At 43.7% G+C, this 140,301-nt stretch overlaps 1 protein-coding gene and 1 long non-coding RNA gene across 2 annotated transcripts; both read right to left on the bottom strand.

The window, feature by feature from the left end:
• Positions 1-33,798: 33,798 nt before the first annotated feature.
• LOC146185607 (uncharacterized) lies at positions 33,799-42,115 on the bottom strand. Its single transcript, XR_014707805.1, has 3 exons — positions 41,997-42,115; positions 40,433-40,612; positions 33,799-34,716 (listed from the first exon to the last, which is right to left on the bottom strand). It is a non-coding gene; the product is annotated as an uncharacterized LOC146185607 (long non-coding RNA).
• Positions 42,116-42,709: 594 nt separating this feature from the next.
• LOC146185606 (neural cell adhesion molecule 2-like) lies at positions 42,710-120,605 on the bottom strand. The gene is made up of 13 exons (XM_084607878.1): positions 120,483-120,605; positions 119,220-119,562; positions 77,173-77,532; positions 74,747-74,857; positions 72,952-73,158; positions 68,753-69,070; positions 58,969-59,223; positions 57,635-57,919; positions 54,713-55,045; positions 47,257-47,382; positions 46,580-46,607; positions 44,377-44,468; positions 42,710-42,735 (listed from the first exon to the last, which is right to left on the bottom strand). The coding sequence occupies exons 1-13, from the start codon at positions 120,603-120,605 to the stop codon at positions 42,710-42,712; spliced, it is 2,607 nt and encodes an 868-aa protein (XP_084464004.1).
• Positions 120,606-140,301: the final 19,696 nt, after the last annotated feature.

The raw sequence follows: 140,301 nt of genomic DNA, 5'->3' as shown, positions 1-140,301 counted from the left end.
GATATGTGGCATATTCATGTCGAGATATCTAAGCTTTAGGTACGAAAATTATTCAAACCTCCAGCAGAACGAAGCATTACTCTACAGGATTATATCTGTTGGACGAAAGTCCCATTTCATTATTGCATCAGTTCAGTAAAGTTTCTAACAACGCGCCTGCGGCTTATTTGAGAAAAATGAGTGCCGAAAAGGGACATATGTTTCTAACCTTTGCAACATTCATGCACGAACCACGAAGCGACTCGTGGCGCCCGTTATTATCGACCCAAACAGGGAATGCGCCCCTTCGAAGTCAGCAGAGGCATTCAAGTAATCATGGATGCTGGGAGCAAGAGTGCCAGGGGCACCCGATCCACGCACTATCACCGAGATGCTTTCAGCTGCATGCCTTCGAGTCTCACCTGAAAAAAATGTGATTGCATCCACTCCATCGCAACTCCCTCTCCCTTTCGCCCACATACGCTCTACCGAGTGGGACAGCAAACAGGACGGGATGACAAAATTAAACATTACGTGCAGGTTTTTACTGGAGATAGAAACCCCGCCATATCGTCAAGGTAGGTAAATGATTAAAGGGAAAAGCAGCGGATTCCTTCCCTTCTCTTTCGGCCAATCTGTCAATTGTAAGAAAGGGAGGCTTTCACCCTCGCTAGTTTGTTCAGGTACAAAAATATGCTATTGGTGACTGAAAATTTGAGTTAAAAAATGTAACGCGCAAAAAACTGCACATAGAAATGATCATTGCGCATACTAGTCATTTTATTGCGTCTATGCCCTTGATATGAAAAGAGTACGAAATGTTCAACTTTTGATACAAAGGGACCGTCCTTTAAGTATTTCTCACCTAGTCGCTCTGCTCTTCTGGCCGTTATTGATTGAATTAGCCTACTATTCCTATTACTATTCTCCGAAAAAGATCCCAGCCGACCATCGGCGGTCATGTTGGCTGCATCTGCCGTTGTTTCGTTTTTTTTTTTTTTTTTTTTTTTTAATTCACGGCAGTCCAAATGAACGATGTGCTCTCAATTTATTTGTATGCGCGAGACTTTTTGTCTGCCTTTTGCTAACACCTAAATTGGGTCTATGGACCCTCTATGTGCATACAGTGGTCCTGAAAGCCAATCCGGTAGTGCGACTCCACATGCATGCTTATGTAGGTGCTCACCTTTGAGATAAGAACGCGTGAGGTCGATTTCTATGCCGGTAGACGGGCAAACGATTGGCTCCGCCATGACTGCGTCTAATATTATAAAGAGTGCGATCGAACCTCGGTCGACAGCCTTTCTATGACCGTTGGTCTCTTAGGCGGCCCTGATGCTTACACCGGCTCCCGTTTGGGCTGTTTCACTAAGGGACTGAACCGATTCCTCAGAGAGGAGTACGGCGTCATGGATTGCTACGACAATGCAAGACATTCACACATCGACATCAACTCCCTTTTCATTCGCAACGGTTCTTCTTCCTTTGGCGTCCATTGTTCGGCCGCTTGTAACCAAGGCCACATATTGGCTTCTGCCGCACGAAGCGGACTTATGGTGGTCCATAACTTATGGTGGACCTATGGTTGCTATGGCCTTAGTTGACGAGAACGCCTTTCTTCACTATCGAACTCTTTACCTGTACCTCATACTTGACCATTTTAGGCTAAGACGCCGAGTTTAAAGGCTGCAGTAGATAAAAAAAAAACTGGTATCGCCGTTACTTTCCATCCCTTTGACAGCCGAAGTACCCTTCAAAACAGTCGGGGAACTTATTAATCGGGCGAGTAGCAGTATTGTATATGTTACAGAAAATAAGTAATCGATTACAATTGCAATTACTTCATATGAAATGTGATCGACAGTTGGGCGAGTTGGTACAATTGCATAGTGGGTGGAACAGCGCGAAAATACGAAACACAAGAAGAGACGCACAACGGAACAGCGCTCGTCTGTTGTGCGTCTCTTCTTGTGTTTCGTATTTTCGCGCTGTTCCACCCACTATGCATATGAAATGTAACTGATTGCCGTGGTCTGGTACAGCCCCACGGAAATAATTGAAGATTAGTAAACAGTAATCAGTTACTATTGCTTTACTTTTGTCCATAAAGCTACCTTGCTCTAACTGCAATCAGGTAGTGCGGCTTGATAAAATTTTTAAAATGAGTTGGTTTCCAGAGTTGTTGCTGGTTTGACAACGTTTCCTAGTGAAAACTCATCCACTACACTGAAAATTTCCAGCGTGAGTGCTATGGTGGTATTATACCGCACGAACATATTGCAGCACCCGCTATTAGTGCCACAATCCTTCGATGTCCTCTATGACGCGCCGCGCTCCTTTTTTGGCGCTGTCAAAATGGGCTACATGTAAGTTCGGTGAAACGCTAAAAACATCTTGCGTATGTATTTCCTTGAGAACATCATATCCGTATTCTGGTGTGGAACCATATCAGGCCTGATTCAGTTCTTGGGCAAAAAGCTGGTGGAGATTTTCACGTCGTCCCTCTGCGGTGGCGCCCCTGATGTCGTACGTCGTTGGTACGCATGGCCCGTTAACCATGCGTATCGTCTTGCGGCTGAACTATTTCACGCAATCACATCGTCACTGACGATGTGCCCCTGTAACCTCCTCTACAAAGAAGTAATTGATTACCGATAATTAATTACAGAAAAATATAATTGAATTGCCTAAAGCATTACTGTTTGCAAAACTAAACAGTTTTTCACAATAATGAAGAAAAATATAGTTAATTACAAGTAATCAGTTACGTGCAACTCTGGCTAGTCGCAACAGTCGTTACTTCGTCTCTCTGACAGTTGCAGCAGCATTTATTCGAATCTAAGCACACAGTTCTTTTTTTTTATTTTTTGAATATGAGACATTAAACCTCTAGGCCGGCTTAAATTCGAGAATTTCGGCGTCGTATCACAGAACACCACAGCTCATAAAAAGTAAAGAATAGCACGCATGTGGCACAACTTGGCCGATGGAGTAAAAGCTGCGCTCTACAAAGCCGGCACCGACATTTCCGTAACACCTGATGACACGACGGGCCGGCTGCAACCGCTTCACGTTTGCTTTAACTATCCTTTTAAGGATCGACTGCGCAAGTTGGCCAGACTGGCTCAGTGAAACGGGTTAGCTAAGTTGCATCAAACGCTTGTCGCCAGGAGGTGGAGCAAGCTGGATCGCTGCAGCCCGTGAGGGCATCCACGAAGTCTTGTATTCGCGGTTGTTCCGAAAGTGCAGCGTCTCCAATGAACTTGATGTCACAGAAGATTATGCTTGTGACAGATAAGCGGCAGAGGGTTCGTGCAAATAAATGCCGTTTGCGTGCTGTCCCTGCTGTCTTCACAATTGTTCTTTTGGCCGGTTGCGATTCGAGGAAAGTTTCTTTTTTTTTTTTTTGAGGGAGCCTTTATTATACGGGTGTGGGCTTAGAATAGAGATGAGCCCAAAGTCGAGTAAGTATCGTTCTTCCTCACTACTGATTATTTACGACCAACAATGCAGTGCAGGTCAAAGTAAAAAACGGGGTCATTACGAAAACACTTAATCAGCATAGTAACGAACAAAATTTTCACTAGAAGATACCCAGTAGCTGTATGAACAGCACCATCGTTTGAAATATTCAGAGCAGGAAATAATCACAATCTGATTTGCAGCGTCGCTGCGGGATGTCAAATATTTTGTATGTTCGGCCTAAGAGCTTAACAAAAATACCACAGGCACCAACTACATGATTTGAACTTGTCAGCTACCATTGCTATCTATTCCCAGTGGGGCAACAAAGATTGCAAAATATCAGAAGTGCGGTACCTTTTTTTTATGCCCTCTGAATACTGTACGTTAAAATCGGCGTTTTCTAAAGCTTTGCTGCATCTGTATGAAAGAGTATGGAACAAAGGTTGAGAGGGAGCCTTATCTCGCAAGTTGAGCCACAATTTAGACAAGGGGACGTGTCTGCTCTAGGCAGCACGATCATCACTAGTAGGGAGGGGGGGGGGGGGCAGATTTGTTTTTGTTTTCGAATAGAAAACAGGGACAGGGAGGAAGGTGAAGGAGGAAGAGGGAGGGCAATGAGTGCCAGAATATTTTCTTCGGTATGAATTTCTGAGCGTGCAACTGGTGATACCGTGGCAAGGGGAGAACGTATTGCTCGTGACTCATAGCCAGCTCATTAGCTTATAAAGAATCACATAACTATGCTGTTGATGACAACTGACTCACAAAGCATTGTGAAAAACCTTGCTTTTCTTTTCATTTTATTTGTCCATGCTTGCGGTTGGTCGATTCATTGCTTGTGCAGTTCTACGTTAAATATTAAAGAGGCTATTGTTAGCTTCAGCGTAGCTGGTCTTGAACGGGGTGCTACGTTTAAAAGGCAAACGGCATAAGCGACGTAACAGGATGCGTTTTTTACTGAGTAAACCTTACAGGACGGAAAAGGTTATTCGTGCGCGCAGTCAGGGTGCCGAGTTGTTGTGGCTTATCCTTATTTATAGTTTCTTCTTTCTTGCAGTTTCGTTTCTGAAACTTGGTGATGATGGTGATGGTGATGGTGATGATGATGATGATACGTGGTTTTTATTCCTAACATGAATACTGTGACGTCAACCGCATGGTTAAGCAAGCTCACTTGAGGTTCGACGGGACGAAATGTCCTCAATATAAAGTATCACGCCACCAACGTTCAATACGGCGCTTCGACACTTCGAGCAGGGCATTGCGCTTCCATCTCGAGTCTCTCAATAAGGTGCATGCTTCGAGCACTTCGCTGTCAATATACATTCTCATACAAAAACTATGTAAATATGCGATTCGGCTTCCACACTGCTGGCGCATGTCGCTCGTGTCAGGCATACCTCATTATGCTCAATGTATAGCCATTTATTTTTGAAACGTATCAAAATACACTAGCTATGTAAGTTAAGCATCTTGAAACGTGCGCACATGTCCAATCGTTTTCTCATCATTATCAGCAAATACCTCGATGTTTTGAAAAGAGAAGAGGGAGCAGTTCTGGCAACTACGCTTGACAGAAGTTATGGTCGGTTCATAACCATCAGATGCCGCTTTGACTTTGGTAATATGATTTGTTGGAGCTGCTAGATTTTGACTTAGTAGCCGTTCTTACGAAACTGTTTACTACCTACAGTTACTAAGAACCTGGTAAAACGTGTGACAAGCTATTGCTAGGTTTTTCTTAATGACTACTATAACATTTCTTCTTTTTTTTTTTTAAGTGTTGTGCGGAGCAAAAAAGCACAGTTTTTATTCATACTTTATCCTTTCCAACCAAACACTGCCTCTGTTAACTTATAAAAAATAGCGACATGTACCAGCGTATGGCCTTAATGCGATGTATTTCTTTCTCGACGGCACGTCTTTCAAATCCCCTGGCGCAGGAAAACAGTTCTGTCGCACCGTGCCTTGGGACCGCAGCAGATAAGAAGCAGCAGCAGCTTGCATAGGGCGCTTCCACTTTTCGCAGCTTGAACTTGAGCTGCTTGAAAAAACTGGAACAGGCGCAGACGCTATAAGGTAATGAATGTCAGGTAAACAAATCCGCCTCCCCCCTCCCTCCTAGATATTAGGGAAAAATAATAAGCACTCTTTCAGGAGATATGCGTGCCTTTTAGTAAAAGAAAAAGAACGCCAAACATTTCTCAAAACAAACGAGGACATAACTTCCCTCGCTCGCTGTGCCAATACTTACTGCCGAAAATTTTTGTTACAGCATAAGTGGCAGTGCTGCAGTCTGGCACCAAATCTGATTTGAAAGAGGCATAGTACGCTTGCCACCCACATGTTTGCACAAATAGTTATGTGCTCTAATTATAATTAAGACAATGTTTTCAGTATGTTATTCGGTTCCACAAGACACAGTACAATGCCACAATAGCCGGAGCACTGAGAGCTTGAGGGTATGCAAAAAAACTTCATATTTGTATTGCTACATGGAAAATAAACTTTCATTTGACTTGATTTGATTCTTGCCCCAAAGCGACATGACGTCCAAGCCAGCAAGCGTTTTTGTACAAAATCAGGCAACACAGTTGCAAAAAAGAAGCGGTCAATAAAAATAAGCATAAAGTTCTACACAAAGTTTCTGATAAGCATTTCATAAGTAGATTTAAATGCGCTGAGATCATGTTCAGAGTGAGCGCTGCATTTATTCGAGACGACTTTTATATCCCACTTCGATTCAGACTAGGTTCGCAGTAGCGAAAATGTACAAGGCACTTAACTCCTGACTGTGCGGGCGAGGCTTCAGATAGAAGAAACTCAATTTTCTATTGCAAATATATCGAGGCGCAAGCTTAATGCTGTAGCTCCTGCGCGAAACTAAAGAAAACCATTGGCGCGAGAGACGTCGTAGACGAAGCCTTCTGTGAATTTCGACCACATGGCGTTCCATCGTGCGCTGGCATCAGACTAAGCACAGACGTTTTTGTCTTATGAGATAAACCTGTGGTCGCTATCATTGTACCTTTTAGCCTTCATTACTTATTGACATTTTGCCACTGCATTTCTTAGTATGAAAGTTAGTATGAGCGCAACTGTCTTAGTAGACAGTTGCGCTCGTCTGAACGTTCCACAAGATAGTTCACACCTGGCATCAAGTAACCCTAAAATTTGTGGCTTTAGTGTGCGTACAGCTTGGTGGAACCTCGCATTAAGCATTGTTCCTTCCAGGACGACACGTAGATTATTCTAGTTTATATTTGCACCAACATTTGAAAATTTGAATAATGCGGATGATTAGCTTTGTTATTTGCCTACTGAAAACATTTTTTTGCTTGTGCGGTTTCCAAACCAGATTACTTGTTTTGAATATATTATCATTATGTTATTACACTGTACTCCAAACTGCATCCATTGCTGCCATGTCTGGCATATGAGACTTCGGTACTTACAAATAATAGCAACATGATGCGCGCTACTGTGATCTCAGATGAAGAGCAACACGAAGCATTCCGTCAATTAGAGAGTGAAAGCTAGGTGCTAACGAAATCCCGTAAGCTGTTGCTCAACAGCCAGATCTATAAATTACTTATAAACACTGCCATGCTCTTGTAATATTTCTGCCTCTGTGTGCGGCTTAATCACAAAGCTGGCTCTGCTCTGGTTAAAGAAAATGATATCAAGCTACCTGACGGAAATCTCACCCACAGTGCTGTATTCTATAGTGATGGCCTCGGTTTGCCCCTAATACGTGGTAATGGTCTTGTCCACCCCAACAAGCATAATGTGCCGTGGATTTTCACAATGGCAGTACTTTGCATCTCTGACTCCAACCTTGTGGTTTTCCACTGTGAAAAAACAATACATCGCTTGCTCAACTCGACACTTTTCAGTTGTTCGGTCCAACCTATTTGTTTCCGTACATGCGTTAGAGGCAGTTGGAGAGAATGAATGGTGACAGTACAAAAATGACATGAGCAATGAATGCGCTAATTTGAACTTTTAAAAAGGCTTAAACATGCGACTAAAAAGCTAATATAATGTAGGAAATACATTAAAATGAAAACAAATTTTTTGCAATCTCTCAAAACATTTATGATGAACATGTGAAGTTAAGGTGCGAATTTCTTGCGAATATTAGTGTTTCGTGTGCGTTTTCCTTTTTGTCCTTTTAAAGTGTTGTGAATTTCTGAATATTTCATGAACGGAATGTGTTCGTCCTCGCGTGCTGTAGTTATGTTGTATTGTATTGCATAGTATAGTCCATTGCATAGTGTTTTCCATTGTGTATGGACCTGAGACTAACCCTTGACAATTGGTCCGATAGCCTAGTGCATATTATGTTGTAGTACAATCGTTTTTTGTGAAAAAAGCACTTTACAAAACAATTCCGAACGTATGAATTGCGCAATGAAAACAAGCACAATATGAAAAAGAAACACTTCTACAGATCAATGCCTAGTTTATGAAGGGCGCAATAAAAGCAAGCAAAATATTAAGATAGAAAATCAAACAGCTATAACAAAAACGTGCGAAAAACGGCCTGTTACAACTGGGGGATCACTTTACAAAATAAGACGCTTTTAATTACACACAATGAGAGTAATTATCGAGAGGAAAGCGAGAATACACAACTGAGCATGCATTTGAAGAAATTTGAGGGAAACAGGTAGTTCTGGTCGCTGTACCCAGCGCACAAGGTTTTTTTTTTTTTTTTCAGCTATTCACGAGACATGGTAGCAAAGATAGGTCTTACGCAAATATTTTCATCTAGATATTTTACCACTAAATTGGAAGTGGAGGAAAAAACACTAATAGGGTTGCAAAACATTTATTTTGTAAGAAAATTCACAATGCAGATGATCCGTGCTGGGTCTACAGTGGTCCATGGTCCATGGTCTACAGTGTAGTCCATGGTCTACAGTGACTTGAGTAGCCCATTCAATGACCCTGGTTTGAACTCCCGTGTCTAATATGACCAACAAAGCTTCCCATTGCTCGAGAGTACAGACTTGTATTAGAAATTCTGGGAGCGGCTTCTCTTGAAAATTTCACAATATGTGATCATAAGTGGCTATTTCACCACATAGTGTATTTTTCGGTTCGTAATCACTGGAGTATAATTTTGACAACAGGCAAATACTCATAAAGGATCGCGTCTGGAATTGCCTCCAGGTGGTCTCCTGCTCCTTATATAACACTTTATCTGGACGGAGGAATGTCCACTATTCAAGTTTAAAATGATTACTAATGTGAAATGATGCTAGGCAGTCCTTCGAGAAACTCTTAGTAACTACCGTGCCTCTTGCTCGACTGACGAATCCTCGAGCTTTGATGTGTGCCGCTTCGTTACCAGGGTTCCCCGAGGGAGCCGGGACCCATATCTATTCAATAATTATGTATGCGTTTGGTTTGGCCCAATATGCTCATTGCTACCCGAGAAATTCTGCCTCTTGCATAATTGCGTATGACAGATTTAGAGCAGCTTCAGTTTTAATGATGGCGAGGGCAATTGTAGCCTCTTCTGCCGTTTCCGATGATCTCGTTTTGGTGGTGCCGGAGACTATCTGTCTGCTTGCATGTCCACCACCGCTAGTATGAACGCTTGTTTCTGTTCATATTCTGCGACATGTACGTATGCAGCATGTTAATATTGGCTATATATGCACTGTAGAGCTTTTGGACAAGCTCTCCTTCTCTCCTCGTGGAGAGCAGGATGCATATTCTTAGGCAGTGGATTGGCTCTTATTACCTTAGTGATTAACATTTAGGACGCGCCAATTACGCCGAGGACGCTCATAGTTTTATGAGCGCTAAATGTGCTACATATCTGCCCTGATCTGAGTATAGGGGGGACAGTGAAATATATCATGTCATTATAAGTATCACATCATCAATCGCTTTGAGAAGAGTGTTAGTTTGAACTTTCCGAAGGATATCTCCTCGTTCGATTTAGAAAGACGCGCGCGTAGTTAGGGCATGATTGTGTTGGTTTCTCTGATGCTCTGGTAGTGCTAAGCCGCTTGCTTTTTGCATGTTTCCACTTCCCCTGAAAACAAATTTGGCCACGAATTCTGGGGCGGCTGGGCGTATTTTTGCGGTCACACTGATTACCAACTTCGGATCACAATAGGGGATTCTCTTCGAATGACATGTAGGCTGAATTATAGTAGTCTGCATTGAACCTTGAGAACTGTGGCACTGGAGCGAGTAGGGTACTAATGACGAGGGTTTGCTGTTTAGTGAGTAGAGATATTCATGCAAGTTATATGTGTTGTAAGGGGGGAAATATTTTTTAAAGAAGGATGAAAGATATAATACTTACAAGGAGAGACAGCCAAGGAGCCAAACAATGAAGGCCCATCCTTAGAATCCACTTTGCCGTCCACGTCGACCACACGCCAGCACCACAATTCTTCCTCTTCTCTCTCCACGCTTCAGGCCGTAACATAAACCCACCGGTAAAGGCACTATCTCGGCACCAAGTTGAAGGCTTATCATGGGCATGGTACAGTTTAAACTGAACAGCATGAACGATATCAGACGCAGGGCAAGTGGATGGCGTCGGATGCGTCAACAGTATACAGACGATCGACAATGAGGTCAGGGTGTTTCAGGAGAAGCGGTAGGTCTAGCCGGACAAGGTATGAGGGGGATGAATGATGACGGAATGTTGAGAAAGAATGCCTACCCCGTTCATTTGATCTTGATGTCAATTGGCAAGGAGGGTAAATAAAACGGAAGTGTATCGACTTGCTAAGCTGGAAGGAACCACCAGAGGGCTCCTGGACTAATAGGTCCTCCTGGGAGTGTTTACATTTTTTTTATTTAAATAAAGTTTTTTCCTCCTCCTCGACTTTCAACGGGCTCACTAACATTGCACCTTCCTACGATGACGGGGGATCCTCCACTGGCCGCAGAGAATACGGCTGACGGGAAAGCGAGAATACCTCAGCGCAACGGACACAAAATATGAAAGCCATCGCCGACACCTGTGGTCTGGCATCGATCAAGGCGGTGACAGGCACACCATCCTCGTACAAATAGACCATATTGCACCTGCTGTGGAGAGTTATAGGAGGATATTCGGACCGAATCTGAGCATAACCTTCAGGCGCTGCAGCCCTTATTTTTCCAGGCGGATGACGGGCGGTGAGGTTAGGGTGACGGATATCGGCAGCGTCGGGAAGGTGACGAACGCTGTCAGATGGGTTTGAGTGTTGGGGCAAGAAAAGTACGGTACAAAGGGCGACGAAGAGAGGCGGAAACAAACTGAATGCGGATAGCACTAGTCGATGACGAAGTGCTTTGGCACTGCCGAGGGTTGTGGTCATCTCGAGAGCAGTTAAAACAGATGGGCCTGTGGTAAGGTGTTCTTCATTCCGTTGGGTTCCAGTAGTAGCGAGGGTAGTATGGAGTGCGAGGGATGAAGATCGTGATAATGCGGCGGCCATCTTAAGAACTGATGGAGCGCAGTGTTTTCGTACCCAGGTCATTGTAGGATAACCGGCTGAATTAGGACGACTGAAGGAGTTTGGTAGGGCACCGGCGGTGAAAGAGTGCCAGAGAAGATTACCTCCAGTTCAAGACGTACAACTTGCTTCAGACTGTGAGATATCAACTCGGGGCACAATGGAATGGGGGGGGAGAGGCACGATGACGTCGCAGCGTGAACTGGTGGGCGAAGCTGCGGCTCTTTGTTTGCTCGAACCGGCAACATTTTTTATTGTTTCGTCAACCACCACACAGTTCTTGCAAACAATAAGGCTGAAGGCGTCACTCGGGATGGCTTTAAGTAAATGGTCCAACTCATCACTTTCGGACATCGAGCCGTCGACTTTCGGGCAAAGAGCTAGCACTTCCTAAATGCACGAAACATAGGACTACGTGCATGTCTGTGCGCAGCACGCGAGCTCCTTCTGGTAGCAAGCTCTCGACCAGACGGCCTACCAAATGGGTCCCGGAGCTTTTTGCAGGTTTCCCAACTGCTGAGCTTGTCCTCATGTGCCTCGAACCACAGCGATATTGTAACCTTCTTCTACAACCCCTTTGGCTTTTTTAAGGATAGGGTCTCATATGTTGTGTGTGCTCAATCTCTTGCTACTCAGTCATCTACGCCAACACCATCCGCTCCGAAGAAGGGGCCCTGGTGGCAGGTCGCGTGCGTGCACGTAGATGATTATGAGGGCGGCAGGGGCTGGTGCAGGATCCACTTCAGTTCGAAGAATATCTCCGCTGCTGAGTCGGTCTTGGTTGTTGACTACCTCCATCAATAGTGTAACGAGAAGATATATATTTACAAGCGAGAGGTCATCATGTAAGAGGTAAACCACACGCCAGCACCACAGTCAGTCCTCTTCTTTCTCCGCGCTTAAGACCGTGACAATATCTTCAATATACGTATTTATTCGAACCTAGGCCGATAGTTTTTTAAACATGAAATATGAAAATCTTAAGTAGTCTTAGATTCGAAGGCTTTGTCATTGTATGAGACAACACGACGACTACACAAAAACTAAAAAAAAAGTAGCAATCAGGTTAGGCACATACGAGATGGCGTTTGCCTAAACCAGCCTTTTAAGGATCGACTGCGCAAGTTTTACTTTGACCGGCTGCGTGAAACGCGTGAGCTAGTACCAACAGGCCGCATTAAGCGCGCGTCGGTAGAAATTGCAGCTGTAGTTAGACTACTGCAGCCTGAGATAACATCTGGGAAGGCTTGATTGCGGACACGTACTAAAAGCGCCGCATCTGCGATAGACTTGATTGAACAGATGATTGTACACTGCACTAGGAGAACACTGACAGCGATGTTCGCGATGACGACGAGCGGAAGCAGGTTCGTGAAAATAAATATCGTTTGCGTACAGTGTCTGCTGCTGTTCTAATAATATGTTCGCGTGTGCTTGTGTGCCCCAAAATACATGATGAAATAGTTTTCATGCCAGTTATAGATGTTAGTTCCACAGGCGCTTACAAAGCAACGTGGGAAATGTTAATTCCATGACTGGACGCTTCTAAAAAAGTAAGTGATTCTTTTGGTATTTCAATCCCCAATCCAAGCCACTAAGAGCCCGCTTCCAATTTAGGCACATACTCTTATCTTATATACGTCCAATTCAGCTCTTTAGTCTCTTTCATACAACGTTCTCTACAATAGACACTGCACTCTCCTGACAAAGTTGGCCGAATGAGATCCACAATCATACCATCATAACTAACGTTATAACGGCGAAAGCTACTGTGTGCTTTACCTCCGCCCTGTTCATCGCTATGCCGAATAAACGTGCCCAGTTGCAATGCTTTGCCGGTGCAAGCCGTGTTGTTCCACGGCCCTTCCTCTCTACCTCTGTAAACATTGCCTCTCACCGACCGCCCATCCCGATGAGTCTAGTGAAGGGGCAGGCCGCACGTGGACGACAAATGTTCTAAGTGTACGCCTCCGCAGAGAGAAATTTCGAGAGGCCAAAGACTAACACTGCGCAGAGGGCGGAAGTTCCAACTGTCACAACTTCTCGCAGCGATAAATTTTCACCGCTGGTTATCGCTGTAGAGGGAGCCCGCCTGCGCTTTGCGCAGCCAGTCATTAGGGGCACGCGGCAAGACCACTATACTCTGTCTCCCCGTATTGCCTCGAACTGAGCCGTTCCTCTTCTTAATGGGTCATTTAGGCACCAGGTGAATTTTCATTTTTTATTTTCTTGAGAGTTTGTCAGTGTTGTTTGTATTGGTGCAGGGAATCAAGAAAAGAGGCAAAAATATTTGTGGCTATTAATATAAACATGAGACACTGTAGCATCCCTAGAATGACACGCATTGGAGGGCGTTCAGCTCGGCGTTCGTTTCTTTCTGTTTGTATGCTTTCAATGCTTTTTTAATGCATTTTATTGAAACTATCATGCTACGTTTACATCATTCGCTTGTTCTTCCGAAACAAATTTCGAGACGATGTATTGTTTTGTTTCACCGCAAGTTAACTTTAAAAATTTCCGTTTCGCTACCTTATTCATTAGGATTTCTGTCAGTGGCAGCTTTGCGGGAGCTGATCGGCTTTAGCACGTAGACACAGTACTCATCTAATTTTTTTTTTCATGCCGCTTCCAATTAGCTCGCAGTGCAGGCTGAATTTCAACTCTCACATCGTTGATTATTCAAGAGGTGAACTGAAGAAGCATATGCTACATTTAAGAAACGTTATATACGGGCCCTCGACCGTCACTTTCCGCCTAGGTTTCTCCACCAGTACATTACTCTACTTCGGTTCTTTGAGTGGATCGTAACACTGAGTGTGGCTTTCCAAAAGGAATTCAAAGCCTTATATTTCAGAGCATTTTTACGCCATCAAAGCTCTTTTAGTCTTCTAGACGACGATGTTAATCGAGTGCAAAGACAAAATGGTTTATTTGGCCCACCATCTGGTACTCATTCGCCCATAAGTTATCAGCTGAATGGAGCCTGCCTTAGCGCTCGCATGTAAGGCAGAGCTATCTGCGGGTGATGCTCCTATACTGCCTATATACTGGGAATTTACACCCTCGGCACCATCACTTGTAGATATGGTGACAAGTTCTATATTTAGACTCACGTTTCGGTTCTCCACGCAGGGGCCTTTTTCCCGCACGCGACCCCCCACTTTAAATTTCTGATCCCTCCACAACTGCTCTGATGCTCTGTCACCAATGTGGCTTTCTTCTTTTTGTCTCTGGCTTTACTTCCGTGTTCTTGTAGCAGGTCTCAGCTATCTCTTCCTGCCAATTATTCCCGTCCGGTCGCCTAGCTCTCTTTGCTCTTTATTTTACAGTTGTCGGTATTCTAGGAACTTTGCTTGTCTTATTGATATTCGATTTTACTATTTCTAGCAGCGCTCAAAGTAAGAACTAACGGTATGGCAAACGAGCGCAGTGCTTCTTTTGTACACTTAACAGCTTCCGCGTAGTGCTGTCGCGCGTACCCCTTCTTCCGTCAGAGTTGTCCGGGTCCATTGTTCCTGGCTTCTCTATCGCTTGATCTCTATACGTTCCTCCTAGCTCTTGCGTATTCCGATACTTTTCGAAAATTCGTTCCTTTCAAAGCCGCGGTGTCTGCGTGGATATCAGCCTCTTTCGGGGCGGGACCATGGACGCGTATCGAATATCGCATTTTCCCGAGGGCTCCACGCATTTTCATGAGCCTCCAGACTCTGATCTAATTCAGCACAGTCTGCGACCCATTTGCGCATGCAGCTTTCAGCCCAGAGCGGCGTCAAGGTTGCACGTAACCGAACACTGGGGATAATCGAGAGCAGCGCTAAAGCAGAGAAGCGGCTGGGGTGCTTGATGGACAAGGATGGATTTGACTACCTGGGTCCCGTACTAGGGATATCACCCATGTAAAGGGCCCTTTGGTACCTGCAAACTCATCTTTAGTGAAAGCGGCCTGCTTCGCGTAGAGTGAGAGAGGTCGGATTACAGCGCGCAGATCGGAAGCACGGCAAGCAACGAGAAACCGCTTGAAGAACCGTGAAGAACCGTGAAGAACCGTGAAGAACCGTGAAGAAGCAAGAAGCTACACTCTTATCCCTCCTAGCTCCCTAATCACCCAAACGGCGGCCAAGAGTCATCTCTTAAATAAAATAAAGGCTTCATTCATTCATTCATTCATTCATTCATTCATTCATTCATTCATTCATTCATTCATTCATTCATTCATGCATGCATGCATGCATTTTCATTCAAAGTTTTCATCCCCATCACCTCCACACGGTGCTAGATAGTTTGGGCGTTGTAAGAAGATGCTGAACACGTGTTTGTTGTGCCACCCAGATGACAATACAAGGTAAAAAAAAAATCGATGATAGACGGCACTTTAAACACTGCTCTAGGCGCGCTGGAGGCAGGAACTCTAGATGTATGCTTTTTTTTTAAGTTATTATTATTATTGACTTCATAGGGTTGAAACCGGCTCCTCATTCCCTGCCAACCGGGCGCTGCCATGTCGGGCGTCGTCATTTAAATGGGAGGTGAGATCAGGATCCAGCCTCACTTAAGCTTTGGATCTCAGATCAGACACGTTTTCCATTAGCTACGCATCCACTCTCGTGCGTCGTGGTTAAGATAGTGCTTTATATGTGCGTCGTGCCTGGCAACATGCGTGACAGTTCTCTTGACGAGCATGCCTCTCGCCATTCAAGGCGAGAAGATATCGACATCGTCAACCAGATCTACACTCTAGCGAGACAAACTACGCTCAACTTGTGCTTTCGCATGTCATAGTATACGGTTAGCCACGTGAATCTACTTTCGTTTTTTTTTTAATTCATTTACCTCTCCCGCCTAACAACCTATAACGACACACTAACGCGTTTTTATCGCTGTAGCATCATGGCTCCTCAAGGCTCCTGTTCGCCAGAAAGCCAGACAGCGCTGTTGTTCGGGCGGGGAAAAATCCGGATATGTCGGAAGGGTTTGACGTCACACATAGAGCAGCAAAATGGAAGAGTATAATTACTGTGATAAGAAAATTAAGGACGAATGCGATTAGATTCCAACCCGAGGCTGTAGGATTCCGAGACACGCTGTGCTGGACGATGTCCTCCCGTTCGTCAGCTTGGTTAAGCCGCGGTCTATAGGTATATCTGCGTATTGGTGTCCGTCAGATAACGCAGTAGATTATCACTGTGGTGTGTGAGCAAGTAGAAGGGCGATGATTATATTAATATGCATCCTCTCACCTGCATGTAGTAAATAAAAAAATCGCGCGTTATTACAAACAACTTAAGGTTCCTTTTTTAATGTGATTGGAATCGGCATATTGCAAACTTGCAAAAGAAGGTGAAACCGTAGGCGATTTGAACCAACAGTTTGAATTGTCACTATGCTTCGAAGCTCAGCGCGAGCTCATGTCAGCGATTGTTGAATGTGCGTGAATGATCCGCAAGCACAGACCCGCGCGGTACCCACTAACGCTGCCCCGTCATTCCCTTAAAGGCAAAGCTTGTTTTGTTTGTATTTACTCACGCAGGAAACCATCTGTAGATCCTTTAGTGGAGCTTGGCGTTTGAGAGGCGACTTGTGCAGGATCGCAGATTAGTTTCCACCAGTTTGGGTTCTTTACATTACGTTTCTTGAAATGCGCATTTCCGAAAACAATCATAAACAGCAACTGCAAAGTAGGATACTTATTCGCATGCATGGTCAATAAAAAGCCACTTGTATCAAATTTCTAAACTGGTCAAGAAATTACTGACAGCAATGAATACTACTCTTTGCCATCTTTTTTTTTCTCCGCTTATGACTATTATAGCTCTAAGCAATTAGCCTTGGAGGTATACGCTCGACCAAACGTTGCGCAAGCTTGGCTTGTCAAAGGCGATAAGTCGTCAATGTGTCTTTCCTCTCGCTAAGGACTGCAATTTCAGTAAGAGCTTTCAAAGGCAAAAAAAAAAAATAATAAGTCAGCTCTGTTCTCAATTGGCGATGTTTTCTTGGGATGTGCTCAACGTTTCACCCGAATACTTCCTCCTTCGCTATAAGGAGCCGCTGCCACGGCCGCTCAATGGAGGCGCACTTGGTGCGGCCCGTCGCGTCGCGCCTCAATGGCTGGGGAAGCGCGTATTGGGAGAAGTTACAGTTTCCGCCGCGGGGGCGCCACCACTCCAGGACAAGGCGCCGCCGGCACGGGCGAGCAGACGACGCGGAAGGAGCGCGCTGGCTGGGTTGGCGCGTGTTATCGTTTTGACTACTCAGCATAACCGCGTGGTTCTGATAGTTCTGCATGCGTGTCATCGGTGCCTGTGTCAACAGCGTCCTAAGCGTATGCAGCACCATGCCAGGCAACTGCTGTGCGCCACTGTGCACCACGAAAGCAAGAAAAGATCGGTTACCATGGGTTCCCGTGCGATTCACAACGTCGAGCAGCATGGCTGAAAAACATATCTCGGGAAGGTTAGGACGGAAAAGGAAGCCGGTGGGAGCCGAGTGACAAGTCACTGGTATACTCACTGCACTTCACAGATGACGATTACAGGAAGAACATAAAACTGAAGATCCTGCTTCCTTCAGCTGTCCCCTCCGTGTCCCCGAACTGCCCACATTACAAGTTGAGTTACTAATGCGGGCTCATGTTGAGCCAAACAACCTTGAAAAAATTAATGTGCGCTAGTCAATAGCTTTATTTTCCCCACTTGTTATAGCTACACTTCATTTCCTCCTGGACAACCCCCCGTGTTATCCTGTGTGTTTCAAGATAGCTGCGCCACGATCACTTTTATGACGATGATATCAAAATGGTATGCCTTGCCCAACATCGCATAAGTGAAGCCATAGAGACACCGAGAGGAGCCACTCTATTTGTCAGATGACGAGTGACTCTCTTGGTTAGAGTTGGACTTTGCCAAATCAAAGACATTCAGGTCCTAGGAGGCACGTCGAAGCAAAGGCTAACCAAGCAAATTAACGTACGAAGCAACAATCATGACAACCAGATCCACAGTGGCGCAAATTAAGTACCTTCTTGATCACATCAAGTATCTTGCAACGTCTTCTGTGTGCCTTACAAGTGCATTGCGTTTAACCGAATCTTATTTTCAGCTTCCGATACGCCCTAAAGCAGGCCCTCAACAGCAGGCCTGTAGTATCGCTTTTTAGCAGCCTAAGGCAATTCAAAGGCAGGAACGACAGAGTTGACGCAAGGGCTGCAGTTTTCATCTCGGAGAAAATACTGAAGGTACAACTAGCGAAAAAAAAAAATATATCGACTGAGATACACATTTTGCCATGCTTTGTGCAGGTTGGTATCTTGCAAGCATCAGTCTGCAAATGCACCTATCAACAATAGACAGCTATAAAACTTGGCATTCGTGATTATGAAAGTCGTACCTTGTCAATTGCCATATCACGTCTGCTGCGAGAGAGTTTTCGAGTCAGCTTGGATTCATTCATGTGTGGTGTGAACCAGCAGCTGACATAGAGTTAGCACCGATTGAATTTTTGGCTGGTTACCTTGCACGTCCATTTGAAGAGAAAGTATGAATAGTTTAACAGAATCTCATGAAACATTTTTATTTATTCTGTTTTCAGTGCCTGCCCGTGTTCTCATTATTTATATGTTACCAAAGTTCAAATAACTTCTAGTGCTTACTTTAGAGTGTCAATAATTTTATTTTATTAGTCCCCATCCATTTATTAACTTTGTGCCTTGTGATTCCTGCAAAACCCTGGACTTATCAAAATTCTTGATGATGGACGCCTATGGTATCTGAAAATCACCATGCACTTTTGTTAGCAAGGTGATGAAGTTCCTGCAGGTCACAAGAAGCAGCAAGCTATGCAACATGTTAATTTCATCCATTCTTCCCTATTTTGTGCAATTTCCAGAGTTGATTTGCGAGAGAAAAGACCGCAGTCACACTAATGACCTAACTAAACTAATGCGACCACTGCTGACCAACTGGACAGGCAACATTAATCAGACAGTGGAAAAAATCACGCTTGCACATAAACCTTTTTCGAGAAAAGTTCTTCGCTTGTAAAATAAGCTTGCGTGTCTTCTGTGCATCACGCGGCTTCATAAACGAGAAAAAAATTGTCAGAGCCTGCGGGCGTGTCGTTGAACTGGCTGTCTTGTGTTGTTTCTCTTGCAACAGTTTGTGTATAGCTAGTATGTTTTGGTGGTGGTACCCACTTGAATATTATTTCCAGTGAAAACGGAGGAACAGGCTGAACAATAATGTTGAACGCTACGTCCAGAAAAGTGCACGCTGAATAAATGGCCCCAAACCATGTCCCGATTTCAAGATTGCAAATATCTAATACGCTATTACAGTGGTTGAAACGCAACTAAATGGGTGCGCACTCAGCGAAGCACACGACTGCCCCGTTCTCGTTGTAAACGGAAGACCACGAATGACTTGGAAAAGCCTAGTGATGATGACTTGCCGCTATCACCTTATCAATAGCAAACTTGCACATAGCATCACATACTGAGTGAAACGCCGCTAATAATCCTAAATTGAGCAAGCGCCGACCGCCGAAACGAAAGCACAGCCGCGGCCGCTGCGCGCAGCTCTCCGCCCGAACTCGTCCCGGAGCGGTGGCGCCGCTGCGGTGGCGATGAGAACTAGGCGCAATACGGCTCTTCTGGGCGACGCGACGGGCCGCACCCAAGTGCGCCTCCATTGAGCGGCCGTGCCGCTGCAATAAAGAATTCCCAGTGCACAGCCATAACGTTCGCTTTCCGCTTCGACGGAGCACTTCCTTTGCATTCAGTGAAGCTAGCTGCCTTAATGAAAGGAAAACGAAGCCACTTCTAACGTTCCGCATGGCTATTACCAGAAAGGCACCGCCGCATATCCGAGAACACCACATAACTTACTTGGTCGCTCAGAAATTCCATGCCCCTCGTACGCTTTATTGGACGGAGCCTTTTACGAGCGTCATAACCGTTTTCTCTCCGTCGTGCACAAATTTCTCATTCATATAGTTTGCAGGCTATTTGCAGGGCGATTGCTGCCTTTGTTCCCTCCTCTCTATCGTTTCCAACGCGCGCTGGTAATAGCAGTTTTGTAAAAGCGATCACAGCCGACGAGCTTTCGCATTAGCTTTTTTGTCCTTTTTTTCGTACCTGCTGGGGCGAAAATCGTGAGCGTTTCGATGAACATAGCTAGTATTGGTTACGCGTTTTGTGTGCGTAGCCACCTCCGTGAAACAGTGCGATTGGAAACTTCTTAGAGCGTAAATGGCCAATAGAAGAACGCCTGCCAGACGCAGTCGTCCAAAAAGGAAGCGTTTACACTGCATAGTTGTGTTCTTCGGTTGATTGTGTCCTGAATTTGCTAAGGAAGTTATAATAGGCTGAATGCTAATTACCATTTTTTGTTTTTTCGCACTCTTTGCATTCAAGCGAATAACGAAAATCTCCCGTGCGGTTACCCTTAAGAATTCATATGCCTCCAGTAGCCGAGAAAAAAATTATGGCCGATTTGAATAGTTAAATAAATACGAAGTTGGTGCGTAGCACCACATATCCCCGTTATACCTTTCATGTATTACCATACACATCTGCGATTTACACTCTCTCCAATATCACGCAAGAGGTGGCCAGCAGTCACAAAGACAAACAGCGTCGATGGCAGTGCTTCCAAAGCACACAACACACAAACCTAAGGCCCAAAAATTCCGATCGCTGCCCTTGGTCGGTTGCGCGCGGGCGGCGGTTTCAAAGGGATGTATGTCCAGGCGTCTTCCCGAGGAGATACCGACAACAGCTCCCTCTGCCGCGCATTCTCCCTAGCCCGAGTTTCGCCGCGATTTATGGCCTCCGCGCCTTTTCCCCTCAAATCGAGAGACAGAGCAGTTAGCGCCGAACCCACAACCACTGCGCTTAGGCTGTGCTTTTTTACTGCTCTGATTTGCCTCCTTCGCGGCACGGTCGAAGCGCGACTTTTCCGAGTATCGGAAAGGACCGAACCGACGACGTCGCCCGTTTCCATGTATTCCTATACCACTTCCGAAGAACGGCCGCCTGTGCGACCATCATAAACTCGCGTCAAGAAGCAACTTGACATTGGCCGCCCCTTCGTAATCTCCCCCGTGACAGCGCACCCGCGGTTAACGCTTCGTTTCTGGGAGAAGACCGCAAACTTAACTGTCGATTTATTGGCCTCCAGCTTTGCGGTTCTGCCTTCATAACCGTTGTACTTCAGCATGTCGAGCACGGCGAACCTGCGCCGCAGTGCCAGATGGCCCGGCTTCATCTATTGCGACGCGAAGCAAACGCACACACGCTTGTGCAACGCTGCCCAACGACGACCGCCACGTCCGCGACTAACACGCCTGACTCTCACTATCTTACTCCATGCGGTCGCTCCGCCCCATCAGTATTAAGTCGCGTGATGCGGGCATCGCCATTTTCCCTTCCTCCTGTTCAAGGTCACGGAGAGATGGATGGGCAGAGAGAGAGCGGCTTCTACTACAGCTCTGTGACCGCTTCACCTCCTCAATGCTGAGCCGCGAGACGCGCGCGTAGCCATCTTCTCTTTCTCCACTTCAAGTTCACGAAGAGAGAGAGTGAGCGGCTTCGGAAAGACATCGGCGAAATCCGTGATTGCGGCTAGTAGTGCTGCGCACTAAAATACAGCTGGTAGCTTTCCACATTTCGCATTCTCCTAGATATGAACCAGCTAGCCCGTCAACACGTTCCAGATAACTATATTTTTATCGACGCAGACTAGGTAGCTATCTTGCGCATTATTGCAGGACACAGTAGCTTCGGTGCTATTTAGAGCCTCAATATTCGTATTTGTTATGCGTGCCGGAAACTAAATTCCCAAATTAAATTTTTCTCATATTTCTTTGGATGTTTTATGGTTGTACCAGAAATAAAAACAGAGAAGACTTAAGCTCTGCCTTGAATGGTACGACGTGCTAGCATTAGCAGCTCCCATCTCCTACTGCGGATCCTTATTCGCCTATATTATCAATTTTCTACTAACATATTCCGCAATAACTTAATTCCGGCTCCTCGCCTATATATTAACGTACAGTTTTCAGCTACACAGTTATGTGAAAGAAGACCACCCGGCAAAGATATCTATAAAACTCCGCATTAACCAGGTCGTACGAACGTGTCTGCGTGGACTAAGGATAGCGTGTCTTATTCATCGCCGAGGGGTACCGAAAGGCTCGATTCTCACCACACCCATCCATCTGAGAATAGAAAATTAAGTTTGGGAGCTCCTTCCGTATCATATGGTCACGTAAAGTCGCGCAGGAGGAAGAGGATGAGGAAAGGCAGGGAGGTTAACCCATAAAAGAAACCGGTTTGCTACCCTGCACTGGAGGAAACAGGTGAGTGGATATAAAATTTGTGAGAGAGGGATGGGTGAAGTTAGTACAGTCACATCACAGACATGTCGCATCACATCACGTCACAGTCATATCACCTAACATAACAGCAAAATCAAAGCCTTTCGATTAAACCTGTGCTTTTCATAAAGCGGAACAGTACCTGGGAGGCCTTCATCGCAGACGATCGCCGTGGCCAGGAACCTAAAATATTAATTTCAGTGAATGGGCGTCCATCTAAAATCGCGCAATCCACCGATAAGAAAAACGAGAAGCCAGTCTAGCCCGTTATCGAGAAGCTTAACAAGCGCGGAAGCGAGCCAAGATCGAAGCGGCTGCAGCAACTGAGGCGGCGGCCGATGGCTAACACTCATGAAACTTGGTCTAAGAATAACTGAGCCTCTAGAATTTTTTTTTTTTTCTGCGAAAGGCAACAACCAACAGGAAAAAACACTGTGGACCAATTATCATGTCGTAATACATAGCACATATTACATATCACATGGAAGTGTAAGGCGTATTCAGTGACTTGGAAATTTCAAAGCCGCTTCCCGAATTAACAAGCCTACCGCGAAAATCAGCGTCAAGCTGGCTGCGAAGAATGGCTGCGCGGGCCCTTTGCACGGTCTACCTTTTGCCCTAGCAGCTCAGAAGAGTAGCGGTGCGGAGCCCTCACGTCTCGCTTGGGTCGACAGACGAGCCAGTGGCGAACGCTAATGACAGAAAAGCACCCGCATTGCGCACACAGTGCTGTAGAAGGCGCGGGGCGTGGTTATTGTCTGTGTGTTTGCTTTTCCTTTCGCCAACATGGCCCGGAGTAATTGTGCTGAATCGCCTGGAGTTAGGAGCATTCCTTTTCTTTTTTGTATCGTTTGGCGTAAATAGCTGGCGCGTTGCTGCGAACTCGTTTATCCTACGACTAACTTATCCCGGGAGGTTTGTTCGCGAGACACGTGACTATATGCTACGTAGCAGCTGGGAGACTGATCATCGGTGCCGGCTGGCGGCACTTTTTTCGCCGACGCATGCTCTCTTGCTTCCCCTGGCGGTCGTTTTTTCGGCGTGAGTGAACGTCGAACACGCAGAGTAAAAATGCGCTCGCGAATATGCATCGTCTTGTTTTCATTTCAATTATTTGCCTACCACGCCTGTTCAAATCGTCAAGTTTTGACAATGGCTCGAGATGCCCCTTTCGGAGCTATCCGAGCCGATTCTGGACAAGTAACTCTATTCAGTGTGTAGAAAAAGAACTGTACTGCAGATTCGGAATCAGTTCCGTTTTTTTATGAGCCATGTGAAGATGATATATTTAAACTTCGCATGAATCATACTAACCCGAAGCAATTGCAGTAAGTATATCGCGCATAAAGCGGCCTCCTCACTTTGCACTGATCCTTCTAACCGACGACGGTTTTCTCTATATCTTGCAGCATCGAAGCATCTTCGTAGGCTTGATAGACAGACCTGTGCAAAACGATGACGTTCACGTTACTAAGTTTAATCCAGATGGAGGTGATTTTTCAACCCAGCCCGAACTATCAGCAAGTGCTCGTCTGCAACTTTGGTTTCAGACACTGACATGGAGATTCACTGCTTTCAAATTGTATTTGAAGATATCGGACACGTCCTGAATGATTCCTTGCCAGCAGCATTGTAGCAAGTAAAGAGAGCCTGATGTCCACTTGGGCACTGCACTCCTGTGTGGAACAAAGAGAGCCGCGCGCCTGAGGAATTGATTCTCTTTTTCCTGAGTAGCAACTTTTGAATAAGGAATTCTGTAACAATGAAACTGGTTTGCTAGTAGCGAACATATGAAATGTAAAATCGTAATTTTCAAATTTTCTGACCGCATAAATTTAGCATTTTAGTGGATTTCTTTCCTGGAATTTCCAGCTTTGCTACGCAAAAATTTTAATTCCACGACAAAAATAAACATTCTCTGCGTTTCTTTACGCCATTTGGAGCATATTTGTGTTACATACGCTAAGTTGCGCTAAAGCAAAAAAATATTTAATTAAGGTGTGAAAACAATTTCCTGGGCACCTTAAAACCACCTATTTTCTCGCGGTAAAAAAAAAATAGTATCAACAGTAGGTTAGTTCATGCATGAAAAGCGTTTCAAAAGTACACGGCCACTTCATTTCTATAGATCGATAACCGCAGGCAACGAGGTGTTGTGAACGTAAGGTGCACAGCAGAGAGCTCCCGCATAGTACTGAGCTAGTCCCGCGCCTATCTGCTCCTGCGCGCCTCATCTGTACTGAGACATTTTAAAGAACATCTATTAGGCGAACGTTCCCCTGGGTTTCGCATCGTTATTGCAGCAAGGCATAAGCGGACGGTGTTTACCGGTGAAGTTGGTTAGAGCGATAGTAGGGTGCGTAACCAGAAAGTGTTTACTGACAAACTGACATTGTGAGCACCGCAAAGGGTAAATATGGCGAGAATAGAGCAATGTGTACATGGAGCGTCGCTGGAAAGGTAAGAACCTGGAGGGTAGTTACTAAATTGAGAGCAGGGCGAGAGCTAAATAGTGTTACTTCGTCGGCCGAGAAACGAATCACCGGAGATGGCCTAGTGCATCTGGAGAGCCAGACCGAACAGGACTACTGTAGAAAAAAATACGTGTGAAGAGCTAAAATTTTGTTCTATAGCTGTGAATACATATTAATATAATCGAATACAACTAAATAAAGAGCCTTAGATAATCCTCAAAGGAGACCATTCAGCTAATAACGTCAACCGCTTCTTGTAAACAGCAGTTAATCCGATAATTCCGTGGTGGAATCACCTTTCATCTGTCACGCCTTGCGTTGTAACTCTAGCAGTTCTAAGGCGATTATCTACGAAGTCATCAGAATCCGTCGACGCTATTGCCTAGAGGGTCTTCTCTGAGGATCATTTGCTCTTCTTATCTTGGTTGTATGCAGCTGCAGCCACTGTCAAGCTCGCCAACGTTATGTATCGCGAAAGAAAAACACCTCAGAACCTATTGCTTGCGTAAAAAAGGTAAACCCATCCTGTGAGTACTTCAATTAACAAATACTGAGATAATAAGCCAGTACACATTCTATAGATTTTAAGTAAACCTGCCTTCTGGGAAATATTCACGACTGGGGCGATATAACCACTCGCTGTCTAGATCTAACTATACATTTATCTCTTGTGATTATATACTCGCGAAAATCTGCGCAAGAAGATAACTTGGATTCACTTGAAACGGTGAGTAACGGTGAAAACCATGGAAACTATATTTGGATTGGAGTCAAATTCTTGTGCTTTCCAAGGTACGCACCGAATTAGCCGCACATTGTGACTGAGCTCGTCGATACTATGCGCAATCATCTTTGAATTTTAAGGATTTGACATAGGTGGGCCCTTCTGCAGAGGGCCATTTTCCAGCTTTTGAACAGTAAATAACATTAACAGCCGGGAACAGCACTCCGTCCTCAAAGGCAAACAGTGAGACGCTCGAACATGTAATATTTCTATAGCTGCACTCTTGGTTCTATTATGCAGCGTATTCAAGCCATTCTTTCTGCAAAGACTAAATTTGCAGTATTTTTTTCTTATCTGCCTAGGTGGAGCCAATTACAAGAGGCTTTTCTTCCTGGTAAAACAAAGGATGGCAAGTAATAGCTTCGGATTTACTTTGCTAGACCAAATACGATTTGGGTACGCTAGCACGCTTTCCTGTCGGTTACATTTGTTCTCCTTTGTTTTACTTTGTATTAACTAATCTTATCATCCCTGATTAGCTTTATTATTTAGCCTGTATTTCTTGTCCTTATTTCAGGTAGAACGAGAGGAAGAAGATGGTTTACAGTGTATGAAGACGCACCGAACAAGGGTAAATGAGGTACGCCTCAGTTCGCAGGTCGCGCCAACATTTCGACAAGTGGATTTGTCTTCGTGTGGGCAAAGCGATCATCACTGGCAGTGGTTTAAATACGCTTTTGCTTCCGTTATATTTCGTTATATTTTTTTGTGTGGCTTTCTTACCTTTGTTTGCTTCATTTTCGTACTACTCACCTGACTGAACTTCGCGCATGCTTTATTTTTTGTGATAAGGATTCCTATAGAAATTATAGCCCCGTAAGCTTCGATTGAGAAAAACGCAGAAAACTAGAAGGCCTTTCAGGTATAATCTGGATCAAGTTCCATTAGAATATGCTGTGGAAGTGAGGAATCGATTTCAAGAATTAGATCTACAAGACAAAGAGCCCGAAGAGATGCGGACTGATGTTCGTGATATAATACAAGAAGTTGCTACTAAGGTAGTTCCAAAGCAAACGAAATGCAAGAAAGCAAACTGGTTATCTGAAGAGGCTTTGCAAATAGCTGAGGAAAGGAGGATGGCAAAAGTTATGGGGGAAAAAGAAAGATACAAGGTTCTCAATGCGGATTTTCAGAAAATAGCAAGGAGAGATAAGAATGCCTTCCTGAACATACAGTGCCAAGCAGTTGAGGACAACAGCCTATTAAGGAACACAAGAGCTCTGTATAAGACAATCAAAGATATCAAAGGAAGCTTCTGTGCTAAGCTGAGCGTGATAAAGGACAAACGAGGCAAGGACCTCACTGAAGCCGCAGAGATAAAGAAGAGGTGGCAGGAATACACAGAAGAACTGTACAAGAAGGACCCGAATGTGCAAACCCAACATAAGACGGTTGTGATCACTGATCTCGAGCCGGGCATCCTGAAGAGTGAAGTTGAATGGGCCTTAGCCAGCCTTGCTAAGAACAAAGCTAGCGGAATTGATGGCATTCCAGCTGAGTTGCTTCAAAACCTCAACCATGACGCTGTTAACATTCTGCATACATTATGTCAGAAGATTTGGACAAACCTGCAGTGGCCACAGGATTGGAGGAGGTCAGTTTACATCCCCATTCCAAAGAAAGGCAGAGCCAAAGATTGTTCCAACTACCGCACGATAGCAAGGTGATGTTGAAAATCCTCCAAGGTAGGCTGCAGCAGTATGTGGATCGGGAGCTTCCGGACATGCAAGCTGGGTTTCGCAAGGGCAGAGGAACTAGAGACCAAATTGCCAACCTTCGCTGGATCATGGAAAAAGCAAGAGAGTTCCAGAAACCCATCTACTTCTGCTTTATTGATTATACGAAAGCGTTTGACTGCGTAGATCACAGCAGATTGTGGCAAGCTCTGCAAAAGATGGGAGTTCCAATTCACCTCATCTGTCTCCTCAGAAACCTGTATGAAGGGCAAGAGGCCACAGTCAGAACTGGGCATGGTCTTACTGATTGGTTTCCGATTGAGAAAGGAGTGAGGCAAGGCTGCATACTTTCGCCCTGCCTATTTAACCTATATGCAGAGTGCATCATGAGGAAGGCCGGTCTGGACGAGTCTTCAGCTGGAGTGAAGATTGCCGGAAAACGTATCAACAAATTAGATATGCGGATGATACCACTTTAATGGCAGAAAGTGAAGCGGAACTCAAGAGACTTCTGATGCGCGTACAAGAAGAGAGTGAGAAGTTTGGGCTTAAACTGAACATTAAAAAGACAAAGATCATGGCGTCTTGCCCTATCTAGTCCTGGAGCATCAAGGGACAAGAATTGGAAGCTGTGACAGATTTTCTCTTCTTGGGCTCCAAGATTACCTCGGAAGGAGACTGCAGCCATGAAATTAGGAGACGCCTGCTTCTGGGAAAGAGAGCAATGGTTAGCCTTGACCGCCTAGTAAAGAGCAGAGACATTAGTCTGCCAACCAAGATCCGTATAACTCGTATAACTCGATATATGGATGCGAGAGTTGGACTGTGAAGAAGGTTGACCGCCGAAAAATTGACGCGTTTGAATTGTGGTGCTGGCGAAGACTCTTGAAAGTTCCTTGGACTGCCAGAAGATCAAATCAGTCAATATTGTCGATCATAAACCCTGACTGCTCATTGGAGGGTCAAATTCTAAAGTTAAAGCTCAGCTACTTTGGTCATCTGATGAGAAGATAGGAGTCGCTGGAGAAAGATTTGATGTTGGGAAAGGTTGAGGGTCGCCGGAGAAGGGGTAGGCAGAGAACGCGATGGTTAGATGGCATCCTCGAGGCACTGCAGATGAAGTTATGTGATGTTAGGAAGATAGTGAGAGACCGGAAAGCGTGGCGTGACATGGTCAATAGGGTCACGAAGAGTCGGACACGACTGAACGACTGAACTGAACTGAACTGATATTGAGTACTGGTTAAACCAACGTTTATTATGCCACAGTCACAATCGTCTGGAATTGACTCACCACCGAGCTGTTGTCGTTCCCGATGTTGCAATAACTCTCGCAGATTGGAGCCCCATCCTGAATGAAAGTTGTCCTGATGCAGCGTTTGACAAGTTCATCAGTTTAATAACAGAATGCCTTAGCTCTTCTACAACGACTTTTAATCTGGAGAAGAAATTCTCCGTGCCTAGAAATCCATGGATTACGGGAGGGTTATTGCGTTCCATTCGCAAAAACGATAATCTTAGGAAAAAACTTAAAAAGCAGCCTTTTAACCTCGCACTTCGTAACCGCTTCAAAAAGTAATGTCACACTCTAACAGCTGTGCTTAAGACTGCCAAGCGTGCTTATTACCAAAACAAAATTAAAGCTAATGGAAACAACACGCGTAAAAACTGGGAACTAATTAAAGAGTGCTTAAATCTGGCGGCCCGTGAACCTACCATGACTAACCTTAGCGATGGAACCGACACTTTCTCAAATTCTATAGATATCGCCAATGCTTTTAATCGTATCTTCAGTTCTGACACAGCTGTCGTTAACTCAGTCACCAGTGTGTACTCGCACCCCCATTCTTTCTTTCTATACCCATCTTCTGCTAACGAGGTACTTTTAACCATTAGGCAATTAAAAAATACAGGCCCCGGGATAGATGGGATCGCCCCTGCTAAAATGAAGCTCATTGCAGAGGACATTTCACCTGTTTTGGCTCACTTAATTAACTCAATGTTTAAAACTGGTAGTTTTCCTAATCAGCTGAAACGAGGAAAAGTGGTACCAGTTTTCAAAAAAGGCGACCGCAGTATAATAACCAACTACCGTCAAATTACTATACTACCGTTTTTCAGTAAACTGATTGAAAAACTAATTGTCATTCGGCTAACAAATTATCTTCTTAAATTCGATCTCTTAACTCCATAGCAATTTGGATTTCGTCCGAACTACTCCACCGAACTTGCATTAATAGAATTCACTGACAAAATTAAACATTCCCTTGATCGTGGTTACTTTGTTGGCGCCCTTTTTATAGATTTCACAAAAGCATTCGACACAATTACCCATAACATTCTCTTTCAAAAATTAGAATGCCTTGGCATTTCTGGTCCTGCGCTTAAACTAATACGTAGCTATCTCACTGACAGACTTCATGTTGTTGAATTCAGGGGCACATTTTCTGACCCTAAGCTAATTAACCGCGGTGTTCCACAGGGATCCATTTTAGGCCCTCTTCTCTTCCCTATCTATATTAATGACTTGCCAAAATGCCTCAACTACTCTAGTTCAATTCTTTACGCTGATGATACCCCCATTTTTTCTCACGCTAGCGATGTTTCTGTACTAACCGCCAATTTGAACGCTGACCTTATGAGTATTCACCTTTGGTGCCAAAATAACCATCTTCTAATTAATCCGAAAAAGACCACTCACGCAATAATGAGGCAGTTCCTGCTCTTCAGGTACATTTAGGCACGGACACAATTTACCCGTCAGAATCTACTACATTTCTTGGTGTCATCCTAGATAATCAACTAAAGTTTCATTAGCATACCAAATTCATTAAATCTAAAGCAGCCTTCGGTATTCACGTAATAATCAAAGCCCGACATTACTTTGACCTACCTACACTTCGCATGTTGTATTTCTCCTTCATACATAGCCACCTTTCGTATTGCATATCATCATGGGGTAACACATGCAACACTCACCTTTCACGTGTTCGCCACCTTCAAAATCAAGCACTCCGCATGCTTACCTTCAGCCCTTACCGCGCATCCGTTTTCAATTATTATCGCACACTTAACATACTGCCATTGTCGCTACAGCTTAATTTTAGGTTGGCATCGATCATCTTTAAAACGCGTAATAAACATGTAGTCCTTAGTGGTTTTGAGTCATCCAAGCTTTTTAACAAAAATAACACCAGATTTGCTGAACATCATAATCTGCTACTACCGAAAATCAGGACCAATTATGGGAAACAAACTGCATACTTTTCAGGCATATCTGTTTGAAATTCACTGCCTCCTGAAATTAAAGCACAGCGTACTATTCATTCATTTCATCGTTCATTAAAGACCTATTTATTTTCTACCTTGTTTTGCTCCACCGACTAAAGATGTTTGTCTGGATCATAGTTTTCGTGTTTACAATTTATTTATTCTTGTACTAATAATGCGCTAATTTTTGCAATTGGTGCATTTTTTGATTGAAGTTCCTGTTTATTTAGAATTTTTTTGCACTGTTTCTTGTTAGTATTGTATTACAGTTTTTCTCTGCACGCCTGTATATTCTTTTCTTCACTGCCTAGTATGTTACCTGCTAATCTTATCCATTCTGTCATAGGAGGTTCCCCGGACAGTTTATACTTCGGGACCTCCTTCTGTAACACTGATAATCCATGCACATGTACCTCACAGTGAAAATAAAGATGAAAGATGATGATGATGCATGCCATACGGCGTTCTGCCTTTAAACATGATGAACATAGTCAAAGTGTAACGAATGCTGTTGCTCTAGCTGTTGTACACCGTGTACCTGGAAGTCTCACTGATTTAGGCTCTTCACATGACAGAGTGCCAGCAACGACCTTTTCATTTTTTTTTTTCATTTGAACCCGTTATGCCACTCGCTTGGCAGCACATTCTATCCCCAGATTTCATTCACACCAGCGACAGGGAAGCCTATACAGCCAGCCCACTATCCTGCAAGCAGCTGCTGGTGCGGTCTGTGTACCATTGTAAAAGTGTTAGTAGAAGAAAAGGCTTTTACTTGGACAGCGGAGGTCGCGACGCATCACGACTTTTATGACGAAATCATTTTAGGCTCATGGAACAAAATCTCAAGCACCAGAGTGCGCGCAAGATATGTGCGTCTGATCTGTCCACTTATAAGTAACTCGTCATTCATCCTGATGATGTCACCAGAAAAATAAAATCCTGCTTTCACCGGGATTCGAACCTCTATCCCTCGGATCCCCAGTCGAGAGCTTTAGCCAACTGCGTCAAGCCGGGGAGTTTTTTTTTTTTTTTAACATGATATTTATTACACTGAAAAAGTGTCCTATGTACCTACATGGACTATGTACAAATGATCGACACGATGCGCAATAAGATACACCATGACAACAAAACCGAAACGCACATCATAATTCTACTTGTCTGCCGTGAGATTGATAGTAGCGATAACAATGACGCTGCAGTTATTGATAACTATAATGATGACAGTAGCGAGGATAATGACGGTGCATTTACTAAAAAAATGACAAGAGAGCAAACGTAATGCACCGTGTGCAGCAGCAAGGCTCACGGTTTCGCATTTCTCGAGTGTAGATTTCACAGTTTTCTAGGAATTTTTCGCTACTACCGTGCCTAGAGCTAGCGCACTAAGAACATTCTACCTTGCCTCTGTTTACGATCTTCTACAAGAAATTATGACCATAATATTTCAAGTATTACATATACTAACGCAAATATTAGTAGCAATGTTTCAAATGGGGCTAGTTGGTGTAAAGGCATGTCAGAATGGCGTTTGTTGAACGGGACATGGCAACGTGAGATAAACCCCAACAAGCGAACTCTCAAGTGCAGCAGAGGGAAACAATTTCCTACTTCCCCTGTTCTTACGGGAGCATGTATGTAGGGCAAAGGCTTCGCGTTCATGTTTTGCTCTTTCTCCGTGTTTCTCCCCTTTTGTTTAATTTCCTTTTGCTTTTTATTTCTTTTATATTCACCACAGGTGTGAAGACCCGCAAGGCATATATTAAGCTTATGTTTCCAAGAGTGGCCTGAAATGATTTTATCGCGGCACATATAAGGCATGTTTTACAGAAAATTCGGCATCTGCATTGTCTGGGCCGACTATGGCATTGTGAGCGAAGGATCGCAACCGTGCCTATGGCAGGTGATGGTTTTGGCAGGTGGCATTCTTGGGCACTGATCGTCGGGTTGTGCGCCTTTATGAGACCATGCACCTAACATGGCCGAGTAAGCAGGAGCTCAAAACTCAGGTAGCGTCCCTGAAATGGGCGAGTGAGCTATAAATCGAACCCTTTCGAACCACTGGATCACGTGTAAGACAGTCTACCCCTAGGGCACGCAGCCGTATTTGTATGGTTTGGTTAATGCGAGGCATTGTACCTATGTCACGAGGTATCTCAGTGTGGTTACACACGACTGTATGCCCATGGGTATGCGCGAGATCCAGAAGGACATATTGAGGAATCAGTCATCATTCCAGTAGCAGAATACTTGAACGCGAACGAGGATATGCAACGGGAGTCAGCAAATGGGAACCGTTTACGCTGTCGCTTTACAGACTTAAGGGTGGAGCTTAAGTGACCATAAATAATTTTTTTTTCTTTCCTTTTTCACCATCTTCACTCACCCCCGTCTTCCACGACTAGGGTGGACAACTGCTCGAGATTCAACTCAAAATTCATGATTTTTATCACCTTATCTTGCGCATCATTGCGGACTTGTGTTACTCTTCCTTGTTGCTTTCTCCTGCAGCATATAGTTCTAGTGCCATAGAAAACGGGAGGCCAAGATCAAAATCGCAAGGCAGCGCTAAGTTGGTCTGCCTTACTTTTATCTCTGTGGCAGCGAGTTGTCAAAAATGTTTGTAAGTTATATATTACTGCTCTTTCTGTGGATCAGTGCGCTCCCGCCATTCTAAAGAAATGAATGTTCCACAGCGCTAAGGAAAAAGAAGCCCGTCATGTCCTCGTCTATGTGTGCGCTTGTCTTTCTTTTCTTATGATGTGGAACTTTTCTTTATTTACAATGCACCATTTAGCACACCAATAAGTTTTACTGCGCTGCCATCGTTTCAAGTGTCTTGCAGAGATGTAAATCTTAGACGAACTTTATAAGCCAACTCATCAGGACAAAAAAGAAAAAATAAGGCAGGCTTTCTTCAGCAGAAAGATTCACTCTCTCGCTGAAAGACTGCCAATTGCTGATTAACATGCATTCTAACGTTTGCTGACTGAGTACCCCATCGGTCCAGTAGGTACGTACACCGCCTTCTATATCGGCTGTGCCGGACAGTTCTATTACGTCACATTCATTGAGCGACTGTCACTTATCAGCATTCTTATCTAAAGTTTCGCGCAAGCATCGGCACAAGCAATATAAATTATAGAAACTGACAGATTTTTTATTCCTTTGCAGTCAATAGCACAGTACTGGAAGTGTTATCTCAACCTATTTGTCAAGATAGCGATCGTTGAGAACGTGATGTTTTACTATGCACGCCTAAACTTTAAAGAAATACAACCAGAACATAGTTCTTGAACGTGATATTTAATTACAAAGTGGAAGAAGTATACACCAGCTTAACGGAAACGGCTGAACGGGTTTGATTGGGAACAGGTGGTACAGGCTGTAAGAAGATAAATGAAGGGGAAATGAGGGTTCTCGTTATAATACATGAAGGAAAAAAGCTAACAATCGGCGAGGCCAAAAAAAAGCATTGATGATTGTACTTTGTCTTTTTTTTTTACTTAGGTAATCACATAAATTAGTAATGTAATATGTACACGTAGTTTGCCTCATTTGATTAACTGAAATCTCTTTCTACGTGTGAGAAAACCTGTTCATGAGCCCGAATTTATGCCTCATGGCAAATGTTTATATCGACAGGGATAATGCATTCGCATCCGTAGCAATAAAACGAATCTGTGATGTAGAATCTATGACTTAATCTGCCATACCAGCTTCGCAACACGCTAATGATTTCTACTGGAAAGAAAAAAATAAACAAAAATTCGCACATTTCTTTAAGCACGCCCTTTCAATATTTCAGTCTTTGATCCCTCAGTTCATAAATATTGTTCTATAGCGGCAAAAGCTAAGGCACTTGGTTAGAAACACACGGTAATGTTTATCTGAACACAATATTGGTATACTGTTCACCATCTGAAGGAAATAACATCTCAAAGTGTGAATGCATCAAGGTATGTTTCTGTTCTTTTTTGCCATGTTAACATTTCTGTATGTGCTCGAGGTCATAACTAAGTTCCTCCGAAACTGTCTGCTTGTACAGGGGAAAACAGCCCGATGTTCAACTAGCGAATGGATATTCCAGCCCTCAAGTAGTCATCCTTTCAGAAACAGCACCACGCCATTGAAGTCCCAGCACCAGTAGCGACTCGTTTGTTTACTTGTGGGGTAGGTATCCAGTCCACCGGCTAGAAAGCTGATTTGTTGACGTAGGACGCCTGCAAATAAGAAGAGTGCTCGTTAGTCGGTGCAAACAGAGTGCCAAACCTAAATGATCCAACCATGGTTATCTCTCGCGGCCTATGGCTATTCAGCATCCTTTGATTATTGGACAGAAATTATAATCCCTTTCATACTCTTTTTCTTTTCATAATTTTCTCACATGGCAGTTTGCTTCAATACAACCCTAGCTGACAAGCACCACCAGATGGCAGCCTGTTTAATCCAGCAGTTTCAAACTTCGAATATAAGCCCATTGAGCTCAGTGAATGGCGGATATGAGAAGGCCATCTATAATCTAAGGCTGCTAGCTGCGCAGCTATTCTTAATGAGCGAATTTAACAACATTGAAATCCACCAAGCCACGCAGAGGCGCAGGTGTTATCTGCTTCTTATTGCGGCAGGGATATTAGCCGAGCCGTTTTTTTAACCCTTTCGATATAAAAGATAAATTGTGTGCAGCTCAGAAACCATGCGGCAGTTAACTAATCTGCTAAGGAATGAAGTTAAAACTGTGTAGTAAACTCAGCTTTGTCATGATGTAATTCCTTAAGCCGGTGTTTGCATCATCACGTGGCAAGGGGAATCTATATCGACGGATTACACAGGTGCCGTTTCTTGCAAATAGGGCTTGGTCTTTTCGGTTTTAAACTTAAAATGCCGAAAAAAAAAAGTCCGAAAACTTTATTGTTTAAAATTCGGGTTTCAGGAAATGGCAGTATTGTAGCATGCAGCGCTCAGCTATGTGGCTGTTCAGTATAATTTACTATCAGTAAACATTGATAACGAAGGGATAAGGTCAGACATCGGTGTGACTGTCGCATAGTTTTGCCATTTTAGTTATGGCTCTGCTAGCTTGCGCATCCCTGGAGATTGGGGAGCACCAGCATTTCTCGGCCTGCTAGTTAATCGCTATCTGTTTACTGTCATCAGCGGCTCAATTGCGTTGATCCGTTATTAAGTATGCTCGCCAGCGGCATGTATGACAGTGTCATAAACGACATATCAAGCAAAGTCTTTACAAGTAAACGTGCACTGGCATTTTCGTCTGCCGGCCATCTCATTTCACTGGCGTTACTTGCGTTACTTTTTTTTATTACCAGTATACTAACTCTGTCCGCAAGCATATGCAGCTTCAACGACTACCACATTCACTCTTATTACGGGCAACAAGTAACACAGTCCATGCTGGTGAAAACGTCGCGATATACCATAAGCGTCTAATCAGCGTACCGGATCACACTAAAGAAGTGAGTAGTTTGTTCTTTAAAATTACATTTCCCATAAAAAAACTAAGCTAGCGTTTTGAAGCAAAAGCTATAAAAAGTCAGCCGGATTATAAACAAATGAAAACCGAAATAAGTCCAGCATTTTTTGCCATCTGTGCATTTTATTGGATTGATTGATTGATTGATTGATTGATTGATTGATTGATTGATTGATTGATTGATTGATTGATTGATTGATTGATTGATTGATTGATTGATTGATTGATTGATTGATTGATTGATTGATTGATTCATTCATTGATAAAAATTCCTACTTGTAACCGAACACCGAACCTAAAGATTTGTTTTAATCTTTCAATGTACATCCTTACCCAAAAGTGGAGAGACCACGCGTTTTAACAAAACTGCACACTAGCTTTTTCTAAGGATGCAGCGTTTATTTCTAAGGTATGCATAAGATAGCCTCGCTAATATGCTTGCCGTTTTGCTAAAGCAAATTTTTCAGGTACGTTTTCTTATAAAAAAAATAGTAATTGCAGCGGTTGAGGTGGTCTGTCTACTTTTACGCAGGGGTGTACATATTCTATCACAGTTCAGTGCATTTTTATCTGAAGTATTGGTGGAATACAAACCTACCGACCGGACACTGTGCGTATAAAGTACTCAACGTATGTTTAGGGATACGGCGAAAGGCGTCCAAAAGAGCGATGAAGATAAAGAGCGGTGGCAGCGTGCAGAGGCAGATATTCATGAAGAATCGTCACCGACAGTCTGGTTTTAAGCGACAGCTATAGCGATTGATGAATTATTCGTGAATGATAGGCGTGGACGAGTTAATAGAATCGTTGTAGTTATTTTATTAATTAATGAAATAAAAAAGCGTTCGGTCGGTGCTTGCGCAAAAAGTTAAATAACACACTAAGGTAGGTATTTAATTATAGTAAACACATTCTTGCTGCCTAACGCAGCAGCAACGTGGACCAAATCGCCCAGACACAATCGCATTGCCCGGCAGTTGTGCTAGGGTTTGAATCTGCTCGGCCGGTTACCACTCAAGCGCTCTAGATAAGTGTGATTGATTCTGCACGCAAGACAAATCTGGAAGGCCTTTGGTGAAGTGAGATCCCGTAAAAAAAATGCTTTACTCGCACCCACCGCTAGAAACTTAAACTTGATCAGAGCCTAACCAGCGAGACCACTCTTTTCAAAGCATCGGGCCCGCCAACGCTTAGCGAGATCGATTATCTCGCCAGACTTTATTATAGGTTACTCTATTTCTGGTGTAATCATATCCATATATTGCCACCACTATAAAAATCGGCAGCAATATTTACATCCTTGATCAACTATACGGCTCAAAGACTGTTCTAATTATGAAAGTCACATATGAAAGTTACATAGGTGAAGGATTAAACTTTAATCATAGATATATAGGATTTAACCGCTAGTACCCCAACGTTTTGGCAAAAATTGGTATTCCCTCAACTACTTCAACCTTTCCATGGTATCCAATTGTATGCTGGTGGTTGTCTGAATAATCAAACTATCGTGCGGTGCCTAACTAATACCACATACTGCTGTCTTTTATGAAACCTTGGAGAGTGGCGCACTTATTTCTAATCTCTACGTCAACAACAGAATGGGTCAGATGAATAATTCAAGTTACTGACATTCTAGTGGAATACAAGAAGAAGAAATGGGCATGGGCAGAACATGTAATGCGAAGAGAAGATAATCGATGGTCGCTTAAGGTAACAAACTGGATTCCAAGGGAAGGTAGCAGGGGGCGGCAGAAAGTTAGGTGGGCGGATGAGGTTAACAAGTTCGCAGGGCTCAAGTGGATGCAGCTAGCACAGAACCAGGCTAATTGGAGAAATATGGGAGAGGCCTTCACCCTGCAGTGGGTATAGTCCCGCTGCTGATGATGATGACTATGTCAACAACAAGCAGAAGCAAGCATACAAGCTGGCCTCTCCTGGTCCCACGATAGCGGAGTTACTTAGATTCTTAGATTAGATTACTTTCTTAGATTTTCTATCGTTCTAGACCATAATACGATGTACCTGGAAGGTGAACTTCTACCTTACAGTGTGCCGGCACGAACTCGCATACATAGCGAGCGACAAAAGAAAAAAGAACAGCACATTGTTACTGAGCTGTTTCACTAGATCTTCACTCTTGGCTGAACGAGCTGAAGCACAGGCCGCCAGCGGTGTACCACAAGAAGTTGCTCAAGCGGAGGGCATACACTATGGGTGCGCGCGAAACCGCAGTCAAAGTATGGGAAAGCATTTTCGTCGAAGACGCTGTTCTGGCCTTTTATTTCACGATCCAGTGAGCCCATTCCTAAGGCTGTTGTGTCGAAACACAAAGCGTGCTCATGGCACTCCTCCTGAGAGCTACGCGAACTGCGTTGGCGTGGAAGTAATCGAGAGTTATGGAGCATGCTCGAAAGAGCAACGTGATGCTTGGTGTCCTGTGTTTATAGTTTCCTGGAGCTTTCACTTCGGCGCGCTTACTTTGGAATAATTCTTTATTCAGTACTCGCTGTATTTACCTTTAAAAGTAAAGCCGCCAACTGTCGTCATTATTCTCTTCGCCCAGGAATTCTTCGTCAGTTTTTGGTGCTACTCTCGGCTGGGAGCTTTCGACATTTTTCTTTTTTGTGCTTTTAATGATGTGAATAATAAAGCGCTGACGACCTCTACTCTAACAAATAATTTTTGTCGCGCAAGTCTGAATGGATCAAATCTACCTGTCCCGAGATGTGGACATTTCTGGGTGCTCTTATTACCATTTTTTTCTCATTTCTCAAGCACGAACTGAAATACAAAATAAACCAAGGTTAGAAATGAGGTGAGGATTAGGTGTGGAACTTCGCAACACTTACTTCGACAACTTAATTTCGCATAAGCGGGCTCTGAGTGCTTAGTTCCTCCGGCCAACAGTTTCCCTGTTTGAGGCCTTTGCGTTATCCTGCCACTTTCAGCGTTGTGCTTTTATTTAAGCACAGGAAGACCAAATTATCTATTAGTTCTTCACATGAACATAACTGAGCCTGAACTATCTTAAATTCTGTCTTAAACTTAGGCTCAAACCGATCCAGTTATTGTAATCATCATAATTATTCGCGTGACGTTACTGCAGCGATGTACAATGATGTGAAGTTACTGCAAATACTGACCAAGTCTGGTACTATGCTTGGCGTTGGTAATCCGGAGTCATTCACTGCGGCTTCCCAGAATGTCTGAGTCGCGTTGGGGATGCGAAATCCGACAAATCATGAAGCATCTTTATAAAACTATAGACAGCGAAAAATTTGTGTTCACGGCTTCGCAACTTTTTTTCTTTCCAATACGGCACCACACGTCACCACTACATCGAGTGGTTTGCTAAGCGACTGAATCGAAACTTCGCCCATCACGTACAAAATGTTCGGAGGATGGAAGAAGAGAATGTGGATAAGGATGATGTGCAAACAAATGTAGGGCATAATTAGGCCTCGTAATGAGATATACACAAGGTAGCCCAGAGTCACTGTCAGCAAAAAAGAAAGAAAGCATAAGGAATATTTTCGGTGGACCAACGTGATGTAATGATGAAATAATGAAAACAATCGATTATTCACCCCATTTTGTGATATCATATTGCAGGGGTTCTTGTGCGACCAGTTCGTAGACCTTAAGCCAGCTCGCAGTCACATATGTGGTTGCAAATAACAAAATCCCGTGAAGAAGCCAGCGAGATACGCTCTTTATTGGGGGCCTCCTGAAACTGTTGGATTCCTATGTAGCACTGGCGGCGAGCAGGCAAACAACTAAAATAGTTTGGCACAACATTGACAGACGCAGATTCCTGCGTTGTTTGCCCCGCTTTCCTCGCTGTTGTTCCGTCGTCTTACTACAGAGTCTCGAGCCCGCGCGGGCTTAGCAGGAGAGACGAGGCGGGCATGGCCGCCTGCGAAGCGATTTCGATGCCCCTGCATTTTCTGCCACTTCGCACTAGAGGTTGCGTGAGTCCACAATTGATCGAGCAGGGATATTCCCCGCTTTGGATGGGAAAAAAATGAATTATAGAGAAAATGTAAACCGAAACGGTTAAAGGACTTGGGTATATCACATGCTATTTGCCCGAAAACTTAATACAACATAATGTTTCTAAATAAGTTTCAAACATAAAAAGTCTTACATATTAGAAACTGTACCCGGTGCAGATGGTTTGCAGAAATATCGGAGTGATGTCACCGGAACAGTCACGTGGTTGTGGGGAGCCTGTATATAATTGTTTAAGTATGTGCACGGCTTTACTACAAATCAATCTTGATCCACTCTTTCACTTACCTTATCCCGCCCCTGAAACCATCGTAACTCGCTTTTTAATTCACCTTAATTCATCTCCGGCTTCCGCATTCACAACACGCAAGCTGTCTTAAATGCCTTCCGTAATTTTACACAACATATATGTGCTTTATTTGGGGTAGGCTCACCTTTCCTTCTAGCTGCATCGTCTCTGAAGTGAATCGCGGGCCAGCGCTCCTGCAGTGCCGGTCATGTAGATGTGGCGAGAATCCGAATTAAAGCTTCCCTTCCCCCCGGAAGCCTCCTTGTGAACACATTGCTGGCACTGGCTTGCGACTCGCAGGAACTTCACTGCTCCCTAGGCACTACTGTTCATCGTGTGGGACACAAACAGAGAGAGAAAAAAAACAACAGCGCTGCAGGGTGGAGCCTTATTTTTAGGTTTGATATTTTAGTTTTCATGCAATAGCTTCATGGGCCCTGTTATTTACAAAATTTGTCATTGTCAGCTCTGGCAAGGGGTAGTTCCCAGGTAACACACCAAACGCAGATTCGTTGATGGGTAATGTGGCATAACGAGAACACACTACCTCAAAGTGCCGGAAGGAGCTGCCAATAGACCATTGCACCAAGCGATCTGCGCATACGCACGCTTTCCGGACGTCGAAGAAGGCGCTTTGTGTATCCATTAACGGGAGCCATTAACGCCATCACGTGATACCTTTAAAAGCGGAGCTTAAATGTTGCCCAGTCTCCTCTCCTCACATTTCTTGAACCTGAGAGATGTACAGTCATAGAAATCTATTTCTCCGTACACAGGTCAAGCAGCTCAATAGAAAGCTAAGAAACTAGAAGGCACATTTTTTGTTCGTATGCTTGTTTTTTAAGCGATAAGAATGCCTTCTGAGGCTGAAAACCATCTAGCCCGTCTACAAGTTATTTTAGACCGGAGCGGTATACTGTAAACGTACGGACAAGGACACGTCCGCATTATACAGCGTTTTGCAGTACTACCTAAACAAACTTTCTCCAATCACTGAACAGTGGATGCATAAAACAGTGCCAAGGCTCTTCACTAACCAGCTAGGATATCAAAAGCTTGCAAGGTTTAAAAAGTAATATATAATAGTGCGAGTTAAATCCTGGTCGATGCGATGACTGCACATAGTCATAAAAATATGGTGGCCTGTGCGGGTTTAATCAGTGAGATAGCACTAACGGCACTGTCTGCAGCTCACAATGTTGACAGTCATTCTCGTACAGGCACTTTGTTGCTTCGTTGACAGTTATACCTTAGGTTGTGGTCACAAATGACCACATTATTTAGATGGCAGTAACCGCTTTAATTAAGCCGATATAACTCTTCCTGTGCAATCTAGGTCCCTAGCGGCAACGTGTCTGACACGGGATCCGATTAACTCGGGTTCCATTCTTTTAGCGCAGAACCTACTAGAACTGGCAGTGTACAAACCTGTCGACCAAGCGATTTCCGGTCATGTGATCCCCCAACTACCACTTCCCAGAGGCACTTCTGTATCGCAATCGCGGTAAAGCTGTGATATATTTTGTGACTGCGCCTGCTTTATTGCAGATAAGTAGTGCTTAATTATGTCATTACACTCTGAACAGATATCAACAAATAAAAATGTATATTTAGGTAGGATGGCGCAATTCTCGCAATGGTAGAAATGTGCCTGTCATTCAAACCTTTATATGCACGCGCAATGGTAGAAATGTGCCTGTCATTCAAACCTTTATATGCACGGAGGGTGGCCCGGATTCCGCGACTATCTTGTCCTGGCAACATGGAACGAGGTCACTGCCACCAGCCACCTTCTCATGGAGGATTGGTGTCACCGAGATATTCTCGTTTCGTCCTGCATACATTGAACGATAAACAAGAATATAGAGGGAAGATGGGTAGCCAAATAGGCGTGTGTTAGGAAAAACCAACGTAAGCCTCAGCGGCAATAATCACTAGGTGATTTAATGATAGTATGGCTTGTTTATGGGGTTTAATAGGACCGTTCAATAATTTGACGATATCTCTTGGCGGGTGACTGTCCTGGTCTCTTTCTATTGTTTCTCTAGCAGCTTGAACATTCATGTGCAACTCAACCATAAAATGCTTGGGTAGAAGTAGAGAAAGAAGATGGCTACACAGTATGAAAGAGCATTGAACAAATGTAGAAGAGGAGCCTCAGTTCGCAAGCATCGTCATCGTTCCAACAAAGAGACGTGTTCGTCTGGTTTAAAAGATACTAGCACATATTCTCAAATTTCAACCCAATATTCCATTTACTGGGTGTTGCCCCTTCGGAGTAGCGTAGAGCCAAGCACCAAATTGGCGGAGGTATATAGAAAATCTAATACAATTTCATTTTTCGCAGTATGCCTGTCAGGCTAAGAATGTGAGAATGTATAACAAGTCAGCGGCGCTCTCTTTGAGGTACAAACATTAGCCCTCAAGGATTATCTCCTTTTAGCGAAGCTAGGCAGAAATGTGAAGGTTCAAGCATGGTAAAGATGTACGTACATTGACACTCATGGTCATCCGTAGCAAACGTCATTTACTCCTCCGTCGCATTCCCTTCTTTTTAAAATAATTCAGAGAATATTTAGTAACACATATTTTTCTACTATATTTTTCTACTAACACTCACAGCCTTTTCCCACACTCGCTGCAATTTTGGGCCTTTAACTTAATCATGTGACTGCTTCCTAACGCTGAACTAGTGAATGCATTCATATGACTTTTTAGGACGAAAGCGTTATTAGGCTCAGTAGTGTCCGTCCTCGAGAATCGTCATACTTATTCGCGATATTCTGCGGGATAGCGTGAGGTTGTGACATTATTAACTGATTATGTCATCGGTCAATACCGATGACATCACCAGGCGATTTGCGCATATAACACGAAGCTGACCCTACTGGCATTCCGATCAAGGCGCCCGTGCAGAGACCTTCATTTGGCACTTCCTCGAATGCCGCACCACAAATAAAGGCTTTCGCCTTATCGCACTCAAGTGGTCCAAATTGCCACATACACATTTTTTTTTTTCATTAACGAAGCAGCTAAGCGCGATATAAACATTGTACCAGCCATTGCGATGTCACCTTGGCGACAGCAGCTTGTTAGACGAATGCGCACAGTTGCACGATGCAGATAATATGAAAGAACCGTTTTTTTTTTTTTTCTATTCTAAGACGGAATGACTGCAAGACGGCATTTAGCTTGCTGCAAGTTGACAATTATTCACGAAGGTGTAGCGGTGCAGTTCTTGAAGGATACACGGTGCAAGCATGACAACTGGAATTTCACAGTGCTGCTTGGAGGGAAGGTTTTGTTACCACTTTTATAAGGAATAAATTTTGCCCCTAGATCAGCGCAAAAGGATGGATAGCTCGTATTAGCAAAAAGCAACTATATATCCAACTGGAAAAAGCTTCATTTTTTTTTTTAGCATAATGCCCAACCTTCATACTTGCCGAATGCCGAATGCCAGCCCCTAGTACCTCGTAAGCGTATGAAACGAAACGCGATGCAGCAACAAAGTCTATCCTAACGTAGCATCTCAATTATGACCAGAAGAAAAGCCAGTCAAAATGCGTAATTCTGACGGCACGTCAAGCTGGCGCGTGATTAGAAATTTCAACGAAAAAAAAAAGAAATAGTTTATTCATAAAAATATTTTCTAGGACATGCTGTGTTCACCAGATGCTGTAAAGGTCTCTTCTAACATTCTAACTGCACTAAATAACTGATCTCGAAGATATTGCTGGCAGACAGATCAGAAATGTTAATCACTTTGCAATGAGGGATCGAGCAGGAAGAGGTGATTTTGAAAGAGAAGCAAAATTGATGGGTATAATCAGTCCGTAAATAATATTTCGGTTAAAAACGCCCGGACAAATACAAGTCTTCTGACCCATGCGTTAGCTAGAGCATTGAGGTTCATCTTCAGTTTTTGTTCATTTTGTTTTACGACGTCTACAGAACGTTTCCGGTCTGAGAAAGTGGTCTCTGAACACAATGAAACACGAAGTCTCGAATGCAAAAGCAAGTTCTTTTAGATGAACCTTTAACGGGGCTCCCTTGAGAGCATGTGCCAGAAACTGCACAAACACTTGCCTGAAACGCCGCACTTGGTCGCGATAAGATCTGGGGACTGGTAGACCACGTCTGCTGAGGCGCATTCGCAGAAGGTTTTCTGCGGAGATGACCTGCAATGACAACGTAACGAGCGGGCTATTTTTGTTCCCATTGGCGAGACGTAGAAGGGCAAATGCATCTGGAAACTTAGCCGGATGGAGATTATGATATGGCTTTCATAAATTATGAAGCCTAACCAGCTATAACTCTTAACAGTGACAGATTTCATCACTTCGTTCTTTGCGCTCGACTGTAGTTGCCAGCTTTAACGATATGTTCTCGGTAGGATATAAAAGTGCACATATGTAAACACGGCTTCTGCTTGAATAGGAAAAAAATGAAAAGCTGTAAATTTCTTCATTTTCACCCAATGGGTGGGGAGTAAGCTCATTTCGGACCTTCTGATTTCCATTGACACTTCTAAGGTGTCAAGGTGAATTGCAGTTATCAAGTACTCGAAATAATTTCGAAAACCAGTACGAATCCTGCTTTCATTTTCAACCCTTTCGTAATCATCTTCATCGCTTTATCGGGCACGAAGCTATAATTGTATTCCTTTGGCACTGCCACTGCTGTTCGCCTAATAAGAACACGATATATACAGCTCTGTATTTTAAGGCCTCCTCCGGCGGTAGTCGCACGTTAGCTAATCATTAGCGTGACCTTTTTTCCAGAGTGAATGTTACACTAAATTACACTAAACGCGAGCCCTAAGCATACGAGCCATCCAAATAAATGTGAGAACATTTAAAACCTCATCACGAAAAAAACGCGACATAATTAGTCATAAAGTTAGCTAATTAGTTGGACAGTGATTACGTCACGCGTCGCCATACACGGCTGAGTTTGTAGGTGCACTGGTGACATGACATGGATGAGCGCAGTGGCCTGTTCTGCAGCTTGCGCACTTAGTTGGGTGCAGGCGCGTCTATACAGCTTCGCTTATCACCTTTGAATGAAGCCAGACCGAGCGCTGCAGTTTGTCTAACGCATTGAGAAATCCCCCTAAACAGGGAGTGAGTGACCACACAAGTATGTCGCTGATGGTAGAGTACCGGTGACCGCATACGCCTATCGTTAGGGGCCAGCAGGAATGACGAACGAGCAGAAGCAGGCCGAGCGCAAGCCAGACTTTAATGCTATCACGTTCTTAATAACTGAAATAACTGAATGTTATATAAATCACCAGCAATATTGCGAGAGCATTCGATGCGCAGCAATAATTGCTTGTTGATTGCTATTTTCGTGGAAAGAATAATTCCACTTCGAAGTCTTCAGTTCTAGATAAGGTGAATACGACAGTTATTAAAAAGTCGACCACCACCTTATTATTATTTTATGTTTCGTTTTTCGCCGCAGTGGGAGTCGCCTTAGCAAAAGCCTTAGAATTAGTATGGTCCCTTATTAGTTCGAGTTGCTTCGCATGACAAGCTCAAGCTCTTGTTTTTATATGTACACGATAGCCTGAAGCAAGATATCTCTCACTAGCAAACAACTTAAGTCTGCTCTATATGATAATCTTCCTTATACTGCATCATACATATGCATATTTTGTATGTTATATCCTACTCCTCTCTTTAACGCCAATCTGCCTTCAGAGCAAATAAATAAACCAAGATTCTACCGCTGTGGTTCTTTCAGAATCTGAAGACAGAAATTCAATTTTAAATTCAATGTCAGTTAAAAAAAAGTACTGTCCATCCTAATGTGTAGTACAAAAAGTGGCCCTTAAGTGGAAAACTATAGTCGGACGTACGTTAGCCTTCGAGATAAAGAACATTAAATGCAGCGAAAAAAAGAGTAAACAAACTGCAATGAGAATTACTAAAAAACATACATCAGCAAAAACATAAAAACACCAAGAACCCAACAGGCAAATTTACACATAATGTTAGTTTAAAAAAAAAAAGCGACCGGTAAGTTAGATAAGCGAACACATGAGAAAGCATACCGACTGCTTGAATGAATGAGAAATGGTGAGCATTTAATGCTAAACGGTAGCTTATTTGAACGATTGATTGTTGCCAATCCAACTGTCTGTTCACAGTGGCTATAGTGCAAAAGATCCCATACCGCTACAACTGAATAAAAATATGTAGCGTCAATTATAGTCTATATAAAAGGTGGAACCAATGAGGTGAATAAAGAAGCCTTTCGGTAATAAATGATGCATTTCACTTACTTTTGATGATGGATGGACTCCTTCAATCCTGCACGGAAAGAAAACTGCTAAGAACTTGAGACGCGAAATTTTATCAGACTGGAAACTTAAAAATGATTCCCGTTTGAGTATTACACATGCAGGCTTCTAACTCCACATACCAGTTGCCTGTAAATTAAACTAGAATTTAGCAGCACTCGCTTTTACAGCGCCTTTATCGCACACAGGTTTGTGATAATTACTGCAATTGACACTCTGTTCGTATTTCTGCCGGATTGCGTGTTATAATCAAGCAACAGAGCAGCCCAGCCGTACACTCTTCAAAATGGGTTCAATGCGTATACTGTACCGCAACATGCTTTTCTTTTTCTGCTTCATTTACAATAAAGAAAGTAGACTTTCAATTAAGATTTCCGGTCATTTAGTGGCCGCACGTCACTTTTTCAGACGAAGCCACAGCTTATGTCATCGAACTAAGCATTTAAAACAGAGCAGAAAAAAGCGGCCATTTTTTATAAACACGGTGCTTTATACAGTGACAACATTGATTCTTTTTGAAGTTCCGACTTCATTTTCTGCTTTCTTTTCACAACGTTTACGTTTGGTGAACCGCACACCCCGCAACAAGAATAAGCCTGTGGTGAAAGAAAAAGCTTCAAACCAGTTGTCCCTTTCAGGCGTGAGCCAAGGCCGTGTACCTTTCCGCTTGCTTCTGTGCTTTCGGTACTTGTTCGCGACGAGGTACAAAGTAGCAGAAACCAGAACAACCACAACAGTTGCAAGGAAGCCCAGGACATGGTTTGGAAGATTGGTTCCATTTGCGCCTGCGTGAAAAGTGGTTGTATGCTTAGTCTGCGGAACTCACTTTTATAGGTGGAACAGTTTTACTCTTTTTATGCATCTTCTGAAATATATACACTTGACGAGCCTCTAGAGTGGGAAAACCTTGAGAAGGCAACTGTATGCTTTGGAAAGCGAGAAAAAAGAAATAAATGACTAAGGTCAAAGTGAACATGAGCGGAGTTCTTTACTACTTGTCGTTGTTCCTGTGTCCTTGGCTAACAGCGTTTCATTGTTTTCATCGTGTTGGTGATTCTGGTGGTGTTGAGATGTAGGCAAGATTTACCTTACATTTATTCCCTAAGCAATTGTTGCTCCGTTTCCGCCTAAAGAAAATGCTCTTGTAGCAAGGTTCAGGTGCCGATGTCTAGAAATAATTTATAAAATATTTAGCTATCATGCGTTTATCGCCACATGGACCTTGGTGTCCCACAATGCGCGAATAACTGACCAATAGCACAAGCCATCTGCTTACGTTCTACACCAAACTCCCGTGCGCACTTGCGACTGTTCTGAAAAATAGTAGTTTTTTGGTATGGTACGCTTCTAGCAGGCATAAAAGGTGTCAGCCATACTAAAGTATTTAAATCGGTGTTCAGTTAGATGGTGGACAATGCTGTGTTCAAAAGTATGTGCAACCTCAGAAGAGAACTGTTTAATGCTCATTGCTACCAGTCGATCAGTCATCTTATCATGTTATTATGCAGTAAACCGTTTATTAATCTTTTAAGTTGCGCCGAATGTTTTCTGACTTCTACATGCTCTAATTCTGGCTTTCCGCTTCATGCCTATTTTGGAGCAATAGTCATGATAGATTCGAGTGGGCGCATATCTGCATGCACCCTACCATGCAGTCTACCGCACCACCACCAAAATCTTCACTAGTGAAAGAAACTGCATTACCTTATTTCATTTTATTGAATCAATTATCGTATATTGAGTAAAAATTATAATGAAAATAAAGGGTGTCACGTCGACAGCACCGCGGAGCCTTCGAGCTTATCGATAACAATGACGAAGCAGCAGTGAGCGCGTCAAGACCGCTCGGAATAGACTTGGCTATGTGATTAAAAAACCCTCATTATTTGATTACACTCTACATTTATCGGCATGTCTGCTTGTTTAGCGATACCGCAAGCCATTTTCCACCTGGCGCAGGTGGCAAAGTGGAGACACGAAATTTGGTTTTCAATTTAATGGGCATAGTCGGAAGGTGCCTACCACAGGGAGATCTCAGAGGGTGGCTATACCGTGCATGGAGGAGGCTACGACGAGGGCTAGGAAATGCGCAGCCTAAGGGTGGATTGTAAATTGTGAATGTAAATTGATTTAACGGAACGGAAAGGCACAGTATTTGTCCCACTTCTCCGTGGACACTTGAGCCGCGCCGTGAGGAAAGAGGAGAGAAACAGCTGCTGTATTTGGGGGCTACGAATAAGTTTGAACACCTGAGGATCTTTAACGGGTACTAACATCGCACAGCATACAAACGAACGGTTCAATACTGTGAAAGGTCACCACCTAAATTCTGCCGCCCGCCAGATGTTGATTCCGCGGCTAAGTTCAGGACTAAATGACCAAACCAAAACTACAACAGATTTCGCTGATTAATGGTGCAATTCGGCAAACAACATTGGCTCTACAATTCAAGACGAAAGCCTTTCTAGGCTCATAGTGAAAATCTCGCGTCTGCGAGATTTATCAGAGCTATTCCGCGAGACTGTGTGAGATATGTCCGCCAAACGTCGCTGTAGGTTCTGACGTCGACGAAATTTCCGTGCTCAGCTGGTTAGGCCTAGTTCCTATAAAAACAAACGTAGGGACACGCGTAAGTCAGTTTAGTTTCGCATGCCGAGTAGCGTAACGTCCATGGGTGCCGACGTCACCGACAACGAAACCAATGAAAAAATGCGAGGACACTTTGGCGACTTAAGTGATGAAAGGTGAAAACCTGAGTGCTGCATTCTGCTACGCGAATGTTGCACATGTAGCGATGAATGCTGCTACGATTAAAGCGAGCGACTACTCTCTCACATTCTGTGAGTGCATTTATTGAGTGAATTTTACTTGGCAGTGACGACGTCGCGCTCTTTGTATCTTCGCAGTTGTTCTACGTTTACTGTTGTGTGGTTGATTTTGCCGGGTGTGCGACATTAATTTGTAAATAAATAATTACGCTAACTACACTAACTGACACTAATTATTGTTTTATTCATTTGGTCATTCTTGGTGATTAGAACCTAATTAGTTATTAGTAATATTCAGCAGTTAATTTGTACTTGATCATTTATTTATTTATTTATTTATTTATTTATTCAGATACCCTAAAGGCCCGCTGGGGGCATTACATAGGGGGGGAACATAAGCCAGAATACAATTCATTGTTAAAGAAACAATCAATCAAGCAAACAAACAACAAAAAAAAGAACAAACAGAGCAATGGAGATGGTGAAGTAGCACTCATATAACAACACACCCAGAGATAACATAGCATTATATCATAGAAACTGAGTCTAGTGCAATCGCGGGGAAAATTCATGCAAAAAAAAAAAAAGACAGCGGTAGGAAAAGAGACGGCAGAGTGGTCCAAAACATTTACCGTGAGTGTAATGATTCAAGGTAGGTTTTCAATGCTGACTGAAATAAAGATGATTCTGTTATCGTGGCGATTCTGGGTGGCAGTTCATTCCATTCTTTTATTGATAAGATTAATGGTGAATGTTTGTACTTTTCCGTCCGGGCAAAAATGGGTTTAACTTTATGGGCATGATCAACGCGATGTGACGTATGAGGGGCTGGAGAAATATGAGACCGGGTGAACTGAGTGCTATTATGATAAAGTGTATGAAAATAAAATAAACGGGTGATTTTTCTGCGCACTGATAGGGATGGCATGTTGAGTGTTTCCTTCAGAGATGAAACGCTTTGATATCGTGAATAGGATGACAAGATGAATCGAGCAGCTTTATTTTGGACGGATTCAAGAATGTTAGTTAGGGTGATTTGATAAGGGTGCCAAATTATTGATGCATATTCCAGAGAAGGACGTACAAGGAAATTATAAGCTTCAAGTCTGGTGTCCCTGTCGGCGAGATATAAGCGACGCTTGAGATAGCCAAGTTTCTTTTGTGCTTTAGACGTAATTTGCTCTATGTGGTCAGTCCATGCTAATGTAGAATTTAGGTGGACGCCAAGGTATTTAATCGAGGAGACCGAGTCTATTAAACCATTATTTATAGTGTAGATATTGGGAGAAGACTTTGAACCTATGGAAAACTTTATATGTTTAGTCTTTTCTGCGTTAATTTGCATCTGCCAGTTGCAGCACCATGCCGTTAGCTTGTCTAAGTCAGATTGCAAAGTAGTTGTGTCGTTAGGGCTGCTTATATCTCTGTAGATTATACAATCATCGGCAAAAAGCCGAACTGTAGAAGTAATATTATCAGTTATATCATTAATGTATATTAAGAATAAAAGCGGGCCTATTACCGAACCTTGAGGGACACCAGACCTGACTGGTGCTGGACTGGAAATAGTACTGTTCAGTTTAACGGCCTGAAGACGATTGGTGAGGAATGCTTCAAGCCATCTTATTGTCTTATTATCTAACTCCAGATTGCGTATTTTCATTAGTAATCGTTTATGAGGTACACGGTCAAAAGCCTTTGAAAAATCGATAAAGATGCCATCCACATAATGAATCAGATGCAATGAAGTGTGAATGTCTGTTACTAGTTCGTAAAGTTGAGTCTGGCATGAAAGCTTCGGACGGAAACCGTGCTGATTGTTTATCAGCAAATTGTTTTGGTTCAGGTGGGCCATAATGTGGGAGTAAAGAATGTGTTCGAGCAGTTTACAACTGATTGAAGTTAGCGAAATAGGCCGGTAGTTGCTGAAAAGTGTATTATCGCCAGATTTAGGTATTGGTAGAACATAGGCTAATCTCCAGTCATCAGGTACACATCCAGAATCAATTGATTGTTGAAATATAAGGGAAAGTATAACAGCTGAAAACTCACTTGTTAGCCTTAAAAGTTTAGCACTCACGCCGTCGGGCCCTGGGCTAGTCTTGAACGGTAGACGGTCTATAGCGCACTTCACGCCATGGGCGGTGATGATAATGGACGGGTATGCGAACGGGATGCTTAGCCTGGGGAGCGTAAGGGAATCGGAGATTGGATGTTCTTGTGTGAATACGCTGGCAAAGTGCCTGTTAAAGTGTTCGGCGCACTCCTCTGGTGGTAGTATGTTGCCATCTGTCCCTGTCATGGCTGGAATGGACTGATTTTGCTTAGGATTTACCATATTCCAGAACTTCTTAGGATCTGTTTTTAAAAGATCTGGGAGAGTGCAATTAAAATATTTCTTTTTCGCATCAGCAACTGTTTTTTCGGCAAGCCTGGAAATTTCCTTGTATTTCTGCCAATCTTCATGGGCATTTGACCGACTAGCTTTTCTATACGCTCTCTTCTTCCTGTTTAGGTGTCTTCCAACATCCCGAGAGAACCATGGGTCGCTTTTACGAGATGTTATTGTACATTTGGGCACACATGAATTTTCTATATATTTTAGCTGATCTCGAAATAAGCACCAGTTTTCATTAGTTGAACGGCTCGCGAAGCTGGAGTGAAACTCGGTTAAAAAACTATCTAACATGATATTTATTCTTTCGGTATCTGCGCGCGCATAGTTTAGTATTTGTTTTTTTATTTTTGTTTTTTCAGTGCGAGGTAGAGACAATGAGCAATGAACGGCTCTGTGATCGCTGATGTTTTCCATGACTTGAGTACATGCAAGGTCAGGACTGTTTGTCAGGATGAGGTCTAATATGTGATTTCCGCGAGTTGGTTTATCGACTACCTGGGTGAGGTGATGGTAGTGAAGGCAGTGAAGAAACCGAAGATTTTCTGCGCGATCATGCTGTGTGTTAATAGATGAGGTGCTCCAATCTATGGCTGGATAGTTAAAATCACCGCATATGACTAGAAAACAGCGTGGAAATTTGATCGAGATTTGATCAATTGCGTCACTGAACAGTTCAGAGAAATTAGAGCGGCAGTCTGGCGGTCGGTAGCAAGCACCAAGGACACAATGAATATGCGAAAAGTGAACAGAGACCCAGATTATTTCTAGAGGCGATTCAATATCTATGAGCGATGGTTGGAACTGTTCCTTTACCGCAATAAGCACTCCTCCTCCTCTAGCCCCGATCCCATCTCGACGGAAAAGTACAAACGACGATGGGAACATTAGTTCGCTGCTGGCGATGTCATTAGAAAGCCAAGTTTCAGTTCCCACAAGGATGTCGGCAGAACAAGTGTGAATTATTGTTTTTAAAACATCAAGTTTACGAAATATGCTGCGGAAATTTGCCAAGAGCAGAGAAATCGGATTTGGTGTGGCCGTTTTCTTACGTGGTTTTACATACTGTCATTCAGTGGTTTCCTCTTGGTTTTGAGAGTCAGAAGTATCGATTACAGTAGCAGAGGCGCTTTGTTCTTGCACATGAGGGGCAGAGATACGAATAACACAGTCTGAGGCTGAATCATAGCGATAAATGCCGCCCCTCATGTGTAGTTTGTTGTAGCGCACACTGAAACGCTCGTTTGCACTGCGTTGATCCTTGGCGAAGGCGCGTAGCCTTTTTCTTTCGTAAAGAACTTTAGGAGAAAAATCCTCATCCAACCAGACTTTTGGTGTTTTGACATCCTTTAACTTGAATGCATTACTTAGAACTTCGGTTTTAGACTTAAAGTTAAGGAATTTAACAATGATTGGCCGATGACTATCAGCACGACGCTGTCCTAACCGGTGGGCTCTTTCGATGTCGCCGACTTGAATACCAAGATAGGTACCTATAAATTCTTTGACAATGCGCTCGGATTCAGCATATCCTTCTTGTTCGACTTCAGGAAGGCCTTTGATGATCAAATTATTTCTTCGCATGCGGTTGTTCATGTCCTCTACCACACCAATCAATTCACTGTTTGTTTTGTTAATGTTCACCTTGCATTCCTGCACAGAGTCGCTCATTGTGACAAGGCCGTTTTTGAGCCCCGATACACCAGTCAGACATTGTTCAATAGTGAACACTCGCGCATTTATCGAGTTGATCTGCTGATTGATTTCTCTTAACGACGTAGTGGTTTCAGCGTGGCACTCTTTTAGCAGCGTGAGTACATCGTCAATCTTAGGACCTGGGTTAGCCTCTACGTCGCCCGCACAAAGTAAGAGCATTGCAATACACATGGATAACATAAGCGAAGAAGTTTTAGGGCACAGCATACGTAGAAGGCCACATTCTGATGCTAAACGCTCACTACGGGAGCAGTGAATTGACCGACGAGCAAAAAATGAACCAATGCGAGCACGGTACGTACACACATCAATACCCATTTAAGCAAATATCAAGACACAGTAATAGGGATTGGCAGCCACTGAGGTCAGGAACTTTGAAAGAACAAAGAAACAAAATGCCTACCTATAACAGCAAAGGACACGAGTTACATATGTGCAGTTGTGGCTGCGAATCCCAGGGCGATGATGCCAGGCGGTGGTTTTTATAGGGTTTGATGGCGCGGCGACCTCTCGTGGTTGGCCGGCGTCCCTAGTCACGGTGCGGTGCAGGATGATCGCCGGTCCTCAGCTGGCACACCTGGGAGCCAGATAAGATGGCGAGCTGGTCCTCGGTAGATAGCAAAGATGAATCAATAGGGCTTGGCTGGCACTAGGCAAGGTACGCCGATCTATAACAGCAAAGGACACGAGTTACATATGTGCAGTTGTGGCTGCGAATCCCAGGGCGATGATGCCAGGCGGTGGTTTTTATAGGGTTTGATGGCGCGGCGACCTCTCGTGGTTGGCCGGCGTCCCTAGTCACGGTGCGGTGCAGGATGATCGCCGGTCCTCAGCTGGCACACCTGGGAGCCAGATAAGATGGCGAGCTGGTCCTCGGTAGATAGCAAAGATGAATCAATAGGGCTTGGCTGGCACGAGGCAAGGTACGCCGATCTATAACAGCAAAGGACACGAGTTACATATGTGCAGTTGTGGCTGCGAATCCATTGATTGGCATATGGTCATATAATGCAATATATTCACGCATACTGTGGTGGTGCTCTGTCATTGGTCGAGACCACCATGACGTGATCCCTTCTCGACCAATCAGAGCCGCCACAAAAGCGTGACACTTTTGCTGACAACGATGAGGCAATAAAGGCTTTCGCCTTAATAGAAAGGAGCGAAATTATAACTACAAACAAAGACACAATATAGAGATAGTAGAGAAAAGGTACTTTAACTACTGCGGCTTACCCAAAGTATCCGCCGGTTCAGCATTTGGAAGCAGCCGCAGTCCACCCACGAACCGAACCTGTGCGGCGCCGCTGACTCCGTGGGAATTGGCTGCGTACACGCGAACTACAACGGTGCCGCCCAGAGGAAGCCCAGCGAAGTCAAACTCGGGCCATCTGGAAGAGCTTGCGTTTTCCCGAGGCAGCAGCAGTGAAGGCAGCGAGGACTTAGCACAGAAAAGCTCGGCGAAGAAGGTCACCGGCAGTCCGCCCGTAGAACCAGGCAGACACCTGACAGTGACGCTGTCACGGCTCTTGCGGTTCACAGTGCAGTTGTGAGGCTTCGACGGGGCAGCTGAACGAAATATGGAAGGGATATAGTGCAGGTACAGTCTTACTCTAAAGTAAAAAGCCCAAAGATTTGCTCCTATGCCGCGTAGTGAGGCTCTTGTGGCACAAGTAGAAGCCCCGGCTGCCGGAGAGGGGAAAAAGAGAGCTCCCTTGAATATGAGAGAGAATTCACTCACATTCTGGGTGTTTCGAATGCCGGCTTATATAGTGAGCCACGCAACATGGCTGAGAAGCAACCCCTCTGTCCTCTAAACCGTCACAAAGGATGGATATGCCTGGTGTATCTTTTTTTTGTGAGGTTTAACATTTTTATTGAAACGTGACTGGTTTTAGATTTATTAGATCCTACAATGGGGCTATATCAGGCGCTACGGCGGACAGCAGATAAAAGGCTGGATTGTTCAGTTAGTTCGCTAATTAAATTAATGTGTTAACGTCCTAAATTTTATTTTAAGCGGTATGTTGTATATGCATAATTACAGCTTGCCCTCCAGAGAGTATAGACGTGAAAACACTAATGGCGACTAAACAAGCTTAAGCCTCGATATGCGTCGCGAAAGCTACTAAACAAATTTTTTCGAAAGTCTGACTCGAACGTTCTTGTCGCCGGTTCACTGGTTGCAAACAGTATGGCGTCATCGGCGATTTGGAACGTCTTAACTTAACGTGTTCCGAATTTGGTTACACCATTTTTCCGGCTTCTTCTTCTTCTCCTGCCTCTTCTCTCTTTTCTCTCTCTTTTCCTCTTCTTCTTCCTCCCTTCTGTGGTTCGGAGCAACTAATTATCATGGTTACAGCACATGCGCAGTAGAGACTATCCTTATCCGAAATGCGCCGCTGACCAGCCTAGTGTAGCCTAATATAGCTATTCCAGCCCTGTGTAGCTTTCACTGCAAAACATTTTCTTAAGAACATTCTACTGCGCATAACGAGGCCCCCAAGTGTCAGCTTGATAGGCGGACTCGCACCGTAACACACCGGCAAAAGAGAGCGCCTGGTATAGATCGCTTTGCCTCATCACTGTAAAGCCGTATTTCGAGCGAAATGGTTGTGTGCATTAGGCTCTAACGCTGCTATTATCAGCGAGGGCGCGTTCCAAGCGAAAGTGATAACTAACCACCGCTAGCCCGTCTGGCTCTCCACCCACTAAATCTGTGGGTGGAGTGATCTACGTCACACAAGCGCGTCAGCGCTGTGTTACGCTGTGAAGCCGCCATTCAGGGCGTTTGTGGCGTTTGTAAGCCGAGCTGCGAAGTGTTTAAAGAAATTTTTTTCCTCGCTTATATAATTTGAAGAACAATAATAACAATTTAGACCGTTACTTAACGTATTTAGGTAATAAGTTAAAGAATTGATGCATTCTGCTTGTACCTGGAGTCCGCCGTAGCCGCAGGGCTACAATAAATAAAAATCCACGTTCCCTATTTGCTTTTTAAATTTTAAGCCTTAAGAAAACGCCATGCATAGGTGACTCTAATAAACAAGAAGAATAAGTTCGAAAGCTAATGCATCAAATCTTTACAGAGACATGCTAAAAGTTATAGTACGTGCTGCGGGTATAGTAAAATCCATCTAGTACCTATGTATATCCAATAATTCGGTGGCTTAGATTTATATGCCTTTGAGCAGTCACTCCAGCAAGCTAGCTTGCACATGTTCCCTGCGCCCTCTGTTCAAACGTATGGAAACACATAAATACTCGTCTCATTTCAACGTGAACGAGGGCCTTGTACTGCATTCTGTTTTGTTGTTTTGTCTACGCCTTTTTCTGTAGGCGTCTGCATTTTACCTGAAACCAAGAACACGAATTGTGTGGGTAGCAGGAATATACTCAGCTTCGGGCAAGCCGAAACAGCAGAACATGCCAGAACATGGGCGGCTAGCACGAGACCAAATGGAAATGGGCTCTACGTTCTCAGCGAATTTTCTCCAGTTATGCCAAACAAATCATCCTATCTACTGTGTGCAATGGCGGTATGTAGGAGTCCGACATGTATATGCCCTGCGGAAGTGCACGCCAAATGTCAGCCATATCAAGCTACACGTGGGCAAGAGATTTCGAAATTGTACTAAAAGAAAGAAAGAAAGAAAGAAAGAAAGAAAGAAAGAAAGAAAGAAAGAAAGAAAGAAAGAAAGAAAGAAAGAAAGAAAGAAAGAAAGAAAGAAAGAAAGAAAGAAATAAAGAACGAAAGAAAGAAAGAAAGAAAGAAAGAAAGAAAGAAAGAAAGAAAGAAAGAAAGAAAGAAAGAAAGAAAGAAAGAAAGAAAGAAAGAAAGAAAGAAAGAAAGAAAGAAAGTGCATATGCCGAGTTTGAAGCGAAGACAGCAAGCGTTTTTTAAACAGCGCATATCGAGTTAAATATGATTTCTTTTCAAAATGCGTCCTGTATATGTGATACAAGTGCGTGTCACAAAAGTCGAAATTGCGTCTGTCGAGGGAACAGGGATGAGAATTCCAACGGAAGATCTTGCAATGGTTGCGGACAATTTAAACTGTGACATTAAACCAAAAGCATACTTCGTGACCAGAGCCCACAAGAATAAGATCAGGATATTTTTGGACTTTCAGAGACAGCTCTGTATGCAGGGCCTACCGGGCTGCACGATGCGGAATGTGCATGGCTCCCGCTGCTTGCCGACTCCGTTGGACGCCCAGCAGAGGAGCAGACCGTACTCGAGTTCTCTGCCGACCACTGCCCGAGCCAGCGCCCTGGTGCCGTTGACAGCGAGACTGTTGATGCGACCCACGCGTTTGGAGGTGTTGGCCATCCACTCGAAGTGGAGCTCGTCGCTGGGGTTGGCGCGCACCTCGCATGCGACGCGTAACTCTGGAGACGCCGCGTACTCTTCCCTCTGTCCTTCGGCGCATTCGGGTGCAACTACATGCACACGAAAAAAAAGCAAAGAAGCAAAGAATCATGCCTAAAGTGCTTAACAGGCAGCTATTTTGCCTATAGTGCTGAGTCTCATGAGCATAGCGGGTATTTGTTATGATCACGAGTACGTACTGTAGATCCGTACGGTGCATTATGATCCAGTTTCATTTCATATTTGAATACACATAGCCAATACAGGCAGTGCATTCCAAAACCTCGTTTAAAATGTCTATATTAACTCTTCTCAGGCGCAGTGACAAAAGTAAGGAGACCACCTATGGTCGCGAACACTTTTTCGGAAATATGCTATATAAAATTAAATCCCATCTCTTAAAGTTCGCGCATTTTTTTTTAATGTAGCATTACTATTTGATGCGCTACCTTCGTAGATGGTATGTTCTGGCAAAGACAAACAAATCCATCAGCTATACGCTCCTGGCAGATATCTCGTAGTAGCCATGCCAGATGCGCGCCTTATTAATCTCTTCATACCCATCATGAACCTGCCATATTCTCGTCACGTTTAGCACGCTATAGTAGATGCACCCATGAGTGACTGTCTGATTTTCAGTAACATTTTTAGGGTTAACACAAAAACTTCAGGAAACATGATTCCCAAAGTTACCTGCATACATGTTTTGACTTGTCAACAATCACCACATTTTACAAACTAGAAAGCAGCACGCAAGTGCGGCTTCCATTTGCTCTAAACAGCATTGTTTTCAATTGCCTCTCCTACGTTCCGGGTAATTTTCACTAATACCTGTCGTATTTCTGAAATGAACAACTAATATTGCCATATTCCTCTATGATCTCTTTTTTTTTTTTTTTTTCATTGATTCTGTATTTTTCATCCCCCACAGAAAGAAACGAAAATCCTTCAAATATGGCTCAAAATAACTGTTTTTACAAAGCTTTGTGTAAGACACATTCCCTCGAGACCACATAGCAACAATTCCGCGAAATGACTGTCAGCTTGCCTTCAAGCAATCTCTTCATTGGGCGTAACCTGCCATATTACTACAAGGAAACTCGCAGCGACGACGACTCACAGAGGACAGATATGCGAAGCTGGTTGCTGTAGCCCTCGCCAAGGCGATTGGAGGCGAGGCATTCATACAGTCCGGACTGCATCCTGATCACGTTGGGCAGGTGCACTGTTTCGTCCTGCCAGTCGAGCAGTCGCCCGTCGTGTCGCCACCATATAGCTGTCACTGCAGGGTTGGCGCTCCAATCACAACGCAGAGTGATGTTGTCACCCTCGCGCGGACGCCTCTCCGACGCGGTGAGCGAAAGCTGAGGAGGATCTGCAAGACATCGCAGTCAAGGCAAGCCTCATAAGGTTGAAGTTTACTCCACGGATGGCTCAAGCGTGCTCCCATATTCGGCAGCAATCCGAAGACCCACCCTCCCCTGCCAATATCGCTAAAAGTAGTAAAATCCCCATATTCCCGCGCACCGTTTTTTTTTTTTGTGTGTGTGTGTGAGAGAAACAAGAAAAAATGGTCAAAAATAAGTCACCCGATCTCGACATAAAAGAATAGAGGAACTGTGTAGAGGTTTTATTTCGGTAATAAAAAATTGCCATCGAGGAATACAAAGCGAGAGAAAGAATACGCAGTACCCCAGGCATGATCTTTTTCGGCATTTATTTTTGCGTCTGTTGATCGATTGCGCTAAGTCAACATTCTCGGGTATTTGTTTTTATTACGCAAGCTTGCCATAAGGCGTATTATAAAAGCCCCTGTAAATTATTTTCCGTAAAGAACCGGAGAAGATTTCTGCTCTTATTGTTGTCAGTGAGCCATTTGGAAAAGTCCTCTTTCCTTGTTTGCGGTTAGTTCCACTTCCTGCAGAATCTTTATCCTTGCTGCCCTTGACCCTGCACAAGTCCACAGCAGATAGCCTTTCATTCGCCGATGATAAATAAGAAGGATATGCACCTTCTCGCCTGTCACTTGTTTCCTTCCCAAGCCATCATGGTTATTGCTAAGCGCGCCATATAAGCTGAAAAGCCTGCTGTAAGAAAGGACGCACGCTTTCTTGTCATCGTCAATTCTCACGGGCAGCAGAGCCCGCTCAGATACCATGTTTCTTTCGACGGCGTAATCTGGAAAGCTAAAATTCAAACGAGAAAGCTGCCCTGAGACGATTCTGTTTCTGCGGGGTTTCTAAATAGCTCCTAAGTTGACTTTATGTTTCGTGCTCCTCCTGTCAGCAGTAAAAAAATTCCTGTCTCATCATTTTCCTGCTCGAAGTGCTACTTGCTCTTCTAGCGACGTTTCACGGAATACTGGAACTGATGTCTTGTTCACTGCAACTGGCACCTATCAATTAAATGAAAGGTGCATACCAGCACAAGCACGCAGACGATGCAGTGAAGACGGCCTGTCAACCTTTGCCCATCCGAATCCACGCACATAAATACGGAAAAGTTAAACCTACAAAGCCTACGCCGTTTTTTCAAAGGGCACCTTTTGTTACATTAGAATAGAATGAGCAAATGCCTCTTCTAATTCTCTGCTGATATTTTAGGATGCCTGCATGTTTCATTCTGTGAGCGTGGCTACATTCAGCTACAGCTCATTCGGTGGTTCAGTCTGCACTGCGCATAGGTCTTGAACAGTCGGACTGCGTGAAAAATGCGCATTCAGTATGGTGGGGGAAGCACTCCTGAATCTAACTTTTGTGCAGTATTCTCAGAGTACGCGAAGAGGTTCCGTGAGCAAAGGCATGCACCCGCGCTGGAACGCCTCTATCTGGACTCTTGAAAATTGATTCCGCTACCGCTTCCACTTTATTATCGCCCTGACTATGAACAGGAGCAGCGAGTGACAGAAAGCGCTAACTACTAAACTGGATTCGCCCATGCTTGGTCCACGGGACCAGAACCGTTCGAGTTGAAGTCACTTGTCTTCTTTCCCTGACTATATCGGCATGGCTTCTGGATTTATCATCTTAATACTAAATTCGGCGAACTGCCAATGCGCGCATAAGAAGATGCCTCTACAGCGACTCAGCCATCTACGAAGCACTTCAAGTGGAGCATGCTAGCATCAAAATTACGTTTGCTTGCCAAGCAAAAAAAAAAAAATAAATAAATAACAACGCTATTCAAGGCATTAGATCACGAGAAATATATGTTTGAGATCCAGGCAGCGCAACAAGCTTCTTTTCTATAAGCAAAACGCACTGTGTTTATTATTGCATACGAAATGTGGATTGTGGGCTCTTGATTTCAAAAATATAAGCGCCCTTCCATGCATTTTGAGTAAATAAACTAATGTATGCGCCGTTTTCTTGGATATGTTGAAAATATATGAACGTGAGATAGAGTCACAACCAACTGACGCACTAACAATGAACGGCACTCTACACAGAAGATCAAGAAAAATGAAAGTACTGGTGAACATAATCTCGCGTAGCTTTTTCTGTGAAAGCAAAAGAGTGCACTAAGCCGCCCCTCAACTGTGTGCTGCGGCACAATGTTTGAGTGAAAGCGCCAGATTACTACCTGCCATTTAAAGGTAAATTTATTTAGTAGTACTATTTTTTTTATTAACGTAAATGATCAGAACACGGCGCTACAGACTGAAACTTTCGCATGAGATTACCGCGATTATTAAAGGATACAGCAGCTAGCCAGAACACACGCACTAGAATTGTAGTTACGTCCAACTACTCAGTGAATTTTTCCAAATAGATAATTAGTTTCTGAGATCCGTAATTACAGCTCTTGTCGGAGGGTTACTCTCCACTCTTTCATTTACGAAGAATGAACATCCCAGAGGAGCCAACAAAACACAAGGATAAAATTTATTTGCCGCCATTACTTCATTTCGTTCTTAAATGCCTGCAACAGACGGCTGCCTAGCAGCTCTCTCCCCGGCGTGCCTTCGAGGCGACGTCGTTTCTTCGAAGCGTATGAATACAGACATGCTTTTTCGCAAGGCACTTCTCCCCACGTGTCAGAGCCAACTGCTCTTCCATATTTCTCTTTCCGTCTGGGCAAATGAATGCGTCCGGACAATTGCCACATCTCTATTCCCGTGTTCGCTCAAGTTGCTGAACCGTTTTTGACTTCAGAAGAAATGCTTTCATCTGGTTCCTTGACTTGTCTGGCACGTGTGCTTCAATTGTGGACACGTTCATCCCCTCGCGTCCCTTAAACTGTATTTTCCTATGTGTATGACATCTTCGAATGTCTACCTTCGCTTTGCGTAGCCCAAGGCGTAGGGCAATCAGGGGGCAAAAAGAAGGATGTTCTTAAGTTTTTTTTTTTTTTCGGGTATTTTTTTTTATTGTCAGAAATATATTACACAAATTAATACGATTTATTTGATACAGAAGGAGGTCCCGAAGAGAAGCTGCCAGGGAGTATACACAGCTCTGCAGGAAGGACAACTTGATGCAAGGCCCAATCCGATTCCAGACACATAAAAAATACCGAACACTAAGAAGCATTATTCGAAGTTTGTAGGAAATTCGACCGCCATAGATATAGTGACAACCACAGTATTGTACACTCAGACAGAGCACAAAATATCAGGCTAAGGTTCTGGTTAACAAGAGTGCTTTTTTATATTTACTTTTTACCCTACAATATCTCGAAATTCAGATGCAGGCAATGAGCAGCGCTCATATCTTAAGAGAAGAAATCTCCAGTTCTCGGGGTTGACGAATTGTCGTCGAAATGTTGTGTCGGAACTATTTTGTTTTTCAGGATAAGTTTCATAATTTTAAAATGCTACATACAGCCGCAGGTCGCCCCTACATAGCATACATTTCTGTGGATTAATAATGCACGACAGCGCTTGTTTTGTGATTTGGCGTCTACAATGCATGAAACTAAAGCTCTTCAGTCATGCCATCGTATCTTTTACCCACCAGAGAGTTGATAATTGCCACGGAGCTTTTCGCAGTCCTTATTAATAAACGTTCCTTTTTTTTTTAACACAAGCGCCAAGAAACGCACTAACATTAGTCACTTGCTTTACGTTCTTTAAATGCTGTCCTTTATGCCTGACTTTCAAACCGTCTCATTAAAGTTTTTAAAAAATTTAAACATCTGAAAATAATGAAGTAGGAACATTTTTAATGTGCCTTCCCAATGCCTGTATTGCGCTAATTATTATTGTGGCTGGTCCTAAAAAAGCATGCGCTTATATTGCATCAAACAAAATATTTTTCTTTTCCTCGCAGGATTCTGTTTCGGCGGGTCTTACGTAAGAAAATAAGCAACGGGAGAAAACAATATATATTTTTTTACTTCCCTCGACTCGTCGCAGCGCACCTCAGGGTTTATTTTTCGTTAATATTTATTGCGGGTGTGCATAACGCTCTTGATCTTGATTGATCTGTGATTGCTATCACACTACAGACCAGCAAAAGTCTACAGGTTTCAATTAATTTCCACAACTTTAACATGTAGACACCTGCAGTACATTGCTCTGCATGATAGTTATAGGGTTCTTGGTGCCTATTACATGACAACGTATACAACTTATTAGGTCAAAATGGCATCACCGTCACCCCTGCCATCGCCACAATTAAGAATTGAGAAAAAAGTGTCGGGCAAAATGCGTGCGTGTTTGCGTATCGACATGTTGACGCAAAAATTCTGTGGGCAGCGTCCAAGGTGGTGTCATATCATTTCGCTTCCCATTTGCAGTCCATCTACTAGTTAAGCTGGTTACTAATTTGCAATAGGGATTCACATCCATGAAGCATGTGCCTTTAAGTGTGCGCTGTTCAACTAGGTGCCCACTGAAAAGTGAGGCAAACGACGCGCCTTCCTTTCCCCAAATCACAAACTAACTAAAGTTGACACTTTTAAAATGTTAAATAGAAGACGTTTGAATTGTTTGCGCTGGTGGATCACCGATTCGTTCCGCCATCGGAAAACCCTAAGGCCGTCTAGTGTGGCAGAAGCCCATATGTGGCCAGAACTTAAAGCCCAGATAATCGCATGTAATTTCTGCAGCAGGTCAAGCACTGTATTATCTATGGTCAGAGTCTTCGATAAGGGCACAGAGAGGGGCAGGCTCTGCAGTAAGCGCCACGTAGTACCAAAGCAGTACTGAAGTGAGCATGAGCAATCAGAAGGTCGTTTCCCTCACTCAATGCCGAATATTCGCGGAATGAAAAAGTGGCGTTAAACGAGCTATTGCGTCTACGTTTAAGGCGAAGCTTAAGTAGCACATTCGACTTGCAAACTCTCAAAATAAATTATTTCGCCATCATCATTATTCCTAAGTTTTTTATAGTTCTTATAAAATACCCTTGTATGTAAATCTACGAACCTTTATTTTTTATTCATTTGTTTGATTATTTGCAATACACAGCAGACACAGTATAATGTATGTTTGCTGAACGGGCAGATCGAAACAAAGCAAAACAACTCGCACAACAAATACGCATGGGTGTCAATGTAAGCAACCAGAACAAACAAGCGGCGAAACAAACGCAAATACCCCGGTGTTTTGATTCACTCGCGTGGAAGGGGCTTGCAGTATTGTTCTGTAATAAGAAAGCACTGTAAATGAAAAAACACTGCAGTTCCTACTTAAAAACGCCAATGTGATTTCATATGGGATACAAATGAATATAAATAAAGAGTATAAAGTTTTCTTAGTTCACATTAGACTTGGTATTGTACCCTATAAGTAACTATTGTACTCTATTGTACCCTTAAGCACTGTCTTTGGGCATAGAGGTCTAGAACATATCGGCTGCATATCTTAATAAGAAAAGGCAGTGCACCAGCCCAAACATCAGGGAGCAAAGGACAAGACACCCTCGTGTTTGTACTGGTTTTCTGCCTTTTCCTAGAACGTCGTACCAACTCGCCCATTAGTCTGCGCATATCTTACGTATGCACATGATATGAACAAATATGAGGCATACGGTGTATTACCTATATACCCATTTGGTCCATATTATGCTCATAAGGAGCATATGTGCCTCTAGTGCCTAACACTTCGCAGGTTACATAAACCCAAGCTGAACCAGTCATGAGGTTCCCCACAAACATTGCACGTGTGCCACAAGCTATTCGTTCCTGTGTGTTTTCGCTCCTATGAATACTTAGTTGAAAGAGTATCATTGGCATGGCTCCTCATCTGGACGCATGTGAAGCTCAATGACACATTATGTGAGCAATTAGCCAGCCAGATAGCACCGTGTAGCGATGCGTCCGTTCTTAAAGGGCACCAATGCTGACAGCGTGAAATTATGGTTATGTGATATAGTTTGGACACAAAAGATGCTTGAGAAAGGAGCGAGACTTCAGTGACACCTGCGGATAATTCTTCAAAAGATTCATCAAAATTATTAGCAATCAGGTAGCTGAGACTGCAACGTCTGCAGTTCGGGAAAATATGCGTTTATAAATTGAGCAATTGCATTAGACATGAAAAAAGTAGTGCGGGAAGCATCGCGGCTTGACATAGTTTAGCAGTTAGCGTCCACAGCTCAGACTCAGAATAACAATGGTTGGAACTGTAACATGAACACATTTTGTTTTTCTTCTCTTATTCACTGAACGTGAATTTTGATTTTTTTTTTCTGTTTTTCTGGATATACTGTTGTGCTACAAAGTGGTTTGCTTTCTATGGTCTTTCAAATTTGCTATGTGTAACTTTATCGGTAAGCCTTTCTTCGACTGTGGCGCAACCACTCTTCATACAGCATTATGGGTTGCGTCATGATTTCTCCTTCTAGAGAGCATACTGTAGACGGCGTACTGCGAACAGCAAATCTGTAGGCTAGTTCGCGACAAGAAAATAAAGGGAAATGCAGGGGCAGGGAAACACTGTCACAATATTATCATGTTCTCATTTTACAGTACTTAAGCAAAATGCCCTTTGTATTTTTGCTCGAAGTTAAGGTACTGATTAAGGTACCTCGCCTCACAAATAGAAACACAAGGCTTTATGCCGACGGCTGTTGAACTCGACAAATGAAGAATACGACAAAATAAAGATACAAAGGTTCGTTGCAATAAAAGCGCAAAATATCTTCCCTGAACGGGCTTACTGATCTTAGCCGACACATTTATTAAGGAATCATTTTTCGTGCGGCAACCATATGATAATATCATATTGCCGTAAGACACTGCATATCAGCCGACGTTAAAATAACCGAGTTCGTTCCCTTAGCGGAACAAAATATGCATCACTCATGCGTAGCGTCCGGTTTCATTTTCGCAAAGTATGCCACTAACTCAGCCAAAGCTTTTCGGCACTGTGGGCGTTAAATTATTACCGCGTTCGGGTGACTCATTCACGCTTAAATCTAAAGGACGAAATCGGAGCTCGTCCTAGAGCACTCTTATTGATCCATCAGTAGGCCGCTTCTGCGAAGCGCATGTCAAATGAAACCATGAAGTACAAATACAAAGTTGTTATTAACCAGTCAATCAGTCACCAGGACTAAGTTCGCAGAAAACATTGCTTTTCACAAAGTGAAATGGGACGCTCAGGTTATTATTTTTAAAATTGTTTCGCATGATTCGACAGAAAAGGAAGAAAGGCAAGGCAGGGGTAACGGGAGCTGACGGTGTGTCCAGAGCGCCAAAGTTGAAGGGCAAAATTTGTTGGAAACAGCAGATTTCTGGATGTGTACGAGTCTTCAGCTTGTTTATTTATGCCCTACAGTCGATCTTTAGTTCATTGCCTTTGAGAATGCATCTTGCCGAAATTAAGAGCCGCGCTCAAAAGCTCTACATTATCGTTCTTAATTTTCTAATTGGGAACAAGTCATGGAATTTGGTTCTGTCGAACCTTACATAAATAATAGAAACTTGGGGGAAGGGGGGGGGGGGGGGGGGGGGGGACAACTGCGAATATTTTACTCTAGCGGAGAATAATTTCGCGACTTATTAATTATTTTCAGGAATTTCCACATTTTTGCACTCCGTTAATATGAACTTAAAAACAGATCGCTCACTTTGGAATGCTTCCGACGCAGCACTGTATATTTACATGCTTGTTTGGGGTGACCTGCATTATTATAAAGTGGTGATATAGCACAGAAGGCGCACCCTCTTTTACATTGTCGTTGTTGTTCACAGTCGAAGGTAAAGTTCTCATTATGTGCGTAATAGGGCAAGTAATAATGTGAGCATCTGATAAAAACGGGTAATATACTCGCACCCATAAAATAGCCTAGAAACAAAATACAGATAAATGTTAGAATTTTTTAAATGTAATATTTCTTCCTACTTTTACTGATAATAAACGAAACTCGAATGATATGCTTCATTTGGCTGGCCGCCTGCGTTATTCAACCCCACATGTTGTTTGCTTGGAAAGAAACAATTTTTCGACGTACTGACTTACAATCGGTGTACTAATCGATCGCTGTACTTTTACTGATAAACATACAGACAAGTTTTCTTTGTTTCTCTTTGGGCCTAGCTAAAACAAAACTGTCGGAATATCCACGATGTAGCGCACGTTCAAAGCAATGCCTAAACTCTAAACAGCAAAGTGAAAGCCACAAAACCAAATAAAACTCTACACAACATCCGTCTCTCATTTTTCAATGTTTCCAGCTTTTTATCACATATTTCTCAGAAGGGAAATTTAAGGTAGAGATATAAAATCATCTGATATAAAAACATAAGCATGTCGGGTAACGCCACATAAGACAATGGACCTTGTAAAGCGTAACTCCTGTCACAAAGAGAACTTATATTTTATATGTTTTGATCAATTGTCAGTAAATCACAGAAGAGCTGTACTGCTATTTTGTCCCCCTTTTTATGTTCTTTGCCACGTAGAGTCCTCTATCTGCAGCATGTTAGGAAGGGAAAAGCAGAGCCTTTCTGTGATAATTAAAAGAATAGCAAAGCCCAGTTTAAAGGAAATATTACTAAACCCTCATAATAACAGATACGAAATGGAAGGCCTTCAACCCCAGTAGCTGCACGGCCGGTAGCTCAGCAGCCTATGGTACTTCGATGTAACACGGAACTTTGTTTTTATTTGCTTTTTTTAAGTGTTAGCTCACTCAAGCTCTCGTTATTCTGATGCATCAGCGGCTTTCTGACAGTTTCTGACTTTCGTTCTACTGTGTATACACCGGTTTCCAATTCATCGAGGTCGGACCACTTAGCACCAGCATTCGTATAAACATTTGTGGACCACCTATTTAGTGCAGAAGGTTTGGAGTAATATCAAACAATTCAGCGTGTTACGGAGCACTAACTTACTAGTTGAGTGAGAGCCTAGTATACTCTAGGGATTCGCACTGACGACCTTTCTCTTTCTAAACTATGCCTCCCATGAACCTTCAAACAGCCACTGTGCCGAACCATTCGAGGCAGGGCGTTCTGAATTGTTCCAACCAATGTGTCGCTTTATGTTGCATAGGCTTCTATCAAAAAATTGTCCGTAATGCATAAATTCCACCGGGACGCTTAACAAGCGGCAGCAGCAGCAGCTGTGGCTGCAGCCGATGGCTACCGCTCATGAAACTTGTGTCCAAGGTAGTTGAGGTATTTTTTTTATTTTGCATGTGCATTGGCAACTATTCGTTCTAATACGTATTTACGTCTTTTTGATGATTGCAACTATGTTGTAAGCGTAAACACGTATTTCGTCGAACTGCCTCACTTCTCCACCGAATCTGATGGACCTACATTAGGTCCCCTGTGTCAACCCATCGAGCACGTGCAATGTGACGCCTGTAAAGACTCCCATTTAAAGTGCGCCAGCGTCAGCAGGAGGGCGTCTTCAACGGGCGAAATTGAATGGATTCTTCCTGTTCGCTGGAAAAACATCGCATGCACCGCCGAAGCTGCCGTTATGCAAATCTTCTGAGACCGCTCACATTGTACGTCCAGCACCAGGTAGTCGCTGATATCGCTGCCAGGCAGGTTCGGGTTGTCCGCCCGGCACGTAAGCTGGCTGCTGTGGTCCTCTGCGCGCACCACGAAGCTTACGGTGCTCAGCGTCGACCCGGCCTCTTGAGATAACAGCCGGTCGTGCTGCAGCCGGTGGCCACCTTTAAACCATGCGATCTGCGCCAGAGGTCGCGCTCCCAGGGCCACACATTGGGCCTCTGCAACCTCGTCGGCAACCATGGACGAGGTACCAGGCGATGATGTTGAAAGTGTCGTTAACGTCACCTTCACTTCGGTAGGCTTCACTGGGCAGAGAAATGTAGCTATTTGTACCTACCTGAACGGAGAACGTGGAGGATTAAGCACACTAAACTTTCCCTCGGGATGTCCTCTTTTAGTGCGACCACATTTTAGTCGCTTTCACACCAAAACCTCGTCGCCATAGGAGATAAAATTCAAATATTGAACAAGACACCTCTAAAGTCAGAAATATCATGTGACCACGAAGGACCAGTTACAAGACAACATAGTGGCGTAGCCATCACGACACAGCTCCCACAAGTTTATATTGATTTATGTAAGGCTGTGACGTTATTAAAAGTCCTAACGCCAACCCAGCAATACATAGTGGATTTAAAGAAAGGAAAACAATTTGTCCCAGACTAATAAATGAGTAGTCAAGAAGAGGCTGAATCATGTCTCTCTATCTCATGATAACGCTGTTTTTCGCCACAAGAGCATGAACCAACCAGCCCAACCTTTCAGCTTGTTATCGATGAAGAATAATAGCTTACATTTACCGATAAAGGCAACCTTTCTTTTCAAGCAATGAGAGAGAACCTAACAAGTGTATTGTAATATGGCTAATGAAAGATGTTACAGGCAACCAATGACCTGATCAAGAAACGCGATGAAATAGCAGCTTTTGCTCACATAGATATAAAAAACAAACACGTAGAACGGTCGAGTCTAGATAAAAAGCGAAGGGTAAACGACATAATCAGACATATTTACAGAAAAAGCGGAGCGCGCTCTGTAGGTAGGAGGTAGCCTGATAGCCGTCGAGAGAAAACTGGGCACAAGCAGATAACAAATTTACACCACAAGAGACAAGGAGGATAATGCCATTAGCCACATAAACAAGGTAGTTAAAGTAGTCAAGGAGTTCGGGACAATATTGACAGGGTTAATGATGTGTGTGAATAGGGAATCCCATCAGTAAAAAAACTGCAGTAAAGAAAGGTTTATTTGCAAAGCAAAAAGAGAAAGTAGCTGGATAGGACGGGGAAGAGATTGGGCTGGAAAAACTGGTTCCCTGTGCCCGCCCTGCCTAATGACCTCTATATTACTTGAGTCCATAAAATAAGATCCAAAACTTGCAAAACTGCCAACATACCACTTTTTGTTAGTTAAATAGAGAGTTGTTTATAATGGTGAACTAACCGCATTCTTAAATTTCACCGAAATTGGCTCAGAACTCTCCTAAGAGCAACTGCTCGAAAGAAAAAAAAAATAGCCGCTAATGAATTTCAAACTGCGCTATGCCACTGCGCCATATCAGAAGCCGGTCTCTTCATGTGCCAAACTGCAGTCTTTCAAGCTGTGCTTATGATGTCGTGTGTTTCGTCATCTTCATCTGCTCCGAAAAGGTTATTTCGTGATGCGTTTTAAAGGCTACTGTCTTCGTCGTCTTCATCTGTGTTGACAAAATGTCACCAAAGACCTTGATTAGGCCCCCTTTCATCCTAGTGAAAACATAAATCACCCGTTATATTGCTAAACTTTGCTAACCGCGGCAAGGTGAAGCAAATCAAAGCTCACCAATACAAAACTTGGCAACGGAGGGCTAAATTTTGCTTCCGCAAGGCAATCCGTAATTAGCCAAGCTGAATGACGACCTAATTATTTTCCTATCATTGCTGATAAACCTATATTTTACGAATGCGCCAAATATCCTTCTTATAGACAGTGAGAAAGCATTTCAGCTACCTGAAACCTCGACTGTCATGGAGGCTTTGCTGAACAAGGATGGAAAACAGGCATATGCAAACCTCCTGAAAAATATGAACAGCTGTACAACAACCATAGACCAAGTAAAATTACTATACCCTATTCAAGAAGTGTATTAGGCAGGGAGATACGACCGCACTAGTACTTTTCCACACTTGCCTGCATACAGGATCTATTGAGTGAAATCTATAAGGAAACTTCAAAATAAACTAAGAACTCTAAAAACATTTCCGTGGGAGGGCGCGACAAAGATCGCGGAGAAGGAAACACAACAATTGGCCACAAACCATCAAATGAATACGATAATAAACAGATAGTTGAAAGAGTTTCTAAGTTAATTCATGCTGTTTATCTCATATAAGAAAGAAAATCGTACGCTTGCGCGGACATCTTATTAAAGATGCAGTACCACATCAAGGAAAACAAAAGCTTTTAAAAAGACAACAGAAAAAAAAACTCAAGAAGCCTTATTATTCACCTAACACGTATGTCACCTCTTGTTCGTGCTGGGACACGGACGGAGTACAAACGCCTCATTCGTCTTCCCCGAAGAACGCAATTATCACTCTGTATGCACCCATACGCGAGTAACTGATCTTCTCTTGAAATCCGTTGGAATGGGCCGTTAATGTAAAGGAATTGATTCCAAGAAATTGAAATCGTAGGAATGGCTGATGGAAAGCCTAATAAACAAAACGGAAGATTTTGGAGTGGGAACGCTGCAGATGGCATAAGAGCGAGTATATTGGACAGACATGAGAAAGATCTTTATCTTTCAGCAGACATAGTTTGTTTGGTGAATATGATGTTTGATGTTTGATGATTATCCGGCGTATAAGACGTACCAACGCGGACAAAAGTAAACGGAGTACGCTATTTCCTTCTAATAATTTTCACGCGTTGCATAATTGAAATTGGCAGCCGGGATATATGTGAACCTGTAGTAGACACCAGTGCCATTTCCCTGACAAATATTATTTTCTTATCGTCAGTACAGAAGAAGTGATTTTAATTTGAACGGAAACTCGTGCTCCGTTTACTTATGTCCGTACCTGTACGTTTGTATTAGACGCAGTCTTCATATTTAATGACTTTGAAATACAAAGTTGATATACGACGCCCATGAATTTACCCAGTTCCGGAAATTGGACTGGACAAAACATTCTTGCGTGAGCAGCTCGAAATGCTATATAGCTGTGTGAGCACTCTTTAAGCGGCGCGAAATGACAAAAAAGAGGCAATACTCAGGACAAAAAAAGAAAAAGAATCTCGCACAGGCCGAGCAGCAACACTTTCTTTTTCCTCACTGTTGAAAGGTTTCATCCACCGAGGCGATATCAAAATGTTGTTTTTTTTCTGGCTGTCCCGTTTATGAGATATACTCTTCGCACGCATAACCGTTGCTGTGGGGCTCGCCGTGCTGAGGCGCTCTGGTATCGGGCGCAGTACACGCAAGAAGCGAAACATACGCATGCACTAGCCGCAAAAGTTGCATATTGCAAAAAAGTAAATGATTACATGCATTTCCTTTGATTAAAACTCGGAAAGTTAGCCAGCTAGTCCTGACTTATCTTGGCAGTTAGGGTAGGTGAGGACTCCGAGGAGCGGGAATGCCGCCATTTTTTTCTGCATTTTATACTATTATCGTCTTATGTCAGAGTTTATGAACACATTTGAATATCAGAGCACTTTGAGAATGGCGCAGAGGCTAAATTCACCAAAATCTAATTCCAGAGCTGATAAATGGTTTCACTCTCAGTATCATCATAAAAGCGGTTATAACCGCTTTGCAAATCAAGGTCAAGTTGGAGACCTTGTGAGAATGTTCAACGCACTCCACTACTGCGTCCACTTGCAAAGGCGCACTTGCATCTCGTCAGTCTTAGATGCTCCTGAGTTGTGTTTAGTTAGTCCTCGGCTTCATGTCTTCCTGCGCCGCCTTAATGCTTACAGCGCTTTAAGTAATTTACCAGAACTACCTCTTTCTTCCGCGCCATTAATTGCTACGGTCTGACATCACGCTATCCATATTTATTTTCTGAAAGAAATGGAAAATCATGGCGAAAAGTACGTCATAGATTCGTTTACAACGAGTGAATTCCAAAGACAGAAAGACATTACGCATGGCGAGAAGGAACGCAAGTAGTCGCCCGCTTGGCTCCGTGCCCTTACTCACGGTTCAGGTCCAACCTGTGGCTGCTTGCCAGTGGCTCTGTGATGTTATTGTTTGAAGCACTGCAGACCAGCTCGGCTAGGAGATCTCGGCGTCGCAGCGGGCCTAAGCGCAGCTCGTTGCGCACTACACCTTGCGGTCGTAGCACTGAGAAGCTGGCGTCCACCAGCTCACCATCACGAAACCAGAATGCTTCAGGCGGAGGGTCACCTGTGAATGTGGTATATTTCCAAGGTCGCTAATAATCGAAACTTTTGAATACTGAATCGAGTACGCTGCTATACGAGCGAATCTAACAGTGTACGCTCAAATCGTTTAAAACAAATTGAATATGTTTTGATTTTTTTTTTAATAGGTCCTGCCAGCTTAGAATAAGGACCGGCATATTTATTTGTCGCCGACAACTGTTTTGAAAATGTAGCCCAAGCCGATGTGGCGTAACATCCTTCTGCGATCAGAGTGCGTAGGTTGAAGGGTTTCGCACCAAATCGCTATCTATCCACGTGGTGTGGTGGCGTTCATAACGCTAATAGATGGGCGCTAGGAACTGAAGTGGCTGCAAAACTAAGGCAACTCTAGCAGACCCTATGTTGATATTCAATCTCCGAGACCATGTGTTATGCTTTGCTATCACCTTACTCTTGTTCTAAAGCGTGTCTTTCTTTTTCTCGTCACCAATAGCAAAATGTAATTGTATTTGATAGATTACTTGACGGTCACTGCACGAATATACTGACTCCTTATTTTAACCCATTAATAGAAATCTTAGTCCTCGGAGAGGTTGCGGTTTAATTCAACATATCAGATACAGCATCGCACCACCGTGCAGATGCAGGCTTTCATATTTAACACAACTACTCGTCGTTTTGCGTGAATATCCGATTCGAATTCGTGATCGTTCTCTTGCCATCCGATTCGTCTTTGATTCTATTCTTAGGGACATATTCGCAGTGTACTCGGTCTATCTAGAAATCTACTATTCACGCGCATCTCTAGATTACAAACAGCTTCTCACAGGAAACCCAAAAGGCATTTATGTTTCTGAGCACCAAAAAAAAAAAAAAAAACTATATATAATGAACTGCAACACGGCCTCCTCAGTATGTTTCATGGATAGCTACAGTACTCACTCTATTTCTGTGAAATAGTTTAGCCGGTTATGGGACTTAAGTAGCATGTTTTGCAAACGTAGCCAGGCTGCACGCTTCGCTTCTCACATCCTATAGCGGAGTCTACACAAATTCTCTTAACATAAAAAGATATTCAAATGGCAGCACATTGGCTCTTATAACATAACGGAAAGTTGTAGAGTAAAGGGCTGCCTAAGCATTCCGCTAATCAGATGAGAAGCAGGCCATGTAGCCTGATTACTGTTTGCAAAGACAGCGCTTGCATGTGGCACTTACTACAATTTCCTACTGACATCATGCAGTGCATCTGAATGTAAAAGTGACTGCTGTTACCGGGGATATCAGGACTGTACTAGCATAACCAAATGCATGGCTGTGTTTGCGTATCTCCTTCCCCACGATGGCGCAATAATATGCCGATACGGTACGGGGGCCTACGGCTCCGCAGCTGAAAGCCTTAACCAGTCATCAGCCGCAGCTCTTTTCAGAGCTTGGAAAATTAAGGGAAGAAAGTTGATTCAAAATGAATACTGCTTGTTTAGCTATAACTGCTGCCAAACGTGATGTTAATTAGCTTTTTAGTCCCAGCGCCAATGTAGAAGAACATTGCAATGCCTTCCTGACGTTTCATTGCAGATACCTTATTTAAACATACAGGACTGACTCACCTCCTTCCACTTCGCACACCAGTAGTACAGTGGCGCCCTCGTTGTATGGACCAAGCACGTCCACTTGTCTTTGGCCGTGCTCGTCGAGTACAATAACTGCCCGTGGGGGCACTGCGAATAATGATAATGCATGAATCTAGTGGCACTCACTGCTCATCTGATCCGTTTCTCTTGTACTGAAAACGAAAAATAAATGCGATACTACAGGGCGCTGTTGCGTTATGGTGCACTAAAGAACTATCCTGACTTAAAAAAAAAAAACGGAATTGAAAGGAAATAAATAGAACAAATAACTGGTGCCGCACTGCACCCGACGCGTGGTATTATTGGCTTGCATAACAGTTATGGAACAGGGTTGTCCCATATTCCGATTTCTGTGAAGTTGTTCCTTGTTCAAACTTATTAAGAAGCAAATTTTATGTTGAAAGCTAACACTAATCAAATTGGTATTATATAAATCCCTAATGTTTTCCATTGTTTTGGATCATTGACTTCTTCCGTACGTATGCGCTCAGGTTCGTATATATTTGACGTTTCAAAAAGCAATCGCGCCTCTACGTAAAGACACACAATTCCTGAAACTTACGAGCGCGCATCGTTTGGCTTCGATTTTCTGCTGACTCTAAAGCTGTCGTTATTATTACATTCCTAACATGTAAGTAAACATGTCCCCAGAGAAAACATCTCTGGAAGATGTCGTTCCGGAAAAAATGTCTGCGAAAGAAAAGGCCCTAATAAAAGCGGCAATCAGAAAAAATATTTCCCCAGGCAAGCATTGGCCCTGAAAATGATTGATTAGAGAAATGATTTTTAAAAAATTGTTCATTTAGTTGCATTTTTTCTTCATTTTGATAATAGATGTAGTTATGGTTTGGAATCTCAGTCTTCTGGGTGCCTGACATGCTTACAGCACCGAAGAAGGATTTGTGAAAAAGAATAGCGAAAGAGGCTGTCCTAACGTGCAATGTGTCTACTTTTATACAATACGTGGCCCCTAGCTAATTAAGCACTTTAAGACAAGTTTATAGACTGGATAATGTTGCTCACTGAGAAAGGTACCACCGTCTAGGCGTGGTGCTCTCGGGAACCACCCGCAGCAGAAGGCATCACTGAACACCCTCGCAGATCTTACTTTGGAAAGGTCATCTCTTAACTAGCGAAAGCCGGCCCAGCCTTAACCGATCGTTGATCATGGACACGTGCACTATAGCCCCGTTCCAAGCGTCTGAACTGACGAGCAAGTGGTAAGCTTGCCCTTTCTCCCGCAAACAAAGCGAGCACGAGGAGCTATCACTGTTCCCTCAAAATATAATTTACTTTGTTGTTGTTACGAACGCCCCGCATCAGTCCGATGTTTGGTCACTTCCAAGCCAACAAGTGCCGCATGCATTATTGTAGCACATCACGGAGGTGCACAGTCTAAACACTACACCACGTGAAAATAAAAAAGGGAAACAAAAATACAAAAAATTGTTGTTTAAACCATTACAGATGTAAGGTAAAAATCACTAATAGTCAATGGCAATAAAAACGATTTAATCCTGATGAACCGTGCACGAGGCGAGGCACATGCTTCACGATGCGATATGTGTGCACCCGTTAGGAGAAATTTTTTCTTCTTCACTAAATGGGATTATTTTTCGGGGATGCTTTTTCCGGGCCATTGTTTTCGGAGACGTTTACTCCGGGTACGTTTTTACCAGAACGGGAATTTAGAGAGCCGACCCTCGCCTCTTCTCAGTTATATGAACCCGCCATGAAGTGTCTCGAAACCATTTTTTTGTCTCCTAACACCTTGAAGACTTACGTCAGAGCTATTGTGCATTGTTCTGAATAACGCATTATTCCCCTGTATAGCATAATCAACTACGCATGGTAAAGATCGCATGAGTTTGAAAGAGCGACAATCTTTAATGCACTCGGAACGTTCCGCATCTTCAGGTGCCAACAGGATTCAAAAATATGGCACGCCTGAAAACAGAAACGAACGTATAAATGGAAGGTAAATACACTTCTTGGTAGAAAGGTCGCCCTCCATTCACCAGTCCTCTGTACTACACTGCCTTTTCTCGATCAGTACGTCTTGTCGGCCCAGCTTATTTTATTATTCAGACGAGCTAACGTTGCACAAAAAGAACCCACTCGAGCAACAGTATGGGGCCAAAGAAAGAAAGGCTGCGCTCGTTCAATACACCATCTAAAATGCATTTTGTCTCTTTTATCCACAATATCCGAAATGCCTATACTGTGGTGTTTTAGAGAACGCGCATTCAGATTTTGAGCAGATATTCGCAATAGCTGCTAGCAATAACAACTTTCACTAACGTTTCGTCCACATATGGCGCATCTTCCATGCGTTTATATATTCATGTATTCGTAAGCATATATAATTATTATAACAGTTTATTCATTCCAAAAACCCTCACCGATTACGCGCAATGCAGACAGCGTGACTTCAGTGCGGGCCTGGCGGTAGTCCACGCGGCAGCGGTAGAGGCCCGCGTCCTCGGCCTGTACACGGGAAACTCTCAGCAGCGCAGGCTGTTGGCCGCCGTCGAAGCTTAACCTGGCAGCCAGTTCTTCGTCACCAGGGAAGTGTCGTGCCCCTTGAAGCAGGCTGCCCCAGCGGGCGTCTACCGTGTACACTGGCGTCGTGGCGTTTTCCTTGTACCACAGGACGAGAGCCACTGGACGCTGCTTGCCGACGGAAGGAGTGACGTTGCAAGGTAACCATGTGTCACCCCCTTCCACAGCGGTTATCTCGTTCACACTGGTCACAATTCCACCTGTTCACCAAGGAATAAGTAATCGTGACACATCTTATATGTACATCTGCTTTTTTTCTACGCCATTTTCATCAACGACGTCGCATCAATCAAAATCAGAAATGATACTTTCCTAACAGTTAAACAAATGCATGCAGTTTGAAAGAAGAACAACAACAAAAAGTAGCGTCATCCATTCTGAATATCATACAAAAATGACAAAATTCACCATTATCTACAAACTCACCTTTCATGCAACGTTTCAGATTGCACATTGTTTTTAATGCTGTCATTGTTGTGATATCGTCATGTCAAGAAAACAATTGGATGGTCAATGAGAGGGTGCGAGCGTTAGCAAGTTGGCTCCTCTTTCAAGAACCGTTTGTTATCACAGCCAGTGCTCATTCAAACCGTTGAGTCATCATCATCATCATCATCAGCCTGATTATACCCACTGCAGGGCGAAGGCCTCTCCCATATTTCTCCACTTAACCCGGTCCTGTGCTAGCTGCATCCACTTGACCCCTGCGAACTTCTTAATCTCATCCGCCCACCTAACTTTCTGCCGCCCCCTGCTACGCTTTCCTTCCCTTGGAATCCAATTTGTTACTCTCAGTGACCATCGGTTATCCTCTCTTCGCACTACATGTCCTGCCCATGTCCATTTCTTCTTCTTAATTTCCACTAGAATGTCGGTAACTTGAGTTATTTCTCTGACCCACTCTGCACGCTTTCTATCTCTTAATGTTACCCCTACCATTTTTCGTTCCATAGCCCTCTGGGTTGTCTTTAACTTAAGTAGAACTCTCTTGGGTAGCCTCCACGTTTCAGCCCCATAGGTGAGTACAGGCAAGATGCAACTGTTGTATACTTTCCTCTTGAGCGATACCGGTAAGCTGCTAGTCATAATCTGCGAGTGCTTGCCAAATGCGCTCCATCCCAATCTTATTCTTCTTGTTACTTCCTTTCATGGTCCGGATCTGCGGTTACTACCTGTCCTAAGTAGACATATTTGCCTACTACTTCCAGTATTTCGCTACCTAATGTAAACTGCTGTTCCTTCCCGCGGCTGTTGAACATTACCTTAGTCTTCTGCATATTGATTTTCAACCGTTCAAACCGTTGAGTACTCAACCTATTTGTTATCCTGCTCCTGTGGCTATAATATCACGCTGTTCTGTCTCACGTTCTATACGCCCGGAAGATGGCGATTCCTCATAGCCGTTAAGTGTCTGTCTCTGCCCGAGAGAAGGTGCATCCTTGCCCTTTTAGGCGCAAGATCAAGACCGGCCAGACGTTCGAACTTATAAGCTTGCACGTGCAAGGGGCTGCGTGCTTTACCGTTAGGACCATCTGCTCCACGCATAGAAGATGATGGAAAGGACGATATCCAAAGCAGAGCGCGTGAAGTCGTCCGTTTCAACCGTGAGAAGAAAGACTCCGGTGATAGCCGAACTGTGTACAACAGCGGAAAACGAAGCTTCCGGATCAGTTTGCGCCCCCGCGGGTCTCTTATGTGTGAACGCATTCTCACAAAACCTACCGTAGAGCAGTAGTATTAGTGGTAAATTTACCGGTACGTAGTACGAAAATAAATAATATCTACTGAATCAGGCTTGGAGGGAAAGTTCATGTGCGTAGGACCAGCCGTTCTTAAGATGCGTTTGAACTTGCACACGCTTGGGCAAGGTGCCGCGTGGCCTAGCGTTCGGAAAGCCTGCGTTATGGATGGAAGTTCGTGAAAACAAACGATATCTGAAGTGCAGCTTAGCGCATGAGGCCGCAGTCTAACGTCAGCGCAGCATCATCGGTTCCGATTATTTTACTAACAAGCTGAAACGCAGTGATGTTACAGTAATGGCAATGTAGTAATTTCATCGGAGCTATCCTCCAACAGCGCACTTGTGGTATTTTCGAGCATTTGGCTTTTTTTCCAAGCACATGAATCCTGCGGAGAATCGTTGCAAAGTGTTTGTAAAGTAGTTGCTAGCCCTGTGCCTAGAATTCAGGTACTCCTGACTTCTCCTGGAAGGCTGCGGAAGGCCACAAGTTGCATAAGTACAATGGATAGTTCCTGCAGTCGCTACGAGCTGCAAAAGCATCAGCTCGACTACGTGCTTGCATACGCCATATATACTCGCCACGTTCGGGGCACCACAAAAACAAAAATTCCAAATGACTTCAGCTGCATTACCTTAGGCCATTTTGCATCTTTTAGTCCATTCAGTGCCGTACACTGTCAACATGAGTTGCTCGACTGGCCCAGTTACCCAGGAGAAGTTTAAGCTAGCCTTCTTCGTGAATGACTCAATCCTCCATCTCTACAACTCCGTTTCACCGGTGTGATCATATGTCCTCGCATTTTATATTGGCGTCAGCCATCTTCTCTTGCTCGCCATCCTAACTCGCAACTACGGGCAACCTTTTAACAACGCTACTGTTTCACCGCCACCTCAGCATTAACTGCCGAAGAAGAGACGCGAACCGCGAGGTTAGAAAAATGTGGCGGCCACTTCTGCCGCACTCTTAAGGGTATGGTCCAGCAGGCTAAATCGATTCCGTCTGCTGTTCCTCTTGCAAATGGTCACTCGCGAACATGCAATATTATTAGTGATTAAGCATTATTATTAATGCTTAATCACTCGGCATATATTTTTCATCTCTGTTTGGCTTCCAACGCTAGAAACGCGGAAACCTAGTTTTCTTGAAAACGGCCCAATAACGCGGTCGCATTGCATCTTTCCCTTGGGTTGACAGCTGAACATGGCTCCGCCTGCGCTCAGCACTGCGCTTCTCTTCTTAATTCGGATTTATTATGCACGTCTTGCAGCTGCCTCACTGAGCAGAGTTCTTTAAACACTTCCTGTAAGTGAATGCCGATACCGCGACAATGCATTACTAGCGCACGGAGTATTCACGCCTGAGAAACGTGAATATCGTTCCCTAGAGTTCTTCGTAATGAATGATGTAATGTACCACCCCGCGAAAGACAATTCCACTGATGAGCCCATCGGCCACTGCTATCAAGCCACTGGGACGGCAGGCGAAGGGATGCCACTTCGGAACATGCTGCAAATAGAAAGTAGTTTTCTTTAATGTTTGCTTACGATGCATTCCATTTGGGTCATTACGAGCTGCCTCCGCAAAAGTGTGCAGCACAAAAAAAAAATCATCTGCTTGGCTCTCTCGGAAACCGAAGAAAACAAAAATGAATATATTGTCTTTTTTTTTTCTTCGCTCGCCTCTCGCACCAGCAGTTCTTCCTTCTTTTTTTTTTCATTGAGTACGGCGACGCATGTGCGTACGTATACGTGCGTGGTTTTCGTGTCTGTTTTGCTCTCATGTGCTTTCATCTTACCATCCATGGCGTTTTTTTCTGTCTGCGCTGATGAATGGTTATCCAAGCGCTGAGGATAAGCATTGTATTAAATTACTGTTTGATCGCTGCCTTCAGTAAAGGCTTCCTTTCGCTGCTGCCCCCCTGAAACTTTCCCGGGCAAGTAATTAGCTCATCTCAAAGAAAAACAGCCTAAGATTGCATTAAGCCCATAAAAACAATTTTCAAAGATTTGTCATGCACCGCTTACCTCCCTGGATTGAAACAATTCCAATGTTCAAAACGACGCAACGATACACCGCTGCACTCGTGACACATTCAGAATGGAAATGTGCTTATGTGCCAACGCTTGTACTGTGTGCTAGATGAAGTCCGTCGACACTTAAAATGCTAGTACCTATAGAATTTAGATTTTTAATGATTCCTCTCTTGGCGAAATGAAGCAAACGCTTAAATGATCCCGTCTAGCTGTAAATAAAGCATTTGGAATTCTATGTATCGACTGAGTAAAAAAATATCCAACAGCTACGCGAACTGCCATTCTAGATCAATAAAACTGAGGAGCCATCACGGCATAGCACTCAATCCTTATTAAGAGGCTGAGTGTGGAGTGGGTGCTTGGCGTTATCGACTGCTTAACTAACTAGATTACTTCTGGTGGCACCGACGGTTCCGCGTTTTGCATTTTTACTCGAGAACTCCGCGAATAAGTTTCTCTTTCCCTGTCCTATCTTTGGAAAGGTATCGCTTACGGAAGTACAGGATATCTTTCTTTCTTCCTGCAGATTTAGCCCGATATTTTGTACCGGTTCTATTTCTTTTTTTTTCTCTCTCTCTCTCTTTATTTTGCATCTGTGAAAGCATCAACTTGGCAGCTCTGAGCTTTAAACTTAACCTTACTCAAACTTACTGGGGAGAAAGAACGGCCCCATTCATTTTTACTTCGTACCACTCCCGAAAAGTAATTCGATCAGTGGGGCAAGCTCTGGAGCGGGAGTAAATTTGAAAGTTTTTATCTCAGGGCTTTGAGGCATAGTAACAACGCGGCGTGGCGACGGTATCGGTGTGCGCTTCAGGAGCAAATATTTGGGAGTTTATTTTACAAACCCGGGGGGCAAGCGCGAGGCAAACTTGCTTGCAAGCGCACCGCACCCTCAAAGATGTCCACATCAAGCCCGTCACGATATATGGCACAAGGGTCACGTGACCTTCCATTCCACCAATCAGCTTTACCTTAATTGTAAAATCTCAAAATGACAAAAAAAAGGTAAATAAATCTAAGAGAAAACCCGCACCGAAACAGAGGTTATCGCAGGCAAAAACCGATTAAAAATAAATGAAAATGGGAAACTCCCAAAAGAAAATTTAAAGAAAGCCAATCAGAAGAAAAAGGAATATTATGGCACAAATGTCGGGCGGCAAAAGTGGTTTTTAGGGCAGAAATGCTCCGCGACAAAATGGCTCATTATAGAGACGAAACAAACACAGAAAAAAAAAGCACAAGGTGGGATTCAGCGTGCCAAAAACCTTGCGATGTGCACGCAAGTGGCCACGGTGAGTTTGGAAGAAGCTCCGCTAACCCCGCTGCACCCTCCGAGACACAATCAGTTTCGAACACGTCAGCCTGCAAAGGTGAATAGAATTTACCTGTGAGCAGTGGTCAAATCCTCAGCATGAGAGGAACAAGTAACATACTGATCATGCGCCATTTATTTGCGTGCTCTGATGGGCGGCATAGAGCATTCGCTGCCCGCCTGTGAGTTTCGGATAATGAATTTTTGGAAGTTCTCAAACGCGACGTCAGAAATGCACGTGTCCACGAAGTGAGCCGAAAGAAATCGGGTTTGGTTGACAAGAGCTGCCTTTCTGCACCGGTCTCCCTGCTGTCGAAATGCGATTAAGTTCTGCTTGAAGTTTCTCACAAACGATATTTCGATGAGGCTCACGATAGGCGCTACCGCACTAGGACTAATTAGTGGTTGAAAATTCCACGAGATATCTGCAGTGTTCTGCGAACGTCGACATTGAAAATATTTAAGCGTACCTAATTTCAAAAGTCTGGCATTAGTATTGCGCGGACTCTGAAATCCTACAAACAACTTCAAAAGTATAGGTTGTATGTGCACATAATTTACAGTGTCGGCCATTTTTGTGTTTACGTAGAACGGCGAAAGGCAGCAAGCGTGTCTAATCGAGTTACCAATAACCCTTCCGGCTGTCAATTGTGAAGCTGTGATCTGCACCCCAAAATGGCGCCCCATGACATCACTTCAATAAATGTTATAATAGGGCTTCACAACTGACGCACCCGTTGGCAATGAGATTGATTCAGACCTCGGCACCAGTTACTGCTGTCTAAGCGCCCTTTAGAAAGTTGACTACCGAGCCATGATACTAGCGTACTCGGGACATGAAGACGCACAGCTCACAAAAACCTGACGCGTGCAGGGCGATTCTTTCTCAAGCGCGCAGGTTTCTAGTTTGTCTCTTTTAGATGGCGTTCTGCTTACATACACTTGATATCATTTCTGGAACGTCAAAGACAACTGCATTGCAAAACAGCAACTGTTTGCGAAATGGCGACGTTGTTCGGTGTTTTTTGTGCACTGCTGCACAATGCCCATACATAGTCCAGTTTTAATCGGTATGATTCAGTCACTCACCCGAAGCCGCTTTTCAGCTCGGACATGAGTGCACTCGGAAGCGGTACGCTATTATTCCAGGAACAATCAGGCTATGGATAAGCGGCTAAGGTGCAGGCATGTCCTCATAAGACCCCGGTAACTGAACCTAGCTTCTTGAATCAAATATGCTCCACTGGAATGACATATAAATGCCTAACAATATATGCTGACTGTATATTTAGTTGTAGCATGACACTGAAGCCAATTAGTTCTCGATATGTCCTCTTTCGGCCTCGATTATTTCCGGAGAAGAATCAACAAAACTAAGTGTTTGCTGGTTCGCACAAACGTCCATAGTACGTGGTCACCTGAGCTTACCCATACATCTTCTCACTATCAAGCGCAAGCGGCATATCCCGACAGCGCATGACGTTTGTCACTCTCTGCACATATCCGAAAAAGGTTTTTGTTTTTTGTTTTTTTGCGCTTCTTCACGCTAAGTTGGAAAGCGGAAGAAATACATCCGTTGAGGTCTTCTTCCATCGATTAGCGCCTCCCATCATGCCGTGACTCGGCATCATTAAGAAAAAGAGCGAACTGGCACTTGCCTAGATATAATCCACTGTAGAGCACCGTCATAAATGGGATCTTTTGTTAACCTCGCCAAGCCACGCCTTGGCTTCTCCTCCTATACGCATTGCGTCATCTAAATGCGTAAAATAGTCTGTTTTCAAAAAGAAGCTATAAGCATCACTGTAACGCGTGCTATCATATAATAAAAGCTAAAGGCTGTTTAAAATGTGGTGATTTTATTATTAGGTTCTACTTTCGTCTACTCAATTTTCTCCTCATTCTCTCTTAACATGCACTCATGGAACAAACTCTGCGTATTTTTGCGTTTCCCCTACATCGAAAGTAGCCACCGTTGCCAGAAGTGGACCCGTGTACACAGGTTAAGCAGTAAAGCACCCTAACCACTGAGCTACCTTCGTATTACTGGAGCTATATAAGGCTCGCTGTAGTGCACATAGTGCAGTGGTGTGCATATTTTTTGCAGCCGTCCTGTACAAAACGCGGCCGCCGCGATTGCACTTTTTTCCCTCGACAATGAACTAAGCAACCGAATTTAAAGCCACGGCGCTATCGAAGAAGTTAAAGTGGGGAAAGCATTTTCCCCCTTAGTGCTGTAATTCAAAACCTCAATTTTTCATATAGTAATTGACGCAATAAAATACTCACAAAAGCTATTTTTATATCCTGCATATACTCGAAACGATAGCTGAATCACATCAGCCTTCCCCGCTGTTTTTCGCCTGCTAGTGTATTTCATCAAGATTTAAAATATGCCGGGCGTTTCAGCGAAGGCCTTCAAAATTACCTTACTATACTGGGTTAAAGATAGCAAAAATTATTTGCTATAAACTCTTTTGCAGCAAGAACAATCAAGACACTGTGCTCAAAATACGAGAAAAGCTCCCTTTTTAATCAGTTAATTAAGCAAACCCAACTAGTTAACCTTATAAACATTCCAGTTGAGCGTTTAGTCCCAATCGAGAGTTCGAAGCAGAAAACAGGACGATGCTTATCAGTTTTTGAAACAAACAAAACCTTCTTTTTTGCAAAGCCCTGCAGCACGAGAAGTTCTGACGCTGTTTTCAGCATGGAACCCAAGCTAAGTGCAATAAACGTGCAGGAAGCTCGGCACACAAGCGATTGATTGAATAATTAATACCGGGCGTCGCTTCCGTACCGTGTCCGAAGCAGAAACATAAGCACGGTACAGAAGCGACACCCAGTCATGACGTGCAGTGGCTTAAGCATTTATTTAGAGCAACAAGCGCACGTCACGTGCATTTTTCTGGCTCGCAATATGGTGAAAGGATGCATACTAGTCATTTCCAACAGCGAGGTCGTTATATTCGGGAGCGAAGAAACAAATCAAAGTACGTGACACTAAGAGCAGGGAATTTGAATTTGGCGCCGTTGGCACTGCGTCACGTGATCACCAGACGTTCGTTCTATACAGTTTCATGCGTGTTTCCTGCGCACAGTTTTAGATTTGGTACGAAAAAAAAAGCGTTTTATTTCCTCGTACTGCAGAGCTTTATAAAATGTGGTTTTCTTCGTTTCAGAAATTAAAACGGCGTTATCTTGTTGACGGATTCAAACACCCGAATGGGACTAACCACCCAACAACGATGATTAAAATCTTAAATGTTGGGTTTTAGGTAGTTAGCTGAATAACTAGCCGAGTTTTGAAGCATATTGTGTCTGCTGCGGCAGAGAGTTTGTTCCTGCAAATATTTTTGTTTCTAACTTGAACCCACTATACTAAGTAATTTTTTTATTTGCCTGCTGAAACACCCGGTACACTTGAGAAAATGCGCGACAATCGATGCACATAAGGCACTGCTGTCGGGGCCACGGCAAATTAGTGGTGAGTAAATGTAATCACGCAAAGCATAAGAAAAGGTAGGGGGGTAGAGAACGGAAGGTTCGAGAACTTATTACTGTTCACGTTCATGAGTCTACTGTTTACTATTTGAACGATCGCAGCAAACGAAATTTCGAATATATTGCGGCAACATTGGCCATGTCGATGTTACGCATTACATCTGAGTATTACTATTTACCTAAGGCCCGGATCGGACGGAGTCTGTGTAAACATCGTAACTCAAAGGAAGAAATGGCCTTTCGATAGTGGTATACGTTTCTTGCATTCAGATCTTTTTCTTTTTACTTGTGTTGTCCAAGTCATCGCCCGCTTCGACAGCAGAAAGTCGAAAAAATTCAGTTCGGCAGCGAAGTCTTCTTCCATCCACGGACATCATCCCGTTCAGGAAATTGAGTGGATCGGAAAGCCTCGTGGAGAAGTGTTCTGAGGGCGAAGCCACGGCTTGCTTAGAGTGAACACCTGCGTTCCAAAAAGCCGTGCTTCTCGTGTCGCAAGTGAAGGGTGACTCGCCAAGTTTTTTCTTCTCCCTTCTGCTAAGGCATAGCAAAACCGGGATTGAAGAAGAATCCCGGTTCCTCGCTAGAGCTACAAATTCAGTGTAAATAACTGAGGCAAATACAAAACAAAAAAATCATGGTCTCGTTTACTTTGCGACCGAAATTGAATATACATAGCACGAGCAATATTTTCTTACCCGGAATGAACACGGTGCCACATGTTGCGAAAGTGAGTCTCGATATTATTAAAAAGAGGGAACATATCCCGTAGCACTAGGAAATCTTTGCTAAGCAGGCAATGTGCAGTAATAAATGGTGCAACATTGATTTCTAAATTTTCATCTCGCACACAAAAACCAATATTCACGAGTCTGTTTGGCATATACATGCAAGTGCAGCTGTTCAAAGTAAATATTCTTAGGGTCGTTCCAAAGGAAATGAAATTAATGCATGCGCTTCACTGAAGCACAGTTGAAAACTGTGCGCAACTTTTTGCCAGGAGCAGTACTCATTGTTACTTTCCCACATAGATGATTGCTGCAAGAAAAAAAAAAGGGAAGACCTACGAAGCCGATAGACTAATGTATAAAAGGTGTTCCAGATAAGGCGGACCAAGATATAAAAAATGAACATTCTTAAGAAGTGACCTAAAGTGAATATTGGTAGAATTTATCTACAGTACACGCAGCAGCAGCAACCTCTTAAAGAATTCTTTTTTTCTTTTCCTGCACATCTAGCGAATGAATCACGTTACACGAAGACAATGTTAATTGCTCAAAGGTTATTCGTTTCTCTGATCACTTCTGCATAGACTGCAACTTCCATGTAGTGTCTCTCCATGTCTACTCACAACGATATAAGCATTTTTGCATCAATTTCGTTCTCAAGCTTATTCTTCAGTGCGTGGTATCTTGTGTGCTGCTGCGGTTAGTCTGAAACGCTAACTCCTGCTTAAGGCCAAATAACAAAGCAGGCTGTGCATTTAAGGCGACTGAATAATGAAATACTATTTTTCTTACAGTTGAACAATTAGTCAAATTTAACTAATTACCATTTTAAATTTGGCCATAAAGGCTCCACTTATAAATATGAAAGTAGTAGAGCTCTGGACAAATAGTGTGACCATTTTTTCACGATACATTAGTTTTAGCGAAGTGCTTTTAAGGCGAAAGCGTATAATGGCTCACACTGCCGGCGTCCGTCCGGTCACACTATAGATGACAATCAAATGGCGTCATCACCCGAAACCGAAACAAACCATGCAAATATTAATTATCCTTGTCTACCATGAAGTAGATAGTTAAAAATAAATGCATAAATTTTGTATCCATCAGGAATCGAATTACCATTCCTTGGTTCCCCAGCCGAGTGCTTTAACTAACTGCGACATGCCCGGGATCGTGAAACGCAACGTCATAATTCTTCTTGCCTACCGCGAGGATGATAGTAGCGATGACAATGACGCTACAATCAATGATAACGGCAATGATGTCATTAGCAAGGATAATGACGGTGCATTAAGTTGATAGTGATAATGAGCTCAAACGTAATGCACTGTTTGCACCAGCTACGCTTAGCCTTACGCATTTCTGCAGTGCAGATTCCACAGCGGTCTCGGATTTTTTTTTTTTTTTTTTGTTCAGAAACGGGAATGACCACGAAGTTCTAAAATACACTCCGTGATAGCACGCTCCGAGCGCCCGAATTCGTTACGAGTACAGCGCTGTCGTCCTCTACTTGAAACGCCGCCAGATTGGCGACTCCTACGCGGCCCACAACATGTCTTTTCGTTGCTGCTCACTCCGAGATAAGCGCCAACGGCAGCAACTGGCGCACCGGAAAAGCTCGCTGTCCGCAGCCGTTGACGTCTACCTCGAAACTGGGAACAAAGTGAAGGTTCGTCGTGAGAAATGCAGAAGGCGCGAATCTGACGCTGTTTAAAGTCGCGAAGAAGAGTGCAGTAGTCGCGACGCATTCAATTCGACTGAGCGCGCTGTCACGAAGTTTTCAAAGATAAGAGCAATCCTTTACGCCTTTTTTTATTCTTTTTTTGTTGTTGTTCTCGCTGCAAAAAAATGGAAGCCGTGAGGGCTGCCTTACCGGAAGTACTAAGTTAGAACAATTTTCGTGGTGCCTGAAAAATTCTCTGTTCACATCCGAACATTTAAACCATAAGTTTAAAACACTGTTAGCTTAATTATTCTATCAGGCTGACAGAAAAAAAAAAGTAAAGTGGCGGCTTGAGACGGATTCTCACAACATAAGCTTCATTTAAATTTGGAAGAACGCTTATGCTATCTTTTTTTAATATTTGTCCATCTGAGTTGTGACACTCTGGATACGATGCAACGCTTGTTAAGGGATCTCGATTTTTGGCAAAGCTGATAAGCTCCTCTAGGACATTTCAGAAGAAGGTACCTTCCTCAATGTCACTACTGTCAGGTCGTATAGCAACTAGAAAATCTAAAGACAATTATGATACTTCCTAATGCGAAATTTAAGAGCAGTTTTTAAAGCGTTTTTACATATTTACTATAAGGCGAATAATATGAGATGTATGTATGTATGTATGCATGTATGCATGCATGCATGTATGCATGTATGCATGTATGCATGCATGTATGCATGTATGCATGTATGCATGTATGTATGCATGTATGTATGCATGTATGTAAGCATGTATGTATGTAAGCATGTATGTATGTAAGCATGTATGTATGTAAGCATGTATGTATGTAAGCATGTATGTATGTAAGCATGCATGCATGCATGTATGCATGTATGCATGTATGTATGCATGTATGCATGTATGCATGTATGCATGTATGCATGTATGTATGTATGTATGTATGTATGTATGTATGTATGCATGCATGCATGCATGCATGCATGCATGTATGTATGTATGTATGTATGTATGTATGTATGTATGTATGTATGTACGTACGTATGTATGTATGTATGTATGTATGTATGTATGTACGTACGTACGTACGTACGTACGTACGTACGTATGTATGTATGTATGTATGTATGCATACATACATACATACATACATACATACATACATACATACATACATACATACATACATACATACATACATACATACATACATACATACATACATACATACATACATACATACATACATACATACATACATACATACATACATACATACATACATACATACATACATACATACATACATACATGCATGCATGCATGCATGCATTTATGTATGTATGTATGTATGCATGCATGCATGTATGTATGTATGTATGTATGTATGTATGTATGTATGTATGTATGTATGTATGTATGTATGTATGTATGTATGTATGTATGTATGCATGCATGCGTGCGTGCATGCATGCATGCATGCATGCATGCATGCATGTATGTATGTATGTATGTGTGCGTGCGTGCGTGCGTGCATGCATGTATGTATGTATGTATGTATGTATGTATGTATGTATGTATGTATGTATGTATGTATGTATGTATGTATGTATGTATGCATGCGTGCGTGCGTGCGTGCGTGCGTGCGTGCGTGCATGTATGTATGTATGTATGTATGTATGTATGTATGTATGTATGTATGTATGTATGTATGTATGTATGTATGTATGTATGTATGTATGTATGTATGCGTGCATGCATGCATGCATGCATGTATGTATGTATGTATGTATGTATGTATGTATGTATGTGCAGTTACAAAATGCTCTTTTTCTCACGAGCCAAAGGGTTTCTCATGTTTTGAAAAATTCTCTTTCGTTCGTAACTGTTTTTTGCTTAGTTACACCGGCAACAGCACTAACGGCAACGCGGGTGAACCCCCGAACAGGCGCATAAAATCTGCACTGTAAAACTCAACGTGCACAGCCACGCGGCCCACCGTTACTGTCGCCTCCTTACACAGTGCACGTGAATCGTTTTCCCACTACTGTCAGTTAACTTTCGAGGGCAGAGCAAGGGATTTCTGTTGGAACTTTTCTGAGGACGTGAGCCGAATTCCTCCTAAGGGGTGCAGATTAGCCGATCCTGTAAGAGGCGCTGCATGGCTCACCTCGACTGCCTCCCTCCCTTCTCTGTCCAGCTCCCGTGTATTCTCAAGATTCCTCATACTTTCTCTTGTTTTTCTTTCTTTGGCACGTATTCCTGATCTTCAGATGGCTCAACATTACATGATCATCATTGGTGGAATTTCAATCTGCCGTTTGTTCTCAGAATTGTAACCATAACGCAGCTAGGCGTCTCGCCGACATAATCAAATGTATGTACCCACTTAATTTGTAAGGAATAATAATTATATTAGTCAGACTTAATATATTACCTACATTTACTGCACTTTCCATTCTTAGTGCCTTCTCGCGCGCTTAATAATCGCTGGGTAGAATAACAGCAGTGGTAAACAAGCACGTTCTTTAGCCCTTCTAGAGCGACATGCAGTTGTTGCATTGCAGGCTTCGTTGCTCAGCGCTTCAGCTGCGCACAAGATTTGTATAGATGATGCAGACACATAAATGGCGACTTTAGTTCAAATCAGCAGCTTTTCTTGTACCTGTTCTTTGGAAGAAAATCCATGTAATGGGAAAGTTTGATTGCTCGTTTTGCTCTTCTGCGACTTAATGCTGTTTCGAAAAATTCATAAAAGGTAAATAATCAGACTATTGGGCTATTAATCTCACTTTTGATACCGCGAGCAACAGAGGGTAGAGAAAATAGCCTGTGCCTTGTGCCTTCGTTGTTCTTGCTACGGTACCGAATGAGTGCATGATCCATTCTGGCTTTGTTCTCTGGTAGTATATATTGGCCAATATAACCAGTAGAGCTCTGTTGAGAGTCATGTGACCTACCCTGCAGAATTCTTTGCTCTCTAAACATTCTTATTAACAAAGACTAATGAGCACACGTTTTACATACTGGCCTCAGAAATAAAGGGTCAATACACAGGATGTTTATCGTCTTGAGAAACAGCTGAGTGAGCAGTTTGTAGATGTGTATTGTTTAATCAAAGTAGTTCGTTAGCGGCCTTCAACGACACTTCCTCAATAATAATAGGAATAATAAAATCTTCCACGTGAAAGCGCTGCCGCTTCACCGTACCAAGACGCGGGACAGAAACCAAAATCCGCTTACCTCTTGTACACTGTGTACAATGAAGTTGTGTGCGCACACTGGACGGAAGGAGTGACCGAGCAGCTAGTGACTTGAATCTCAATAAACACGATGCTACGTAAATTACACTTTCACTAAAATATCGAAGCTAGCAGTTTTGGTAAACGATGCGCAACTTTAATTGGTACAAAGTTTTTAAAGTCAATAATTGAAGTGTTAGCTAATTGGCCTTCACTAATTACTAACATTGGCGAAGAATAAAATATGCAGACTACCTCAGGCGACTATCAACAGCTCTGAGTTTGTTTCACTAGGGCCAAGACACTCCGCGCTTTTTAAAAGCTTGGTTACATGAGCGCGGCCACCTAGTCTGTCTATCGTTCAGCATAGATAACTTTAAAATCTCGCTAATGCCTGGACCCCTTCAATACAAAAATGGGCTACCTGGAACCATCTTCCCCAACATAGAGACAATTTTGTTTACTGTGATAGAACGAAAGGTCCCACTACGCAGAAATTCCTATGATGTCGGCGTTCGAAAACTCTGGAACATGACCCTAACTGGGAGTAGTTACAGTGGGCGCTAACATTTCCGCAAGTTTTTGGACATAACGAGACCATACAGCATTGTAGAAGCTGCCACTTGGGTAGCACTTCGGAGGTGGGAGGTTGTGTTGGGAATCGAATCCAGGATCTTTATATTTCAAGTCTGGTCCGCACAAGTCAAGGTGGGCTTGCAATTCATGTCGGATAATGTTTCACATTTGTGAAATCCTACGATGGTACTCTAATGATTAAATTTGAGATAACAGGGACACCAATTGAAAGAGTACTAATTAAGCGAGTAGCAGAGTGCATGGAAGCTGCGAGGATCTCCTAGAGACATCGCGGACGGAATCCATTAACGCTGTCTTGTCATACTCGTCAAAGGCGGAGTTTTCTGTACCCCGAAATTGCTTTGAAAATACACCGGAGGCTATTACAGCTGAACTACGTACCCAAATTGCTGTTTACAAACTGTACTCAAACGAAGGCTATGCCAACCACCCTGATTCCTAACTCAAGCTCAACTTCTCTGCGAAAGAGGCAGAAGCCTGACACGTTTCGCTTCATTTATTTAACGCCTGACCTTTCCCAAAAGAAGCACGAGCCCGGAGTTGCCTTTCCGATGATGTCATCGACCTTTTGGATTGGTCATCTACTGGTCATCGACAACTCCTGACGGCCTAAAACATTTTGCGAATGTATTCTCGTTTCGCTCAAGTCCTTGCATTTTCAACCCTTATTTAATAACCATAACACGGGTTTCGCGAACAAAAAAAAATTGATGTTTCCTCTCGAATGCTCGGCTTCAGTCAGCTACTTCACATTACAAACAAATGTTCACTCTTGAAAATATAAGCGTACAAAAAAGAAAAGAAATAGGCTTGTGGCCGATCGCTATTACTCTTCTTCGCCGTTTTCTCCGTTTCACTCCCAAGTAATTCGATGGGGTGGCTGCTACCAAACGAAGCATAAGGTCGGAATTGAATGCAGTTCCGGTTCCATAGTGCTTAGGCGAGAGAAATGTCTTTTTTTAGGATACACAACTGACAACTTAGAAACAGGTGCACCAAGGACGACTGATACTCAGATGCACACACGTGCACATGCGCGCGTGCGCGTGTGCGTGCGTGCGTGTGCGTGCGTGTGTGCGTGCGTGCGTGTGCGTGCATGGTGTGCGTGCGTGGTGTGCGTGCGGTGTGCGTGCGGTGTGCGTGTGCGGTGTGCGTGCGGTGTGCGTGTGTGTGCGTGCGGTGCGTGCGTGCGGTGCGCGTGTGGTGTGCGTGTGTGGTGTGCGTGCGTGTGTGCGTGCGTGTGGTGTGCGTGCGTGCGTGTGTGTGTGTGTGTGTGTGCGCGTGTGTGTGTGTGTGTGTGTGTGTGTGCGTGCGTGCGTGCGTGCGTGCGTGCGTGCGCGCGTGCGTGCGTGCGTGCGTGCGTGCGTGCGCTTGCTTGATTGCTTGCATGCATAAGCTGGCGCACGCGCATGGAGGGGAGCGGATGGGAACGGTAGCTCCTCTGCTGTCGTCCTCTCTTAGCGTAGTCTCTTAGTGTATAGTCAGCTAGTCGCTACACGATAGGACAGTTTACGACGGGGGCAAACACGTGCCACCGCTGCCACCACCTCGTTGGCACGGAAGAGAAGCGCATCACGCAAAGGTCACGCGCGTTCTTTTCGGTCGGTGTCTCTTCATGGTGCAGGAGCACTTATGGAACGCATGGATTCGAAGCAGCGCTCAAAGGCAGCAGCAGTGGGGGCAGACAGCAAGAAACGTTCATATCTTCTCCTTACTGTATATACAAGCACCCACAGGGGAAATCACAAAGCTGCAACTTCCCAGGAAGAAATGTTTTCATGGATGATCGCGCTTCACTGCCCACCATTTCTTTCATTTACAACCCCATCGAGCTACTCGAAAAAATTCGAATAGCTCATCGAAAACATACCAGCTAATAACAGTCTCAGAAACGGAGGCAGAAGCTCTCGCGCGTCTCGTAATATTTGCTGACGAAAAGAGCTTCCACGAAGGCTCGTAAAACCGTATGCTGGTAGCCCAAAATACAAAGCATGCTTGGCAGCGACAAGCATTTTCAGAGCACCGGTATCTGTCTAGAAAGAAGAGTACGAGTTAAGCGTGCGGTCTACGTGGCGCCCGTCTCTAAGTCCACAGCACACGTGGGCAGGCCATGGCCGGCTAGTGTAGCTGACAAGCAAGCCTTTCATGACTACTGAAGAAACTGCGCTGCTATCTCAATGCGGCCTCTTGCGGTAGCTTCGCGATGGCGTGCCTGGCTGCTGTGCACGTGTTCGCGTGCCCAGTCCTTCCCACTGGTACCACTCTGACTGAAGAGGAGAATGAAATCTAGACTTACATTTCAGGCGTAGTTATAGATTTCCTAGTTTTCAAAATAATTCCGATCTTTATTGCGATCTCATATAGTACCGCAGGTGCCTTATTTAGGGTGTTAGATCTAACGCGTGCATTTGCTAGTTTAGAGTCATTTCAGGATATAGTACCTCAGAGTTCTACAGATGGCGTCATGTGCTGGTGCGTCGCATGTTTTTTTGGTCTCGCTCTGTGCAACAAGCATCGTCGTCTTCATCGTCAACCCAAGGCTCGAGATGACTATCGCCGCAACCGATCCCGCCTCGTGTAAAACCGCACCACAGTTTCACGCTGCGCAGTAAACACCGTCTTCTTTATCAAGCTCCAAATGTAAAAAACTCTCACGCTGGGCACTGAACATCTTCGTCTTCACAAAGTTTCATTTAGCCTAGGTAAATACGCCACCCTCTAAAGATAGAGACGGCAGCCATGCCAGACAGGTTATCCAGACTATCGAACAACGAGAAGCCAGACTGGCCTGTTGCAGAACCTTACCAAGCGCAGAAGCGAGCCAAGATCGAAGCGGAAACAGCGACTGCGGCGGCGGCCGATGGATAACGCTCGTGAAACACTGTTTAAGAATACTTGGACATCTACAATTTTTTTCTGTTGCTTTTATTGTGTTCGCTTTTATGCAAAATTTGATATTGATTGCTTACTGTGCCGCTCTCTCAACCTCAATGACCCGCTAAGTTCATACATTGCGCTTTTTATTTCACTTGGTCATTTCAGCCAAATACTTTTGCTCAACGAAGGAATCAAGGACTGTTAATAGACACAAATTATAACAAGAAGTTGTACCTCCTATTTCACTAGCGACATGTTCAGTAACTATAAATGTTGCAGTTTACCCTGGCAGCCGCAGTATATATGATAGTGCTTCGGGTATTTGCTGCAAAAAAGGACAGGTGTTTTGATGTAAGGCTGTATAGATTTTGTCGGGACATTAAAGATATGGAACATTATTCATCTGACATTTTCTCGAGTCATAGAGTTTATTGAGGGGAGGCTAGGGGCAAGATGGGGAGTGAGTAAGTCTGGCCGTTGTGTCACTTAGTATGAAGCAATTTTAAATACGTGCAGGATTGGGGGAACGATGTTTGCTGTAGGTAGCCCCGCTTGGTCGGTAAACTTTCGAGTTAAAGCGTTGCCTGTAGTTCCTCTCGAGAAATATCAGAACGAAAAAAACTCAGATGGTCCAATTTGATCGCGATACCTCCACTACGAGTCATCCATCAGAATAAAAAAAAAAACTGAGCTACTGATCAAACCGCATCCGACGAAACACAAACCGAACAAGAGGACTATCCCTTGGAACTATTGGCAAGCGTCAACATTTTGAAAACAAATTTTTTCTTAGGACCACGCGCAGATATTGTAGTGAAGCCTAAAATAAAAATGACATCTACATAGTGTAAATGTAAAGTAGCCGTTCTTAAAGCACACAACACACCCCGGCCCAGTGAATTATGCACATGCAACCCATCAGCATAAATTGTCCATATCTCCCGTGTCACACATGCCGACCAAATAAGTTTCTTGTGCATTTCGCTGCACGACCAAAGCTATTTGTGTGGAAAAGAAAACTCCAGATATGATTAGCCTGAAACTGATGACATCACCACGCATTTCAATGAAGGCGAAACGCGAGGTTCCAATTTACTTGCATTCTCAACACATGGTAAACAATCCCAGGTGTTCGAAATTTTCCGGAGCCGTCCACTACAGCGTCTCTCACAGCTGAATCGATTTGGGATGACAGATCTCATTAATCTTACACCATTTATTTTTCATAGTACCCAAATGTGCGTTGCGATTCACTTCCCAAGTAAGGAATCTCGCCTGGTTTCCAGAGAAAGGGAAATCGGGTTTTCCAATACTAACCCCCACCCCACCCCCACCTCTGAGATTAAACGCACTCTCATCCTCTATTCTGTAGAGTGAGCCTCTTGCGGCAACATAAATCATTATTTCTTTCTTTCTTCTTTTTTTGCAGGGCTGGTGTAATCAACGAGTCCAAAACACAGCAGCTAAGATCCCGAAAAAGCAAGCAGCAGCTATTAAGTGGGAGCAGCCCTTCGCTGCTTCGCAGAAGCGACGACTGGTGTCGTTGCTGGGGCTGAACTGATGGCGTGGGCCTTCTTTCCTGCGATATTTTTTCGGCTGCGACCGTACTGTATTTAGAACTTTCACGCTCGAATCTAGCAACAGTATGGCTGCCTTCGCGCAGCTGGGCTTATTCGCCCGACTCCAGATGTGTGCTTTTGTCTAGCTCGGTATCTCTCGTTACAACTGCTTCTGACGTTTCCCAGCAGCGGCAAACTTCGCAGAAGAACTAATATTTCAAATATGCTACTTAATATTCTTGCGGTTGATCGGAAACCCGCGCTTTTAAAGCATCGCCGTTGTCGTTAGCGAGGCAAGAGACACGACAAAGAGTTAGATAAACACTGAGGAGCGGCGGCGACGTCCCAACCGACTATCTGCGACAGTTCGCAGCGCCACAGAAAAAGGCCAAGCACTACAGCAGGGACACAAATACCTACTGGCAGGCGCGTGGAGACGGCAGGCTAGCACATATTCAAGGGATTAGGACCATTATAGGCGCAGTAGTTCATCGCCGGAACGAAAGCACGTCCGCCGCAACAGCGGCCAGAGAATGAACAAAGTACAGCGGGACTTACTCGTATCCTTGATCAACACCAAGCGTATCAAAAACGGCAGAGAAAAACGTCGTCAGCGAATAATGGTAGCAAGAGCGATACGCGCCCATGCAAAAAGCTACAGTGAACAACGGGGCTAGGGTGGACTGCGCACACGAGCGCCACATGCATGCGAATCCGGTTGTCCATTCGAGCTCGGTGTACGACAGACTATGTTACAGTGAGACCCTGCAACCATGTAACCGGAACATCAAACGCTTGCGTAAGAATTGCCTGACGGCGGATATGAACGCGTTTCTGCCGTGCGCGATGGGCAGCAACTTTGTGACCAGAGGCAAGTTGGCACATTTTTCAGCTTGCGACAGTCGAGCGTAGTAAATCTAATGGTGCTTCTGCTTGCACGAAAAAAGCTGTTCCGTTTGCTCTAAGAATTATGGCACATTTTACATACGTTGTAGTGCTGAACACCAAAGCTCTCGCACTGCTGATGTGCGAGAAATCTTTTCTTTTTCCAGAACGGGAGGGATCATTTACGGCATTACCAGAATGTTACCAAAAGGTTTAATGCAGAGCATGAAAAATCACATAACCTTGTTGGGGATCAGTATTCTTACTATGGAGTATAATTTACTTCTCACAATCTTACTGCTAAGAGCTGCAAAGAGAAAATGAAAAAAAAATATATAATATTGCTTTTTTCGAGTATCGGTTGCCTATTCTTTTTTTTTTTCCTTCAGAAAATCCCCGCACGAATTGTGGGAAAACCGCTAACTCAGTTAAACACGGTGCAGCGAATATACGTCGTGCATGAAAAAGGGTAAGAGTTTCCTAACGCAGCGAGTAATGTCACCGCCGCAATTCCAAAACTTTCAATACAGTGTGAGGACGGCTGTAGAACTTGTGTTAAGCGAAAAAAAAAAGTGCTGCTTTAGACCATTTCCTCCACCTCGTGGGGGTTAACGCGGCGTTCAGGCTTAATGCACCGAGTTCAAGCGCGAAGCGGTAAAATTTGCCTCAAAACCTGAAAACCTGGGAAACGGCACGCGGGCGTACCACGGCTACAATTTATAGCAGGAAACGAGAAGCCCCAACTGCATACATCGAGCGATTATTTCGTTCCAATGCGCTGATCCTCCGCTGTCGAGCTCATGCGGTGGTTCGCCTGCGCTCTGCATTATCGCGGCCGTTACTTTCTGGATGCATGCGTTTTACTTTCATGGCACATTGCATGCACGGCCACCGCTAGAGAAGTAGAACGTATTTTGGTACCGTTTCTCGGTAGAGAGTGTAATGCTTGTGTTGTTTTTGGTTTGGCATTGATCACTTCATTTTCAATTCCGAACGAGCGAAGTACAGGCGCCTTGGTCGTCAGGCTAACGATGCTTGATCCCAGAGGGTTCACAATACTGCACGACGGTTCATTTACGAACGGTCTCCGTTCTAATAAAATATCCGCGTTAAAACAAACGAAGCGTCCAAAAAAGGTTCCCTGCTTCGACTGAACGTATTTTTTTTTATTTACACAATCGTTCCGAGCTCCGCTTTCTTCTGAACCGATTTTCCCTGGAGCAATGGTAGTATAGTGCACATAGTACCACTCTCTGAAAATCAGTATTCATGTCAATTTTGATTTAAACCACTGTAGGCTGGTTTGTGGACCTCTGTTTTATTGACATCTTGATATTTGCGTCTATATCGGATAGGGCTTCTCATGTATTTATCACTTGCACAAATAGTAGGATCGTCTAGAGAGCACCCGGTTACACTATCGAATGCTACCCATGCAGGCATCAACATGTACTCAAACGGCAAGTACAGCCGGTAACATTTTAAGTGTATCACACGACAGTACCGACAGTCCGGCTCGGCAGCGCCGAGGCGAAACACAGCGGAATTCAGGAAAGTGAATGACCACGCGCGCCGATCATGCTCCTTCTGTAGTAAACGTGGTCTGTTTGGCTGTTACGCTTAGTGATTTCCTACGCTGTTAAGCTTTCCTATTTGTAGCGGAGTTACTTGATAACTCCATATAACCTCCTGTTAATATATAGTTTTACAGCGTCCCACCCTCATGTAAACTTTGTGAGGAATGCTTTCTTTCTTTATTCCATTGTGCCGTGCAACACATATAGCTGCTCAATCGCTTCCTCTAATCCTGACGTGGTTCGGAGGCCGGCAAAACTTCTTGTTTTGGCATTGTGTTATAGCTTTCGTCCACTGTGTATGTTGTTACCGAATAGAGAGACAGAAAAATTTAATTACAGCAAGAGATGCTGTCACCGATTAGTGCTGTAACTGTACTTTTATGATAAATGAAAGTATAGTTACACCACTAATATGCTAATGTTAATATAATATATAATATATTAATATGTAGTATGTAATACTAATATGTAATATGTTAATATGGCTTAGATGCTAGGCGTAAATGATGCATTTCTGGATGTTCTAACATAATATTTTTTTTTCCATTATCCTGACACTATTGCACTTCCGAAATCTGCATGCAGATATTTTGAGCCATCTTGTAAAATACTGTGAAACTTGATATCCTACATAACAGATAGGCATTTCTGAAATACATGTTCCAGAGGGGTTGGCTTTTATTACCAAACGAGTTAACGTGAAGTGGCGTACATTAGGAGGCAGTATACTTTGGTGGCAACGAACCATATAGTAGGGCAATCTCGGGAAAGGCATTTAGGGTCCCTAATTCTTGACAACTTTGCTTGTTGCGAAGCCGCAAAAGCCTGATCGATTAAGGTTTACTCTGAAGTGGCGTTTTAAGGTGCACTCAGTATTATTGAGTATAGGTGTGCCCGTTGGGTCCATATATTCGTAAATTATAAAAATTCGGATTCCAACAGAAACGAAATTTTATTTTGGATGCAGTGCGACCGGTGTGTCCTAAAACTAATCCAGACGAAGTTTAATAGTCCGTAGGGATTTATTTATGTAGATGCAAGTATTTCAAACCAGTATTGCAGACGATGCGGGCGCCTGAAGTCGTGTTGTTGAGTTAGGAAATTTACCGAAAATGACGTAAAAACGGGCGCTCAAAAATTGTCTTCCACCGGAGCCAATTGTGTGTGAATGGTCTACGGACGGCGTACAGTGAAGAGTTTAAGGCTCAAACGCGACTTCGGGGTACTAGGTTTGTTACAATTTTGAAGAGTACATAATTTCTGCCATGATTGCCATGCCGAAGCGGTGTGCAGCCGTCAGGGGCATGAAGGCGAGTGGCATACAAGAAACGCACGCATCGCGCAAGAAACGTACGTGTCGCATTGCGTTTCAGTATTGCAGGAATAATTGGGCAAAGCAAACTGTTAGGGGTTGGCGATGCTGTAAATTCTTACAATGGACGTTCACGACTCTCACAAAAGCCAAATAAAGCCAGTGCTCACCCCCCAAGGTTTCTGCTAGAAGCAAGAAACAGCCAGTATGAAACAAATACAGCGCTCGAAGGTCCGGTTACATCTCTTTCTACTTCATTTCCAGCTTTTATAATGGCCGCCCTTTTTTTTCGGTCTTGGTTCGAGAAAAGACGAATTTTGTGAGTGATTCCTGAACCACTCGTTTAAGTTATGAATGCTGTATTTTGTTTCTAGTGCTTTCCCGAAGTAATTTCAAGAAAACGGTCTTTTAGGGTGCATTTTTTTTTTCGACCTAAAGACAACTGTTTGAAAACGTTCTCTGTGCGCCAGCTGACAGACGTAAACACACGTTATGCACTGGATCCAGTCGCATTAGAAAACTTGTTTTTGCGGACGACTATGCACGTACGCACCAACTGCGCTCACAGTATTTAACCCTTAATCCATGCGTGGGCGTGTGGCTGAGAGACAACCATGAAAGACGTGCTGTATATGATCCTCACTGTTTCCGCAATAGCACACAGCGTATGTTCAGTCGCCAAGGGGCTTTTTTTTTTTTTTTAGGCAAAATCCTTAAAGCCTCATGGAGCGAAAATCTGTGCTCATTATCTTTGCTTCGCATCTGTACGCTGATGTGTAACTCGCAAATAGCGGGCGTGTGAGGACTGAAATTTCGAATGAAAATGGTTGATGGTGATAGGTAATAAATAAAAGTTATAACTAGACATCGATAGAGTTAATGCGTAAAGTTAGTGACTAAAAAATGAATATTAATAATGATTGAGAAGTTCGCAGGGGTCAAGTGGATGCAGCTAGCACAGAACCGGGTTAAGTGGAGAAATATGGGAGAGGCCTTCACCCTGCAGTGGGTATAATCAGGCTGATGATGATGATGATGATGATGATATTAATAATAATAATAATAATAATGATGATGATGATGATGATGATGATGATGATGATGAATAATGAATCACAAAGAATAAAAATGACTTGTAAAGGCCAATATGTCAAAGTAAGACTTTTAATTATGACAACTGATTGGAAATGAATAAGGCTGCTTAGCGATCCATCGTAATGACTGCAATGACTCCCCCCCTCCCCCCCTCCCCTGCTTGTGTGCATGTGCGATGTCAGTGGACAATAAAGAATCCGAGATAGTAGAAATTTCAGGAGCCCTCAACTACGACGTCTGTCATAGCCCGAGTAGCCTTGGTACTCTAAATCCCCGCAAGCCAAACGAAACCTAAAGAGCATAGCTATAGCACTTATCGGGGCCGCTACACTCCTCGGATATAGGCAGTAATCTGCTCTGAATGCAGCCGCTTGAGGTGTGAGGACATCTTAAAGTAGTATACTTAATCGTTTCGGTCAAAATGCTCATCGCACAACTTCTGAAGGACGACGTACAGCCCATTCGTTTCACTAGACAAAGGGTAAACTGTACATTAGTTAAAGCGGTCATCAAGGCATAGCACCTAAGAAAACGGGACATGTTCGGTAGCATTGATGAGCTATTTAATCTTATTTTAATCGCGCAGCTCGCTTACTTAGATCTGGTGTGAAAGTCCAGCATGAGCTCGGTATAGACTAGCACATATTGATTGCTTTGTTGCCATAGTTTTCTATTTGTCGTCCTAAATCATCATTCTCTTTGTTAATGTTTGTCTTTGGCGTGAAGTTCCTTTGCTAATTTTTGAATTTCCGATTTCTCCCGTTTCTGAAATTGAAATTCCCCTTGGATGCTTGCTACTTGATATTTCAGGAGTATCTTCGTTCTCAGTTTTTTTTATTCTTTGCTATATTATTTCATGCTTTATTTATCTTGTTTCCCTCGCTGTTCTGTTCCTCCTACTCACAGAATATCAACGTCTTCGTCATGTTTCATTGTGGTTACTCGATGTACTTTCGAGAGCATAAGTGGAATACAGCACGAAGCCGCTGGTAGAGGTCACTGAACCTGCATTATATTAGCATCTCCCAATCGCACCTTGCTTTGATAAAGTACATAAGGAACCTTCTTTATATGTTGGCATGTCGTTGACTCCTTTTGATTGGACGCGTTTCTGTTCGGCGAACTGTAAAGCTGCGCCGCCTTAGCTCTGAATCTGTGAGGCTAGTTTTTTATCACCTAATATTATTATATTACTTTCTCCAAAATGAAGATTATTTTTTATTAAATCGAATTTCGGAGTGAAAACACACAGTGCTATCGACACGTGTCATTAACAGAAATCTATCAGAGAAATCTTCGGCAAGGTTGAATATATGCGGGCACGACTACCAGATGGTCATTATAAATAAATTAGACTTTTATTCTTACTGTTCATGACTGCATAGGTCCAGAAAAAACCACCCCTTAATATATAATACGCTAAGCGGTAATTAGTGTCTACAGACACCATCAAATATTTCTGAAAATGGGGTGTTTACTGCAGGTTTAAGTGACGGCACTATCAAATTACTAGACATCAATTCACAAGTTCTTTCTGGCCAGTTGTGATGGAATTACCGAAAGAGGTCAGTGAAAGCTTCGCTGGAATTTTATTTAGACCACTAAAGGCTATTGACAACATTGTGAAAGTAGTATTGTGGCTGCTTGTACCATCACGTGTACCATGTACTTCATTACCGACAGCTTCTGGGAGCAAACAGCAAGGCTGAATAACATTTATTTAGAAGCCTTACGAATAGAAAATGTGATCATATTTCTGTGACATTCATGTTCGCTGAACTCGCACATACACTTCCACATTCCCGCCACCGGTTCTATTTACGCTATGTATCATATTCTGCGCGTGGTGCCATTTCATCGCAAACTGCTTCACGCTTTTGCTCTGGCGCGCTCTTTCTATGTCTCAACGTCTCTGTCTGCTATGGAGCAAAAAAAGACGGGGTTCAATCATTCGACGCTGCTGTACCGAATGTCGGGCATTAGCTCAAATTATGGGGGCGTGGAAATCATTAGATCACTCGCCACGTTTAAAAATCGCTATGGAGTCCCGCAAGCGGTTCCAGACTCGGCATACGTATTCGAACAAATTGCCTGTAAAGTCTTGGCGGAAGCGGGCGTTGGTGGTCGTATTTGCATCGGGTTTGCGGGCATTGACTGCTGGTGTCCAAACTGGCTGAACATAGTTTACAGAGTGGAGCTCAATTGAGCATGGTCAGACACAGTTTACTGTCCCCTCCATGGTAGTCTGCCAACGCCAAAGAAACGCAGGCGATCTGCTGGTTCCAGCGCTCGACTCCTCCATGGCTGCCAGCGAACGTCAAGCCAGGTCTAGACAAAACGAAGGTGCCGAGAATATTTTGAAGGGCGAGGTCCCAGAATGCGAGCCACATGAGCGCTGTTGGCGTTGAAAGGAAAGGACAGGTAGAGGGATGGTAAGCTACTGTGTGGCATTGTGTCAAGCAGTGTTGTATATGTGGGGAGATGTGTACCGCTACGAATAAGGTTTCTCAGATGCGTGAAGAAGAAGCAGCGGCACCAGGTGTGCGAAGTAGATAAAGAAGTGAACACCGCCCTCTCAGAGCGACACACGTGCGAAGGAGCGAGCAGCGCCGGCTCCTCGCTCTGCACCTCAGGTTTTTGTATTATATATTTTTATGATAAAGTTTCCACGGTTTTCCGTGGTCTTTCCTCCGAGTTACTCATAATCTCCATGCAGTCTGCTCCGGTGCCCTCTATCATAGTAGCTGCGTTGTCCATGTCTCCGGCCCCTTTCCCTGGCTGCATACAGTCTGCTTTTCTCCTCCATCTCTAATTCCTCTTCGTTGTACTGTTTGGTATATTCTTTCGAGGACCTGCCGCTTCCCACCATCTACTACGTTACCTCTTTCTCTTATTTCACTTCATCCTTTATCCCTTCGCACAGAGCGCGGAAGAAATGTCTGCCGTGAAGGAGACAGTTAACGCAGGTTTCTCTTCCTCAAAACAAATGTCCCCTTTCGGCCAGCTTTCTTCTCAGGGATATTTACTTCCTTGTCCTCCTAACAGCTGAAAATATATTCAAACATATTCTAGTCCAACACACATGCCTCAGTCCGGTGTTCGCCGACGCTTGACGGTTGGAACGCTTTAGGCTACAAGCAAAAACGTGAGAACAGCTGCCTTCAACCCTTAGTGTTGTAAGAGCACTGCTTTCTATCTTTTTTAACAAAGTATTGTGTGGAGTTGCCTCAGGTAGTAGATGTTCTTTCGTATTCTTGTGGTACAATAAACATGCTTTTCACACCGCTACAAACTACAAGAGAACAAACTAGAAAAAAATGATTGTATGGAAGTCCGTGCTATTAATGCGAAAGGATTATGTAGTGACCGTATCAAGTTGGAAACTTAGCGCCCTTAACGAAATGCAGTGATAAGTCCACGTGACAACAATCGCCGGCGGCCGGACCTTTGAGATTAGGGAGATGATATAACGGGGCTCCCATGCTTGCGCATTGATAATCAATATGGTACTTTAAAGGCCTACAGTAAGCTTCTGGGAGTATTTTCACCTGTTTTTGTGACTTTCGTAACAAGAATACTCTTTCAATAGAGCACGTAGAAGCACAATTTCTCTTGTTTAGACGAGACCATTTGCATAAAACCGACAAATCTGTTTATTTAGCCTAGGAAATATCGTGGGTTTGGTCTGCTCTTCTCTGTGGTTGTGATCAGCGTAGTCGCTGTGCAGATAGCAGCCTGTGCTGACCCGTAGTGTCTGGCTTCAGGCGTGCTCAGAAGCGACCTAAACCCTTCCGCCATGCTGTTCGTCCCAGCATAATCCACATAAGCCACCTGTCTCAGACGCGAATGTTCCTTTGTCAGTGTCGCTTTTTCGTAACCGCAAAAGCAGCCACAAGACCAGAAGTATCGTTACTAAAACATGCGGTAAAATCCGAGGCTCGGAGTTTGAAGCAAAACAAACTCCGTCATCAAAGGCGCCTTCCAAGTCTCACCGGAGCAGCGAGCTTATCGCAAAGATCTGAGAGCAGAACCGGAGACGGAAAGGATAATCTGGAGACGGAGAAGCGGAAAAAAAACAATGGATAATGCACAGAAGAGTCCAACGATCCCGGCAATTTCCTGTCGAACTACGCAGCGGGCAGCCCGCACCGGTGTTGGGCGCCGGCGTCGGGATACAGCCACTGGTTGCAATGGTTGCCGATGATATCTGCGCATCTAGCGATGCCTGGACAGGCACTTTCCAGGACGGCCTCTCCAATCGTCCCACCGAGCGCAGGAAGAAAAACGGGAACTGGCCGTCGCGGCAGAAAATATCGACTCCTCCTTTTTCTTGTTCTTTGCCTTCGGAGTTCTTCGTGAACAGAGAGCCGCGGCCGTTGGTCATGATTCTGAAGCGGCCAAGCACCGTCATCAAAAACTGCGAACTTCGTCCTCGACGCGCCGCATTTCGAGAGAAGCAACGACCTGAATTTACTTTCTTCCGACATCTCACTTTTCATCTGCAATCCGCGGCCTCGTTCGCCTTTGTGGTGCGCGCTTTCACGAAGCGTCAAATCATAGAGTGTCGCTTTCGGGAACAATATTGTACAGCTCATCGTAAGCGGTAAAAAGAAATATAGAGAGCGCTGGAGCGAAATCTGCGGAGTCCGACCAGCCGTTCTTCTTCTTTGACATTTTTTAACTACACGCAGGTACGTTAACCATAAGGAAACGTTTGACAAACTAACAAACCCCTTTCTTTATCACCAGAAATTTCTCCCCTGCAGAAGGGCGACATAAAGAGTACATAGTGATGCAGACAAATGTGAACGCGGGTGGTATTCTGTGCAGTTCCTTTTGCTCGCTCTCTGGCTTTTAACCATTACTCACTAACGCCTTTGGACCAAATAATAACTTATATTTCGCACGAAACTAATAGAGCACCCCTTTTATTTTGAAGTCATTTTATTCCAACTATATTTAAGTCTCTAAGGTAAAAGGAATTTCCTTAAAGCTTTTCGCGCAAGCTTTCTCCGTTCCTTCTTTTCCTTTGTCAAATTATCAGCGTCTGGAGCGCTCTTAAATGTGCAGAAATGTTCTTATTAGAATATAAGGTTTTATGTTGGAGCCCATAATTGCTAAGGTATTTTGCTTGACTTTTCATATTTTTGTTTTTTTTTTTTTAACTCTAGGTGTACATACATTATGTTCGCAATTTTGCCATTCTTTGCACACATGGGGCGTAAATTCATAGTTCTTCAAGCTTGTGAACAATTATTGTATTTGCGATGAGGGCTGTATTCAAATCTCTGGCAGCTTCTTACGATGCAAATGCATTTTCCTAAAATAGATCAATAAAATAAATATAGATTGGCCCTCTACCTGGCGTGAATAAAGATAGATAAATGTGTTTATTGATAGGAAAAGCAGGAATATTGGCCGGAATGATTGAATTCTGGCTTGATACTCTGCACTGAGTAAGACGAAGGGGAGAAGAAAGAGTATCATGATGAATGACGATAAGAGAGAATGCATATGAAAATATATACACGAGCGGCAGCTCACGCTACAAATGCGAGTCAAGTCCCGTGTCGCACAAAAACGGCAAAGAGCCCTCACAGCCTTACACCTTTCCACTCGTCCTGCTAAGCACCCAGCAGCAACTCCTCCAATACAGGCCTCTTTTCCAAACGCTTCAAGGAAGCAGCTAGCACTTTTCGTTCACGCGCTTACACTGGGCATACCAATAATATATGGCCCAGTCTCTGTGATGCCACAAGTTGAACATTCCAGGGAGTCCGCCTTTTCAATTAAATGCAAGTACCTGCGCCTGAAAGCCACGTTTATACGAAGTTTATGTACCAAGCATACATGATAGCGCAGAATTTCAGGCGTAGCATAAAATGACAGTGTTCGATCGAGTCTTCTTAGATGAAAGTTTCTGGCGTCTGGCTGGGCCCAGTAAGCTGCCATAGCATTCTTCATATATAGATGGATGGATTTATTGAAAGGAAAAGCAGAGAGGTTGGCCGGAATAATTCAAATCTGGCCTGCTACTCTGCACTGCGGCAAGGGAAAGGGATAACAAAGAAGATCATGATGGGTGACGATGTGGGAGAAGGCATATGAAATATATATACACGCACAGTAACTTGCCTCACAAGCGCGAATCAAGCCCGCTGGCGCACAAAAAACGGCAAAGAGCACGCACTGCCTGGATACCCCTCCCCTTGTCCTGCCAAGCGCCCAGCAGCAGTTCCTCCGACAAAGGCCTCTTGTCCAAACGCTTCAAGGAAGCGGCTAGCACACTTCTTTCAAACGCATACACTGGGCACACCAATAATATATGGTCCACAATCCCTTAGATGCCACAAGTTGAACATTCCGGCGAGTCCACCTGTCCAATTAAACGCAAGTACTTGAGCGTGAAAGCCACATTTAAACGAAGCCTATGTAGCAAGCATGCCTGATGACGCGGAATATCACGCGGAACATAAAATTTCAATGTTGGATCGAACCTTTTTAGACGAATGTGTCGGGCTTCATACAGTTCGTAAGAAGACACGGGGTATCTGCTCTTGCAACGGCACAATAGTTTGGAGGCTACTGCGGGGGTAGTTTTTGCTTCATCACTGGCCTCTTCATTTCCATGGAGCTCTAAGTGCAAAGGGATCTATTGAAACCTGTGGCCTTGCAGTCGGGCAGATGTAAGGGGCTCCATGATGTTGAGTGCCAGAGACTAGTAGGTGATGTGGCGTAATACGTCACTAAAATATTACATTCCCACCTAGATGTTCACCTCATATAAAAGGGGCCACACATTATCCATCTCGAGTAATGCGAATGCGGGATTTCTTTGAACTAAGACTACATTTTAATAATCATCAATGTGTACATCACAGGGTGAAACAGGGATTATGAAAAATCTTAAAACACTGCGCAAGGTTTACGAGCAGTAACTTTCCTTTCAAACTGATAGTACCATGATTCGAGCAGAAACCTAAACATCAGCAAAAAGGTGGTGCAGGAGAAAAACGTACAACGCCCGAAGTCGTTTGTCTGGCGGCCTCAAAATGACGTCTGTAGATGTTGGCATCTTTTGCATCCTTTGTTCCAATTTCTCCCTTTTCTTATTTGCTCGTTCCGGTATTTGTGCACATTTGTTTTTTCAGTGCATCCGCATGGCATCATTTTTCATGGCCTAATTTGCAGTGCGTTGCCCACGACATCAGAATCGAATCCGATGGGTTTGGACCGGTGCCAAACCTGCAGCCGGCGAAGACCCAATTCGCGAGCCTGCCCTGCGCCGCACTTGGTGCCTCTGCGCTGAGCGAAATTGGCGGTAAAATATTTGTTGTTGTTTTTTTTCTCTTCGTAGCCTTATTCTTCTTTATACTCTTCAGTTCTTCAATATCATTTTATACATTTATACTTATAATCAACGGTAAGAAGTCAGTGTGGTTTATTGACCTCACTTCGAGACAGGAATGCAATAACCCTGCTGTCTGCAAGGCAGAAATGTAATCTGCACAGCAATATTTAAGAAGCAGTTAGCGCGTACGAGCGCGGAGTGTTGTTTCTTTTCTCGTTTAAGCGTGAACAGTCTTTCTGTACAGCAGCAATAAAATGGGGGCTCCTTTGATTTTTCCATCCTGAAGAGCCCTTTTATTCTTCCAATTGCCAGTACTGTCGGATGAAGGTAGCATAATTCTTTCGGAAGTTTGTCACGGATGCTGAAAAATTTTCTTTATCAAGGCTCGTGTGCAGCTGTATAAAATTTGTCGCTGCGATTTGCATTGCACATCACCTGTTCTTTGCTCCAATTATCGTCAAGCCAGCGTTGATCGCTAATGAACTCTTTGACCAACAACAGTGCTCTGATAAGTTATTATTGAGCTCAGTATGGCATATGATTGTGTTCTGCAATTTGTTCGTTGCTTTCCCAGCGGCATTAAGGTGCCCCTTTGTTTTTGTTTTTTTCTGGTCAAGGACAAAATATCCGGTGTGAAATTAAATTCATTGTTTTACGAGCTCTGCTCGAGCCGACATTTTTTAATGTTAAATAACAGTTACAAGCCCAAAATACAAGCAATTACAACGGCCAGAAAGGACCCTTTCTCTGAAAGCGCACATATGGTAATTGGGCTGTGGGGAAAATTGATGTACCTATGTGGTAGAATAAAATGATTTTTTCCACGATCCTTGCACCTTCAATTTCTTCTTATCTTGACTTATCTTGACTATCTTGGCACTTTTGAGCGTCGTTCAATTCTGTTAGGTGATCGAACAAAAAGTAATAGGCCAGCCAAGCGATACAACACCATTGATGACAAGCTCTGACCAAGCACTCCGCCGAAACAAAGTGATGTTGCCATGCAGGAGACGCATTCTTTCGCGGTAAAAATAACGTTTTGCTGGTCTGCGTGTAAAACCCCATGTACCTAAATCCGGCAGACTCGTAGCTTTCGTAAGGATAACCGTTCTCTTTTGCATTATGCTTTTTCATAATCTGTTTTTCATTGCTAGTCGACTGACGGTTTGTTTACTTCATATGTTGACTGCTCCTGCTGGCGCAGGGTGTAGTGCTAAGGTATCCAGCTTCAACTGTGGCCTGCCTTAAGGTGTGGGCTGTGCGTCAGTATTCTTTATCGAAGTGAATCAGTATCATGGTATTTGAACAACAGAAGGAAAGAGATCGTGCGGCCATATTTAGAAACTCGTTGCCAAGTCATCTCATTAAAGAACTCGTTGTCATTTCAATTTTTGCCGTGCAGGCGCTTGAAGGCTTCCTTTTCTGAACAGAGGTCACCGTACACTTGCTTCACTTTGCGAAAGATGCCATCCGCTATGAGTGTACCGTACCCAGTGTGTTTGCTTAGTTGAGCGCACGTCAACATCCAGGACCGAGAGGGCGGAGGGTTTTATCTCTGTAGCTGCTGTGACGGCAGTTGAACCAAAATATATGGCGTTTCAACGTACGATGACACAACGATTTTTCGTGCAAGACATTTGTTTTAAGTCAGAAGATAGTTACGGCATCAAACTGAAACATTATTTTGCAAAAAATAAGGTTCTTTCTCGAAATATGAAGACATGTCCTAATGATTAGTTTATATGCGATTTCTTTATTTGCAAATAATTCTTTTTCGAATGACAGCCGTCCACTTTCCCTGAAGCCGCCGTGTTAAAATCCTACTATGGGACAGTAAGGGGCAAATGCGTATGAGCAAGCTGTTTACCTCGGTGAAGATTCCTTATGGGTGGCGCACCCTCCTTCGGGGAATTTTCAAATATGCTTCAATAAACTATTTTTTATAGGGCGTATTTCAAAATTGATGAAACGAGGGTGCGCTAGGCTTAAAGCATCCTTACTGAGGTAAGGAGGATTCTAAACTGTGACCCTATGTCTTGATTCTCATCCACGAGTACGTGTGGCTCCGGTCTCTCACCGAGAACGAAATTATGCTGCTGAGCTCGAGTTCCCACTTCTATTGAAACTGAAAACCAAACCACTCATCTGCTGCGATTTCAGCGCGTGTTGAAAATCCTCAAGTGGTCGATAACCCCGTCTTCCAGTCCTGGTCTTTCGATACCCCGCTACATAGCTTGGTAATGTGTCTTCAATTATTTTCGTCGACGACAGGAGAAGCGCGTTTTTGTAGTCCGCAAGTAAATAGTATAACACTAACTGAACGAGGACCTTCAATGTTCGCTGAAAGAGCCAGCACGATGTGAATTAAATTGAAGTTCTTAATTGGTTCCTACTTTTGCTCCATCATATCTGAGCATAATATGCCTTGTTGGTTTAGTAGTTAGGCCACTCGACTGCTAATCCAGCGTAGCCGAGTTCAATTATAGCCACGACGGCCGGGTTTGAGGGAGACGAAATGCACGCGCCTGTGTACTGTGCAGTGCCTGTGCACGTTAAAGAACCCCCAAGGTTATAAATTATTCAAGGCCCTCCACTACTACCACTTGAATGGTATGAGCCGCTTTGGGACCTCAAACTTCGTACACAGAGCCAAACTAAGATCATATGTAGCTCTTTATTAGTCTTGGAAGCTTTCTTTTTTTTCTGCTTTTCTGATAAATAATATTCAACTTTGAGCCCCAGTAAAATCTTGAGTTGATTAAGTTCCGTCTTAAAGAGGGGAATGTAATAGCTTCATTAGGCATCTTCATCGCGTTTCCACTTATTTAGAGCAATACCTCAATAGCTCAAAGCAATAACTTGGATTGGTCCATAGATATTTTTTTATTCGCAATGGCATTTCTTCCTATGGTAACGCCGCTTTTTACGCAATGACTTAATCCTAGTTAGCCCACCCTTTAATTACAGTTAGCATCAGTATATGTCTTCAAGACACGTCACTAATTCAAAGCCGACAACGTATTCACTAGGTCTCCATCACACACAACTGAGCCAACGAGCCTTCGTGATCTATGTGTAAGCTGTTCTTCTAGCAATTAAAGAAATAAGGTTCCAACCTCAGCATTCTTTAACTGAACCCAATTTACTTCTCGGCATCCCTGGTTGTCTATGTTACAGGAACGTCCTTTCAAATATCGGCTTTATTTTGAAATTTTCCTTATTTGTACTGATTATTGTTTCCTGGAATATTTTCTCATGACTTCCGCCGCATACGTTGGCGACGCCGACAACGATGACACCGCGTTTTCTGTGGCATGCCGCACTTAGGCTATCGCGCAATGCCGCCACGAACTATGTGGTATGCCTGTTGTCTTATCACTTATTCCAATCGTATTTTCTGTTCGCGTTGATAATCTTCCCTCCCTAACGCGTTTGGTCATCCCCACACGCCTGTTAATCGCTGGTGCGTGTAACTGATAGACAAGTTAAAAGTATTGTCTCTGCGCCATTCCGTTCGGTCGACCGCCGAAGACGCTTACCCGCTCTGCAGTCGACGCGTTCCTTTATATTTAGCGCAAGCTTGCTTAATAGATGGCTGTCTTAATCAAGTGCCCATTCTCTATTTTTTCGTATTGCAATACAGTGCTACCCTCCAGAAAGCTTCATTAGAAAAAAAAAACAAAATGACAGGCTACTATGGGTAGTTAGGCGAATGACGATATCGGCACGTCAGCACGTCAGTTTTAGTTCCTGTTCGAGGCTGGGCTTTCGAATTCAAGCAGGCTTCAGACAAAGAGCGGAGACATCGATGGACCTTAGTGATAGCACGCTACGATATTTTGGGACCGCTTAATGGATCTTAAGCGGGAAATCTGGTAGTTGGTTGTTCTGGATTCGTTGCGAATGAATCTAAGTTGGTGGAGACGACGACATGCGAAGCACGGCGCCAGGGACTGGCAGTTACGCACGCCAGAACCACCGACATGTTTAACTGCCAGTCACCAGGACGATCGGTAATGGTGCAGTGATCTGAAGAAGTGGCCATTTAGTGATGACGATCTGTTGGCGGTGCAGCGTGATCCAAGCCCATTCGCGACAGTAAAGTATATCATCTAGTTTATTCTAGCTTCAACTAAACCAATTACAGAAATATTTATCCATTGTGGCCGTTAGTTTAAATTTCTTTAAATTTCGCATTTTTGAAGCTCTTGACCATGTACGAGAATACAGCAGTGGTGAACATAGCTAGAGTTGCAACGGCCACCCCAGCTCTTATTCTTCTAAGGGATACCTTCTTCAATCTCGTTAAAGTATGAGACGGGATAAAGAGCACGGAGGAATGAAACAGTGTATACTTTTTCATAGAGTGGATGCTAAAATAAGAAGACAGGTACGGTCATTTAAATGAAGATTGGGGGGGGGGGGGGGGTAATATCTGAAGCAGGGGAATGTTTGGTTGCCTACTTTTCTCTGGTCAGCGTTCTCAGCACCGTGTTGCGTTCAGTGTACCTGGAAGCATTTCTTTTGTTGCTTATGGAGCGCATGGAACTCATTAGGTAAGCACTGTGCCTTTGGCACTCCTTTCAGATGTTTCACAGCCACTAAATACTCTTTATATATCTCGCCTTCTGTTAATGTTATTTCATGAACGCGACAGTTAACGGCCACTAAAATCCAGTGTCGCCGTCATCGGCGTTGTGAACGAAAACTTGCACGCATGCCTCTGACAGATTGTTTTCAGCAGGTGACATGGCCGCCATGTATTGACTGGTCGCCTAGTGGTGTGAGGACAGATGACATGGTCGAGTTGGCAAACGCTACCAACTTCACCTTTGAGATGGAAGTGTGAGATCGGAATTCGACCTTCGCGAGAATCCCGAGTTAAACATGCTGCCCCGAGGTCTAGTAGACGCGTTCGTGCCGCCTAATTAAAACAGCGATTTATACTTAAGTTGGACAAGGTTTCGCATAATGGTTTAGCTTGCGAACTGACACTAATGAGTATGTGTGGGTTAGCAGAGAAATTGAAATGAGGATTTAATAACTTGGTCCGACGTCTAGAGCTGTAAACAATGCCGGCAGAGCAGGTTAGAATTGCCAGCCGTAGGGGACAGCTACAGCGCGAGAGATGGGCGCCGGAGACATGCGATGGTGATCGCAATGCCGCGGCGCTGTCTGTTCTTTGCCTTCCTTACAATGCCCCCGCGCGAAGAAGTCGCCATCCTGGCGACTGAATGGGCCTCCCAACAAAGAAACCTCTGCTACAACTCATGTAATCAGTTCTAAGGCGTCTGGTTCACTTAATTCCAGTGCTTCTAGTTCCAGAATCGCGGGAGTATACAGTGAGCGCAGTAGCTCCCCAGTTCACAATCTCCCGAATCAGCCCTGTGAATCTCGACCCAAGATAAATCCTGAGAGTGAGCCCCAGCAGACACATGATGTGCTTATGTCGGCTGTAGAGTGCATCTTTGATTCAATAAAGCTTTTTTCAAAGTTTTGCAATTGGAACTGCTGCTCAATTAATTATGGTTTTGATAATCTGTTCTGCTTAGTACTGAAAATTCATCCTGATATTATTTTACTTCAAGAGTCCTGGCTTTCCTCTCAAAAAAGTATTCTTTCTTAACAACTTTCAGGCGTTAATAAACAACCCAGGCAGGGGCGGTGGGTTAGTGGCTTTAGTTTTGTCAAAATTGTGTCATAAGGTTTAGGTTTCATACGAAGTCGTTTGTGAAGATTGTGAAATACTTGGTTTGGAGTTTACGTTGCCTGGTAGTACCCCTTTCACTTTGACCAATACGTACTTCCCAAATGGCGTTCGTTGCACTTCGCAGCTGGATGCTTTGTTAACTCGTTGCTCTCAAAACTTTATGTTAGCGGGTGATTTTAATTCTCATCATATTTCGTGGGGGCTGAAAACTGATTCTTGTGGGCGTAAGTTGTGGGACTGGATTCGGAACAATAGCCTCCATTTCCACAATTCTGGGGATATTACCTTCATGGGGGGCAGTGTTCCTCAGCTCTGGATCTTACTTTTTCAACTGTGGGCCTTCTTATACCATCGTGGGCGACCATAGATAGCGGAATCTTCAGTGATCATCTTCATATTACCTACAATTTATTTTTTTCAAAATCTGCCTACCGGACTCACCAGAGGCGCTTTCTAAATTATGGTAAATAAGAAACCACTCTTCTAACTTCACTTTCGTCTATTTCCCCTTCTGATGCTCATTCGCGGGCGGTGTCTGTGGTATTATGGTTGCACGATGCGATTGAACCGGCTGAATGTTCAGTTGCCTCATCTAGTCAGCCCTCAAATTCATCTTGATGGAATCCTGACTGCACCCATACTTATCGGTGCCGAAAAGCTTCATGGAAGAGATTGCGTCATAATCAGACCCCCTCTAATTGGTTACAATACAAGTATCGTGCTGCCCTTTTTCAACGTGCTGTGTCATCAACCAAGCAAAAACATAACACTGACTTACATTCTTTTTTATCTGATAATAAGCCCCGCCGTGCATTCTTTCGTTTCCTGCGCCGTGATAAATCTCCGCAGCAAGTAGTTTCTTCTTCATCTGTAGTGCTGAACCATATCGAGGCGGCTGATTTATTGAATAGTGTTGGTCGCGGCTTACAAATTAGCTTTTCGTCACCATACCCAAGGCCACTCCAATTCCCGGTCGACGCGACAGATTTTTTCCGAGGTGACTATGACAGAATTGGAAACTGTTTTTCAAAAACAACGGCTTCAGCTCCAGGCCGTGATGGTATTACTGCTAGTATGTTAAAGATCCTATTCCAGATTTCTTCACAGGAATTACTGAATATTCTTTACTGTTCGCTAAAGTACTCCTGTATTCCCAGCTCATGGAAGCTTGCCAAAGTTATTCTACTACTAATGAATCAAAGCCTTCTATGTCCTTGACAATATCAGGCCGATTTCGTTAACTTCTACTCTGGTGAAAACAATAGAGCGAATAATCTATTCGCGTTTGTCTCAGTTCATTTCAAAAACATAAAATTCTTTCTCCCAGACAGATTGGCTTCCGTCCAGAATGCTCAATATGGTCTGCTCACATTGACCTGGAGGGCAGAATTCGTTTGGCTAGTAGGTCTCGTGAAGTATCTGCTCTAGTAACTTGAGATATTTCAGAAGCTTACAACAGTGCTGATCACAGACTATTAATTTCTCATTCGGTAAAATTAATAAATGAAGACATTTATACTGTTATTAGGGTGGTCTTTCATCTCGTATATTTTCTCAATCGAAAGGCTTCCTCAAAGTTCGGTCCTGTGCTTTCATCTATTCAATAATTTCCTTTCTTCAATACCTTTGCGAGACGATGTTCACCTGTACGTCTACTCAGACAATATTGCCTTCTTTTCCACATCCACAGATATACATACCTTATATTATACCTTACAGAATTATCTAAATGCTCTTGAATCCTGGCTAGATAATCTTTCCTTTGCTCTAAATGTCAATAAATGTTTTATTCTAGTCTTTCCGATACCATCAAGAGCCTATAGTACAGGTTACTACCCTTAAGTACTTGGGCATTTTCTATGATTTTTCAATGAGCTGGAGACCTCATATAGAAAATATTAAGCGCAAAAGGCAGCGTGCCTTGGATCTACTGCGTCGCATCAGCCACAAGAGATATGGAATGAGAAGATCAGCTCGTGTTATGATCTATAACCTTTATGTGCGCCCTATTCTGGAATTCCGCTGCGTCTTGTTTACAGGCTGCGCGGCTGGCAAACTTCGACCACTTCTCTTGATTGAACGGCAAGCTTTGCGGCTTTGCCTGGGCATTCCTAGTTTTGTGGCATTAAATGTCTTGTACTCTGAGGCTCGGGTACTTCCTTTGGATTCTCGTTTTCAGCAACTTACGATACAGTCTGTTCTAAAATTATAAGATTCTTTCATATCGAATTCACAAACAATTTTCGTTACCTCTCCTCATTTATTTTTTCGTACATTGGTCTCCCTATCAAAGACCGCAGGTTGTATATGTGCAGTCGCTATGAACTCCGTTGTCAGTAGATGTATGCTCTCTTTCACAAGCCAGTTCTCATCTATATCAAGTTAATTTGGTCCATAATGACATTTATCCCAATCATGCCAACTCTTTGCCAGCGTCTACCTTGGTTTCTATTTTGAATGACCATCTTGAACACTTCCATTCATATGTTGTAATCGCCACTGATGCTGCACAGCGCGAGGAAAAAGCGATGTTGGGATTTTTTCTTCTGAACTTGATTGGTGATTTTTCCCTCCGCCTTCCCGATTATACCCCAATATTTATTGCGGAATGTTTAGCTATTGTTTTAGTCATCCGGTGAGTTTTTTTAGAGCACTGCAACGTTATTGTAGTGACCGACGCTCTTTCAGTTTGTACTGCCTTGACTTCTTCGACTGCATCTCTTTGCTTCGCCAGTTTTATGACCTCGCGCCTTCTCATATCCGCGGAATTAGACTTGTGTGGGTTCCTGGTCATTGCGGAATTTCAATGAACGAATCCGCGGTCTTTCTTGCGTCCGCTTCTTTGAATGGCCTTATCCTGTCATCAATTTCACACTTCTCTGTATATATGTGGCGACGCGATTCAAACAATTTCTTTGGATGAAATCCTCAGATTCGGCCTTTTTATTTTTTGACGACTTCCGGCATTTGAGGTATAAATGGGATCCTGGACAGTGCCTTTCCCTACAGTGTGTGATGTGTCTGACAAATTTCCGGTGTAGGATACCTCCCCTTAACTTTTATCTTCATAGATCTCGTTGTTCTCCTTCAGCCATGTGTTCATACTGCAATAAACCTGAGACGTTGGAGCATTTTTCCTGGCCTGTCGCCGTTTCACCTCCCTCCAAAAACTGTTCCTTGAAATTCCTTGCAAAACTTTATCAGTATCCTTGACTGTTCTAAATTCATTTTCGTTTGGTGCTACTCAGCTGGGCTTCAGCAGCGGGACACTTCGCTAATTGGTGCACACATTTGTTAATACCTCTATTCGGATTCCCTGCTAGGTGTGCAGATTCCGCTGCTTCTCCTCTGCAGGTTCTTATTGAGTTGAAATTAATGATTTTTGTTTTCTGATCAGTAGGGCCTTTTTCTGTCGTATTGCATGATTATATGTTTTAGTTTGTTTTGTTTTTTATTCTAATATCCAACAGCATAACTCCCCTACTACTGGTTTCACGTGTAGCCAATCCCCCTCCTGCGTATGTGCCATTATCTAAGGGTGCAACAACTATGACTCACGGGGAAGAGATGGCAGGAGCGTTGTAATACGGCTTGAGGCGGCTAACATGGACAATCTAGCGGCCGCAACGGCGGTAGTCGGAAGAAGGGGTGACTGGCTCAATGGCGTAGTTTACAGGGAATGTGCCTTCCAAGGCGCGATAAGGCTTTAATTGGTATGAGCACGGCTTGCGTAGGCGACAACGTGTTCAGAAATGCTAAGCTTGCGCTGGCTGAGGACGGCGCCGAGGCCGACACCACTGGCATCGGTGTGAAGTTCTGTAAGGGTAATAGGGTCATAATCACAAAGGATTGGCGGTGAGGGCAGAACATGGCGCAGCGTCACGAATGCATCATCGCAGGCTGGCGACCAAGAGGAGAGGTTAGGGGTGCTTTCAGGGGCTGTGTAAAGGGGGCTATGATGGGTGCGAAATTCCAAACAAAGTGACAAAAATACGAGCAGAGGACCACAAAGCTGCGCAGTGTGTTTCAAAGAGGTCGATTTCGGGAAGTCAGCAACGGCGCGTAGCTTCTCAGGATCAGGCAGAACTCCATCTTTGCACACAACGTGTCCGAGTATTGTGAGCTGGCGAGCACCGAAGCGGCACTTTTTGAGATTTAGTTGAAGACAGTTGCGGGTTAGGCAAGTGAAGACCAGGTGAAGTCGAGTCAGGTGGGTGGGAAAGTCGGTTGAAAAGACGTCTATATCATCCAGGTAGCATAAACAGATGTTCTATTTCAGGCCACGCAATACTGTGTCCTACATTCTTTCAAATGTGGCTGGGCCGTTACAGAGTCCGAATGCATAACGTTAAATTCGTATTGTTCGTCTGGGATAATAAAGGCGATCTTCGCACAATCCGTCGTTGCCATGGGCACCTGCCAATATCCTGAGCGCAAATCTAGGGAGGAAAAGAATTGTGTCTTGCAAGCAGTCTAGGGCATCGTCGATTAGTGAGAGAGGGTCACGTCTCGACGAGTAATTTTGTTGAGGAGACGCGGCGGTAATCTACATAAAAGCGGAATGAGCCACCCTTCTTAACTAAAACCACATGAGACGACCATGGACTAAAGTATTTTCGAATTACTCGATGCAGCACATCGTCGACTTTTTCGGCAATAATACAGCGCTCAGTCAAGGACACACGATACGGCCGCTGCTGGAGAAGTGAGCCAACGCCAGTCTCAATGAGGTGAGAAACAGTCGTCGTGCGGTCCGAGGAAGATTGTTGGGTGTCGAAGGAGGAGCGGAATTGGTGTAGAATGTCAAGACGTTGCACGCCGCGGCTTGTCTCTAGAGCGCTGCCCGCAGAATGGTCAAAAAGGTCCCGCTGCTGCGAATCGGAAGCCTCACCAGTTGGAGTCAAAGCGTTAACTTGGCAAACAGAAAATGGCACACCATGCAAGGCGAACAGAGGGTCCACGTGCTCAATGCGGCCCAGGCACTCCCCATTATTCAACATAGCGGGAGACGCAAAAGGATTGGCCACCTGAAGTGTTCATTCGCCGTTGTTCATGTCAAGGACGGCAAACGGCTATGGCGCCATGGAGATGAGGTCTGAGGCAAAGGAGGAGCAAAAGCTGTTGGTGCCGAATGCACAGGGGCCGAAGCATAGGCATATGCTTGCGCTGGAGGTGGACTTGAAGTGACTTCGAAATAAGTGTGAGTCAGTACCTGAGCAGGAGCTGGAGCCGACGCGCATTCTGGAGCGTAACTCAGTGGTACAACGCCAGAAAACGGAATTGTAGGCGCAGAGAATGGCATTGAGGTGCTGGTCGAGGACTGGAATTAGGGAAGACTACTGAGACATGTCACTGGATTGCAGGGCGAGGCTTCGGAGCAAGGCCAGTTGGTGACTCCTTAACTGATGGCTGCAGAGACAGTTGTCGCGCGACCTCCTCACGTACAAAAGCCTTGATTTCTTCGGAAAGGACAGATGACTGCCTCTCCGCGGCCAGTATAGTGAGGCGGCGTCAGGCGGGCGGCGAATCAAAACACGCTCCTTGCGGAGCTCATCATAGCTTTGGCAGAAGTCATAGACTTCCTTGACCGTAGTGGGACTCTTAGCAATGAGCATGTTGAAGACGCCGTCATCGATTCCCGTGAGCACATGACATATTTTATCCGCCTCGGTTATGGTCGGGTTAACGCGGCGACACAAACCAACAATGTCCTCAATGTAACTGGTGAACGTTTCCCCATTTAACTGCACTCGCGACCGAAGACGCTGTTCCGCGCAGAGTTTGCGCAGGCGAGGCGGTCGAAGACCTCAGAAACGTTGGTCTTGAAGATACCCCAGGCGGTAATGTCCGACTCGTGGTTTCGAAACCACAGATTAGCCACGTCGCTCAAGTAAAAGGTGACGTTGTTGAGCTTACGATTGTAGTCCCAGTTATTGTGACGGCTGACCCGTTCGTAAGCAGACTGCCGATTGTCGACGTCGTCATCGCTGCATCCAGTAAAGGTAGCGGGGTCCCGTTTACGAGGGGTACTAGTGCAGGTGACGGGCGGAGCTGGGTGCAGTGCAGTCATTGGGACAGTCAACGTTCTGCTGCGAAGTTTCAGTGTGAAATGGGTACTGGGAACCTCAGATGGACCTCCACCAAATGAAATAAGGATTTAATAACTTGGTTCGACGTCTAACGCCACCAGTAATTCGGGCACAGCTTCAGCGCGAGATATGGGCGTGCCGGAGACAAGTGATGGCGATGGCGATGCCGCGGCGCCCTCATTTCTTTGTCTTCCTTACACAATAAATACGTTGCTACTGCTTAATCGAGTAAAAAAGGTATGGTTGTGAACGACGATACGCAAAGGGGGCCAGCAAACGGGAACAATTGACGTTACCGCATCATACCCTTTAAGGCGGAGCTTAAGAGTCCCCCCCCCCATATATATATATATATATATATATATATATATATATATATATATATATATATTAACTACTGTTTCTCCAAGTTCGTCTCTCTGTACTCCTTTCTACGGTCTACAGCAAACAGTTTGGATTCTGTACAAAATTCTTACCCCAATATATTTGAACTAATGAGCTTTTCAGTCTGCCAGACATAGCAAGCACACTCCGCTGCTCTTAAAAACTGTTCACAGAACGTTTCAAGAACTCTTCAGTGTTCAGTCTTCCAGAGTGACAGATCGGGGAGCTGGTACTCCCTCTTTTTTACTGCCAACTCAAGAGTCTGCCTTCCTTGCGAGCGGACCCCACAATTTGCCAAGACGTTCTAAAGGTAGCCAGCGAAAGCGTCCGGCTTGTTCCACGTTTTAAAACTCTTGACAAAAAACTAGACGCAATGTAAATTATCTAGTCAATTGCTAACGCACTGTCTCAAAGATGTACAGACTACCTTGGTTATTCTTTCAGCGGGCATAAGCATCGGCACGGGCAATACTATTATTATGCAAATGAGAAAAGGCAGCATTAACATATGGAGCGAGTAATATCTAGGTTGCGAAGTGAATGAGTCTTTTTGTCAATAGCGCTGCTTTGTAATACGCAGTCTCAAACTTCGACGATGTGACCACTCTCAGGGCTCAGCAAGACGGAATTGATGCTAGAACTAAACCTTTAGCATGTTTGCAAATGTGTGCAATAAAACCTGAGCGAAGCTGCGCACCACGTCGTCCTTATGTTTTTTGTGTGCCCTTCTAGGACTTTTTAACGTAATGACTCATGAGCAACTGTGCCCTTCTAGGACTTTTTAACGTAATGAGCAAATGGAACGAGTTTCGATTACCGGGTTAGGGCCCTAATTTATACGACAGCAGTGTACATGCTAAAATATTAAACTTTATCTGACGATAATCCTAGTTTGGAGGCATGTTTTACGAACGCCTGCCCTAAATAATAAATAGTTTTAAGCACGTTGGAGCTGAGTGGTAAGTGATGGTGATTCCCTTGCGAACGACGCCTGAAAAGCGCGTTCTCAAATTTTCTTGTTCATGGCAAACAGGTAATATAATTACCTGACACTTCTCACGAAATTAGATTTGTTCATTATGTGTTGACAGCGGCAGTGAAAGTTTGAAACGGGAGATGACAGCTTCCGAGTCATTAATATGTACTTCAATCCCTCGCCTGAAAACTTCCTAAGTGAAGCTTTCTTTTTTTTCTATGCTGCACGATATGATCAGTCTTAACCGATCGCATGCTCACTCTTGCGTTCACTCATTAATAAGAAAATACTGATCGCTTATGGAGAGATTAGTATACTGTCAAGAGCATAACTTATTTCTGTAAAATTATTTACTGGAAAAGCTTTTATTTCTGTCCTGTTAAGACTGTGCAAAGCTTGGATGAGGGAGGTATCACCACTTTAAGTATGTAGTTAAAGTATATCGGGTACTTGTACTCCAATTCTTTATATTGCCTATATCAGGTAGTTACAAAATAAACTACAGAGAAAACTCAGTGAATTTGGTTCTTGCAGGGGTGTAATTATCATGCTAAGATATTCGTCGTATTGTACTGGTGCTTTAGTTTACAGGCTCAAAGAGGAGTGCTATGTCGTGTTGTTACCCTTGTTAACAATCTGCTTTCGGAATAATTTAGATCTCATCATCATTAACAACAACAATGAAATTACAGTTTAAATTTAGGCCTCCAGCATTATCATGACTCTAGTGTATTCATTCTTAAGTTGCAATTAGCCCATTCCTGTTTTTTTTTTCATTCACGAATTAACACCATCGCTCAGCAGGATCATTTACATGAGTCCTAGATTTAAAGGTCAAAAGACGTGATGTCATAATATCTAGAAGCCTTTATCCGGAAAGCTTACTACTATGCCCTTAGCATTTCAGCGTCTACATCTAGAGAACGCTTTCTCGAGCTAGGGGTCTACGACACAATTTTCGAATTAGTTGACGCTAATTTACTGGCTCAAACTTTTACACTGACATTAAAAATGCGCAGAAATTCCTAGATAATTGTTAGTGTAAGCTTACGCAAATGGTGACAGTTGATTTGTAGCTGGTGGTCACGTGGTGTGGATGACTGGTAATGAACACATGACAAAATATTATTCCATTACACATCAACTAATTAACTGATATTTACCAATTACTCCTGAAAATAGCGCAATTACCCATTTCCTTTAGAATGACGCAAAATCGGACCAGTCCAGTTATAGATCAATTTTATTTTCTTAGTTTTATTAATAAAATTCAGGCTGTAATAGCAATCAATATCAATAATAGCAAAATGTGGTGACAATTTTCTTCAAAAATATCATATCATTCGCCCACAACGCTATGCGTTCCGCCATCGATACTCAACACAAAGAGCCGTTCCTTATGTTAACCAATTAATTAATACCACCTTGTGGAATAATAACCTTCTTGCAGTGGTATTCTTAGATCTTCAGAAAGCCTTTAATACGGTACACCAGAATAATGTACTACTAATAATATACGAAATATACTGAAGGGCAAAACTTTCAAAGTTTCATAGTTTTTAGCATCGCCAACAAATAGTTTCAGCTAACAATATGGCATCTTCCCTACAATGTATAATCACCAGTGCCATCATACTCAACGTTGAAACTGAGGTTGAACTGCACATAAGTTAAGCAAAAAATTTCTAAAATATCAGGCTGGTCTCTGGCTAACAAGTGAGTTATTAAGGTTAATAAAACAGAATGCCAGGCATTTCACTAACTGAAAATACCCAAGAACTACACCGTAATTGAACCAATTTCACAATAATGCACTTCTGCAAAACAAGTTTCAAATACCTCAGTGTTTCTTTGATAGCAATTTACATTGGAAAACTCCAACTGCTGCTACTTTCTCTTTAGCTACCTTGTGGTTGTCACGCCCTTTTAAACGCTTTAGGAGACTATTTAGGAGACAAACATTTTTTCCAAAAAAGCAGCATGGTGGGGCGTGAAAGTTTCAAGTTTCTACGACAAACAAAAAAACTAGAGGAAGTAGAAGATAAAGAGAAGAAAGAAGTATAAGAGAAAGAGAAGAAAGAAGAAGAAGAAAGAAGAGAAAGAAGAAGGAGAAAGAAGAAAAAGAAAGCAACAAAAACATATCGGCCTCATTTGCAGCTCAACCACCTCTTCACTGTGCGAATGCCAACAGAATAGTCTTCGACCCAGACTCAAATCACTGAATACACCTAGAGGTACTTGAAGTACAAATTGCAAATGTGCACTTAAGTCAGTGTAGTCTGAAAACCAGGGCTCATATATTTTACAATCGATAATCATTAACGATGAACGTGACTTGGAATAACAATGAGAGCGAACACTTTTTTTCTGTCTTGGTTACTGAACTGCTGCACTTTGTAGTCTTAAACAAACCCAGGTATATCACCAGTTCATGTTCAACTAAAGAAGAAAAACGTGGCAAGCGTTTTTTTTTTTCGTTCATTCGCATTACGAATTGAGTAAGTCTACTACGCTCCTATGTGTAATTTGTTTTTTGGCGACTAGTCTAGTGTGACACGCAAATGGCCTTGATTTTTACTTCTGTCCTCGCATAACATGCTCACCGGCTAACCGGTAGCCGGAAGACAATCTTTTCGTTATTTCTGAACATTGTGAACATAGTAGCCATGTCTCAGTTCGGGGGCTTGTGCACAAAACACTCGAACCCCAGATCAAATTTATTCAGCACGCCGTGTCAATCGCATTTTGGAGTCATTCTTCACTCGGGGGACTGTGTCTAATCTGCTTGCATTTAGGTCACGGAGTATTTCAAATTTTAATGATGCGTTAATATTCCCCAGTCCGAGCTTCCAGCGCTAGCATGAACATTAAATGCAACGACCATGCGTGCAGGGAACAAAATGAGGGGTTTCAACGTAGTTAAACCAAGTAAGGACGTGCAACATCATTAGCGCACAGATTCAAGTTGATGATAGAGACGAGCACGTGTACCACGCGAGAGTGTACTGCAGACTGCACGCGGAATGATCGGTTGCAGGGCTAGCTACAGCGGGTCTAAATGATGTCAGATGAGAGAAATGATGCCATCCACCGCCAAGCATATTAGAGCAGCTTCAGATTCCCGTCTTGATCGCATTTATGTCTCCGCAGATTTCCTTAAACGGCTCATTTCATGCGATGTCGAGCCAATTTCTTTCTCTGATCATTGCACCGTCAACGTACAGATTTGAGAAAGTCCCCATGAATAGTTAGCCTCAGTGGGTGCTTTGCAAGCTTATCACTTCGCAGTTAAACGGGGATGCCTTTGCGCAGCGAGTGAGGACAGCTTTGGATTCTTGTTTCACAATGAGTCTTCCATTATTCGCAGCTTAGGAGATGTGTGCAAGAAGTTCATGGTAAAGCTACTGAGATTGGATAAGCGAGCTCCTAATTAGAATATGGCGAAGGGAAACGGTTGCTACAAAGCCTTTATAATTTCCACGAATTTGAACACGAAGCTCCGGGCCTGCACACGGGGTAAATCGCTGCCATAAAATGACACCTTCAAAAGTTAGGTACAGAGAGCCTTCAAGCGGTCCGCATGAGACCCCATAATAATCGTGTTTTGCAATATGAGGAGCCAACTAGGCAGGTATTGCCTGATGACCGTTACCATGCATGCGGCTGCAAAAAGAGTCTCTGAATTCTGTTATCGTGGTTCCTTGCTTCCTCATTCAGATGCAATAGTAATCGAGTTTGCAAATCATTACATATCTTTTTTTTCTGCCGTTATAAGAAGTGCTGATGATTCCTCTGTAAAGCCCCTTGTGCTTACTATAAAGTCACTCTATGAGGATTAGTGCAAGGCGTTAAGCTTTCCATTAACCTTAGCTGAATTGGAAGACACAATATACTGTCGCTTTCCAACACACCGGAGCCTGATCACCTTTCAGGCGAATTTCCCAAAACGTTTTAATCACCAGCCTGTACTAACGTCGAATTTCTGCAACAGTTTTTACTAAGCCATATTGTATTATTACTAAAAATTAATTATCAGGTAGTTTTGAATTAGTATGCGGCTGCAGGCCTATCACGCTTTCTAATGTTGATTATAAGTTTTTCGCTAAAGTCCTCTCAGGTCAGCTCCAGCTTACAATGTCGGCTCTTACTGAAACTCATTAGCCATATGGCTCGAGAGGCCGGTAAATGCAGTCTGCGTGTGGCCCGTACGGGTTCGCAGTATTGCAGTGACGCTCACGAGATGTTGACACTGCTGAAATTGACCTGGCAGATGAATTTAATGAGGAGTCCCAATAATTTCTTTTTTTCTCTCTTAGATCGTACAAATCGTAGTTCAGTTGTTCCTACTGGGATACACTTTTTTTACAAACAATCTTTCGCGCGCTTGGTTGCAAATCGTTGTCCTTTACAACCAATCCCCACCTTGTCCTCTCTGAAAAAAGGGTGTCCAGGTCGCTCTATACAAGCCGCCATTTTGCATAATTGCTTTTTAACAGCAGAACACTCAGTGGTTTTCGCAATATGGCGCATGGACTGGAGGTGTTAGCTTACGCAGACACTTTCGCTTTTTCATCTGTCTTGACAAGCCAGGCGTAGATAAGATCACTCGTTTAACGGGAAATGGTTCCATGTTAGGTGCTTTGATCAACCGTTCTAAGAGATGCGATCTCTGGTTTGGTATGTGGGGATCGACATCTGCTGAATAAGCTGGTGCGGCATGGACATCTAGGCCGCCCAAATACCTTGGAGTCCCTCTGAGTGCCTATAGGCATAGTGCTCATTACTGGAAAGACCATGTGCCAACTCTTCAGCACTACGCTCTGAGCTTTGTCTCCTATGGTCTCTTTATATTTAGCAGGGCGATCGCCTTGAGTCTTTTCTAGCCTTGAAATATGTTATGTTCTCCAAATAATTCACTGCACAAGACTTAACATTATATCTGCAGCTTTTCCACAAAGCGTTGGCGACTTGTGTGTGGGATTTCTCTTTTAGTCTATGATGCGTGATAACCTTTTCCGGCCTATAAGTGCTGGTGGCCATAGTATAGTCTGCCTGTATGCCTGTCAGATACTTGAGCTTTTTAGTTTTTTCTTGACAATCCTTACGCCAAATTAGGCTTATTTCTACAAGTAAAATTAATTCACATTTTACCGAATCTTGTTGTTTCCTTTAAATGTTTCTAATTCTCCCTGTTTTGTAGTGCAATTCATGACGTGTATTTTACTGTTCGATTACTACTCGTTCTTATCTCCACAGCGTTCCAGTCTTCAATGTTGAGGAAACGTTTTTACAAGGATTTAATTTTTATGGTCTTCATTCCAGCCACGTACCGTTCTTTTTATTTTGATTTTAACTAGGACGTGCACTTTGAAGAGCACGATAAATGCTTATCTCGTCATGCATGAAATCTTTCTTTTCTAAGTTACATACAGAAGCCAGAAGCCGTACCCGTTAAAGCGTGGTTATATATAAAAAAGGGCCATTTCAACACCTACTGTAGAAATCGCACCTTCGTGGTTCTCTAGAAACAAATTAGAACTTTTTTTTCATCGATCGCAAAGATGCGGTCGTTTTCTGGTATATCCTGCAACGAACGTAAAAGAAAGGGACTTCATTAGAAGCCGAATTCTGTACGATATCTCACTGCACTTTCATATGTTGATGAGCCCTTACACATGTTCTTTCTATGTTGACTAGACAGCCTCTGGAAAACGTGCACGATGAACCGATATTGTGAATCTGTTGTTTCTGCGAAGTGCCACTTCTGTAGGATGATTGGCTGTTTACGGGAATTGTATACACAGGCTGCGTTCGAACCAGAGTGCCGCTCACTCTTGGTAATATGCTCTGTATAACCTCTTGTTTAGAGCTTTCCTCCCTTGGTGCATCGTTCTGCAAATCGTGTTGACCTGATGCCGTTTTCCTAATTTTTTGTACACGCTTCACGTACAAATTACACTGTTCCGTTGGAAAAAGGGCCACGCCGAAGAAAAAAAGCAGTGACTGCTACGTGCTCGCTTCTAAAGAGAAATTCCAGGGCTCGACTCAGCTTCGCTGCAATGTTTTCTTGTTGTTTTTTCTAGTATGCATAACTCATTTATGTCGTGTTCTTACCCTTGCTAACGATCGGCCTACAACAAACACGCAAGCATCAGAGAGTTTTACCATGCCCTGAACCTCGGGTCTGCTACCTTCGCACTACAATCGCAGTGAGAACAGATCCTATATCTCGCTGTCAACATCAATGCAACCGTGTGCTTCTTTAGGTATGCACGCGTTATGGAGAGTGGTCATTAACGGTATTACCATGTACTTAGCTGGAAATGACTATATTTCCAACTTTCGGTAAGACAGTTGCTGCCTAGAAGGCTGACATTAATAAAGCGACGATGACGCTTAGCCAAATAAAAGAGCATTTGTCTTCCACAACGAACCCTTAATCTAAGACGGATTTTCGTTATCCTCTCGTCATAACATGAGGCGCTTGCGTTAGGGCGTATTTACCGACGCAAATCGCTCTCCAGACAGCAGAGAGCCGTGGGAACGGGGACCTGGGGTAGCTTTGATGGAGGCACAACTTCTGAGCGTGCAAAGCCCCACGCGCTGGGGAGTCTTATCTTAGTAAACAGAAGCCGACCTACAGAGCCGAATGTGGCGCGGGAACATCTACTCGTTACAAGCGACTAATTAAATTTACGGAGTCTTGTTTATATCACATTGATTAAATTTACTCGTTAGCTTTATTCCTCGCCATGTAATTGCTTTGTTTCCTTTTTTTTTTTGCAGTATATGTATGCATGCATTTCTGTACATTTATTTTCTCTACTATTGAGTTTTTTTCTTCACAATGAAGGAGATAAATAACAAAGTTATTAGAGTAATCTGGATACGTTGAAATGCTGGGCTCCCACACTGCCTAAAGAGGTCAGCCGACATGGAGAAGCACTCTACAGAGGTCACAGAGAGAAGAGCAGATTCGTAGAAGGAAACTCAGACTACTGAGCAGTGAAACGTCTTCGCGATTTTTGTGATTTAAACTGTTTTGTGGACTTCTGAAGATAATACTTATTCCGGCACTCACTACCATGGTGAGTCAAAATTCTCTGCCTTGGTTATATCAGCAAAATTGGAAAAATTACTTTCAATCAATCAATCAAATCATTTTATCAAAAGAATAGTAAAAAGACATACACGTAATTCATCAGGGTCGTTAGTCTTCTTGGCTAGACATGTATCCATGTAGGAAGTACAAAAAGCAATAGCAGGACAACACTGCTTTGTACGTCAATTTCGTGTAGATACAATCATTACAAAAGTAATAAGTGAAGCACCCAAGGAATTGTAAACTAATTATACAAATAGTAAGAAGGGACTAAGGAAGCACATCAAAAATTCATAATGGAGTCACATAATCTGAAGAACGTTTTCGTTTAGGGTATTGAAAAATGACCTATCTTTAAGCTCGCATGTAGTTTATTTCAAATTATGGCAGCAGCATACACAATGGTTCTTTTACCGTACACATTGTTAATAATTGGAAAGTTAAATCGACAGCTGTAAAACTTTTTTTGTTGGACGAAGTGAATGAACATAGGAAGATGAAGGCAGTGGGATGTTATAACTTAATATGTGCATTACCATACAAGCCAGTTTGTAATCTCTCATAGAAAAGCATGGTGTATTATCTAGGTCACGAGACAGCGGAGTAGATCTATCTGTGGGTTAGCTGTGTGTGATTATACGCAGAGCTGTTTTTTTTTCTACATGAATACTTGATTTATATACATATTATATTTTAGCCCCCGAAGCTCTACACAGTAAATCATGCGGCTGTGGAAAAGGCAAAAATGTAGGGTTTTTAGTGTATGAAGTGGAAAGAACTTTCGAGCCTTCATCAGGAAAAACAAGCGCGCGTTAATCTATTGCTTACTCTAATTATGTGCGGATTAATGTTCTAAAGCGCAATAGTAAATTACAAGCAAGTAATTGCTCACTAACATCCACCCAAGAGCAACCATACGGCTACAAGGAAAAGCTATAAATTTTTCTCAGTTACAGCTCAGTAGATAGACTTGCTGCACCGTAAAGGCGGTGGTGCCGGGTTCGATCACCGGACTACGACGAAATTTATTGAACTACAATGTTTCTGAGAACGCTGTATAGCGTTTCCTTGCAGCCGTATGGCTGCACTTGGCTGGATGTCAGTGAGTAATTACTCCCGTTTAGAGCGTCAGCTCCACATTCGCGGGTTCCAGTGCATTTCTCTGTCGTTCTCGGGTTCACGATGGCGGCCAAGTCACGTGATCATAGCTACAGTAGTGCAAATATTTTTTACCTACCACGTGACCACCCATGCAATGGAGACTACCACCTTTTGCACGTCAGGGTTCCTCAAGGCCACGTGACCTTCTTATTCCTATTTAAACGTGAAATGACTTCGGGCGGACTAAACTAGAATTTCGTGCTTTCTTCCATCCTTTTCCTACATGAACACCAAATTCTTCATCCTTCCACTTAACATCATCAAGTAGTTGAAAGAAAAAACATACACCTTACTAGTTTCCACTTTTAGACAGCAGCAGCACTTATACCTTTCAGGACATCTCAACAAATGGCGTACTCAACAAAAGGTACCGCTTTTTTCTGAGAGCGAAAATCGGATTTTTCAGATAGATTAACAGTACGGACTAAGCATTTCAGAGATTATGCGATGCGCATCTTGATACACAATGAATGCAACTAATAAACAGCAGACTTCTTACAACTGAAACGGCAGTGGGAAAACCGGCCGCGAGTAACAATGCCGGGGACCGCATTATGAAGTGCGCAGGAATCCCTGAAAGCTCATAAGTAGGCGGCCCCAACCGCTCCTGCAAAGACAGCGTAGACGCGTAGATGTCGGGGCAGTCATAAGGTGCCCACGAACGTGACGGCGAAGCTGATTGCGGCTCCGCTGCCAAGTGCCGGCCTTGGAGCGCGCATTGTGCACCCATCTGGACTAGGCGCCCTTAACGCTTTACTCCTTACTTTGTGCCCTCCTCGACGTGCGGCCGCTTTCGCTCGCTGATCATCTTCACGCCGCTCACGCGTCCACTTTTATTTCCAAGCGCTTATAAAGGGTCGGACAGGACAGTCTTCACGCCCTCCGTCTTGACCCGTGTAGTATTTAAGTGGACGCCTTAATCAGCTTCGGCATCATTCTTCAGCACTGCCTGTCACCGGTCCGAGTCAACGCATTTAATGTCGCCTGAGAGATGGCAGGGCTGGTTATGGTTCTGGTTCCTTTCTGGTTCTGGTTCTGGTTTCTTTCGTGTGGGCAAAGGCACAACATAAAACAAGCAGTCTTTACTTCTGTTGCAGCGGCATGTTTGAGCATTTACACATATCAAAGCCATGTGAAGGTATGTGAAGGTATGGTGACCAGCTTGTGCTTGAGATGGTAGAGACTTAGAAAATTGCAGCCTCAATATTATATCTATCAGCGCTCCGCCAGTTACATTACTAAACAAATAGCTGGCTCTTTGTAGGAATTGTGGGATTTTTAGCAATAATAAATATCTTCAGTGATTCCAAATTTTCAAAAATACAAATATATTCGCCCAATGACTGAAGATAAGAAATTAAGCACTTGTATTCCTCCAGGAAACGCCATGGTAAAGATCCCGCGCTTACATCGCACCCTTACTTTCCGCCTTAGCTTCACGCTAATTTTTTTTTTCCTTGCAGTACATTTTATCCGTTGGAAGTTGTGAAGAACCAGACTTAATGCACAAAATTACAGAAAAACAGGAACACAGGATTACAATATCGCAAACTTTTCGTCTGAGCAACATATCGTCCTGTCGAGCCTACACCATTTCATTGTGCTCTGATTGATGGTCAGGACCATAGCTCAGTAAAGTAAATACCTAAAGGAACCGCCACTGCTGCACTGCATTAAAGTTTTGATGGACACTCAGTACGCTCCATGTTTGAGAAACAGAGCAGCGTGACAAGTTTTGGTCCCTACAGGCAGCAGGAAACCCTAGGACGTCCATCTGACGCAGAACAGGAAGTGCTTCTGCGCGTACAGCTTCTCGAGAAGGAGCAAGCCTCTGGGCTATTCACCGCTTCTTATTTTTTTCTTCCCGTTTTGGATGCGCGATAGGCACTTACGAGCTGCTTGTTTGCGGTGTTCAAGACGAATTGTTTGTGGCGCTTTGTAAACTCTCTCCAAGCAGACCTGGGTATCTACATATAGGCTGCGGCTGACGTCGCGGAGCGGATGGCGATAAAGCAACGCAACTACAATGTGTTTGTTTACTCACGACCCTAAGTTGGCACACTATCTGTTTCATTTTCTAGAAGGCTGCTCTATTCTGCACAATGCTTCGAAACATTTACTGCAGATCTATTTCCCGGGCACTGCCGCGATTACTTGCAGCGTAATTTAGAGTGTAACGTGCGTTTTCTGCATTCAGATTAAAAACAAAAAAGCCGCCGGGTAGTAATAACTTGCCAAGTGTCTGAGAGAAAATGCTATGCAGTTTTAAACCTTGAGTATATGTTTACACTATTATTATTTTTAAACTATATTTCATTAGGATTTCTTTGCTGTCTTCTATTTGTTACAACATTTAATTATTTAAAGTAATTTTCGGCATACAGTTCAGGGGCAAGACCCACCTAAAGGTCGCAATTTCGATCTTTGTTTACTGTCTATCTACGCACACTACGCATAACTCTTTTTTTTTTTTTTCATGCACAAATGTCGGAAGAACTGCCAGGCCTTCATTCTACTACGAGGTTGAGCGATGTATTCGCTCCGCCTGGAAATTGTGTGCTCATATCGGTACCCTGGCTCTTGCGGACAACATTCGAGGCCAGACAATCTAGTAAAAAAATGTTTTCAAAAATAGATCTCTTCCCATTATATACGAGGTGCGGACGGTTTACCGAAAGTTACGGTTCGTACTTGCATTCTTACATCTTGCTACTCATCTATTTGTTTTTTTTTTTCTTATTCACACCACTTTTACTAACAAAGGCTGACACACTAGGCGTCGTTATATAATGCAAGATTGATTTAACTTTAACTAACTAACGTTTTCCATGGATGTATTGTTTCTGATGACGTCATCGCCATGTGAAGATCTGTATCGCTCCGTTCAGCAATCCAAGTTTTAGGGAATTAGGCCTGATGCTGCGAGTTCTCCCAGCAGGTTATTTGCGGCGACTTGAACGAACCAGTGAAAAAACCTATTCTTCTAGAAAGTCAAGACTTATTTCTGATATTAAGCTTCGGCGTCCTCAATTCCACGTAGGTTGATAACGAAACATATGTAGTAATATAAACTATATACCTCATCTCACCACATCAGCGCATCCATCTCTACATATGTTCTAGCTGAATGATCGTAAGAGCTGCCCCCCCCCCCTGATCCTGAAGGTCTTGCTTGCTCTGGCCGTTCAAACAAAAATCGGGCGAATGCACTAAACATTGATGGGCATGTACTCTGGTGGTGCTTCGATGGTACTACTAGCACAGATGTGCGGCTACCTGCCCTGTTCCGCTGTTGTCATCGTGTGCCCTTTCCCTCTTGTTTACTTCATTAAACAGAGATCACTACAATTCGATATACTGCCCATGAATACAAATGACTTGTTTAGGACAATACTCCCCGTCAGAGCCCCGCGATGCCGAACCCAATCCAGTGGCTGCGAGCAGCTCGGTTATAGCATCACTGAGATGCGAAAGCATTCAGAGGGCGCAAGCTCATTAAATAAAGAAAAGGCCTCGCAGGGTGCATAATTACACTAGAATTGTTCTCGGAGTGCTGCAAGGCAGGCGTGTTCTCTGACAGGCTCGATGTCAACAGCTCGCAGAATTGAATGGCTCGGCTTGGCTCCAGGACATTTTTTGGCTCCAAGGGTATACCGAATGCGCGGCAAGGCAGAATTTAATTAAAGGCTGCTGCCTGCGTTTTCCTGGGAATCTCTTGCCCAAGTAGGTCTGGCTGTCTACTGGCTGCTCTGCTCTTTCGGGGCTTTAACTGCGCGCACGGCGCCTTGTCGAAGAAACGTAGAGCGAGCAGAAAGCGAAATCAAGAAGAAAAAAGGACTAATCGGAAAAAGTGAGTCGTGTAGTCGACGTGAAAGTGCACCAGCAGCCTTGTGGAGCATCGGCCCGTGGGTCGCATTAAATAATAATGAAGGAGCCGAATCCTCCTGGCCTTCGCAGTTGGCCTGTGAGCCTGCGGAAAGGACTGTAGTGTGTGGGGACCTGGCAGAAGCCGCTGCTTCGTTTCATCGCAAGGCCTACCCGCATTTGTGCGAGGAAAAGGGAGGGAGGGAGATGTAATAGTGGCTGGCTTGTTCCGTTTGCTAGCTTCATTGGGGAAAGCGCTTTTGCTCGGAGTTACCAAAAGCTGGCCTGTGTCGGCAAACTTCGTTACGTAAATCCGTTCGCGGTTGTTTCTATCTTATGGATGCAGCGAGAGGAAACTGCACTTCTTCAGTGTTGGTTCTATTAGCGCCTGAAAGATTTTGGTCGTCTATACGGACAGAGAAAAGAAGTATATAAAAAGCAAATGTTTCCTATGCACTCCCGTTATGCTGGTTGAAACTCTGAGCGTTCACATTCTCAGTATATCTGATCGACAACAAATATGTCTACTATTTTTTACCTTTACTTTCTCTCCTTGATTAGTTGGGCATTTTGTATATAATGTTTACAGCTTCTCTGGTGCTCACAACCACTTTACACCCCACCCCCCTCCCATCCGAACTTAACGTCTCACCTCAACATTGTACTCCCTGAAACACGCAAGGATGCGAAAGAAGAACTTCAATAGCAGTTGCGGCACTTTCCTCCTTTCATCAGCGAGAAAACAATGACGGAAATACCAGTCGTGATCACATTGGCCAAATTAAGTAAAAGTACACAAAAAACGCCATTACATAATTGGGCGTAGTTTGTAATACCCTTGGAAGGTGCGAAAATCAAGCTGAATCAGGCTGATAATTTTTTGTTGCAGAATTCCAGTCTCTCTTCAATGTGAACACAAAGCTCATTACACTTTTACACTTTAAGCTTTTACTTTCACTTTTCCCCGCTATGTGCAGTGACAATAAAGGAAAGACATTATGTTAGCTGGTTACTGCTAAGACGTGGCCGTTGTTGTAGATTATGAAGGGGGCGCTTTCCTGGTATCAATAAATCAGCAAAAAAACGCTAGCGCGGGACGACAGTGCGATTACTATTAGGATATGCAGCACGCACAGAAGAAAATCTTGAAGAACACTTATCAAGGCAACACAAAGACTGCAACTCGTTCAGTGCATAGTTGTTTTATGAGAAGATAACGGATGTTAATTTTGAATATGCGAAGGCGAAGAAGCAAAATTATTTATTCGTTGACACTGAGCACTGGATCACACCAAGGACAAGTGCAAGAAAAACGTAGAATAAGCCCAGTGTTCTTTTGACTATATTACAGTAAACAAAATGAGGTGTATGATTATCCTCAGTTCGCGTTAGCTAACTTTACATATTTTGTATAGAAAAGCGATTCACCTTGGAATCTGCCGTTAACATGCTTACTAGAGCACCCATCCGCTTCCCAGCCAAATTTTCAGCTTACATGCAAAGTTTACAAATACTGCAAGGCGTTCGCACTGTCCACATAATTTGGCTTCCAAAATCACCGCGATGATTTCTTGGCGTCACTTAGGCGTAGAAAATGCGCGAGACATACTAATACGTTGCCAAGATATTTGATGCGCTATTAGGAGACAAATGACAAGGAACTGTATGCAGTGACTCACCTACGACTTGAACAGGACAGGCAAGCAGAAGAAGGCCGGAAACCGTAGCCACGCTCCAGAGTGCATCCAGGGAAATTGTAATCCAAATATAACGTCTTTTTGCGGTTTGTAGGTGCAGCGGCGCAGCTGTCGCACTTAACGCTACTGTAGACATTATTTCGTAAGAATTACTCTTTTAATCTTAAACGAGCATTGCAAGCACCATGAAGACCGGGAAACAAGAGTGTTCAATAAAAAAAAAAAAAAGCTTTTGGGAAAATCGAGCCAGGTTTAGCGCCGTCACGATATGAAGTCTTTTAGGCGATTTCTCTTTTGCCAGCGGCTTCGTACCGTTAGGTCGCTTCGGAGAAAAGCACGCAGCCCTAAACAGAGGAACTAGGGTAACCCAAATGCCACGATACTATTCTTCCTTTTTCCTACCTATTTTAAACAACTTCAAGACTCATTTCGGACTCGATCGAAAATAGAATAAATTCTCCTGGTTCAAGCACGCAGCAAAAACGCAGCATTCAGCAGAGCTCTCACGACTGGCCACAAGTGTCGAATCTCGGCTCAAAGCGTGGTCTGGGCAGCGTGTGGCGGGAGTGTCGGCCGTATTGCGCGGGAAGCGCCGATGTGAATGCGGCAAGCGGCTGGACCCACAGCGCGTCGAGGGAGCGCCGAAGGAGAGAATCGAGGCAAGGAGGGCGTAGGGATGCACAAGGATAGGGATGGGAAGGCGGGCAGCGGCGCTTCCCAAATCGGTGAGCGCCAACGCCATCTGACAGCAACAGAGTGAAGTGAAGCCACGGAGCGAGACCGAAAAGAAACAAAAGCGCAAAAAAGCGTTAGCGCGTTCGACACACGACATTGCTGCTCATTCAAGCTGTGCGCTGTACAAATGTCTGGCGACAAGGGGAACAGGTAATTAGCCGTCGCTTCCCATTTGTTCTCAGATTTTAGGCCGATGGCTATATAAAGGAAGTAAGGAAAGAGGAGATTAGTTTTGTTTTCTACCGTTCGGGAGACATTTTATACTCAAAACATTCGGGAATGAATATGACAGTGAGGATATTAACAAAAGAATATCTATGGCGTCGAAGACACAGGACATTTAGTTGGGGAGTCAGAGTAGAGTATTAGGTGGCTTTGTCTGCTAAGCTTCAGAATGCATTTATACTGAAATAACTTTAGGTATGAATGCGCCAGTAAGCAAACTAGTAAAAAGGTACCAACGGTTCCGAAGGCAAGTGCGTTCTTTTTCACTTGAATTCTGTGACTGAAAGTATACAATTACATAACAAAAGAAATTCTTCCTTTTGCTTACTTTTCTTAGCTATTTGCTGCGCTCGGATGCCTTTCTTTTTTGTGTGTGCATGGCGGCCTTTATAACAGTGAAACCTGAAGGCACTGAGACTCGCCGCAGTATTTCCTTCTTTACAGCGCGTCTTCTCGTTCTTGAACCATCGTGGACTCCGCTCCGACATCTGTTTTCAACGGTTATTGCAACCCTATGTTATGTATGCGGCTAATGACGTCTGAAAGCTGCACATGAGTGGCAGTGTACAGACCGAAACTAATTTCTACAAACTGAGGTTCTTTTGCACGTGTGCTTGTAACAGTCTTGTGTGTGCAGTGTACTGTAGCTTTCATATTTGCAGATAGCACGAAGGGCATTCTCTCCCACCACCTCGGGATCAACAGCCGAGTGCCATACCGAATGGGCCAAAATGGCGCGCTTCCTTAAAGAAGGCCTAAGAGGCTTCCGCAAAAGTGACCATACATTTAGCTCATTTGAAATCGCAGCAACAGCTGAAATGATGCAGCTATGTAACAACGCAAGTCGAATTTTCCGTAACTGTGTGTAGCATTAGTCAAGAGAGGCGTGCGTCATGTAGCGAGCAAGTACATTCGATCACGTATCCGCAGAAGGCACAGCGACAGGAAACCACAGGGCGTGAGAGAACACTGTGTGGCGATGCGGCGTTGAAAGTATGTCATTCGGATTCAGCAAGTAGTTACGAAGTCTGAGAGACGTCGTATTACGGACCCGTGCGATGCCGGCACCAATAGCTATTTATTATTGTGATGGTAAACAAGCATTCAATGAAGTGACTATATTTTATATCTGCTGGTAAAGTGCACAATTTTTCTGATTTTTTCCCATCGACAATAATATTATTTTTTGGAAAAGAATCTGTGATAACAATGATTTACATATTATATCATCCAATTATAATCTGTTATTTTGCATTATATATTAAATACAGATTAGATGGCGTAAAATGTGTAGGCTAAGCACGCGGTCATGCATAAAGAGACCAAGAGAGCATGTAGCGTAATCTAGATCTGCGGTCTGTGCCCCGAGGGTGCTGATCATCGAAGATAAACAATTTGCGGCTGTATTGATCCTCTGGGTCTTATATTGAGTCATTTCGCAGCAGAAGGAAGTGGGAAAAGTTTGGGATGCTGCACAGTTATCATCGTCCTCTCTGAACACTAGAAGACGCTGGAAAGTGAGAGGTCGCTTCTTACGGATACGACTCTTCAGGCTATTGCCATCAACTGACTGCAAGCTGTCTCCAAGCTTTTGCGTTACTATGTGCTGCAAGACATGAGAGAGACTTGGTCGCGGCAGACCCCGTGAGGATTCTGCTCCACACGTTTATCATCACTGGCCATGGATAACCAGGTTATTTGTGAAGCTCGCCCTGAGCGACAAGCCACACAACTGAAACAACAATAGGTCAAAAATATGCTGCTAAGATTATAACTGCGTGGAATGGGCGAAAAGGTAATTATTCTTTTTTTTCTGCGCTGCTTTGTGCGCTACCTTGAAAGCCAAATCTGACTTTACGCGAACACCAAGTCAACAATTAACAAACTTTCTTTTTTCAGAACACCCCGGTTCCTTTACCTCAACTAAGAATGCATCCATGCTTCTTTAATTTAAGAAACGATAAAGGGAGCCACCTGGTTTATCAACTGTCCTTAGCCGCTACTTCGTTACAGAGACATTCAGCTCGATGAGAAGCCTGCCGCTTGTAGAGTCTGATACCGACATTTCCGTATAATACTATAAGAATTTTTTTTTTTCGAATCTGAGGAAACCAAATGACATATCCGCTATTTTGTACTTGTTTTGAGATATATTTGCCTATATTCGCTCGTTCTGGACGTTTATTATTAGTGTCATGATAGATCACATGCCGCAAAATGCATTTCTTCGCAGTCTATGTCATATCATTTCAAAGTACCTTTTGGACAACTAAATTTTCAGCACAATCCTGAATTGTTGGATCGAAAGCTACAACTCATTCCTACGATGCTGTGTATTCTGGGGTCCAGTTTAAGGAGCTTCCCGGTTGTAAACGAAAGTGCACCACCGGTGTGAGTTTTGGTCTACGTACTAGCATTTTCCCCGACCTTTCGCAGCCACGTTCCGCGCTCGCTGTGCTTGCCGTGCTTGCCGTGCTCGCCGTGCGCGTATGCTCACAAATTTTTAGCGCATCCTAAAAGCCGATCGAAGAACCGCATAAGCAAAACATTTCAATGAATCCATTTCCCGCCATGCAGTTGCATTCTGTGTGCCTATAAAAATGCTGGAGGCGCTATTCTGTGCACGTACCCTCGACAGAACCACACTATCGGCAAACACCTAACCGAGAGAATCTGAGCTTTTCCTCCCTATAACTTTCATTTGCTGCTTCTCCCATAGTCCACATTTTCTTTGACTTGTACTCGAAGCATCTTCGTTTCCATTTTATCCTAGATTTCTCGCCATAGGTTTCACGCACCACTTACAGAACCTGACTTAGTTTCCTTGAATTCAGCTTCTTTGGCATTGGTTCTATGCCTTAGTATGCGGATTCCGAGCTCCTTTTTATGTGCGTTTTCTTCACGTCACCGAAAACTCACGTCTCGCTGGTCCAATTTTTTTTCCTTATCGTGCTTCCACTCACGGAACCCATTAGCGTTAACGACCACCATTCTCAAAGTCTCCCGAGAACGTTCGCAAACCGCTCCGGCCTGTTTCGTACACGCCGCCGCCCCCCTTAGCTTTGTGCCAGCTGCAGACCACACAAGAACGGGAAAGAACTGTTCAGGTAGAAACGGGTGAAAAGAGCTTCGCGGTTATCCGGCCATGAATGACTGGGAGGCGAGCCTCCCTCTCATTTTTTTTTTCCTGCTTTCTAGCGACCTTCAAGGTCTCTGCATGCCACGAACAGATGCGAAAAAGGGAGAAGAATTTGACGAAGAATCAGGCGTGCTGCTGTTCACTGGCACAAGAAAGAATACAGTCGATGTTGATGTTTCCAATGAGAACAAAGATAATACACGCGTAGCACTTCGATAAAAGGGTAAAGCAGTTTACACAAACGCGGTAACAGGTCCCCTAGCACGAACGTAGGCAAGATATAATTAGGTGCGTAAGATAATGCTTAGCCGTCTCTATAATAATGATAGCGCGATATTAAAAGATGAAACCCCTCATTGAGGCCACTTTACTAATGCCGCTAACAAACCAATAA

Source organism: Amblyomma maculatum, chromosome 6, assembly GCF_055883805.1.
Source record: "Amblyomma maculatum isolate TAMU_Amacu chromosome 6, ASM5588380v1, whole genome shotgun sequence".
NCBI classification, from domain to species: domain Eukaryota; kingdom Metazoa; phylum Arthropoda; class Arachnida; order Ixodida; family Ixodidae; genus Amblyomma; species Amblyomma maculatum.
This window is presented reverse-complemented; position numbering and strand designations above follow the sequence as displayed.

Excerpts from the sequence above, each read along its gene's own strand:
- LOC146185606 (XM_084607878.1), bottom strand. The coding sequence starts at position 120,605 with ATGACTGCACTGCACCCAGCTCCGCCCGTCACCTGCACTAGTACCCCT. Across the intron at positions 74,858-77,172 it reads GTCTGCATTGCGCGTAATCG|TGCCCCCACGGGCAGTTATT; the intron begins GTGAGGGTTTTT and ends CATTATTCGCAG. Across the intron at positions 55,046-57,634 it reads ATTCCGCATCGTGCAGCCCG|CTGCCCCGTCGAAGCCTCAC; the intron begins GTAGGCCCTGCA and ends TATTTCGTTCAG.